General features: G+C 32.5%; 4 protein-coding genes across 26 annotated transcripts in view; 2 read left to right on the top strand and 2 right to left on the bottom strand.

The window, feature by feature from the left end:
• The window catches only part of LOC148628720 (uncharacterized), a 69,043-nt gene extending 16,344 nt beyond the window's left edge, over positions 1–52,699 (top strand). For 4 of the 21 annotated variants that reach the window (XM_088593172.1, XM_088593095.1, XM_088593104.1 and 1 more), the window contains exons 2-16: positions 9,410–9,477; positions 9,924–10,107; positions 10,645–10,947; positions 11,256–11,337; positions 19,829–19,887; positions 21,316–21,411; positions 23,369–23,425; positions 24,257–24,313; positions 25,163–25,219; positions 26,957–27,013; positions 27,844–27,900; positions 28,734–28,790; positions 29,640–29,696; positions 33,640–33,750; positions 37,987–41,793. In XM_088593172.1, coding sequence (XP_088449298.1) covers positions 9,439–9,477; positions 9,924–10,107; positions 10,645–10,947; positions 11,256–11,337; positions 19,829–19,887; positions 21,316–21,411; positions 23,369–23,425; positions 24,257–24,313; positions 25,163–25,219; positions 26,957–27,013; positions 27,844–27,900; positions 28,734–28,790; positions 29,640–29,696; positions 33,640–33,750; positions 37,987–38,714 — 2,001 coding nt within the window. In that variant the 5' untranslated portion in view covers positions 9,410–9,438 and the 3' untranslated portion in view covers positions 38,715–41,793. Of the gene's footprint in view, positions 1–1,211; positions 1,327–5,065; positions 5,346–9,409; positions 9,478–9,923; positions 10,108–10,644; positions 10,948–11,255; positions 11,338–19,828; positions 19,888–21,315; positions 21,412–23,368; positions 23,426–24,256; positions 24,314–25,162; positions 25,220–26,956; positions 27,014–27,843; positions 27,901–28,733; positions 28,791–29,639; positions 29,697–33,639; positions 33,751–37,986; positions 41,794–45,763; positions 46,454–48,149; positions 48,214–51,634 lie in introns of those variants that run through there. The other 17 variants (XM_088593153.1, XM_088593146.1, XM_088593248.1 and 14 more) reach the window with 16 other exon arrangements.
• On the bottom strand, positions 47,219–54,442 carry LOC148628719 (uncharacterized). 2 transcript variants are annotated; one of them, XM_088593272.1, is made up of 7 exons: positions 54,172–54,431; positions 53,166–53,239; positions 52,693–52,798; positions 51,173–51,258; positions 50,646–50,681; positions 49,550–49,582; positions 47,219–47,952 (listed from the first exon to the last, which is right to left on the bottom strand). In XM_088593272.1, exons 1-7 carry the CDS (start codon positions 54,264–54,266, stop codon positions 47,396–47,398), a joined length of 987 nt encoding a protein of 328 aa, XP_088449398.1. In that variant the 5' UTR covers positions 54,267–54,431; the 3' UTR covers positions 47,219–47,395. The 2 variants fall into 2 exon arrangements, with proteins under 2 accessions (XP_088449398.1, XP_088449409.1); XM_088593283.1 differs by lacking the exon at positions 47,219–47,952 and adding an exon at positions 48,449–48,614 and having other exon boundaries at positions 54,172–54,442.
• Positions 54,443–66,736: 12,294 nt separating this feature from the next.
• On the top strand, positions 66,737–136,998 carry LOC148628717 (general transcription factor 3C polypeptide 3-like). Of its 2 annotated transcripts, none has more exons than XM_088593061.1 (27): positions 66,737–66,809; positions 69,381–69,570; positions 70,284–70,430; positions 71,704–71,726; positions 72,147–72,270; positions 73,105–73,181; positions 74,217–74,331; positions 75,173–75,339; positions 75,846–75,933; positions 76,423–76,481; positions 78,817–78,929; positions 79,378–79,465; positions 80,000–80,146; positions 81,290–81,470; positions 83,003–83,034; positions 83,861–83,990; positions 84,776–84,844; positions 86,003–86,055; positions 90,121–90,225; positions 90,749–90,835; positions 92,030–92,128; positions 93,128–93,203; positions 94,054–94,178; positions 105,910–105,997; positions 111,722–111,792; positions 114,185–114,296; positions 135,436–136,998. In XM_088593061.1, the coding sequence occupies exons 1-26, from the start codon at positions 66,807–66,809 to the stop codon at positions 114,293–114,295; spliced, it is 2,568 nt and encodes an 855-aa protein (XP_088449187.1). In that variant the 5' UTR covers positions 66,737–66,806; the 3' UTR covers position 114,296; positions 135,436–136,998. The 2 variants fall into 2 exon arrangements, with proteins under 2 accessions (XP_088449187.1, XP_088449196.1); XM_088593070.1 differs by lacking the exon at positions 66,737–66,809 and adding an exon at positions 67,398–67,524 and having other exon boundaries at positions 135,436–135,574.
• On the bottom strand, positions 87,243–89,141 carry LOC148628718 (tripartite motif-containing protein 29-like). The gene has a single exon (XM_088593083.1). The coding sequence runs from the start codon at positions 89,080–89,082 to the stop codon at positions 87,352–87,354; it is 1,731 nt and encodes a 576-aa protein (XP_088449209.1). The 5' UTR covers positions 89,083–89,141; the 3' UTR covers positions 87,243–87,351.
• Positions 136,999–144,179: the final 7,181 nt, after the last annotated feature.

Raw genomic sequence — 144,179 nt, 5'->3', positions numbered from 1 at the left:
AACTGAGTTAAATGCAACTTTTTCTAAGAAATGCTCTTATCTTTAAAATGAATGCTTTAACAAAATAAATTATGTTACAATCATACAAAATAAATACGCACCTTAAACAAACCAAAATTCACTTTAAGTTACATCTTTATTATTGTCACCAGCAAAGTCACAAGAGTACTTTTCGACCAACTTAAATAGTGAACTGTTCAATTGCCTAAAGCCTAAGCGTACATAGTCCAAAATATTGAATATCCGTATTAAAATTTTCCAACAAGTATTTTATTTCGTAAAGAACTAATACTTTTTAACCTTAAGAATTATGTAATATTGTTTTGATTTAGCAATACTAATTTTATATACCCGGAGGTTATCTTTAAAATATTTCCGATGAGTATTCTGATCTTAACTATCGCTTTTATGATTATCACTTTTGCCAATAAACAATATGAATCTTATTAATATATAAAATTGACATTGATCATTTAAGGAAATCATATTTAAAATATTATCGAAAATATAAATTAAAAATAGTACAGTATTTCTTAATTCTGAAGTTCTAATTTAAATCAACCTCTCATTTAAATACTAAAAATCTTCAGTTCATTTAATTCGTAATTTATACCGAAATTCCAACTTTATAGATGTATCAAATTCCAGAAACAAGGATCGTTTAACGTTGATACATCTTCTATATAGCGGAAACTGCGATACAAGGATTTAATCTCAGTTTCCGCTACATAGATGACTTTAATTTAACGGTTTTAAACATTAAATTTAACTTTATTGCAAAAATATGAATAATATGCGATATTTCATACACTACACACCAAACTACTGAATTACAGTACGCACACGGCTATACGGCAATTTTGCCATTTTCCATGATCGTACATTTCAGCTAATGAATACACTTTTTACGTTTACTTTTGGATATCTTCAGTGTTAAACATTGAGATTTAATTTCTAAACGATCTGATTCTATCAATATCAAACTTGAAAATGTTCCATACGGTAATACGAAAAATAGGGATTTAATTGATATTGCATCATTTTCTTCCGTTGTTACTCTCTATTTGGATATAATTTGCATTAACTTAACACATTCACGGTTGTTTCCGATTGATACAAAATCGCTAACATGGAATATAGTTTTTTATTGGGTGGTTTACATATATATAAAAAAAAACCAAACAAACATTTCCGCCTCTTGTCTATTGTAGATTTCTCATTGATGAATGTAGAGTGTAAGGCCAGAACTATGAATGCCTAAAAAATATTTTGACGGAAGTGGCGAAATTTATCTACAAGAAAGTAAATGATTAAGCAAGTGCGGAGGTGCGTTTCTGTCTTTTAATACGATATTGAGCTCCGTCAATCATAGGAATAGCCTAAAATCATATTAGTTTATAGTTGTTTGATCTTGATGTCCACAAGTAAGTTTTCAAACTAAACTTTGTTTTAAATTCTTTGCTGCACGCATCACAATTGAAACTTTTATTAGTTCATGAACTATTAAGTGATCATGAGAATGTGAACGTCGAATATAAATTGTTGGGCATTTATCACAACGTCTTTATTGCCATTACTGAAAGCGAAATACGCACCCAATGTGCATTATTTCTCGTTTAACACAACTATCATGACAATTTTTTTTTAAACATTCAATCAAAAATCTATATCCCATGTGAGCGCTTGAGTTACAATTGGAAAAAACCCTGAATGTGTTAAATTAATGCAAAATTATACCCACATAGAAAGTAACAATAGAAGAAAACGATACAACACCACCCAAGTTTTGGTACAAGTGTATGATACATTTTCAAGTTCGATATTTATAGACTTAGATCGTGTTTATCAAAAGTAAACTTAAAATGTCTATTCATTAGCTGAAAGGTACGATCATGGAAGAATGGTAAAAACGGAGCTCAAGTAGTTTCCTTTTTGTCCTATATGTTCTTTGTTGTGTATGTCTGTTTCCATGTCTGGTCTTTGTCTGGTCTGATTACATTCTTTTGATTACCGCTATAACCTTGGTTCCCTTCATTACTCTTTCACATTCGGATACAATATTGGAAGAGTAATCAAGGGAACCAAGGTTATAGCGGTAATCAAAAGAATGTAATCCAGGGACAAAGACCCGACATGGAAAACAGACATACACAACAAAGAACATAAAGTAACTAAAATCATACATATAAAGTAACAAAAGCAAATGAGCAACTCAGACTCCACCAAAAACTGGGAGCATGGACCAGGTGCACTGGTAAGGTAAGCGTTCTCTGGTTTTCTAGAAACACCCGCCGAGTTGCTCATAAAAAGTCAAGTCCGGGGTAGACAAACGAGGAAAGGAAAACTATGGCCTTTTGAATAAATCAGTTTTCATGGTGCAGATGGATACACCATAACGATCCACGAGTCCATGATGATGACCATAGAACTTCTGTAGTGATGACTTCAATCTTGAAGCAACATAACCCTGTTCAAGACGCCTATTTGTTAGAGTTCTAGCGCGTACAAAAAGTCTGCGTAGTTTCGGCAAGCTCTGGCATAACGTATGAATTGTGATATGAACACTCCATACGCAGGTGCTGAAGGGATGTTGCCACAGATGAAAGGAAAGTTGACAATTCTGAATGAAAACTCATCACGTTTGTCGTAAAGTTTGGTCAATAGTTTTCCTTTACCATCGATTTCTAAGTGTAGGTCAAGATAAGAGGCTGACTTCACAGTGTCTGTAGTATCCTTTATCTCAAGTTCTTTTGGGTAGATGCGATGTATTAAACCCCAAAATTAGGATTGTTTAAAGATAATACGTCATCTATATAGCGGAAACTGAGATTATAGGATCTAGCCAAACGATATTCTTTCTTTTTGATCAGGTCAGCTATAAAGTCAGCCTCATAAAAGTGAAGGAATAGGTCAGCAAGTAAAGGAGCGCAATTTGTTCCCATTGGAATGCCGACCGTTTGTTGAAAAACACATCCACCACACTGGACAAATATGTTGTCGATTAAAAATTCCAGCATTTTGTAAACATCTTCCTCTGTATATTTGGAAGATGATTTGGAATTGTTTCTTACAAAGTATGAGGAATCTCTACCAAGAACTATATATTTGTGTCTAGGTTTACCATCTTTTTTGGAAAACAACGATGTATAATGTTTTTAAGTCGGGACTTTTACTGAGTATGGGGAATAGAAGTATACAGTGTTGAAAAATCATAGGTTTTAATGCTATTATATTCAGATAATAGTCTTGAACTAATTGTTTCCAAAAGATCTTTCGAATTTTTCCGGATCCATATTGAATTAATACCACTACGGAAGTAACTAGTGTTGTTGTAGGACTGCAAACCCTCTTTGACTTTAGTGAGTATAGAAGTTAAAAGTTTTGAAAGAGGTTTGGTGGTACATTTTGCAGATCCAGCTATGAAACGTTGTTTGTATGGATTCTTGTGAAGTGTAGGAATCCAGTACATAGATGGTAAATCAGAATCATCGTCCTTGGTAGAGAGACCAAAAGAGGATAGCACAGATCTATGGTTTTCCACAATGTCTTCTTTGGAGAGTATGGTAGCAGTATAGATCTTATCACTGCTATTATTTTCTACATCGACCTTTGATAATAAACATTGGATGTAAAACGTTTTGCAGACAAAAACAATGTTGTTTTGGGTTTAGCCTGCTGGTACGACAACATATTTGTCATGTATAGTAGACAATGTTTTTGCTACATCAGGGTCTTTAAAAACTGATGTAGCCTTGGCACTCATTGACCTACTTAAAGCTTTCATTCGTTTCAATATTAAAGACCTCACGGCCTTTAACTACTCTGACAGAGAATCAATGTCTTCTTGTCCTCGTTTATCCATTTTCTTGCATAGTCCTCGACGGCATACATAAGAACTTGGAAATTATCATATGAAACATCTCAAAGGTGATTTTTACAAATAAAATATTTTAAATTCAAACAAATCATGAAGCAACTAATGAAGAAGTAATTTGGGAGGGGCTAAATGTTCATTTCAACATTCATTTCCTCATTCCCCATTTTAGGCGGCACAAGGATGGGAATCGTCACAATCGAATTGGGATGGGTCAGATATCTCATTTCAACATTCATTTACTTTTTCGTCATTTTAGGTCGCACAGAGTAAGGGATGGCTGCAATCGAGTGGAGAGGGGTCATATATCTCATTCCAACATCTGTTTTATTACAGTTGTCATTATTTATATGTGTACTAATTTACGACATCATCAAGCTTAAATATCCTTCCCTAGTCACATGAGATTTATTTCCTTCCATTCATGTTATTTATAAAATTTATGCATAAATGTAGGTGCACGGTAAACTTAATATTGTTATCATTCAAGATAAATCTTTTAAATCAATTAATGATAAAGACTGAATTACTCCTTATTTAAATAACACTATAATAATGACGTTGAAAACCATAGCACTTTCCGTATATCCGTTACTTCCTTCATTTCGTGCATTATAAAGCTAGAATTCCACAAAATGAAGGCTGAGATTGATTTGGGATTGTCACTTGAACCATTCGTAAGAAGCAAGCGTTTTCATATTTGGACATTAACTTGACTATAAGTGAATGAATCTCTTTGAAATTGTACCACGTGTTGAACCAAAACGGAAAGATTGGGATTAGTTATGAAGGAAACAATAGTTTTAAAGACAAACAACTCTGAGTTCCTTCTCTGGCAACACCAGTCTTTGTCCACACTTGTAATAACTTTAAAAGTTTTAACTTCACACCATTGCCACTTCATAGGTTTAAATAAATGAGTAACTTATAAAACAATTCTAAGATGGACTCAAAATGGCATCAAAATATTAAGCAACACAGGATCTAAAAAGGATGGGGATGGAACGTGGAACCCCTATGAAATCGCTAATTTTCAAAATTGTTTAAATTTTGTAAATTTAACGCCATTCAAGTATTCAGAAAGGAATATAGTTCAATATATAATCTTGCATAATAACTACCTAGTTTAGTGTTATCAAAATACTCAAAATGATTTTATCAATCATATTTTTTTTGGTTAATAAAAAAAATGTCACCCACATTCATGAATCTGTGGAAAATCCTTTTTAGCTTGATGACCTCTCGTTACCTGCCAAACTATGGACTAAATATGCATATACGCTATTTATATACATGATATAATGTTATTCTTAACATTCCATTCTTTAAATGTATATATACATGTGCATGTATATAATTATGACTTATTGTCAATACTGACTGTTTTTTAACGTCCTTGACTGTCCTAAATTTTAAAAACTAGATCTTCAAGTTACCTGGAGGACATTAAATTAAGGAAGATATTTGAAAGGTAAGGTGAAAATAATACGTGATTTAGCGACAATAAATATATATCACTATTAAAAACAGAAGACATTATTAAAGTTAATTGCAAATAACAATACTGAGAATTATGAGGCAATCGTTCACAAACGATTGCAAAAGCTTTTCGAAAAAAAAAAAAAAATCCCAACACATATTCCTTAAAATTATTTAAATATGAAGCACAAGTTAAAGTAACTGATTATTTTAATACTGCCAATTTATTTATATTTTTTGCTTTTTTAAATTATCTGTAGGAAAGGATTTCATTTCGTTTCTTTGAAAAACAGAGACACATTTATCTAGATGAAAACGTAACATGATGCATTTATTTAAGAAATCTTTCAATTATTCGTGTGAGGGAGAGATTTTTAAATGATATTCAAGCGTATGTATACAAGTCATTATCTAACATCAACTCTAAAGAGCTTTTAGCCGAGGGTAAAATTATATCCATATATTAAATTATATAAGCAACCCGCATGGTAACCAGGCTTATGGGAGAAAGAGAGTTTATTATTCAAAGCTGAAAATCGATGATGAGTCTGGAAATTTTTGGGTTTGAATCTGAGAGTGTCTACATCGTGATAATAAGTATTACTCCTTAAACGATCTGCTTCATAGAAATGGAACTTCGTTTAATTGCGATGTACGAAAGGAATAAAGTCAGGGCCTTATATTTCTGTGAGGGACCACAATGTCGAGAAAAGAAGCGAAACGAAACGCTTTCCATTCAGGAATTAGTAATAACGCAATGTATGAAATCCAAGATGCCCAAAACGAAACTTTCATATTTCATTTCTTTTCGTTTTAACACTAATCTTTCCCATTTTACACCTAAAATTTCTAGAAAGAAGAGGCTGCTATGACGGTGTCAACATACGAGAGCCGAGCTTAACATTTAGTATATTACGAACTTGAAATTAATGTTCATTACTTTGACCCGAACGAGCGTGGGGTAAAATAAAAAAAAAACAAAGCAAACACAACAAAACCAACCAAACAAACACAAATAAATGAAAAGAAAACATAACACAGAAATGACACAAACTTGGCAAATTGTTGAATTATTGCTATGAGTTTGTTTTAATGTATTAAATGACTCAATAGATTTATTACTAACCTATGGCAAGGAGTTAAATTTAGATGCTATATATAAATTCTTGCGTATGGTAAAGCTCATGAGTTTTGTAAAAGATTAGAATATGGATTATTACCAAGGTTCTTGATTTTTATTTGTAATAAACCATCGTTATCATTTGGTTTCATGTACGAACATTCAGCACCTTCACTCTTTTGTCATTTATTTTTCGCTAGATTCTCTATTTCATTAAATCCTGTAGTATCAATGTCTTGATATTTAATAAAATATCATCGGTTAACGGAGAAGATATTCATCTATATCTGTCTATCTACGAAAATGGTCAAAACAAGTTAACATTTATTTTTAATCCTATACAAAAATATCATAAATGTTGTTTCTTTTCATTGTTGTATATCAATGACTACATGTATTTAATAGATTGATTGTATGTTGTTACTCGTATACACTGTGCGGTATCTCACCAAACAGTAAATCTCACTGTGTGTAATTCAACTTATATTGAAAAATTGACAGTACATGCATTCTGGCATATACACATAGCAAAAATATAAATCTTTAGAGCTTCAGACATTAAGAATGTACTTACATGCACAATGTACTTTTACGTGTACATAACCTGTATATGCATGTACATTGTATATAATGTACAGTCCCCAAACTTGATGTAAGAGTAATGGGTAGGTAATGGGATTATATATATTATATATCATACATAATAACACCTAGATGAACTGTCCCGTACTACCATACATCGTGTATTAAGTTACAGCCCTAGATTAATCCTACGAGGAGGAATGACCCGGCCAGCGAAAGATATGTAAACGTATAGAAATGTCTGAAAAATTCCCAACGATGTTAGAACTGTCAAATTTGCGAAGCCAATTTTTGTCGTTCCCTCCGAGGGACTCGAACTCGTACCGCTGTGACATCTATGACAATACCGCATGCACAAAGTCCAGCGCCCCAGAACGCTCGGCCAGCTAGACTATATATTTTATATAAGTATATCTAATCAAATCTAAATTTCACCCCAACTCTAGAATCGATTCGAGGTTATAACATACATGAAAAAGCGCTAGTGTAAATTACAGATTTAGGAAACTCTAGTCATGTTTTATTTTATACCGATACATATATAAACTGTATACAAGTATATCATTCTGACGAATATATATATATATACAACGTCTCAGAATGTGACGACTCTATTCACTACACTGCTCCATCGGATCAAATTGATACAAATTTATTTGTTGTGACATGCATTATTAATTTGATCCTCTATCCTACATAATAACACCTAGATGAACTGTCCCGTACTACCATACATCGTGTACTAAGTTACAGCCCTAGATTAATCCTACGAGGAGGAATCACCCGGCCAGCGAAAGCTATATTCTATATAGCCTAGCTGGCCGAGTGGTCTAGGGCGCTGGACTTAGTGCAGGCGGTGTTGCCATAGATGTCACAGCGGTGCGAGTTCGAGTCCCGCGGAGGGAACGACAAAAATTTGCTTCGCAAATTTGACAGTTCTAACATCATTGGGAATTTTTCAGACCTTTCTATACGTTAACATATCTTCCCTGTATCAATTTGATCAGATGGAGCAGTGTAGCGAATAGAATCGTCACATTCTGAGACGTTATATATATATATATACATACATACATATATATATATATATATATATATATATATAGAATGAGAGTCCTGCGGTGGTACATACATATTTTAATTACTACTGTGATCATTATATAAGGTTTTACTTACTTTTAAAAGTAGAGACATGATTTCATGAAAACGCTGTCGACTATGGTAATGAAACAACAAAACTTACCTTTCTTCCAAATACTGGTTTACGAAAGAGAGAGAGAGAGAGTTAGGGGATACCGCGGGGTTTATTTCATCCGTATTTTCATTTTAAAAAGTTGCTATTGTAATAATTATATAAAATGTTTGGCTTACTTAAGTTCACGAACAAATACTAGCCAAGGACGTTAAGAATTCCCTTAGTCGGTCTTGATGACATATTATAAATACCACATGAGTGCAAATTACATATTGAGTATATATTGTTAGGACGAAAATTACACCATGTATAGAAACAGTCAGCTGATCGTCAGCTCACTCATATTGTACGTTTAACTAGTTAACACTGCGTTACGAACAATTTATTTGCGGTATTGTGGTTAACAGCCACCAAGACAATTAATTATATTCTGAACCGATCCGTGCAACAAAAATTGCGATCGGTCATCGATCATCGATCAGTTTCCTGTCAGTCGTCGATCCGTCAAACCGAACCAATAAATTGGTGATCGCATCACGTGACCACAGAGCGGTCAATGTATTTAAGGGCTTTTGTTGTTTTCTTTGTCAGTTTTACCTATAACCTTGGTTCCCTTGATTACTCTGTTACACATATTTACATAATGTAATAGATTTAAACATCAACATATACTTTTATATTAATTTCTTTTGTTTTAAACAGATTTTACGGTCACCGGGGTCATCAATCCATCAGCGATCAATCAGTCAAAATGCGAAAATCATTACGCTGATAAAAAAAAAAACTAGAAATTACTGTTGAAAAAACAATAAGTTATGGAGAAAATATGTACATGTATAATAACTAGAATATCGACCCGTCAAATCGTTCCTCGGATCGGTTTAAGGACTGTATAGTGTTATTTGTAAAACTAGACCATGTGTTCTCATAGTGCTTTTTTCTCATATATTTAAAGAAAATGCAGCATTTTGTAAGGTCTTTTTTTTCTTTGGTTTTCAGATTTACAAAAATACAATTACAAATAGAATAAAATTTGCAATTTTGATGTTTGCTTGCAGATAATTTAATAATATTTAAGCTCACGAAGAACAAAGGTGATATTGTTCTGATACACATATAATTCTGTATATTACAGAGCTGAACGTTATTTTTCTTCCAGATGAAAAGATACACTTAGACCCGTTTACCATGTATATATACAGCTATTGTTTAGTATTGAATCAAATAGTAAGTTGAAATATTTGTAGTTTAAATTCATTATCAACGGTTAAATATATCAAGTATAGAGATTCATCCAGCGTAGCATGATACAATCGTGACTAGTTTCATTTGGGGCAATTTTGGACACAATATTATCAGTTGTTGCCACCTTTCAATATGAGGACTTACAGTTCATTATGGATACAACAACTGGTTTCAGAACAATATTGCACACACTTTAAAATACATTTAAAGTTGAAAGTTCTGCTTTAAGGATCTTCATCAAATCCTTTAAAAAGAATCATCAAAACAAAAAAAACACTAAATGATTAAAAGCAAAATACCAGGTGGCTCTACTTTCTACATTTTTGAGGTTCTCGCTTCACCTGTTTAAAAAAGTTAAAGAAATAAAATTGTTTATTCAATTATCTTTTACAAGTTACACGCATGATTGCTGTTTTTTTTATTTTAAGGTACTTACTTATGCATCAATAACATTACCTTTCAAATGTCCACCGGCTGTTTTATGGAAACGAATAGCAGCGAGTTTTCCATGTGGAGAAGACCTTCGATACCATTGTTTGCTAGATGCATTTAGCTCAAACGGAACCTACAATGTATATATCGAAAAATGTTACAGACCGCACAACTACATAGGTGTATATTGTGTATAGTGTTTGTCTATTATTCCAAAAGGAACAAATTGGGCTCCTCTTTTTGCCTATATAATTCTTCACTCTTATGATACTGATCCTAAAGCATTTCTGATCTGATGCAAAATAAGGAACTTCGTTCAGCCGGATCCACTGATCTCAATTTCCGCTATACACATGCAGATGAGGTATTATCGTGCAACAATCCTAGTTTCGGGGATTTTATACATTGCATCTGCCCAAGAGAACTAGAGATTAAAGAATCTTTAATCTATCTTCATATTTGTTCTAAATCTTTAGAATGTGTTGTTATGTGTTTAGTATATGTGTTTAGTATGGCGTGTATGTGCACCCAATCTTGCCATTCGGACATAATAATGTCTGAACAGATATTTCTTTGTTTCACGAGAAAATAATTAATTCAAATGATACGAACATGTTAATTAAAAAATGAAGCTTTAAAAAGCCTTTTAATGTATTATATTACAGATTGACGTCGGTTAAATGTTAATAATACATAAACGAACATTTTTTCCTATAGGAAAAAGGCACGTCATAAGTGGGTATCTTACAGCTGATGAGTGTCAGTCAACCAGATTCTCACCGTTTATATTACCTTCTAACGAGGGATCAGAATGTCCATTTTATAAATCTCTTTGTACTGAGGACGGACAATTAACAGTCTTCAATGGTTCTTCCCGTGAAGACCAGGCCTGTCGTTGCGACTATAGAAAGAGCTATGATTATGTGATCAAACCACAGAACCAATGTCGCTGCCAACCTTTCACTGAAGATTGCTCTTGCTATATTAGAAATTGTCCTATAGGACAGTTCCTGTCACAAGGTAGATATTATAACAGTTATTATTATGTTCAGAAAAATTAAAGTTTCAAAACCTATTCCATTTATGTCTGGTATTTATCTCTGGATTACATTCTTTTGACTACTGCTATAACCTTGGTTCCCTTGATTGCTCTTAAATTGAAACTGTCATCAAAGGGTTGAAAGAAAATTTTGAAAATATAACAAAAAATTAGGGGGATAAAGTTCTTGATACGATTGCTATGAATCTGTAAAAAATGTGACGTCGAACGTGTTTTTTTTTAAACAATGATTGTCATCGCAAATATACTTTCTGTTTGCACCTTTTAGATTACAAATGTAGAATACATGGAGAAGAAATAGAGCCAGTTTGTGGGACGTTGTTTCTAACTAATGAAAGCGTTTATGAAAGGTATGAACAATTATTAGTGGAACGGCTTAAGTGTGAAAAATTAAATTTTAATGCACCGGAGGAACACACACCTAATTTATACATCATTTGAAAGAAAATTATTTCTACTTTAAAATAAAACTTGTCGTAAAAGTGGGAGGTGGTCCAGTTTTCTGCAAAATGGGGGTAAAATGGGTAGGGGTAATTTTATGAAAAAATAAAATGCTTTTATAGATATAATTTTCAAGATAATGGAAGGGCATGAAAATGTCCTTATTTAATAATCGTGAACAACAACTATAATGAATTGAATGCAATAGTCAATGTTTTATATATGACGTAATTTAAAATCATATGATGACGTTTTACGACACCACTCAAAATAACTAATTTTTTAACTAAAACATTCGTTTTTTTACTACCCCGTTCGTCAAATGGTTGTAAAAGGTAATGGATTTGTATATTTACTCTGTATTTAATTTGTGTAACTAAAAAATAATGGACTAAGACGACAGAATTGTTAAAATTATGCATTTTAATACAAGGTCTTTGTTTCGACAACTTTGACAATTTAAATAAAATCAAGAAATGAATATAGAAATAAATGGAAAAAAGTAGTTCGAGGTCTTTAGACAAGTTTTTGTAACTTAACTATGACATATTCTTCTTTAAGGTATACCTAATTTAAAATTAGAAAAAAGGGGTATGAATGAGAAACAAAATGTTATTTTGATAGATATTGTTTATATATAGATTATTCTGTACTGGTTCAGCATTTTTCATTTTTCATAATGCATAGCACACACTAGTTGACGGTCAGGCTTTTTGTTTTTTTTTTAAATCGTATAACCTGAAAACCAGCAATAAGATGGGATCTCCGATCCACTACCTGGGGACGCGCCGGGTCGCCATGTGGCTGAGCATTGTGTGGATACACACATCCCTGATAAGTTTTCAAATCAAAAATATTATTTACAAAGAAGCAAAATAGAGTTAAACAATAAAGCTACATGCATATCATAAAACAAAACCAAAAAAAAAAAATGCAAATGACAAAAATTAGAAACATGCAAAATAAATTTATCTAAGATATGAAAAGCTGCATATAGGTAACAAAAAAGTACCACAAATTATAAAACCAAAGTAAATCAGCATCTTATAAACTGTAAAAATAAAACTGTGACAACGAAACTAAAACAAATATCAACACATATATCATAAGACAGCATAAAATGACTTTATTTGACTGACGTATGCTAGTGATAAACAACTATGAACAAGGTTTAATGGAATAGCAAAACACAAATACAAATTTCATATAAACACAGAATAAACAACTATTTACAAAGTTATTTAAAAGACATGAGCAAGTTAAAAATATAAAATCAGGAAAAATATGAGTCATTTGCTATATAATTCTATAATAAGAGTAAAAGTACCTTTGCATATGACTATGAGAAAAGAATTATGTAGTTGAGAGACTAAAGACCATACAAACCAAAATAAATACAAGTGAAAACTATATATAAAAAAAAAGTAAGAGAAGACTGCAAAACCATAGAAAACAACAGTCTGTCGAGCATACAAAAAAAAAGACTTAAGTTCATGTACACAATGATTTTTTAAATCATCATCTAATACATTTACATGTGTGTGATCATTGTAACATAGATCTGAAACTTGAAACTTGGGCGTAAATCTGTGCATGACAAACTTTGTTCAAAACATACACATTCCCGACTATACACCGATTTTCCTTTACAAGTGCAAACATGATCTTGTAACTAAAAAGTCACTAGTCATAATCCCTTAAAAATACAGGTTTTAAACCAAATTTCCATTCTTTCCATCCATATTCAAGAGGTGAATGAATGATCATATGAGGCTTATGGGAATTCAACCAAACTGTTTTTTATACAAAGTTCGCGAGACTTGTTGCTTAAAAGGTGCCTTTGAAGGTGGAAGTCTGACTACGGTCGATTCCTTCAGTGTTGTTTGTCTCGTACGTAATTTTTTAAAATTATCATGCGACTGGTGTGACTTTCCTTTCCGGTCATATACATGTGTCACAAACCTACGGCTTACATATACTGCTTCGTCTAGGTCTACGGTAGGCAGGTTAAATAAATCAATGAATAAATCATGTTTTTTATCATTGACTTCTTTCCAATACTATATATCGAAGAAGTGATGTTGCAACCAGTTAGGGAATGAGCCGCAGGAAGAATTTTACAGATGCTAGATTTCAGTGAGCTACATATTTTATGTACTGGTATATAACGTCTATAGTGTCAGATATTGGTAATAACCCCTGTTTGTAACCAAAGTTCTTGTGTGTTTGTCATTCTAGGGATGTAATGGACTAACAGAACTAAAACGTCAGTGTCAGGAGATCTCACAACTGTACGACCATGTATATTTTTTCTCCTTATACAAACTATTCCTAGGGACTTCAAGGGTAGATTTAAGATGTCGCGTTTCAAAACGCACAATAAAACCCAAACTAGATTAGATAAATCTTTCCCTACAGAGTCAGAACACAATTGAATAGATGTATACACATTTTCTCGTATAGGTGGTTCAGCTTTCTCTCTGTTTTTTTTTGTATGGCAGACAACTAATAAAGGAAATAACATTTTTATTCACCGGTAAGGACTTATCACTTCCACCCCCAATTTTTTTAGAGTCTGGACAATATTATGAGCCTGGAATACGGCTCAAGCCATTGAGTGGAATGCGTCTTCTGCATCAATAGTTTCTGTGTTAATGTCAATGTTATCTGACCCTTCTTGTATCAAACAGCCGCTTGAAGTGACATTTGTCAGACCATTTGAAATATAAACACCGCTGCATATGTTTTGAACCTCGTGATTTGCTAGACTTGTAAGGCAACGTCTTGAGAACAGTAAAAACCATTGGAGTTTAAATTATCGACCAACTGTCTTGAACCAAAATCATTATAGATATGAAGAGCTAGACCTATATGAAATGGGGTGAAAGAACATTTACCAAGGGACACCAAAGTCTCTGTTATTCAAGACATTTGCGCAATTTTTCAGATGTCAACCGTCTAGGCTGACATGCAGACAAAAATGATTTTTTATTTATCGGCCATGACACAAATTATGTAACGCTTAGTGGCATAGTCTCAATTGCAAGTAAAATTCGATACAACTTGTTGCAGATGTGAAGCTTTTCTATGTCCAGGCGAAAATTTTCAGCTGCTTTATTGAAAATTTGTTCGTCATTATCTGCGCCGAATACGTCCATTTCAATTCATAAGCAGCTTTAATTGCATCTACAACAGAAATATCACTACTATAAACAATGTTTGACTTACCTTGATCCTGTTGAGACTGTATTACGATAGAATCTCCAAAATGGTTTAGCAATCGTTTCTTTTAATTTAAATGCGTATGACTGTAAACTCGCTCTTTTGGTAGATTTGATTTGAATTTTTCCAATAAAGTTGAAAGTAAAAATGCCTTTTATTGTCTATCAGGTCTTTTATCAGGTTCTTAAATGCCTGATTATGGTCACATATGTCATCTACAGTTTCGTCCTGGATTTTAAGTAAATATTTGGTCATACACCCAGAATGATATATTGCACTGGCTCTAAAATGCTCATATAAAACAATCGACTCTATTATGAAATAAGACTTTGCTGCAAGCAATGTATTGTCAATTATCTCTTGTGATTCCACTTTTGGAGCTTTTTATCTTTTTCTTTGTAAGTCTTGTTCTTACACAAGAAACATCTGCTCCAATCAGACCTTTTTTCTACACCTACTGAGGAAATATTTATATCTCTTTTTTCTGTACCGTTGTTTTGTTTGGTCATATTTATCACAACTAAATTTTGTAAAACGTAAGTTTTGTTGGCTAGAATAAGATTTGAAGCAAGAATGGTGGTACAAACTGTCAAAGTTGATGTCTTTTAAACTATGGACTGATTGTAGCTCTTGTAAAATCAAGGAAGCTGTATCATCCTTCGGAATTTCTAGAGCATAAATTAATGTGTTTTACTTTTATTGGTAAATATGCACTATTTTTCTGGAGTTTAAATTTGGCAAATTTTGCATTCTTCCCATCTGAATGATACTTTGCTGCGTTTGCAAGTGCTTGGTTCTGGTTTAATTGGACTGACAAGGTCTGCCATTTCAAAGATTCAAACAAAAGTATTTTAAAAAAATTTCTTATGTATTGAAGAATGTCTTAGGAATAGTATATCTAATTTCTCAATTCAAGATATTTTTTATTAGAAATAATCAGTAAAAAGGATAAAGTTAAAGATCATAAATAATTAATAACACATTTCAATGACGATTTTCTTTGTTTGTTTTTTTTTTTTTAATTATACAACTAAACGGTAAATCCTAAACCTTTATTTCATAAAAATGACGAAAACAACTTTGAGTGAGTTTTAACATTAGCAAGAAAAAAAGTACAAAAAAAACCTGAAAGTTGAATTTTGAATAGAATTTTGTCGTTCTTTAACATCGTTTATCAAAAATAGACTAGTTTAAAGGAGGTCATATCAAACTTTTACGCATTCTTTTGTAGAATATTAATTTGTATATTCCTTCATGTCTTCGTTGGCAAATATTTTTTTGTCCGATTCTGTGTCAGAAGTCTCGAGTAAATTATCAAATTTGAACAAGGCCTGTATTATCTGACATTGTATATTATTCTTAGCTTTAGTACAGACACGTATTACATTAAAATTGCGCACAAATTTGACAATGAAAGTGAATTTTACAAAATTGGGCCAAACGATTTTTTTACGACAAGTCTTAAAATTATCTATAATATAGCCTTGACAAATTTGAAACGTTCCACGTGTTGTTTGATGAGTAAAAATAAAGCCCTTTCCCCGTGTTGACCGCTACCACTATATGTTCTCGCTTATTTACGAAAAACATACTTAAAAAAGAAAACTGAAGTTGTAAGTCAACTGATTCGTTTCACAACAGTATGATTTATATTCATATCAAACGCATATTAACATGCGATAAATTCTTTTACAGTGGCAAAAGTTTTGTCACTTCATTTGAGTTATATCAAACAATTGATATAAAATCTGAATAGTGAACATGATTATATTGGGTTCTGCATTATTGTAGCATTGTCGTATATGTGCACTTATTCATCCAAATTAATTAACCCATCTCATCTTATTCCGTATATGGTTGTGTTCTCTGCAGCGAGCTTGATTATTATCAAACATAGTATTCACATACATTTGTATGAACCTTGTCAACTTAAAAAATATTTATTTTCGTGTGGAACATCTACTTTGTTTGAAATTTCCACCTTGATTCTACACATCAATCTGGAAGATCTTGTGATATCTCGTGTGTCAAAAACATTCTTTATCAGTATTTCGTGCCATGCCTATTCTCACTTTTGTTCTTCTTTGTATTGTGATGTGATGTTTCATCCTTGTATAAATCTGCAGACATTAGCCTGTTGCTATTGCATTTTGTTTCAAGAAACACCCAAATGGGTAATGATGTAACAGCTTACAGAATTGATATAGGCTAGTATTTACACTAAAACATTGCTTCATAGCAACTCGGCGGGTGTTTCTAGAAAAGCAGAGGACGCTTACTCTACCCGTGCACCTGGTCCATGCTCCCAGTTTTTAGTGGAGTCCGGGTTGCTCATTTACTTTTGTTACTTTGTATGTATGATTTTAGTTGCTTTGAGTTCTTTGTTGTGTATGTCTGTTTTCCATGTCTGGTCTTTGTCCTTGGATTACATTCTTTTGATTACCGCTATAACCTTGGTTCCCTTGATTACTCCAGCAAAAGAGTCAGATATTCATAGGTTAAGCTTATTCTCAATTGTCTTACTTTACATGTACATGGTGTAAGATAAGCTAATGAACCTTACAGTGCGAAACAGTCTACGACTGTTCATACTATATATTGGAATGAATCGAACAAATGGTGATTAGCACTTTATTCGATTTATTCTAATGAATATTTCCTTCACTTTTTACCTGATTATATTAATATACTCTCAAACGACGTCAAAGAAATTCCCGGTCCTCAGTAAACAAGATATCAGATTTTTTCTTTGGAATGCAAGGAGTGTAAGATCAAAATAACATTACATAGAATCTGTTGTTACGATTCATTAGTCATTTACGTAACTGAGACTCATCTAGAAAATAACACTGCTACTAATGATGTCATTCTTCAAAAATATAGGGCTTTTTAAGAAAGAATAAGAATTGTTTCGGGGTGGTGTTCTTGTTTATGTAAGTTAACAGTTATCTGTGCAGGGTAGAGGCGATTTAGAATTTGTTAATGGCGAGATGATATGGCTTCAATTCAATTTTCCTAAGCGTATAATACTTTTATGCGCTGTATACAGACCACCTAATTCTGCAAATCCATTTTGGAAAAATCTTCATTTGAAAAAGCAGTATATAGTAGTCAAAACATTGTAATTACTGGGAATTTAAAAGTTAATTCATTAACCGAAAATGAATTTTTATATTTTCATATTTTAAAAAGGCATGATGAATATATATAGGTTAAGACATATCATATCGCAGCCTAATGGATATATATATATATAGATGAAACATTTCGTATCGAGGCCCACTCTTCACATTAACGTACTCCGAAAATAGTTAGGGTGGGAAACGCTCTCGGACCCACGTGGGGTCTGGAAGTAGGCCGGAGCGTCACCATAGCAGCCCCGTCGCTAGTAGGACATTCTCTGACTGAATGCTTCGATCAGGTATCCCTAATGCTGTGCTGTACTACCTCAAACAGAATCCTCGAAGCGGGCGGTCGTGCGAGATCCGTGAGGATAGTCAAGACACTGAAACCCCCTCAGCAGCATATCGGAGCCCACTAGTTTTGCCTCTGTCTTAGACCCGCCATTAGTAACTGTAGATTGCAATGTAACATTGATCAATAGTTTACCCTTTCCATCGATTTCTAAGTGTAGTTTAAAATATGAGTCTGACTTCTCAGTGTCTGGAGTATCCTTTTTTTTGTCCTTTCCAATCTCTATCACCATCGTTATTATTCCCTTCAACTCTTACTTCTGTCATTTCCGCTTTATTCATTTGCATGCCAACTGGTTTCTAAATTGTCCTGAGTCCCGAAGCAGCAGACGAGAGGCCTTTAAGTCCTTATTTTGTGACAAGCCCATTGTTGACCACAATTTCAGCCTTATGTTAACTACATCCTTGAATGTAGAGAGGTACTATCAAATATCGATCATTTAAGGGGTAAACAATGCCATGATCCTCCGTATAATGGAAAAGATAATAAAAGTAGCAGAAGACGCCTTCGAAATGTCCCTCCAAAATCGTTCTATTAGTTGGTTGTGAGTACTGGGCATTGTGCTTATGTGATTATTTCACCTCATTCCTTCAGCATAAAATCTATGTCAGACCTAATTTTAATGGTATGCCATAGTTACCAACAACAGTAAGGAAACGTTCTAAGACAGTTTCAGAAGCATTGTTGTCATTACATGAAAGAAACATAATCATCCTACTAAATCCGTCAATACCACCAATGGTTACAAATCTTCATCGAATTAGTGTATGATTGGTGTCTATGTGTCACATATGGTTAGGAGCCATTGCGTTTTGTGTTCTCCGATGGTCTATCATGGAGACGATCTGCTTTTCTTGCATAAACTCCGGACGAATCTATTTCAATGAATGATGTCCCGGAGTCGCAATCGTTGTTTTTTATTAAACCTTTCGTTATTAACAGCTGTTGGAGCATTTGCTCGCCACACAAAGTCTTTAATGGTTTACGAAGCAAATCCTTCCATATCATCATCGTCTATTTCGGAAAATTTTAAAACATCCAACGTGGGCCATTCGACGATATATTATGCATCCCAATACTAATAAAAAAAATTGCTATTTCAGATATTTAAAGCCAAAATCTAACAAATTGTCTAATGTTAATTTACAATTTCGGTGCTCCGGAATGTCCTTTTACTTTCCGTGGTTTGAATTTTCCATATTTTACACTCTTTCTGCATTTTCATCATGTCAGCTGCATTTAAGATACCTTACATTTGCAAATGTTGTTTTTGAGAGCAATCTAATGATATCAGGAGTTATGACTTTCCGTTCAAAAAGTTCGTACGTATACGTTCACTTCTTGCAATCCGACTTTCTTTAATACAGTCAGCACCAGAGTCTCAGCCATTTTTTCAATGATTACTTTTACCCAGGATTCTGTCAATCCGGAAATAGTTAAGTTTTTACATTGCATTTGAGTATACCCATAAAGAACTACCAAGAAAATCAGGTAAAAGTATACACACGGAGAACTAGTCTAACTATGTGCATATACAGAAAAAGCATTTGCATATATAGAGTGTATGTGCATATATAGAAAAAAGTATTTTGTATATAAAGAAAAGTATGCCCATATATAGAAAAAGGTAATTGTGTTTGTTTTTTTTCCCTAAAATAACCAAAGACCCCTACTTAGCAAGTTTCACATACATTTTCACTACAGGAAAAACTCAATTGAAGATATTTCAAAGACGGATTCCATTGCTTTTGGAGATAAAAACCGTAAGTAATCATTTCATTCTCGAAATAATCTTGAGTATGGTTTTGTAAAGTTATGTTCGCTCATGTATGGAAAATCATTAATGATAGAATAAACTATACAGAAAGGATAATGGCAAAATTACTGAATTATACAAACCAGGCATTAGTGAAAAGGAATAGTCTAAATGGAAAGTTTATATACCAAATGGCAATGTCAGGATACCGCCGGAAGGTTAGAAACCACCGCAACTATCCTGTCTCCTGTGCGTAGATGCATTTCAAAATGAAAGGTTGGTTAAACTAGGTTTAACAGGACGCTAAACCTCTAATTCTATTACGACACCATTTCATCACGAATAGACATCATAAACTGACTGCCACCAGTCAAATTCGGTAATACCATTAGTCAAAACAGTAAAAAAAGATATGACTAATGAATAATTGAAAATAAAAATAAAAACAAAAAACAAATAAAAATTATGCAAAACCTAGCAACAAGTTTAAAAAAGTCTTGAACTTTGTGTAGGAGGTGTGTTTACTTCAAGATAAAGTAATTATATCCAAGAAAAAAACTTCAGATATTTAATTTGTAGACATTATCAAAATACATCATCTATAATATGTTTGTCAGAAACAGAATATTTTTCGATGCATGCTGGTCCATGCTCCCAGTTTTTAGTGGAGTCCGAGTTGCTCATTTACTTTTGTCACTTTGTATGTATGATTTTAGTTACTTTATGTTCTTTGTTGTGTATGTCTGTTTTCCATGTCTGGTCTTTGTCCCTGGATTACATTCTTTTGATTACGGCTATAACCTTGGTTCCCTTGATTACTCTTCTTTCAAAATTGGTCATAGATTTTTTTTCATAGATGAAATTTCGATGGTTTTGTATAAATAAGGTTATAAAGCACGCATAAATAGCTTGTAACCGATTACGGTTGCTCTATGATATCAACTACCTGTACAAATGGGTGTATGCTTAGAACGAAATCGCGTGCAACTTCATGTCCGTTAACGTATTATTTATATTCCTCGGTATGTTACTAGAGTTAAAAAGGCACGCACGTGTCACGCATGTACCTAAGAGTAATCAAAGGAACCAAGATTCTGGCAAAAACTAAAAGAATATGACAGGAAAAATACCAGACAAACTGACAAACAGAACGAAGAAAATAGAATAAACAAAATAATACTTAAAAGCAAAGAAAGTAAATGAGCAACTCAGACTCCACTAAATACTGGGAGCATGTACGAGGTATGTCCTTTGCATTTCTAGAAACACCTACTGAGAAGCTCATAACAACTTTTCTAAAAATACAAACTTCTTTGTCTAAATACCCTTTTTTATCAAATATATCGTTAAGACAGTTTATAGATTGACTTGCTCCATTTACAAATCATTTGCTATAAGTATTTTATCTTCATGAAATTTAAAATTTATGTTGTAGCATTGCTGGTGATAGTTTGTTGTTCAGGGTGTCTTATACTTTACATTTTGGCTTATATGATTTTGTGCATACACGATAAATTAACGACACCACAGAGTAAGTAGATACATTATTCATTTTGATGTGTGCTTTGCTCATTGGTTAAACCTTGACGTTTTACGTTCTTAAGAAATATTTATTTTTATATACAATGTACATGAAGGTTTTGTTTTTATGATTAATTGTAAATTAAGAAGTTGGTTTCTAAATATGTTTGAATAGTTCGCCAGTTAGCAATTAAAAATATCTGCCTTTCGTCACGCTGAGCTATTGTTATTTTTAAGGAATAACACAATACCCTGGTACACATAAAATTAGGAGTTTAGCAGATTAGTTTATAGTATGCACAACTGACATTTCAAATAAACAGAAGAAATATAACTCCTATATCAAAAAAACTTTGGTTGTAAAAGATAGCACTTCCCGTTAATCCGTTACTCATTGACGCCTTTGTGTGTTTCAATTCAAACTGTTTGGAAAAAAATTGTTGTGTTGAATAACTTAAAGCACAGAACTGATCTCCTGTTTACTTTCTTCATGAAACACATTGGTATATTTACGCACTTCGTACAACATCCAACCGACAAACAAAGACCTGACGCTATGAATCGATATGATGGACCTGTTTATGCGCAAATTTTAGGCATTTCTGAATAAAACCTATTGACATTTATACGCAATTCGTTCTACATAAGATAACGCAATGCGGATAATAATGTGGTGGATAAACTTCCATGTTGATTTGTTATTTGTATTTCAATAGCTTAGTGAACATTTTTTAAACATTAATCATGCCTGTACTTATGAAAGACTATAGGCAAATTTTAGTTTTCTATAAAAAATGTGTAAAAAAAATCCCGGGTGAGCTCCAAATGTCATGGCATTAGGTGCTATTCCCGAGTTCTTGTAGTCTAATTATATAATCGAAGCATTAAAATTTAATGAGTGAAATTTTTGTTAGGTCACTGAAACATTACAAAACTTGGTCTATATGATGATCGACACGTTTATCTAATCAAAAAGCTTGTTACTTCTATAAACGATAAAATTAAAAACGAAGCAATATTAAAGTATAAGTAACATTGAAAATTATCTGTATGTGTAGAGAAATTCTATAAGAGTAATCAATAAATAATACGTTAACGGACATGACGTTGCACGCGATTTCGTTCTAAGCATACACCCATTTGTACAGGTAGTTGATATCATAGAGCAACCGTAATCGGTTACAAGCTATTCATGCGTGCTTTATAACCTTATTTATACAAAACCATCGAAATTTCATCTATGAATAAAAATCTATGACCAATTTTGAAAGAAGAGTAATCAAGGGAACCAAGGTTATAGCGGTAATCAAAAGAATGTAATCCAGGGACAAAGACCCGACATGGAAAACAGACATACACAACAAAGAACATAAAGTTACTAAAATCATCCAGACAAAAGTAACAAAAGCAAATGAGCAACTCGGACTCCACTAAAAACTAGGAGCATGGACCAGGTGCACTGGTAGGGTAAGCGTCCTTTGCTTTTCTTGAAATACCCGCCGAGTTCCTCATAAAAAAGTCAAGTCCGGGGTAGACAAACGAGAAAAGGAAAACTATGACCCGTTGAATAAATCAGTTTTCATGGTGCAGGTGGATACACCATAACAATCCACGAGTTCATTATGACGACCATAGAACTTCTGTAGTGATGACTTCAATCTTGTAGGATCATAACCATAAAAAATAAGTATTCAAATGTACAAATAAACATGAAACTCCAGCAAATAATGTTAAAATGTTCCGTGTTTCAAATTGTGAAAGAGAATTAACTAACCAGGCGTTTCAGTCATTACAGAATAACCATCAGGGTATGTTTTCAATTGTAAACTTGCTTTTTAACAATTATCATATAAAACGCTACACCATCCTAAATTATAAGGTTTGACTTAAAAAAAAAATTGATACTGTTTTTATTGTACAAATTTTGATCTTTCTAAATTAATATTTTAAAAATCTTTTATTTCCAGCTCCGTTACAGGAATCGACGCCATCTGACACAAATAAAACCGAGAAACATTTTAATGGTAAGCTAGCTTCTGCAAAAACTTTAAACAGGTTAAAGCGGGTCGAGATTCCTACTATGCAAGGACATTGTATACCTGTTCACATATACGGGTAATCAAGGGAACCAAGGTTATAACAGTAATCAAAGAATGTAATCCAGCAGCATTAAAATCAAATATGTAGGAAGATCAAAATCAAAATATTAGTTGTATACAAGAAGTACTCAAAACCGAAACTATAGAAAGAGGAAGCCATCACCAAGAGTGTATACCATATGCAATGCTAAGAATGAAGCCTCAGTGTTTTACGTATCTTTAGATTTGGAATACTGCAAGATTTCATAAATAGCAATATTAAGGTATAAGTAACATTGAAAATTATCTGTATGTCTAGAGCAATTCTATAAGAGTAATCAAGAGAACCAATGTTCTAGTGGAAATCAAAAGAATGTAATCCAGTGACAAATACCAGACATGGAAAACAGACACACGCAACAAAGAACATAAAGTAACTAAAGCAATACATACAAAGTGACAAAATTAAATTAGCAACTGCACCGGTAAAAAAATAAGTATTCAAATTTACAAATAAACATGAAACTCCAGCAAATAATGTTAAAAAATGTTCCGTGTTTCAAATTGTGAAAGAGAATTAACTAACCAGGCGTTTCAGTCATTACAGAATAACCATCAGGGTATGTTTTCAATTGTAAACTTGCTTTTTAACAATTATCATATAAAACGCTACACCATCCTAAATTATTAGGTTTGATTTAAAAAAAATTGATACTGTTTTTATTGTACAAATTTTGATCTTTCTAAATTAATATTTTAAAAATCTTTTATTTCCAACTCCGTTACAGGAATCGACGCCATCTGACACAAATAAAACCGAGAAACATTTTAATGGTAAGCTAGCTTCTGCAAAAACTTTAAACAGGTTAAAGCGGGTCGAGATTCCTACTATGTAAGGACATTGTATACCTGTTCACATATACGGGTAATCAAGGGAACCAAGGTTATAACAGTAATCAAAGAATGTAATCCAGGGACAAAGACCAGACATGGAAAACAAACATACACAACAAATTACATGAAGTAACTAAAGTAATACATACAAAGTAACAAAAGCAAATGAGCAACTCGGACTCCACTAAACACTAGGAGCTTGGACCAGGTGCACTGGTAGGGTAAGCGTCCTCTGCTTTTCTTGAAATACTTGCCGAGTTGCTCATAAAAAGTCAAGTTCGGGGTAGACAAACGAGGAAAGGAAAACTATGACCCGTTGAATAAATCAGTTTTCATGGTGCAGATGGATACACCATAACGATCCACGAGTTCATGATGACGACCATAGAACTTCTGTAGTGATGACTTCAATCTTGTAGCATCATAACCCTGTTCCAGAAGCCTAATACATACAAAGTGACAAAATTAAATTAGCAACTGGACCAGATGCACTGGTACAAAAATAAGTATTCAAATGTACAAATAAACATGAAACTCCAGCAAATAATGTCAAAAAATGTTCCGTGTTTCAGATTGTGAAAGAGAATTAACTAACCAGGCGTTTCAGTCATTACAGAATAACCATCAGGGTTTGCTTTCAATTGTAAACTTGTTTTTTTTCAACAATTATCATATAAAACGCTACACCATCCTAAATTATAAGGTTTGACTTAAGAAATTTTGATACTGTTTTTATTGTACAAGTTTTGATCTTTCTAAATTAATATTTTAAAAATCTTTTATTTCCAGCTCCGTTACAGGAATCGACGCCATCTGACACAAATAAAACCGAGAAACATTTTAATGGTAAGCTAGCTTCTGCAAAAACTTTAAACAGGTTAAAGCGGGTCGAGATTCCTACTATGCAAGGACATTGTATACCTGTTCACATATACGGGTAATCAAGGGAACCAAGGTTATAACAGTAATCAAAGAATGTAATCCAGCAGCATTAAAATCAAATATGTAGGAAGATCAAAATCAAAATATTAGTTGTATACAAGAAGTACTCAAAACCGAAACTATAGAAAGAGGAAGCCATCACCAAGAGTGTATACCATATGCAATGCTAAGAATGAAGCCTCAGTGTTTTACGTATCTTTAGATTTGGAATACTGCAAGATTTCATAAATAGCAATATTAAGGTATAAGTAACATTGAAAATTATCTGTATGTCTAGAGCAATTCTATAAGAGTAATCAAGAGAACCAATGTTCTAGTGGAAATCAAAAGAATGTAATCCAGTGACAAATACCAGACATGGAAAACAGACACACGCAACAAAGAACATAAAGTAACTAAAGCAATACATACAAAGTGACAAAATTAAATTAGCAACTGCACCGGTAAAAAAATAAGTATTCAAATTTACAAATAAACATGAAACTCCAGCAAATAATGTTAAAAAATGTTCCGTGTTTCAAATTGTGAAAGAGAATTAACTAACCAGGCGTTTCAGTCATTACAGAATAACCATCAGGGTATGTTTTCAATTGTAAACTTGCTTTTTAACAATTATCATATAAAACGCTACACCATCCTAAATTATTAGGTTTGATTTAAAAAAAATTGATACTGTTTTTATTGTACAAATTTTGATCTTTCTAAATTAATATTTTAAAAATCTTTTATTTCCAACTCCGTTACAGGAATCGACGCCATCTGACACAAATAAAACCGAGAAACATTTTAATGGTAAGCTAGCTTCTGCAAAAACTTTAAACAGGTTAAAGCGGGTCGAGATTCCTACTATGTAAGGACATTGTATACCTGTTCACATATACGGGTAATCAAGGGAACCAAGGTTATAACAGTAATCAAAGAATGTAATCCAGGGACAAAGACCAGACATGGAAAACAGACATACACAACAAATTACATGAAGTAACTAAAGTAATACATACAAAGTAACAAAAGCAAATGAGCAACTCGGACTCCACTAAACACTAGGAGCTTGGACCAGGTGCACTGGTAGGGTAAGCGTCCTCTGCTTTTCTTGAAATACTTGCCGAGTTGCTCATAAAAAGTCAAGTTCGGGGTAGACAAACGAGGAAAGGAAAACTATGACCCGTTGAATAAATCAGTTTTCATGGTGCAGATGGATACACCATAACGATCCACGAGTTCATGATGACGACCATAGAACTTCTGTAGTGATGACTTCAATCTTGTAGCATCATAACCCTGTTCCAGAAGCCTAATACATACAAAGTGACAAAATTAAATTAGCAACTGGACCAGATGCACTGGTACAAAAATAAGTATTCAAATGTACAAATAAACATGAAACTCCAGCAAATAATGTCAAAAAATGTTCCGTGTTTCAGATTGTGAAAGAGAATTAACTAACCAGGCGTTTCAGTCATTACAGAATAACCATCAGGGTTTGCTTTCAATTGTAAACTTGTTTTTTTTCAACAATTATCATATAAAACGCTACACCATCCTAAATTATAAGGTTTGACTTAAGAAATTTTGATACTGTTTTTATTGTACAAGTTTTGATCTTTCTAAATTAATATTTTAAAAATCTTTTATTTCCAGCTCCGTTACAGGAATCGACGCCATCTGACACAAATAAAACCGAGAAACATTTTAATGGTAAGCTAGCTTCTGCAAAAACTTTAAACAGGTTAAAGCGGGTCGAGATTCCTACTATGCAAGGACATTGTATACCTGTTCACATATACGGGTAATCAAGGGAACCAAGGTTATAACAGTAATCAAAGAATGTAATCCAGCAGCATTAAAATCAAATATGTAGGAAGATCAAAATCAAAATATTAGTTGTATACAAGAAGTACTCAAAACCGAAACTATAGAAAGAGGAAGCCATCACCAAGAGTGTATACCATATGCAATGCTAAGAATGAAGCCTCAGTGTTTTACGTATCTTTAGATTTGGAATACTGCAAGATTTCATAAATAGCAATATTAAGGTATAAGTAACATTGAAAATTATCTGTATGTCTAGAGCAATTCTATAAGAGTAATCAAGAGAACCAATGTTCTAGTGGAAATCAAAAGAATGTAATCCAGTGACAAATACCAGACATGGAAAACAGACACACGCAACAAAGAACATAAAGTAACTAAAGCAATACATACAAAGTGACAAAATTAAATTAGCAACTGCACCGGTAAAAAAATAAGTATTCAAATTTACAAATAAACATGAAACTCCAGCAAATAATGTTAAAAAATGTTCCGTGTTTCAAATTGTGAAAGAGAATTAACTAACCAGGCGTTTCAGTCATTACAGAATAACCATCAGGGTATGTTTTCAATTGTAAACTTGCTTTTTAACAATTATCATATAAAACGCTACACCATCCTAAATTATTAGGTTTGACTTAAAAAAATTGATACTGTTTTTAATGTACAAATTTAAATCTTTCTAAATTAATATTTTAAAAATCTTTTATTTCCAGCTCCGTTACAGGAATCGACGCCATCTGACACAAATAAAACCGAGAAACATTTTAATGGTAAGCTAGCTTCTGCAAAAACTTTAAACAGGTTAAAGCGGGTCGAGATTCCTACTATGCAAGGACATTGTATACCTGTTCACATATACGGGTAATCAAGGGAACCAAGGTTATAACAGTAATCAAAGAATGTAATCCAGCAGCATTAAAATCAAATATGTAGGAAGATCAAAATCAAAATATTATTAGTTGTATACAAGAAGTACTCAAAACCGAAACTATAGAAAGAGGAAGCCATCACCAAGAGGGTATACCATATGCAATGCTAAGAATGAAGCCTCAGTGTTTTACGTATCTTTAGATTTGGAATACTGCAAGATTTCATAAATAGCAATATTAAGGTATAAGTAACATTGAAAATTATCTGTATGTCTAGAGCAATTCTATAAGAGTAATCAAGAGAACCAATGTTCTAGTGGAAATCAAAAGAATGTAATCCAGTGACAAATACCAGACATGGAAAACAGACACACGCAACAAAGAACATAAAGTAACTAAAGCAATACATACAAAGTGACAAAATTAAATTAGCAACTGCACCGGTAAAAAAATAAGTATTCAAATTTACAAATAAACATGAAACTCCAGCAAATAATGTTAAAAAATGTTCCGTGTTTCAAATTGTGAAAGAGAATTAACTAACCAGGCGTTTCAGTCATTACAGAATAACCATCAGGGTATGTTTTCAATTGTAAACTTGCTTTTTAACAATTATCATATAAAACGCTACACCATCCTAAATTATTAGGTTTGACTTAAAAAAATTGATACTGTTTTTATTGTACAAATTTAAATCTTTCTAAATTAATATTTTAAAAATCTTTTATTTCCAGCTCCGTTACAGGAATCGACGCCATCTGACACAAATAAAACCGAGAAACATTTTAATGGTAAGCTAGCTTCTGCAAAAACTTTAAACAGGTTAAAGCGGGTCGAGATTCCTACTATGTAAGGACATTGTATACCTGTTCACATATACGGGTAATCAAGGGAACCAAGGTTATAACAGTAATCAAAGAATGTAATCCAGGGACAAAGACCAGACATGGAAAACAGACATACACAACAAATTACATGAAGTAACTAAAGTAATACATACAAAGTAACAAAAGCAAATGAGCAACTCGGACTCCACTAAAAACTAGGAGCATGGACCAGGTGCACTGGTAGGGTAAGCGTCCTCTGCTTTTCTTGAAATACTTGCCGAGTTGCTCATAAAAAGTCAAGTTCGGGGTAGACAAACGAGGAAAGGAAAACTATGACCCGTTGAATAAATCAGTTTTCATGGTGCAGATGGATACACCATAACGATCCACGAGTTCATGATGACGACCATAGAACTTCTGTAGTGATGACTTCAATCTTGTAGCATCATAACCCTGTTCCAGAAGCCTAATACATACAAAGTGACAAAATTAAATTAGCAACTGGACCAGATGCACTGGTACAAAAATAAGTATTCAAATGTACAAATAAACATGAAACTCCAGCAAATAATGTCAAAAAATGTTCCGTGTTTCAGATTGTGAAAGAGAATTAACTAACCAGGCGTTTCAGTCATTACAGAATAACCATCAGGGTTTGCTTTCAATTGTAAACTTGTTTTTTTTCAACAATTATCATATAAAACGCTACACCATCCTAAATTATAAGGTTTGACTTAAGAAATTTTGATACTGTTTTTATTGTACAAGTTTTGATCTTTCTAAATTAATATTTTAAAAATCTTTTATTTCCAGCTCCGTTACAGGAATCGACGCCATCTGACACAAATAAAACCAAGAAAGACTTTAATGGTAAGCTAGCTTCTGCAAAAACTTTAAACAGGTTAAAGCGGGTCGAGATTCCTACTATGTAAGGACATTGTATACCTGTTCACATATACGGGTAATTAAGGGAACCAAGGTTATAACAGTAATCAAAAGAATGTAATCAAGCAGCATTAAAATCAAATATGTAGGAAGATCAAAATCAAAATATTAGTTGTATACAAGAAATACTCAAAACCGAAACTATAGAAAGAGGAAGCCATCACCAAGAGTGTATACCATATGCAATGCTAAGAATGAAGCCTCAGTGTTTTCCGTATCTTTAGATTTGGAATACTGCAAGATTTCATAAATAGCAATATTAAGGTATAAGTAACATTGAAAATTATCTGTATGTCTAAAGCAATTCTAAAAGAGTAATCAAGAGAACCAAGGTTATAGCAGAAATCAAAAGAATGTAATCCAGTGACAAATACCAGCCATGGAAAACAGACATACACAACAAAGAACATAAAGTAACTAAAGTAATACATACAAAGTGACAAAAGGAAATGAGCAACTGGGAGCATGGACTAGGTGCACCGGTAGGGTAAGCATCCTCTACTTTTCAGGAAACATCCCCGAGTTGTCCATAAAAAGTCAAATCAACGGTGGAAAAAAACTATGACACGTTGAACAAATCAGTTTTGATGGTGCAGATGGATTCACCGTAACGATCCAAGAGTTCATCATAAAACTTCTGTAGTGATGACTTTACTCTTGTAGAAATATAACCCTGTTCCAAAAACATACTTTTATAGGTTTAGCGCGATACAAAAAAACATTGTGTAGTTTCGGAAAGCTCTGCCATAACGTATTAGTTGTGATATGAACACTTCAAACGCAGGTGCTGAAGGCATGTTGCCACAGGTGAAAGGAAAGGACAATTCTGAATGAAAAGTCATCACGTTTGTCGTAAAATTTAGTCAAAAGTTTTCCCTTATCATCGAAGTGTAGGTCAAGATTTGAGACCGACCTTATAGTGCCTGTAGTATGCCTTAACTCAAGTTCTTTGGGGTAGATGCGATGTATCAAATCCCCGAAACTATGAATGTTTAAAGATAATATGTGGACACTCAGATTAAAAGATCTAGCTAAACGATATTATTTCTTTCGATAAGTAATGAAAAGGATTGACCTATTAGTCAAGTCAATGTGTAACCTGATTGCGTCAATGTTGCATTTTTCTACGCATTTGCAGTTTTTGTGCAATTGAATTGAACTTTTGGCACATTTTCAATAGATCTCTACACATAAAAAAAAGAAAACAAACGTTGTTTATTTTCTTCTGTTTTTCATATGAAATAAAACCTGTATTGCATAAAATCATACACATCACTCCTTATGATTATTTTAATGACTCGCTTTTAATGGATGTCCTTAATTTGATTTTAAATATCGACAAATCTCCCCCCAAAAAAATCCGAATTGTCAAAAAACACGTTCATTGCTAAATATAGAAAAACAGAGGCGATAAAATAGATTTAAAAAAGAGGCTCACACGAGTCTGAATCGCTCACCTGGTTAATTATTTTGTCTAACAAGGGCAGTATCTCCAACAAAGGGTGGTCCGAAAATTTGACATAAAGATCAATCATCATTTGAATGTTTCTTTCAAGATATCGGCTGAAAACTGCTCAAACATCATTTTTCGCTTTTCATGGGCAATTACTCTAACTAGGAGTCTTCTCTGATTTCTTGCATGTAAGTCTTACTAAGGATCATTCTAGCAATTGAAAATGTACGTAGTTACGACAAGCCCTGACATAACGTTTGAGTTGTGATATGAAACTCTACAGGCAGGTGCTGAAAAGATGTTGCCACAGATGAAAGGAAAGTTGGCAATACGGAATGAAATGAATGCATTTGTTTGGTCAATTTTTTTTCTTAAAATCGATCTCTAAGTGTAAGTCAAGATATGAGGCGGACTTAACTGCGTCTGTAATATCCGTTATATAAAGTTCTATGGGTGTATCAAATCCCCTAAACAAGGATCGTTTAACGATAATACGTCATCTATATAGTGGAAACTGAGATTAAAGAATGTTCTGATCTGCTATAAAGTCAGCATTATAAGAGCGAAGGAATAGGTGAGCAATTTAGATCCTGTACAGAATTGTATAGCCAATGAAATAAAGAATTTTGAAAATAATAACGATGAAAATAGCCAAAAATATTATAAAAAGAGATTGACTCCCCATGGCTTAACAAGGTTACACAAAATGAAGTTAGGAAAACAAGAAAGTACACAAAAGAAATGCATTTGCAATATGAATTCCCACAAAAAATTGCAGCAACATCAGGTGTTCCGGGAGGGTAAGCATATCCTGTTTCTTCAGCGATATGTGAAATTGAAAATTTGTGACAAAGAAAGTTAACATCTTTCAATTAAATTTCAATAAAGATCTGAAAACCTATGTGATGTCAACAAAGACTGGGTATATCTCTGACTTGATTTTTTGAGTTTCATATCTCTACATAGTCCGTGTACTAAATATATTCACGACAACAACTGTAAAATGTATGCTCCATGGTATTTTGCCATTTAGTCTGGAGCATCACGCTAATCACGAAATGATTTTTGATTTTCTTAGGTCTTGGTTTGTGTTCTCCTTTTGTCCAATTCTATTCGCGCACAATAAAGTCTGTTATGCCGAAAATGTTGGCCTTTCTGTCTTGTTTTTATCAAGTTTTATTCTGTATTTATTTTTAGGTACTTCTTTTTTTATCTAAATGCCGCTACTTTTTAACATTAATATCATATACATATGCACGGATAACTACATATGAGTTCAATCATATTCTCAGTCAGTGAATTTTGTGCTTCTTATTAGTTATAGTATATTTTGTTCCTTTGTCTTATTTGTCTTGTTTCTATGTCTTGTCCTTTTGTTGGTGTTTCTGATATCTGATATTATTGTCATTAATACAGTTTAAAATGATATTGTCACATCGTTTTAAGTAGTTTAAAACATTAATGTAATCTTCTCAATATACCGACAAACATGTCAAAAGGCTGGAATTTTTATCGAGAACGTTTTTGTTCAGTGTGGTTGGTGTGTTTTTAACAGAGGGTCAGTATTCGTATTCTTGAATTTTACATCGCTACTCGCTGACGGACGACCATATTCGTTTCTCTTACGGGCTAGCTATATAGTTAGTATTATCCAAAGGAAAGACTTTTGTTAAACCAGATCCTTTGATCTCAGTTTCCGCTATATGGATGGTGTTTTCTTAAACAATTCTTGATTCGTCGATTTTATACATCGCAAAGAACCTTAGATATATGATACAACATTCACTATGAAGTCAGTCCTATATCTTGACATATTCTTATAGATAGACGGATAAGAAAACTCAAATCTTAAAAAAGTACTCGATAAACTCGTTTCGTTTCGCATTGCCAACTTTCCCTTTATCTCTTGAAGCACCCCTTCAGCACTTGTATATGGGGTTTAAACCATAAATCATACGTTATGCCAAATACTGCACATGTCGTATTATGAACAACTCGTTGAGTTTGGTCTTGAAGAGCAAATGACGCGTTCTCTTCACTTGTACCTGAACAATTCCTCAATCTTTTCAGTTTGGTCTGGGTTGTGTGATACTTTTAGTAATTAAATGGTCGTCGATTTTTTTTCGTAGTCTAGTTGTTTTAATAACTAATCGAATCTTGGTTCCCTATTCCATTATAAATTTCGTAATGTAAGTCATTATCCTGTATAAATTTTCACCTCACCTTCCTTATATTATGAATTAAAATTATTTCTTTCTCGGAATGGCATTGAAAATATAAATAATTAATGGATTTATTCAATTGTCCTTTTTTCAAATAAATTTTATCTATAAAAAAGTTTTAATTTTTTTGAGTGTTAATCAACAAACACAATAAAACATTTTGAAATAAAAATTTATTGTTCTACTTTTCTAGTCATATATATGACAAGTGATATTAATGTCAGTAAGTGGTACCAAAAAACTGAAGAGCTCGAACAGATTAAAAAAGCCATGAATGGAGAAAGTCGTCTAGTCATTGCACGAGGTAAGATGATTCCAATATATAGTCTTTCTTAAGATAAGACATTTATATATTTTCTAGTAACTATTTAAACAATCTTTGTTCTCGAATAAGGATTTATATAATCTTTTAATTCAAAAGCTTTTTTTGTATAGAAGAATAACTGTGAAGCACAGTTGAAAGACCGTGGTTTATTCATAAAGATATCGAAACCCTTTCCATTACCAATAGACTTTTTACTTTCTTTCCGTGGTATTTGAATTAAAAATTGATTTTTAATCTTTGTGCACAAAGTTCGATCATAGAAAAGAGGCATACTAAGAAATTGAACGCCATGTAAATACGTTGGTTGTTAACCCCCCTGCACTCCCATTAATTAACCCTACATTCATTTAGGTACCCTTGTGGCTACCACCTACGGAGCAATTTGCCGCCAAAAAAACTGAAGCGTTTTTTATTTGTTTTCTGTTGTTTTTCAAACTTGTTTTTTTTCCTCCAAAACCAAATAAAATAATATATTTACCAGGCAGCTAAATGTATCAGCTTTCTACACATTTCAACCAATGTGCAATACCACATACCACATACAGTTTTTGAGTGAAATGCAGTATGTGTACCGCTACTCACCATAAATATTGATATTTAGAATATCTATGAATAAGTAAATAATGACTTATTTGTTATTACATGTTAAGTACTCCAACAATTGATACTTCTGAGGTTTTTATGATGACTTGTGTCGATTTAATAGTCAAAATCCTCAAAAAGTGCTTGAAATGATAACTTAACTTGCTACATCACGAAACCACAAAAAAGTATTTCCGTGAACGAGTTCTCATGCAAAATGAAAAAAATCTTAACCTTACACCTGGAAAACAATTCTCAGCATCAAACAAAATTCTAATTTGTAGAATACTGTTAAACGTTTATTTTGGGTATTCATTATTTAGATAATGATATATCTGATAATTGTTTGGCGCTTAATTTGTCTATATGAAAATTTCAACAGTTATTATTTTCAGTGTATCATCATACGAATAAGGCATATTTCTACATGCTTATTTAACTCATTTATTCACTTGTAATAACAGTACGTTAGTTTACATGCTGCAGCCGAAAACTTCAGGATGAATTCAAACAGGCTAAGTACTCTAAAAAAATATGCAATAGCGAAGTGGACATATTGTCTAATTTAAATTGTACGGAACGCACAAAGTACAAAATCGGACCTAGAAAAAAAATCACTTGATATTATTTTGTAGAATCCAAATTCAATTAAGCCGAAATATTTGTATCTGTTATTTTATAAAGGGATAAATAAAAACAAAAATCTCTTTTTGTTAAATGTTAAGTATAGTATTGAATAACAAATAGATCCTTATTGACTATCGGCAAATTTAATACCAAGCATTTGGAGGTGTAGAGTTCAAATATGTCAAATTAAAACAAAAATAACATGACCTGAACGTGAAAATGGGGAAAAAACGAACTTCATACACAATGTAGCGAACCGAATAATATAGACTATATGTAAAACTTAACTATAAAGAAATCAAGACGTCTCACCAAAAAATAAAAGCATCAGTAACATGACCAACCCACCCACCCCCCGAAAAAAAACGGGACTGACATCAGGTGCTCCAGAAGGGTAATTATGTCTTACTCCGCCAACAACACCCGTCATATTACAAGTGGGTATAGTTCCATAATAATCTCCTGATACTAATACAGCTCCCCGACACGAGTCACAAGGGGATCCCGTCAATACAATTCACACTTGGGCGATATCTTTTAATTTAACAAGTATCATGATGTTAAGTACGCGGGCTGAGATGTTCCCCGTGCACTACCCCTCCCCTCATCGATCAAGATATTATTTGCAGCTACCCTTATACCTCCCATTTTTATGATCAACTCGGCGGGTGTTCCTGGAAAAGCAGAGGACGCTTACCCTACGGGTGCACCTAAAAATCAACCTAAGCGTTTTTGTATTTTTGGCCCTTTTTGAGCAAAAAGTCATTTTTTACGTTTTTTTTTATTTTTTGAAAGAGTAATCAAGGGACCCAAGGTTATAGCGATAATCAAAAGAATGTAATCCAGGGACAAAGACCAGACGTGGAAAACCGACATACACAACAAAGAACATAATGAAACTAAAATCACACGACGTAACAAATGCAAAAGAGCGTCCTCTGCTTTTCTAGAAACACCCACCGAGTTGCTCATAAAAAGTCAAGTCCGGGGTAGACAAACGAGGAAAGGAAAACGATGACCCGTTGCATAAATCAGTTTTGATGGGGCAGATGGATACACCATAACGAACTTCTTCTTTCTCACAACGAAGTAAATTGACATATATATATCAACATGTCTCAGCATTTCAATGGTATTAAGAATTTTGTGGTAAAGGAGTAAAAGTAAAAATGTACCCCTACATCATTGAAAAATCGCTTAAATTGACAAATTTGTCAATGTCAAAACCCCTAAGTATTTATGCATCAGTAAAAATGGCTTAGTTTGGTATTTTCTGTTCAGCATTATCGCAATAAAACTTATGGGGTTCTTCTGATGACATGTGGCGATTTCCGTAGTCAGACGTTGTACAAAAAATGGGATTTATGCCTAACGAAAGTGAAAAGCTGACAGAAAACGAGAAGAAGTTTAGTCTTTGTACTTTCTAAACACGGCTAACGCACTCATACACAGATTAGTGGACCACTCTGCACCATATATACAAGATATACGAAGATTTATTATTTTTTTCGCGCACGTGTACACAGTATAATACACCCAAAGGGACATTGAGAACCAATGACTTGGTACTTCTTTATATAATAAGTGAGGGTTACTTCCGGTTTTCATTTATATATATTAATTAGGTCGTCGTGAAAACACAAATAAATCATTACAACTTTATTATGCGTTAACCTGATGCGAAACCTTTTGTTAAACTGGTATCTGCTAAAATGATTCTTTTTGTGTAACGTCTCCTTTAAAACTATTGCACAATATATTTGTATTTTAATATGCCAAAGCTGGTTTGAAGTAGGGTATTTGATAAAAGAAAATATGAAATTCCGGAAATCCTCCTTTTTATGAAAACTTATTATTGTCACATTGGAACTGAAAAATGCGCGCTTGAAATGTCCAATTATGTTTGATACAAGTATTAGCACGTTTTACACAAAAATCATGCAGGTAAGGGAATTAACACAACTGTTCCCAACATGTTTGTTGTTCACCGTTTATATGCTAAGAATTGTCATTTTGGTTCATGTTGAGTTTTTTTTTCATCGGTAGAGGTTGCAATTTTTCAACTAACTTGACTTAAGAAAATTCAAACATTTATAACCCGGACTCATCGGAAAGCTAATCACTATATAAAAGTACTGTATCAAACAAAAGTTTGTTTAATTACGGTATTTAAAAAAATAACAATAACGGGTGATATAGAAGAAATTGTGAAAATTCATCTGTTTACGATTTTATTGTAAATATAACCTCAAAAAAGAAAATTAAAGCGCCTATATTGACCAACTATGTTGGGTACATCATTGTCTTACTTATGAATGCCTTAAATGTGATTTTATTAATGTCGGTATGCTGTGAATGAGACCAGTTTTCTTGAAGTAGCTGAAATATTTTTAACATTTTTTGAAAATTTTTTCATTTGTTTATTTCTGTACAAAATGAAATTATCAATCAAATGATACCAATTTTTTTAAAGTTAATCGTTGCTACACTAAGGAAAATGCGAGTTTATGCTTCAAAGTACTACCCTACATTATGAATTATTCAAAACTTTTATATTTGTGGAATTTCAATTACAATTAAAAGTAGTGGATACTTTTTTCCATACCAGGTGTTTCTGGATCCGGAAAGACAGAAACAGCTAACACATATTGTAATGAAATTAATTGGAATTATTCTATTATAGCCAAAGTGTGAACTAAGTAGCAGCTTTTGTTTCACTGAAAATTCACACTTCATGCTGTGAACAAAATTCCGCTACTGACATCCTCTATAATTAACAAAAACAACTTATACATTGACAGAAGAATCTTAATATTGGGCAATTTACTGTTTTAGTTCTTAAAATTTTTAAGCCTGCAGTCGCTCTATAAAAAGAACACGCATTAAATTAAAAATGAATCACTGTACATTATGAAAGTAGAAAAATGTGTACCTTTTTATATTTGTGAAGATTGTGACAACAGTCAACATCAATATAAATGACGCAATGTATGTTTTCACTACTAGGTATTTCGGGATCCGGAAAGACGGAAACTGTCAACAAATTTTGCAATGAAGTGACAGAGAGTTATTCAATAATAGCCAAAGTCGCGCTTAGTAGAAGCTTGCGTTTCGTCGAAATTCTTGAATGTCTCGCAAATAAAATAAACATTTACACTACACAAGAGGAAATAAAATCTGTTTCAAGCATTATCAATAATTTACAAAAATATTTAAACGTCGACAAAAGGAGAGGATATCCATATCTTTTTGTTGTTGATAATATTGATAAAGACACGGTACAAAATTACAATGATATATGGTCTTTTGTTTCTTTAATAGACAAAGTACCAAACTTAAATATTATATTATCAACTAAAGACCAAACTTTGGAAGTATACTTCAAAGGACGAAAGCACGAAATCGTCCACTTTAAGGGAATGAGGGAAAAGGAATACCGTAGTCTATTTCAAGCTGCTAATTACAGTAAAGTCGACGATGTAGATGCTTTAGTTAAAGTGATAGGGACAATACCTTTAGTCCTTATCACGGCAATACGTTACATGGCTTCTACTGCGAAAACACCAAAGAGGTACTTAGAAGAATATTGCTCTGAAAGATTGGCCATGTTTGAAGCCATGGATATTTTTACGGAAGACAGTAAGACAGTCTTACAATCGCAGGTTGTGCCTTTAAACTACGTGAAAAAAAAAACTTTTGAAAGAAGGGCTTCAAAAAGCTTGGGAAGTTTTTAGATTGATTCCTTTTCTCCGATTTCGTAACGTGTCAACGACGGTACTTCAGGCATTATATTACCATTTAACAAAATGTCTTTGGAATGAAAAAAAAAAAAATAATGGATTATTTAGAAAGTATTTTAAAATCATTCTCATTTTGTTCGACCAAAAGTACCCAAATCCCATGTATTGAATTTCCATCCGAAAAAAGTTGTCCATCACAACATAATGTTATTAGCCAAAATGACGTGTCATCTCTCGATCAAAACGATGAAAGCACGAAGTGTTATGAAGAATTAGAATTCTACGAAGTAACGATGTATGCATTAGAAATATTCAAACAAAATGAGAAAGAAACTAACAAGACAAATGAGTTAAAATTCCTCCTGGGAATGTTTTGTTATGAAATCGATATTGATGCAAGGACAGACACTACTGTTTATAGAAATATGCAATTCGTAAGTCATGCCGAAAAAGTACTGGAAGTAGTCAAAAAGATGGATTGTGACTCAATAGAAAAGGAAGAGCATGACGAATTGAAGTTTTATATTGCGTACCTCCATTGTGCGATAGGTTCAACCTATCTCTTTGAAAGAACATATCCTGAGAAGGCTCATTTACATCTAATGAAAGCAAGGAGTGTCGCACTTTCAATTGTAAATGACACATCGCAATTTACAAAAGATGCATGCCCTTTTTTAGCAAACAATAAGAGTACCAAGAAAAAATTAGGGCTTGATACTGACATGATAGAAAAAGTTTCAGAAAAGATTTTGAAGTATCGTTTCCGAGATAAATTTGTAGAATGTTTTGTATTTGGAAAACGAAGAAATCAAAATGAAATCGATGTTATCGAAAAGGAAATGATTGGGGAGAATGAAGATTTAATTGGCAATAATTTGCAGCTATACATGTCGTATTATCTTTCCAAAGAAGATTACAGTTCCCTTTGTACTAACAAACTTGCACTTTCGTTAGAAAAGATTTCCGGGCTTATCTTAAGTGAACTAATTCTTCGTATCACTCATAATAACGGCCGAGCTTTAAATGAATTAAAATATATCATTCTTGACAGAAAAACAAGTGGAAGTAGGATTGGACAATTGAAAGAGGCTTGTCGTATTGATTTTACTACCGCTGGTAAGTTTTGTGCCATGTTGGAAAATCATTTAAAAGAACAATTACAATTAGATTCAATTGATCTGTTTTCTTGCCTTGAAAGTAAAAGGAGTGGAAGAATGCTTATGCGATGGAATCAACAAAAGATTGAACTACATGAAGTAGATTCTGATATTGAATATTTCGAAAAATTAATTGAAAGCCCAACGAAACGATGCTTTGACTTTGGGGTACTAAACATGACTGAAAGTTTAAACACTCGACATGAAGCGTCGTGTCAAAGAATTTTACTTCGATATCTTGTACGGAAATACAAACAAAGTCCAACTGCAAAAAAACAAGCAATTTATGATCATGGAACGAAAAGTATGTCCTTCTTGCAGGATTTACTGCAAGTAATGAAAGACGGAAGTCTCAAATACCGCTGGTTGTCAATGCCCTCTACTGTCATTAAATGCGGCAAATTTTTACTTCTTTCTGGCAGTAGATCTGACACTGAGAATGCACTAAGCATGTTTGAAAAAGCTTTGAAATTTGAAGAAAGCCGGAAAGCCTTTTGGACACGCTATACTTTTCAAGGATACAAAGGCAAAGTTCGATGTCTGCTTAAGCTCGAACGAAATCAAGAAGCTCGCCAAATTGTAAATGAAGTAACGTCAAAGCTAATGGGACTTAATCGCGATAACGTGAGGGAAAAATTAGAAAGAATTATTGAAAATGAAACTGAGCAAAAAAAGATTAATTAACACATATATAGAATAGTTGATGTTAACTTTCCTTTAAGAATATGGAATTATCAAAAATATCATTCATTCAAATCAACATTGATAGATAACGACACTTTTCACGTTCTAGATCAAAACTGTAATGTCTTACACAACAAGAATGGTCTTTAATACGTAATGTAATATTGAAATAGGCATACAAAAATGAAGACAACTACCCTTATCTTAAATTCCTGAAAATATTCATTATCTCAGAACCAGTACTAGTTTACACAAAAATCTACCTTCTTGTTCATTTTTTTCTTGATTTTGCACTATTTTCTAAAAGGATACTTTATAATAATAAGATATCTTCTTGTACCTTGTCTTCGCACCTTTAAATCAGCGACTAATATACATGATTAATTAAAAGCAGGAATTAAGGAATACAATGTTTATTCCTTACAGTTTATAATAGTTCGCTTGAGTACGCCCTTTGGGATTATTTTTTCTCCCTATCGGGTTTTAGGGTAAGATGTTTCCAATTTAAAAAATTATTTCACGTTTTATAATATATACCTGCCAAACAACAAATATCGCAAAAGAGTCTAAACGGATTTTTCGCAGGTGGATGGGGTTATCCAGGGAATTTTTGTTCGAACCTACGACAATGTTCATCCTTTATGATACTATTTAAAAAAAAGAAAACAAAACAAAACAAAAACAAACAAACAAACAAACAAAAAAAAAAAAAAAAAAAAAATAGACTATAATTCATAATTTTCATTAAAAGGAAAATTCATACTTTTGTATATAAAAATACTTTCTTGGTTTTTTTTTACTGGTTTGTTTTCCTCACATAATATGTGCACAAAAGCTTAAAAAGATCAAAACCCTACCATTCTATGTTATTAAGATAATTTTCAGTTGAAAGTATACAAAAAACTAAGGCACAGACACAGACACTTTAAACAATTCTGTCTGTTACATTCTGTCTGTTTCTTATTAAAAACTAAAACACATTGGTGTTATTTTTTTTCTTTCGACTGGTTTATCTATTTTATCTTTTCCGATTTTATTTTTTCTTCAGAAGGTTTTTCTCCAACATCTCTTATGTACCATGGCTGGCTTTTCATGTTTATCCTTGTTTCGGGGTAGATGTTTCTTTAATTCATAGACATATGCACGAGAATGTAAGGTACATACATTTACAAGAGAAATGTGTTCTCCTTTATTCCCACCACATGTATGTAGACACCATGACTGAGTAGAACGTCAACTAATATTGTAGTATATTGATATCACTTATATTAGACATGGCTAATATTGTTATTGGTTCATTAAATTGTAGGGTTTTACAAAAAAAAAATAAAATACACGTAATGATATGTTCTCTTTTTGTAAAGAGAAATGTGATATTTCAGTCCTTGTTTATACACATAGTAGTCGAAAATAAAAAAAAAATGTTTGCTAGATGAATGGCACTTTATTGGCAAGTTTAGCTCTAATACCGGAGCAGGGTGTTGCAATTCTTTTGAAAAATACTTTTGAATAAAAATACATAGAGAAATCATAGACACAAATGGTAACTTCAACATTCTACATATAAATAGTCAAGAGTATAGAATGACTCTAGTAGCTCTCTACTGTCAAAATTATCTAATATTTTGGCAGGAGATTGGATTGTTGTTCAAGACTAAAATTTGGACACATAACACTATCGAGCTTAAAATACTTTTCGAGGTCAATGTGCCATTTGGGATATGATTAACACTTTTGGAGAATGAAACACCTTGAATTGAATGATTTTACATTGACGGGGGCTAACAAAAAGCAGGGTAGACTTGATTATTTTCTTGCTTCATCTGACTTTGAGCCATTTTAGAATCATTTCATTAATAAAGCTAATATAGATGAAATTGATTCATGTGAAGGGGAGTGAATGTTTGACAGCCTTAAGAAATATGAAAAAATTCAAGTCCCCAAGACTATATGATTTTACTGTGGAGTTGATATGAAATAAAACATCCACTGCTTAACGAAGGTCTAACAAAGAGTAAGTTTTCAGTTTTTAAAATACTAGGCATAATAACTTTTTTACCTAAGGATTTCACTCAAAACTGGCGACCAAGCACTCTACTTTATGTGGATTATAAAGAGTAAACCAAGGGAACCAAGGTTATAGCGGTAGTAAAAAAAATGTAATTAAATGTAAAAAAGACCAGACATGGAAAAAAGACATACACAACAAATAACATAAAGTACCTAAAATCATACATACAAATTAACAAAAGCAAATGAGCAACTCGGACTACACTAAAAACTGGAAGCATGAACCAGGTGCACCGGTAGGGTAAGCATCCTCTGCTTTTCTATAAACACCCGCCGAGTTGCTCATAAAAAGTCAAGTCCGGGGTAGACAAACGAGGAAAGGAAAACTATGACCCGTTGAATAAATCAGTTTTCATGGTGCAGATGGATACACCATAACGATCCACGAATTCATGATGACGACCATAAAACTTCTGTAGAGATGACTTTAATCTTGTAGCAATATAATCCTGTTCCAGAAACCTACTTTTAGAAGTTCTAGCGCGATAGCAAAAAAAATCGTGTAGTTTCGGCAAGCTCTGGCATAACGTATGAGTTGTGATATGAACGCTCCATACGCAGGTGCTGAAGGGATGTTGCCACAGATGAAAGGAAAGTTGACAATTCTGAATGAAAAGTCATCAGGTTTGTCGTAAAGTTTTGTCAATAGTTTTCCTTTACCATCGATTTCTAATTGTAGATCAAGATATGACTTCACAGTTTCTGTAGTATCCTTTATCTCAAGTTCTTTTGGGTAGATGCGATGTATCAAATCCCCAAAATTAGGATTGTTTAACGTCAATACGTCATCTATATAGCGGAAATTGAGATTAAAGGATCTAGCCAAACGATATTCTTTATTTCGGATCAGAAAGTAAAGGAGCACAATTTGGTCCCATTGGAATGCCGACCGTTTGCTGAAAAACAGGTCCACAACACTGGACAAATATGTTGTAAATTAAAAATTCCAGAATTTTGTAAACATCTTTCTCTGTAAATTTGGAAGATGATTTGGAATTATTTCTTTCAAACTATGAGGAATATCCACCAAGAACTATATACTTGTATCTAGGTGTACCATCTTTTTTTTTGAAAAACAACGATGTATAATGTTTTAAGTCGGGATTTTAACTGAGCATGGGGAATAGAAGTATACAGTGTTGATAAATCATACGTTGTAATGCTATTATATTCAGATAATAGTCTTGAATTGATTGTCTCCAAAAGATCTTTCTATTTTTTAGGATCCACATTGAATTAATACCACCACGGGAGTAACAAGTGTTGTGGTAGGACTGCAGGCCCTCTTTGATAATTATAAGTATAGAAGTTAAAAGTTTTTGAAAACGTTGTTTATATGGATTCTTGTGGAGTTTTATGGTTTTCCATAATCTCTTCTTTGGAGAGTGTGAGAGCATTATAGGTCTTATCACAGCTATAATTTGCTATGTCTACCTCTGATAATAAACATTGAATGTAAAACAAAAACAATGTTGTTTTGGGTTTTGTCTTTTGGTATGACTACATATTTGTCATGTATAGTAGACAATGTTTTTGCTACATCAGGGTTTTCTGATGTAGCCTTGGCACTCATTGACCTTCTTAAAACTTTCATTCGTTTCAAAATTAAAGACCTCACGGCCTTTAACCGTTCTGACAGAGAATCAATGTCTTTTTTCTCGTTTTATTGCATAGTCCTCCACGGCATCCATACGAACTTAAAAGTTATAATTCCAAGTTATGGGGCGTGGTTCACGGTTTAATTGCATCTATACCTTTGTTGACAAACGGTAGTGGAAGAAAAGATGTTGGCTACCAGTCTGTATGAGGTGGGGTCAGAAACAGGAGTGTCAAGACTTGATTTGTGAAGGGAGTGTAGTAGAGTGAGAGGTATAGAATAAGGTTTGGTTCTAATGTGATGAAGTCCAAGAGGTTTTCGTATGAAAGGAAGGAGACCATCTAGGGAGACATCATGTAACTTAGGTGACGTATAGTGGCAATGGCCATGATTCCTTTCCCGTCTTGGATTTTTGTCAAATAAATTCATCACATTTATGCTATTGTCATATTGGCTTGAAAGGTTTCCTATACTTTTGATGTTGTCATTGCATCCGTAAGGTATTGCGTATCCAGTACTCCTCTCTTTCCCTATAATAGTTTTTACTTAGAACGGAACTGTTCGTAGGATGATAATTTTTTTTCTAAAATACGAACTTTCATAGATAGGATTGAATTATCTTGTTGATTAAAATGTTGATAAACTGTCAGGAATTTGGTGGTGTTAATTCCCGAACGATGACCGCACATTCTTTTGTTTAATCATTCTTGTGTTTTTCTCCGACATATACTAAACCACATAAGTTGCATTCTAATCCATATATTAAGTTTGTTGATTTGCAACTTAAATCATAGTGACTTCTTCTATGGAAGGTTTTGTTTGTAAGGGAACTGGAAAAATAAGAGTTAGTTATAAGAATGTTGCATGTTTTGCAATTTTTATACCCTTTTATGGTTCGTCATCGTTGTAGTCAAATATATCATTTAAAGTGATGGAACATCGTTTGATAATTTTGAAATAGTCAGAATTTTTGTACTGGAATAGATGATCTGCAGACTGAACGTGTGATTGGATACTTTTTGTTGAATTGGTCGGGGCACTTTCCATACCAGATGTGAGCGTGCTAAGATTCCCATCTGGGGACACCACATTCAAACAACACAACAGTGTGTCTGATCTGCTGTCAGTTTCGGACTTTTTATACTGGGCGACGTCCGAGCGTTAATGTTAAATTAATTAGCTTTAACATTCACCGCAAATAGTATGAAACCGGTCTCAAAAAGTATCATTTGTGAAACACAAAAGAGCTTTTTGAAAGATAAGTTTAGGAGAATGTCTAGTTTATGAGCTAAAGGAGAAAATATACTTGGACTTCTCTTATTGGTAGATTTTGAAAAAGTGCGTGACACTGTTGAATGGCCATTCATCGAAAAGACAGTTAGTTTTTAGGGCTTTGCTCCAACATTATGTCAACGGATAAAAAGTTTTTATTCAAAGATATTTAGTTTTGTGGTAAATAGGAGTTTGTTTTAATTGGAAAGAGTATTTAGACAAGGACATCCGTTATCCTTTTACTTACTTATCTTTTGTTTTAGAACCTCTTAGTACAGCCCTAAAAGATAATCAAGAAGTAACTTGTGTTGCAGTTAAAAGCTTTGAGTACTTGCTAAGTCAATATGCAGATGATAGCCTAGACCAATAGAAAGGTTATAACTTATATTCGATTTGCTTTTCTATTCGGACTGATATGAGAAACTGAATCAATATAAGCTGGCTCAAGAAATAAGAGTGTTCAAGAGACTTGTTTTTCAATTCATTTTGGTTGGAAAACGAGATGAAATCAAGCGAAATATTATTATTGATGATTACGAAAACGGTGGATTAAAATTCCCAGATGCTAAAAGCTTTCTCAAATCCTTGGAAGATGTCTTGGATACAGAAACTTCTTAACCTACTTAATCACTCTCCTTGGAAAATACAAAAGAGTCCGGTTCCATCAAAGTGGAAATTTATTACTTCTTTCAGACAATAATCGCAATACAGAGGAGGAACTTACCTTGAAAGGAAAACATCGGGCGTTTTGGACACTCTTAAGCTTTCAAGGATACAAAGTTCGAAGTTTACTTATGCTCAAGAGAAAACAAAAGCTCTTCAAGTCGTACTTAAAGTAACTGATGCCCTGCAGGGATCGAATCGCGATAATATGCGTTACAAGTGAGAGGAAATCATGAAAAAATAATTGAAAAAAACGGAATAATACACAAATAAACATGATTGACCTTTATTAAAAATTGTGTATTTAAACGTAGCTTTATGTTATATGCAATGTTAACACTTTCGCGGGAATTTTTCAGACCATTCTATATATAAGAAGTCGGCTCGATAAGAGCAAAATTTGCCCTAAAAACAAAGTCTACATGAAGAAAATTTTATTTTGTTTCTCCAGTTGATTGGTTTTGGTATTAATTTGAACATATAATGCCAACATTGGAAAATAGCAAATTTTCTACAGTTTTTCACTCTTTTAACAATGGACACGTGTTGCCTCTCCGGCTTCATATATTTTGTGTATAATTGTCTGTTACAACTCTTGTAAAAATGTCTTGAGTCAACAGATGTGTGTCCACTTCCGTTCCATACTAAAAATGGCAGAAATGTTAACAGTTCAAGGTTTTTGTAATAGGTACATAAATGCATACCGTTATTTCGGGAATAACGTCATAAATCTGATCAAAAACATCTTATATTCAGTGTTTCGCGACCATTTTACTATACAACTAATACCTAGATATCAGCTTTAATCAAAATGCCAAAAAAAATGTCCAAATTACGAGGCCAAACGGGTCTTTACCGAACTTTCTTCTTTCATACTTATACGTCTTCAGCAATAGGTTTTGGCATAAGGGAAAGATGCATCCAATGACAAATACGGTCAACGCCGTACAAATCAAACTTGCAATGGTTTGAATGCATGAGGGTCGTTTTAAATGAGAGTTTCATTTTTATTTCCTTTCTGCATTTTTGAAGAAAACAATAATTATAGAACAAAGTTATGTTTAGTTTTAAATAGGATTAATATTTACATTTAATAATATTTAGGAAAAATGAAAAGTAGTCGAACAAAGATTTGATTAACTAATTATGACATTGTGTTGGAATTAGTATTTTCATGACATAGTCCCATTCTAATATGTTCATTTAAATCCTCTGGTGTTTGTCTATCATTTTCACGTTTTGTTTTCATCACAATAATCATGAGTATCTCGCTTTTGTGAAAGCCGTTCATATTGCTTGCTTTCAATATTTAACTTGCATGTTAAAGTGTTGGTTTCGATTCTATTCTCGAGTCGATTTTGAATATCCCCAGTGAAGTTACTTGTAGTTACATCAGGTATATTTACTTGAGTATTTAAGCACTGGCTAGGTTGATCACTATTGATTGAAGAAGCAGGAGAGTACCGTGGATCAAGATAGTTGTTTTCAACACCATCTGCCAAATTATGCATTTCCATATCAAGTATACTATTCCTTATACTCAAGTAAGAATTTCGCTCGTTTATTACTTCGTGTAGTGAAGGAACATCTTCAATTTCGTCATAACCATTATAGGGTGAATTTACGTCATCTTGGGGAAGTGCTGCAATCGACAATTCAAGACCCCTATTTTGTCCTCCTTGCACTTTGTAGCGAAAATGACTTCGAATTTGTAACATCAGCATACAGAACAAAATTAATACAATAACGACGCCAATAGAAACTATATAATATAACGTAATTTTATTTTCTGAAATAGAACAAAATATTTCAAAATGTAGTCAATAACAATTGAAAATGAAATCCTGAAAGAGAATAAAGTGTTTAAGTTATTGAAATTAATTTACAATAATACACAAACAAAAATGCAAATATTTTTTTTCTATCCTTGTCTTTTTTATGTTGGAGAAGTAAAGAATCAATTGTAAATCTTTTTTTGGTCGACAGATTTTTGCATGTGCAAAATCCAAACTCCACAAAATTTGGAGCATGGACCAGATGCACTAATAAGGTAAGCGAGATATGATTTTTATTTTTATTGATGAACTAATTTGTTGGTGTTGTCGATAACATAATAACAAAAAAAAACTAAAGAAAATCGTACTTACGCAGTACTTACTTACATTTGAAATAAAAAAAAATGATTACAAGGAGTAAACACAGAAAACAAGGTTTGAGCGGCGATCAAAAGAATACATCACAATAATGAAGACTATACGGTGAAAACTAATACACACAAAACTTACCCGTACAAGGAAACAAAAGGGGAAAAGCAGCCTAGACTCAATTACACATTAGGAGCATGAAATAAGAATTCTGGTTAGATCAACATCGCTCCGAAATGGTCATATGAGCTATTGCCATCAGTTTGGGTCTGTCTTCGTCGTTTATAACAATTTCCCCGTTAAAATGCTAGACCAATTAGAACCATACTTGATTAAATGTTTTAAGGGTAGTTTGAAACTGATATGTGTATATTTTGAAAAAATATTGCCCCGTTACTAAAAATAAAACCTAGGGATCAGGCTAAAATAAACCTTAGGTTATAGTAAAGTTCTTACTTGGCTAATTTTTTTTAGCATTATGAGATCTATTTGTAGCTCAATTTCCTGTAAATCTGTTAAACTATGTTGGAGGACTTTTTCAAAGGATTTTTGCTATTTTCAATGTTAAACACTTATCCCAAGAAACTACTGGGCAGAATGAATTCAACGAAAACAAAAATGATTCCTACTTAAGCATGAGCGTTACGAATTTTTATCCAAGGAAAAGCACAGCCACTTTCACAAAAGAAACAGAATAACGCTTATCAAGCAAGGTGAACGATTCAGGTTGATGCTTATCAAGCAAGGTGAACGATTCAGGTTGTCTAGAGCCTCTTGATTAGAAACAACAGCCGATTGCTAATAAAATGTCACGTGCAGGGTGATAGGAAAAAATAGGTTCTCATGGTGCAGGTGGATAATAAGGATCCACGAGTTCATGGTGACGACCATAAACCTTTTTGTAGTGATGCCTTAAATCTTATAGCAACATAACACATTTTCATAATCCTAATGGTACTTCATCCTTTCATTTCAAGTCTTCATTCTTCTTTACTGAGATAAGTGTATAATGTTGGTAAGCGTGAGTGGTATTTACCTCTTTTTATCGCATCTGTCTTTCATTACGAAGGATGCGGGTTATCTCTACAGCAGAAAGAGTAAGTAACTTTGTATAAGCACCTACTTTCATCCCTGGTGCTTGGTAGTTGTTTTTTGTTCAGTATTATCGATATTGTTTTGTCCACAGATCATTGCTTGATACTTTGGTGTTTCTACTTTACTTTTTTATTTATTTTTATTTACCTTGATGCTCTATTGGTGGTTTCCGGGTTGTTTCTTCAATAAAAAGGGAGACACATTAGTAGCACAAAGGAGTAGATAAATAAGGCAATTCTAACTTCAAAATATGATGTTTTCACATGTTAAACCGTAATTTTTTTTATACATTTTTGCATTCGGATATTGTTTAATCAGTTAATCCACTAGGAGGATATTGAAAAAAGAACCACAGCAAGCACATAAAGCACAAACAAAATAAAAACACTAAACAAAAGAAAGAAAAAACAAAAATAATACCTACAAAAACCTACAATGAAATAATAGGAATAAATGGTATTTTGTTTTTGATAGTGACTTTATCTAATGGTTAATATCAGGTGAGCCCGCTAGGGCTATAACAAAAAACATAAAGTAACTAAAATCATAGATACAAAGTAACAAAAGCAAATGAGCAACTCGGACTCCACTAAAAACTAGGAGCATGGACCAGGTGCACAGGTGGGGTAAGCGTCTTCTGCTTTTCTTGAAACACCCGCCGAGTTGCTCATAAAAAGTCAAGTCCGGGGTAGACAAACGAGGACAGGAAAACTATGACCCGTTGAATAAATCAATTTTCATGGTGCAGATGGATACACCATAACGATCCACGAGTTCATGATGACGACCATAGAACTTCTGTGATGAATCATACAATGGTGAGTTGCGACATTGTCATTTTTCTTGACATTAAATTCACTTCAGTCACTCGAAGTGCAAAGGACGATAAACATTGTCTCTTGTTTGCTTATTTTTCATCTGCTATGACTCAGTTTAAAATAGTACTGAAAGTAAATAAATCAACTACATATTTCGTTAGAGCATCGTGGGTTTTCCACATTATTTTTCTTCAGTGCGAGAGGAGACGAATTACATGTAAGTGTAAGAATGGAGCAAATCTGAATCTTGACTTTAGAAATGTATACCGTATTGATTTAATATTTTATTTCAGGATAAATGTTTAAGAGATTTGTAATATTACTGTACATATACCGTATTACAATCTGAAGGCATTTTTGGGGAAACAAAACTTGAAACATTTACTGATAGGCCTGGTAAATTGTACTTGTATATTATATATTACCTGTATATATGGTTGTATGTGAGGTTACAGTTGATTCTATAAGAAACAAGGTTGATTCACTCAGTAAGAATGAACAAAAAATGTATCTTGTAAAATTCACTAAGAAAAGTAAATGCTTTTTAAGTCTTGTAAAAAGGCTCTATTGAGTCACAAAATGAGGGTAAAAATCCATTGTTCATGCTGACAAATAAAAACAATAACATTTGTGATAACAATGCTTTCTTTCGGTGTTTATGAAAATGTTTTTAAGTTAATTTTCATATAGTTATCGAAACTAAAATTGGTCGTTGTAATCATAAAAGTATGAAGGAGTAACCAAGGGAACCAAGGTTATAGCGGTAATCAAAAGAATGTAATCCAGGGACAAAGACCAGACATGGAAAACAGACACACACAACAAAGAACATTAAGTAACCAAAATCGCACATACAAAGTAAAAAAAGCAAATGAGCAACTCGGACTCCACTAAAAACTTGGAGCGTGGACCAGGTGCATCGGTAGGGCAAGCGTCCTTAATTTTACCTTACCATTTAACTGGACTAGATTCATATAAGAGTAGACATCATTTGTGACGGTTGTCTGGACACCAACACAACCAAATACATCGTTGCAACTAGAAACATTAAATATGAAAAATATAACGGCAATCATTCAATCATTTTAATAACAATGTGAAGATATCGGGAAGGCTGTTATTCTGAAGTAGTAAAAACCTACGTAGTCAATAAAATGGGACGCTGAATAAATTCTACGTAGCAGTTCACCTATGAATGATAGTGGAAAATTTTAATGCTAAAGAATCTCATATTCTTGAGTTTAAGTTGAACTTAACATTTTACATGTTATTTAATTAATATATACTGAATCCTTCTAGTAATATATAAATATACATACAAGGCGATATATATCTAATCATATAAGAAAAAAAAAGTTGTTTCCTGTTTAAAGAAATGAAAGTGCATTGCATTGATATTTTTCTATTTTTCTAGACAGCAGAAGCTTATGAAGAACATCGGAACATTTCTATACTTTGAAGGAGTTATTAAGGGAACCAAAATTTGAGTGAAAATCAGATAAAAATAAATAAGACTAAACAGGGAAAATGGACATTCACGGAGAAAAATTGAAATAACCAAAATAACACGCATAAAGAAACAGGAATAAATGAGCAATCTAGACTACACTAAAAATACACAATGATAACATGTCATCATTATATCAAAAACCGATATCAAAGATCTGAAGTAATCATGACAACAAATAACAATTTAGACCTTTTTATCTATACTAATAAGCTCCTGCATGATTCTAAAGTGGACGACCTATATTACTTCGAATACCTTTTTTTTAAATAACCAGAGCCTTTTTTTCACTATTATCACTGTTATATGAGACACTGCTTACCCACCCCAGCATAGAAAAGGGATAGAAACGCGTAAATCATATACGATGTAGACAAAAAGGCGTTTGAAAGATAGGTAGAACCGAATAAAAGAGTGGAGGCGTTGTTCCTCTTTTTCAACTATCGATTTTAATAGTTACATTCTAGCTTATCATGTGTATTACGTTTCCATTTCGTTACTCGAAAGGTATATTAGAACTTGAAAGCCATTACACTGAATTTATTGGCCTATGCATAGTGTACTTGTAAAAAATTATAATCGTCACATGATAAAACTATTTTTCCGTGAATAACTTCAGTATTTGATAAATGTATTTTCTTTGTAAATGGACATGTTCTTTAATGGCAAAGACAGTGAAGCAAGCCTGACCTATAAAGGCTTCGAAACACTTGAGTGCGATTCCGTTTTTTTTTAGTGTCGTTCTCTCTTCTCGTCTTGGGTTTTTTTCCAATTTCTTTGTTTCATTTATGACTTTTCTAATCGTCCTTTGTCTTTTTGGTGTTCATTGTTGATTGACTGAAACCATCACTCTGCCTCTTGATATATTTTTTTAATTTAATTCAATTATGTAACAGTTATTGAGCCCATATTTGGTTTGTTCGTTGTATCTTAAAGAATTTAGATAGAATAACAACTTAACTTACAAGTCTTCCTTACAGTTACATGTGTGTTGGCATTGAAAACCATAAGTGTTAGGTTTGCATTTTGCACAAGGTTCCCCGTTTTCAGACAGAGTTCCAAGAGGGCATTCTAAAAATTGGTTATAGTTCATTCATGAGTATTTCACTTAACAGAATTAAATGCATTCGATTCCTTGTGGTGAGTTAAGTTACTATAATATGCTGAAACTCTATGATATAACACATATCTTTTTTTTATCTATGAATGATAGAGTTTGTCATTTTGTATTATATGGATCATGCTGTTTGTTTCATTACTAGCTGATAGTTATGCTTGATAGACTGACATGTGTCGTACTATTTGCATGAAATTTTGTATGGATCTTATATTGGTGTTTTATATATATATATATATGTATGTATCCGTCAAAAGATTGTGATACAAAGATAAATATGTACTGTTCTCTTGAATATAGTGTATTTTCTAGAAATCTTACCATTGCAAAGCATATCCTTCTCAAAATGGTTGTAGCAGCATTTGTGTTCTATCGCACCTGACGCTGAAACTGTTCTAAAAAGGTAAAATGATGTACCATAAAAGTTATCTTACAAAATTCATTTCTACCTCCTTTACTTGTTAAGTTTTAGTAAGAAAGCGTTGTTTTTTAAAGTTGGATATGTATAACGTTGGAAAAAAATTGTCTATCTTAATGTTGCTGAAACTTACACTACAAAACTTTGCTCCAGAATGGTAAGTTTCCTGTGCTTTTCTAGTATCAGCAGTCGAGTTGCTAATACTGTATCAAATCCTTTGATCGTGTGTATATATATATATACCTAATATATATAATAATATTCCTTTAGATTTCTATAAATGTCTGAAAAATTCCCAACGATGTTATAACTGTCAAATGTGCGATGCAAATTTTTGTACCACTGTAAAATCTATGGCAACACCGCCTGCACAAAGTCCAGCGCCCTAGACCACTCGGCCAGCTAGGCTATATAAAAGTTTAAAGGTGACATGCATCATTAATTTGATCCTCTATCCTACATAATGACATCTAAATGAACTGTTTACTAAGTTACATCCCTAGATTAATCCTACGAGGAGGAATGACCCGGCCAGCGAAAGCTATATTTTAATATAGCCTAGCTGGCCAAGTGGTCTAGAGCGCTGGACTTTGTGCAAGCGGTTTTGCCATAGATGTCACAGCAGTGTGAGTTCGAGTCCCGCGGAAGAACGATAAAAATTTGCATCCCAAATTTGACAGTACTAACCATCGTTGGAAATTTTTTCAGACCTTTCTATACGTTTACATATCTTCCTTGTATCATTTTGATCCGATGGAGCAGTGTAGCGAATAGAGTCGTCACATTCTGAGACGTTTATATATTTGAAAAGTTACTTTCACGATTCATATACATAATTTGGCAGCAATCAAAACATTAAGAGATTAAAATGTACAATTATCTACGCATCGAGTATGACAAAAAACAAACCTGCAGACATGTTCCCCGTCTGCCTTCAGTGCATATACTTGTGCTAAGCTATGTAAAGGAGCAAAGTAAAGAAAAACTGCAACAAGCACATCCATTTTTCAAACGACACAAATTGTTTGTATAAAATCGTTCAATTGGGCACTTCCTTTCATCAATCACGAAAAAAAGTATTTTTAATTTAAACTAACTATAAATACAAATGGTAAATTTAGGGCGGAAATATAGAAATGCTCGTGTAAACCATTTGATAACGAATTTTTCCTATAATCATATCAAAAAGTCATTTAAATGATAACTATTTTAACAAGGTTGTAATATGTATAACAAAGGGCATTACAGTGTTTATAGCCAACTCCCCTGTGTAAATTTGTAATGTTTTAACAAGTATACTTTTGATAAGTTCAGAAGTTATATGCATGGAGCATATTTTATATGAAAATGAAATCTAGGAAACTAGGATTTCATGGGTAATAAAACAATCCAGGGATAACGGTAAGACAAAGAAAATAAATATACATAACGAAAAACATGAAATAAACGAAATAACGAATAAGAAACTTTTTTTTTTCTTTATGAACAACCTGGATTCCACTTTAAACTCTGGGAGCATTGACCAGGTGCGGCGTAAGGGTATGCATCCCCTGCAGAGGAAAGAGGAAACAAAAACTATGTCCACTGTTTCTGCTAATATACTACACAGTTTTACTATGCAAGCCTTAATTCATCACGGTAACTTACAAAACGTCTACAAATGGAAAAAACAGTTTTTTTATTAAACAGATCTTCGTCAGGAAATATATGTTGAAAACGTTAATGTAAAGCATGATCTAAGAATCCTTCAATGAAATTTTCATAAAATTTCATTGAGCGGTTCATAAAGAGTTGTAGATGCATTTAGGTACACGAATGAATTGCAAAATCCATGTTTCGTTAGTTTAAACATCAAAATCGTTTGTACAATATTATAATTAAGGCTCACATTGACATTGCCTCAATTATTTGAGATGTCCAAAAGGGTACAAAAATTTGAGGAACGAGAGACTACACGAACAGAATGGTGATCATCCCATAAAAACATATATGTTGAGTTTTGTTAGCTGGTGATAAAGAATATAACTGAAATAGAATGCGCACAAATTATAAATCGTTATTGAAAAGTTAATGAATAAGTAAAATTGACGTTTTATTTCATAATTATGAATAGTTGTTCAACATGTTTTCTACTAAACATTCTAATATGGCGTGCTTCAAAAATCTTTGGACCACAGTCGTGGTAAAAAGCGATAAACATATGACCAACGCCATAGACGTATGACATTATTTATGGTCTTTTTGCGACGTCATAGGTAAATTTTACCCAATTTACCGACGCAACAAAATTCTGCTGTACAACGTTCGCCATTTCGTGCATCACATAGGATGCGTCGTTTTAAAAATTCGAAGAAACTATACCTATCAGAATAAAAGTAAATCATGAAAATTTCTCACGCTAACGCTCGGAGTAAAATAATGAAACATAAATTGTCAGCCCGCAGTAAAACAATGACAAAATATAAATTCCATGATTTATTTCTTAGTTTTGTCCAAAATATGATATTTATAAGTCTACTTCCTCACTGTGACTATTGATTTCCATTAAGGCGCCAGACAGACAAAATGCAATTGAATTGTAGATAGTCACATCCGTTTGATTACAGAATAATGTCTACATTTTTAAAAGTTTTATTATTAATTAATTATTTATTAATTAGGTTTAAAGATGTTCCCGGTTGTGTCCTAATTACTTGTAGAGCACCATGAACAGTATCTGAAACTTTCACGTTGTAATGAAAACAGTTTGAAATATAAAGAGTGGTAAAGGTATCCTATTTTGTTATATAGAGAACAGTGATTTACCGAATGTTTCCAGTGTGAAAAAGAACGATAATTCACACTGTAAAATAAATTCTGTAATTTTACTCTCGGACTTTCTCCCGGCAAAAATTCGCAACACGAATATCAATCCGCCGTTCACAGAACTTAAAATGTATGGTAAAAATAGCAACAAATGATGGAGAAAATCTATATAATAAATAAGATAATCAATTGATTATCGAGAATAGCCAAATTATGATTACTCGTGCCGAGAACGTAACAAGTTCCACACACTCGTTGAATCTAGGCATACCTCGGCACTCGTGATCATAATTTGGTTATTCACTCTTTTCAATTAATTATCCTATTATCATTTTACCCTACCGCTGCACCTGGTCCATTTTCCCAGTTTTTAGTGGAGTCCGAGTTGCTCATTTGTTTTTGTTACTTTGTATGAACGATTTTAGTTACTCTATGTTCTTTGTTGTTTATGTCTGGTCCTTGTCCCTGGTTTCATTCTTATGATTACCACTATAACCTTGGTTCCCTTGATTACTCTTTCAAAACAATCCAAGATGAAATTATTAAAGATTACTAAAATTTAGTTATGCATTTTCAAATACTCCTCTTTCTACGAATCAGGTCAACTGTGTATTACAGGTGGCACATGAAAAAAAACGCAAAGATTTTATTGTATTGTACAAGTATTTATTCCTAATAACCTCCCAAAACACTTTAAAGTGTTGTAAAGGTACCTTTTAAACTATAGGGTATGTAAATCTCGGCACGTCACCACGTGGTTCCACGGGAACGGTCCCAGTGTGCCATTCAAATGTATTAACAATGGTCTTTTACAGAGCGTTACCTTCAGCTTTAAAGGCAAACATCTGTCTGTGTAAAAATACGATGAAAAATTACAAGTATCTATTTTTATATTATAGAAGTGTAAGGAAAAACAATAAAAAGTTATTATTATTGTAATACACCGTTTCGATATCCCATTAGTAAACAATAAAGTCTTCGGACTACTTACAAACTTTTTTTGATATTTCAAATTTAGTTCAATGCACATTCGAAAAATGGCGGGAACAATTTCCTACACTTCTTCCATGTATAACAAGTAAAAAACGTCCACGTCACAGACAGCTTGAAGTTCAATTTTAACAAATTTATAAACAGTGAACAACTTCTACATCACGGAAGCTGCAAGATAAATTTAAACAACGTTTTGGTCGTTGTCTAGATATATTGAATATCTTAATGCAAAAAAGACCTAATTACGAAAAAAGACGTACCACCCATTGCCTTATTCTTACATATAATATGGTACTTAAAACCTTGTGTCAATATAAAGGACATTTATTTCTTTCAGGAATCAATCTGTATTCTTCTTAACCATTTCTTAAGAAAGAAGTTTGAATGAAACGCATCGGATGTTTGCTGAGAGACTGCGGAGGGAATTAACGCATCCAATGAAATGAAAAGGTATGTTATTTCACGATATCAATTTACGCAATTTAAATAATTAGATTGTACTTTGTGAAAACATTTTTTTTAAATATTTTTTTCTGTAATTAGCATGTACAGTATGTATGTAGGAGAAGATGTGGCCATATCTACAATAAGAATAGGGTTGTTCACAATATTGTTCTTTTCCCACTTACGTATATTAAAACTCATAAATAAAGTTGTCTATAAAAAGATATAGTATCCTACCCTATCGATGCGACTTGGCCAGATTCCCAGTTTTAGTGAATTCTCTCTACTAAGATTTTCTCTTTTTTTTCTTTTTTCAGTTTTGCCACAGATTTCACTTCTTCTGGAAGACAAAAACAATTTCTTATTTGTTTATAAATTTGATAGAACTTTATGTTAATGTTTTTACACTTTTTATTTTGTAAAATGTCGCCTAAGTGCCTTAAAGTCTCATAAAATTTAATTAAGATAAATGACTGCCTTAAACTTAATATGCAGTCACATTATTGTGGCACGACTCTTAACGGATTTTACTCATCTGTAATCAACGGGGTCAGCTGACGTAACAAAACATGCTTACGCATCAGGAGCACGTGATGTCAATAGCGGTTTTCAGTGGGTATATATATGACAATTGTGTTAGCTTTTTGTGGAGTGTCTTATTCTCAGTTTAAATATGTAATTGTATTTCATTCTATCAGCTACATTGTGTAAGCATTTGTTTTCACGTTTTTGCCATGTACTTTGGTTTTTATGTCTGTATTTTTCATCATTATGATGCTTCGCTGTATTTTTGTTGTTATTTACTCAGGAAACCAAGTTTGCAGGAAAAGTGCATGTGGATAATTGATTCATTATACATATATTATACACATATTAATTTATTACATTATCATACACAAAGTCAAATTGATTTAAATCTAGCAATTTGAATAGCGAAATGTCATATTGACTAAATTCTTCACTTCATGAATCATTTTATCATCTGATAATAAAAGAGTTAACATTATGAGTATATGTATTGTCGCATTAACCCGCATGCAGAAAATTATTTTTTTTTTATTTTTTATTTTATTTTTAATAATGTTCGTTGAAAAAAATCTTCTGAAATCAAGAATCTAAATGTTATCATTGAAACAATAAAAAACATATACAGTCGTAAAACACAAAGGTAGTTCCCACCAAACTGATGGGAGACTAACGGATTAACAACATGTTCAATTAAACTGTCAAGTTAATTATGATGTCTACAAAGAATCTATACAACCACTGCTTTCGGGTCTTACAGCGAGTTGAAAAGGACCAGTTCCAATTTCAATACAAATCTTGGTAGGCTACTAGGTAATTTAAATAGCTCTCTATATAGAAATCTGCCCTACATTATACCAATGTGTTCTACTTAACTACCACTGAACACCTGTGTGATCTTTTGGACATTGCCTTTTAAGTTTGAATAGCTGTCACAGCCTTTCCCTAAAAAGTAATCGTAGTCTTCCTGCGACAAATACAATGACTTATAAACATCACGATCTTTATTATTTTTTACATATCACTTCAATATCAGGTAGATTTCGTATTTTCATGAGTACGAATTCACGTGCCAATTCTTCTTCCATAGTCTTATCTAAAACTTAGAGGCAAACATTTTGGATTTCAGAATGAGCGCATATCGCTTCGTACGCATGTTCAATCCGATTGGTACATAATTTTTTTGGTAAAAAAATATTTATCTTCTACAACTGATAAACAAACACAGTGGGCTTTCATGAAATGAACATGTGCGTCTTCGACTTTTGTACGCTGGAAAAGGTATAATGAACCCACCCTGCATTGCAAGTATGCAATCAAAAATCTCCAAATACATTCTTATTTTTGCTCTACGGTAACGCCTTTCAAATACCCTATTAATTTTTCAGCATGATGGACAAATAAAACATTACGTGCGACTGTTAAACCAATTCTTGCATCAATGTTTATTTCTAAGCAAAACATTTTTAGCAAGAATTCTAGTTTCTCTTTCCATTCGTCATTGGACATTTGACATTCGGTTAATTCCAAAGCTGCTGTAGTAACGAGAGTTGACTGTGTTCATACATTTCTCTTTCAACATTGTTCATTGACATCAGACTTTCAGCTCTTGGTAAATCTTTTGCTTTACTATTTCATAGCGAGACCTCTTGGAGTGTGTGAATAACTAAATCAGTTTCATCCATTTGCAAGGTTGAAATTGAAAATGACACGTTTCAAGAACATTAGAACGCTATTATCAATTGCTTTTAACATTCGCGATGAGTTACAGTGATAATCCTGTAAAAACATATTTGATGTCTTTTTGTTTACTGTCATATAACAGATTGCACTCGCCTAGACAAGTGGCAAACTATCTATCTCGTTCACTAATTTGGAAATATTGTGATCTGATGAATGTTTGAATTTGAATTCTTTAATCAAAGACATATACTCATGTTCAGTTATTCCATCAATCAGTGCATAACTACTATCCGACAACTTCTAAAAACGTTACGTCTGTTGTTGCTACTATAATATTCATATTTGGAACATTATCAATCATTTAAGAAAAAATGCCTTTGTTATGCTCCTACAGCCTTTAATTATACTCGCATCAACATTATCATTAAAAAGCAACAAACGGAAATCTTGCCTTTCCGGATAATTGAAGTAATCTTTTATATGTGAAGTGATTTTATCAAAGTCAATATCTGTCGATTGCATAATTTTGTATTTTAATATATCATCTGTAAAGTCCAAAAATGTCTTAGATACCAACTTACTTTTATTCAGTTGTATTTCAGTTACTATGGAATACTTTGCCTTCATGTCATTACAATATCTATGAGCAGCCTGTGTTTTTCCAGATCCATGCAATCCTGTGTGATATAAACACAATTGATATTAATAGATATAAAGGTTATTTCATAATTTTTATTTATCAGGGTGAATTACGTCCATGAAAGGGCAAAACGGGCCTTACTTCCTTACTTTATTGAAATTAATTCACAATGTAGATGCGTCCTTTTTTCTCATACATTTAAAACATACTTGCAGTTTATATTTAAAAAAAAAACAGAGCAAAGAGTGTTTTCATATAGGTCCATGTAAATTTAAGTTTTTTTTCAAAATTGTTTTTTTTTCAAAATCAAATGTAGTGAAACTGAAAATATATCAATATTTTTTGTAAAAAACACATTTCTTGGTTAAGGAATGAGTAGATCAGAGTCACATTTACTCAAAATATGTTTTATTTCATAACATAAAACTTGGCGCTGATATTAATTTTCCTCGATGGCTACATATTTAATTTGAATAGATTAAAGCTTTGTTTACTGGGAATAAAACGTTGTTTTTATTTAAATAAAATTAAAAAATATTAGGCTCAAAATATAAATACCATATTTAAAGTCATTTTTATTGTCCTCACGTGTGTTTTCTGTCTCATCTAGACTACATTTAATTAATTGGAAAAATAAAAGTGCTACTGAGCAGAGAACATTTATTACCACTTTAGTGGGATTTACAACATAAGAAGGAGTACAAGTGTAAAACAATATTCATAATTTTACAGATTTATTAATATATCAGGTACCTGACCCATCGCTTAATCTTCACTCATAAACCAGTTTTATAATGTGTTTCAGACATTTAAGTATAACGTTTTACAAATCTTAACGAATATTAATTTTTCAGGTTTAAAGGAAAAGGATTGTCTTAAATAAGTAAATATAATATTCGTCGCAACATTTCTGAAATACAATGAATATCAGAGTTACTAACATTATGAATTTAACGCTTTTGTCTTATTACAATACCAATCATATAAATATTGCCAATGTACACGCTATGAATTTATTGTTCATACGCATTGACCAGAGGGGTCGACAAACATGAAACTTTGATAGAACGTTTAATAAGGATTTGTTTTTCTGTAGTCAAATATAATGTTTAAAGACGCTCGGGCTACATTGAATAATTTGTTTGGGTCTTAAATAATGCAGTGAACATCTATGAATGGCGACATTACCCAAGTTTCCCAAGCGATCGTCCGAATATATTCTTTGGCGCTATGATTAACTTGCTTGTTTAATGTGAAAAAAAGACGTGGAATTCAACTAACGGTTTTTTACCTATGTAAACCATAGGTAATTTCATACTTTTTTCATACATTAAACCTTCATCTATTGTTTTAAATATTGCGGTCAAGTTTTTCATGTTTCAAATTTAAAAAGCAATCACATTATTTAGACAAATTATAACATAATGAATTGTCTTTTGGGCAGAATACTTCAAAAGATAAACTCTAATGACTAGATGGATATATTCATATACATTCATTTTCAATATAACGTAATCATTGGTGTTCAACAGATGGTAAAACCGTAGATTGTGCAATCTATACAATTTTTATCTCAAAAGCACAGCAACCAAATGAAAGACGAAGACCGGTTATGTGATCGGTAACTGTTATTTCTGAATAACAAACAAAAGTGAGATTGGTGGGTTTTTGACATACATGAATCACCTGTTGTCTAATTTTTATAAAGACTGATACTTAATTATCTTAGTTAATACTCTTAGCTCTTAGATAGGAAGGAATTTACATTTTCAGCATCTTAACTGTACACGATGAAAGAAACCTTAATGCAATGAAGTTGACACTAACGTATAACAACTGCGTTGGACAAGAATAAAGTAAATAAAAAAAAGAATGAAAGGCTGAGATTTGTCACCTAGCATCTTAAAAATACACGTCACGAATCATAATAATCATAGCTATCTTAAACCTCGTAAAATTACACGTTTCTCCTTTTTTCTTCTTCAAACGCTTCCTCGATTTCCTTAAGCTGATGCGTCCATTGATATGGCTGAACAACATATTTCTCTTGAATAAAGATGACTTATACTACATGTAAAAGATAGAATTTCTCAAATTATTACAAATATAAAGTTTATTCCCTTTCATGTATTGTATACTTTTTTATGTTTTGTTTACTTCATTAGTAGATTTTCAAAAATAATAATAGGTCACATATTTACATGTACCAGTAACTTAAGCTATCATGTAATGAAATTTGACACAGACCTGTCTTTTTATAGAAAATAACGTCTGATTTTTTTTTTATCTTTTCTATTTTTCCAGAAATCTGTCAGGCCCCAAAAACTCTAAAATATTACGTTTAAATGAGTGACGCAATAGTACTTAAACTGTCTCAAATTGCAAAAACTGTAGATGGATCAATGAATCATGTAACAACCTAGCAGCAATGAATATAAGAATATCAAAATATTTACAGGAATACTAAAATCCTCCATAAAATCTAACTGAGTTCATCTCGTACCTCTTTAATAACTCTCAAAAACACTTCTTGGTTGGTTCGGTTTTTATGGCTTATGATTTGGAGTTGGCAACACGCTATTGTGTAAGTAAAAGCCTGTTTTTGTTTAAATTTGATTCTTGATGTGAATGTGATTAAACATTTATTGATATATGGATTAAGTTTCTGTAAATTCTTCTATCTGATTATACCTTTTAAAGTTAATTTGGATATATTCTGTAATGTAATTCCATTAAATTATTTGTTTAGTTTGTACTCTAAAAAGCTAAAGGTTGGGTATAGTAACTATTAAAGAATTGACATCATACCTTTGTAAACTGCAATAGCAAAACCCAGACATAAAATAATTGCAAGGCAAATGACAATAGTTCGTACATCTCGTAATCGTTTTATTTCGTGGAATAAATGCTACAAATACATGTTAAAGTTAAGGTTTAAAATCGGTTAAGAGAGAGAGAGCGTAAAACCATTATACATTGGTAATTTTAGGAAGTGTTGAATAATTAAAAACATCATGTGACTATTTGATTTCATGTTGAAAATGGTAGAAATACACTAACAATTTTCTTTGAAATGAAAAAAGATAATTTTTTTACATTGAGTGCACATATTAAGATTTTGAAAAATTCAGAGCTGTTTCCTAAATATATGGACTAAAACCTACTGTTATTACTATGATCTAAGAATAATTTAATTTCATAAATAAAAAGTTTTCTGATTGGATTAAAAAAAATGTAATGTGACTGCGACATTATCAACATTTCTTGATTATATACTGGTTGAATTTTGATCGTAAAATTAAGATGTAAGGAATGACTTCCACATTTTTGAAATAATCTCACTGCTCGTGGTGCACAGTTTAAAAGAGTTATTTAGTGTGTGGTCATATCTTAAACATTTCATAAAATCATACATATATAATACCTATGTATACACATGAAATACAATGTACACTCTATGCTTAAAAAGGCAATATAATACAGGAGGAGATCAAACTCTTATTAAACTTGTACAGAACGAATTCAATTGTGACGTAAGTTCTAATTTATGACCAACATTGTAAACGTGAAATTTCACAAAATGTGAAAAAGTGTCGTGAAATGAGTGGTGATACAAAGCAATTGTTAGCAATATTTATTTGTTCCTATGTGTTGTGTTGGGTCAAAATCTTTAAATTAGAAAATTGTAAAAAATTAAGGGAATAGCCACGTTTTAAGGGGTAAAATATAAAGGATGGAATGTCGCCAGTTACGTACTTCTTTGTGTTTGCGACGTGAATGAAAAAAGCGTGGAACATTTATTAATTGAACAGTTTTAGTGTTATTCGCTTTGGACGCATTTTTAGAATTCTTTTTCGACTTGCATGTTCCTCACACACATATTTAATCAAACCTATTACTTGAAAAAAAATTATAAAACCATGTATAGTACTACAAAAAATACCAAACCATATATTGTCAAAATTCTTACCATGGTCTTGCTGAGCAGTATTTTCAACTAGGTCAGGTATTGGTTTTGTGTATCTGTAATAAGAAATATGATAGTCATATTATCAGGAAATATTTACTAAGTATATAAATATTAAAATATACAATGTTACCAAATAGTGTACAACTCAAGAATAACGCAGAGATGAATCATGGATCATAGTTTCATATGGAATGCTTTAGACGAAATTGAAAGGTACGAAAAATCCTTTTAAAAGTTTCCATTGAAAGAGCCCTTACGCAACACTAGCCTATGTTTATGTTTGAGAGATTGTCTTAAGGCATGTTTTAGTCCTAAGCCATATGTTATTGAAGCTTATTGCGATCTTATAAAACATGGACGTCATAGTACCAATCCAGATAAAATAAAATAAAATTGAAAACCTATGTATTAGCGTCGTCCTACACATCTATTAGATACATATAGAAAGTAAATGATGTCAAAACAAGATGTAGATGACTATCAATGTGGAAAATCTGATCCTTATTACTGAACCTTATTGCAAAAATACAAATCAGCGATGTCAACTTTTCATACTGTTTTGTCGAAACTTCTATTATGGCAGCGTATGAAGGGCCGTTTTAACTCTGTTTATATTATCTAAAAGCATCATGAGCGTGAGAAAGGTAGACATCATGTTTTTGAATCGTTCATAGGGTCTTTACATAGAAACTAACACAACTATATTTAAAAGCAGTTTTCGACATGACACGGGTTACGTTTTTATTGTATGACTTATAATGTACCGTGGTTCTCAACCCAGCATGTTGATATTACATACAGCGATGGCAGAACTTTTTGTAGGTTTAAACTGGTCTGGAGCTGGTATGTCAGTTACATTCTGTAGTAGTTCTTTGTTCGTAACGTATTTGTGTAACGTATAATCAGTTTCTTTATTTCTATTTTAAAAAGAGACTCGGACCTTTTTGAACTGATTGTTAGGTGTGTTTAATTGTGTAAATATTTTTCCCACAGTAGCCAGGTTTTAAAGGGGGAGGGTTATGATCACGCATGGTTATGAAGTACTTTAACCCCGTCGCATTGTAAATGCATTTATGGCCGCTATATGTATCGTTTGGTTTTCTCTTTCAGTTTACTTCTATGTTGCCTGATTATTTTGCTGTATCTGCGTATAAGTTTGTTTTATTTTTTTGGGCCAGCTGCAGCCTGCCCTGTGGTGCGAGGGTTTCCTCGGCATTCATTGAAACCTATGGGTGGCCTTGAGCTGACATTTTTCCTCCCGGTGGGGTTGTTATCTTTTTTGAAATATTCACCATATCCATTCTCGTTATATTCAACATGAATGTTACGGGTATTTCGGAAAGCATTAATCTGGAAAAAGGTCGTTTATTATAACATAATGTACATAAAAAGTTTCAGAAATCTATGACAGATAAATATTCAAGAAATATTGACGACAATTGAAATGCAAAGGGAATGAAAAAGATTACTTCATCTAATCATGCTTAGACAACACTGAAAATTACAAAGGACTTATCACTTGAGCAGTTGAATCAAACTGTCAAGTTGAAATAAATCTACAATGTACATGTATGTTGAAAGCAAGAGCTAGTATATCATTTATATTAAAAAATGTTTTTTTACAAACTAAAAAAAATATTCAAATCACGTTCTTCCTAATAATAATTTTAATATTTTTTTACTGGTTATAGTGTAAAAATTCTGGCGGGAAATTTTCCAGTATCTTTTCTGTAGCAGAACATAATCAAATTTTAAGTTTTAATATCCCAAGTGGACTACTTTTCTTTGCACTTATATCCTCTATAATACAGTTTCTGTGGGGCCTACAGAAAGATTCCCAATAACAAATATTTGGGATCTAGAAATTCGCGAATCTCTTATTATGAGCCTCTGCCTGGTTTTTAGGCAGAGCTGTACTTAAAATGGTTTATTTATATCAGGGCGGAAGCGCGACACAACACCAACCTAGAAGTATCATTTTCTATATAATGCACTTTAATATCTGATTATTAACTGGGCTTCTGTTTCCCAGGGCCAATTACGTTTTTCGCCTACTATTATGATATTCTTTATGACAGTCATAAATTATATGACTATTACGTATAAGTTTATTATTATGTATAATGCTGATATTCAATGATTGACATTTAAAATATCCAATGGTAATCATGATTAATCATAAACGCTAATGCATGTTAAGTACGGATACAAATAATACACTCAATAAATAAGTTTTAAGTCAACGTAGTGTTACAAACTATAAAAAAACGAGCTTTAAAGTTTTAAGTGACCAATGTAAAATTCAGTGACATGTTTTTCGTAGACCATTCGAATATATGACTCGGCTAGTCTTTTTAAAGAAAGAAAACTTATTTGGAACGAATTGATTGTGGTCCGAATTAATCATGTTGCATCATTGAGAGCCTATTGTTTCACTCCCCTTTATAATTGTTCCCTTTAGAGAAAAAAAGCGACGAATCTGAAATGGTACTAGAAAATCATATATTTATAGATGTCGACATATAATCGTCACTTAGAATAACATGTTTAGTTAAGAACATACACACATTTGCATTTTTGGACGTGCCAGATCCATGTTTTGAAAAAAAACGGAAGATACAATCATACATGAACAAAACGTGTATACTCGGCGTCACATAAATAACATACTGTTAAAATTTGAATAAAAATATTTTCTACGACTTTATTGACACCTACCGTCGTTTAAATTGTCTTAAATGACTTGCTCATTCGTTTAGCCAAACGGCTTCTCCCTAAACATTGAATCGTTAAATTCCGGTCAGATTTTAATTCTAGGTGCCAATATTTACATTGTAAAAAGTCGGCCATGTTTACAGTAATCGGGTTGCTAGGAGATGTTGTTTACGTTTAAATGGTTTGTCCAAAAACCCAAGAACCCAGAATGCATTTCGGCATTATTTCGGATATCTCGGATTTATTTTACGCGAACAACGTACAATACCGAGAAGTTAATCAAGCAGACGATTGTCACCGGAGTTCGACGGGAACTTACGAACTTTGTTTGTAAACAAATCGTCCCGTAGAAACCAACATGGCGGATATTAGTATGGGATTTTCCCGTAAGGATTTGTTACGCATGATTTAAGCTAAAAGCGACTTGTTCAGGGAGAAGCCGTTTGGCTAAACGAATGAGCAAGTCATTTAAGACAATGTAAACGAGGTAAGTCTCAATAAAGTCGTAGAAAATATTTTTATTCAAATTTTAACAGTATGTTATTTATGTGATGCCGAGTATAGATTCTTTAATGAGAGCAGCCTTCTATATTTTGCAATTAGCTCTATTTTTATATATGAATCAGACAGATTCACTGCAAGCACTGCGTGCCTTTATCAGATTGAAATATAGGTAATTGCAAAATATATTGCATATTAAAACATATTTGTTTTGTAGTACATGCGTCAAAAAAGACATTTATTGTCGATACATACTTCACGACTGCCCTGTATTGAGTAATTATAATTAATTGCAGTCCATGAGATGACCACACATTGGAGACATTGTAAACAATGTGTTCATTTAAATATCTAAAAATAGACAATTATCTACATGTATATGCGAGGTTCGTCAAGGGATTATTTTTATACTGGAGTAAACATCGGTCGGCATCAATGAAAGTTTGAAGCCGTTTAACAAAACTTATAATTAAAATAAAGACATATATAGGTTGTATTTGAAACATACTTTTTATAAGAAATTTCTCAGAGTTAACTTGAATCATTTTAGAGGCCGAAAACGACCAGCAGAGGACGCTATCTCATCCTCGGAGCTCCCAAACTCAATGAACGGCCTTTGGTCGTTCATGGTAATGTTTTGGAGTGGAGAGATCCGTTCCTACATGCACGAACGACCGAAAATAGCTGTTCAATCCTTATAATTCTATCTGACGGTCAAAGTTACCCTCTGAGAGCCTCAGTCGGTTATATTGATACACTGTGTTTATGTTACGCTTCTATACACACACATTCCTTTGCACACGTATGGGAAGGGGGACAAATATTTACACGTTATCGGCTGCACAACGGCCATGAATGCAGCATGGATGAAGTGATAGTTGGCAATGAAAAATACGAGATGTAAACAATTCAACTGGAATATAATTATTAAGGAAATACAACAAGGAAGAAGGATAATTACAACAAGGTGTTTTCAAGGATTCAATCAGTTATAAGTTTCTTTCCCTGAGCTGAAATTACTCTCTGTAAATAGACTTGACCAGTAAAATCAATGTGCATGTAATAAACTATTCTTACAGCTATATTATGCTGTTCAGTTCGTTGCAACACTCTTTCGAACTACACGGCCCCTATATTGGTTTCAAGTTCATGGATATATGAACGATCTGGCGAAGTTTATGCATGTATGAACTTTCTGGCTATGACGTTCTCTGCCAGTCAAAAACAGCTATAAGCATGAAGAATGATTAGAACATTAAATGAATCATACAGGTCAACATCCTACCTCCTTTACAAAAGCCATTGAAAAATAATTTTATTTTCATTTAAAGTCAACAGTTTTCCTGTTATGTCATTAACAAGGACATGTAATATAAATTTGTATTATGTGTCACTTCATTAATAGCAAAAATGTAAGCTACTTCAAATGCACATAATAAAGAATAGTCTTTATTTTTCCTGTTATGATAATAACAGGAAAACTATTGACTGTAAATGAAAATGAAAAAAAAATTTCCTCTTTCTATTAATATTGGTTAGTTAGGTTGGGGTCCAATGTTTGTCATACCTGTTTTTGTGGGCGTTTTGAAAGTTTCTCATTTGAAATCAGGAATGATAACACTAGAGCGAAAAATTGTTATTTTTTTAATGGAACAGTAGCAGATATGTAATTTCCCCTTGAATTATGAAAAATTCAATAAAACTCTGGTCTTTATAAAATGTGTTTGCTACAGTAACCATGATGATCAAAACTTCAATAAAATAGTATTTCAATCCTGATCAGTTTACTTTTTTTTCGAGCTCATAAGTTTTACATACGATTTATTTGATAAACAATTTTAGATGGAGGAAATTGAGGAGGAAGAAATAGGTGATTTAGAGGTACTATCCTCCTTAATGGTAGAACCTCAACAGCCTACAGAATCCATAGTAGAATTAGACGAACAGCACTTAACATACAGTGATTCATTGGCTGGCATCCTACATCAGTTGAAATTGCCTTCAAAAGATGTCACACTGCAGTATTTGGAAGGTATGAAGTAGGTGACAAACTTCATGATCGTAGTGTGTCAATAATATTCTCTGTTCAATTTTATGATTTTACATTTTATACCAAAATGAAAATAAAAAAACCTCTTTGGATCACTGGTATCTTTACTTTTTTATTAAGTGTTGGATTTTGGTCTGTTAAGATTTTAAATTTTGTACCAAAATTACCATTATAAGTCTAAGCATCTGTTAGCCCAAACATGTTTATATCGAGCTTGTAATTTGTACCAGCTGTTTATGTTTTATTATTAATAATGCAAAGAGAGGAAATGGTACTACCAACACACATGTATTTTTCTTATAATCTTTTGAAGCAATATTCAAACCTTAGTATTTTAACTGTCTTGTGGTCTCAGTGTAGTGTACTTGCAATTGTGTGTACATGTAAGTTGCAGGTTTTGATCCCTGGCCAGGTTGTTCTAAAGACAATGAAATTAGCCATCACTATTGCTCTGCCTAGCAAGCAGCATATACAATGTAGGGGAAAAAGTGCTGACTGGTTGGCATGTAGTCAAAACATAAGTGGGGTGCCACACCTTCCTACAGGTTGCTGCTTCTGTGTATTTTCAAATTATAAATCTACCACAGTGTGCCAGACTACCAGGGTCTGTTCAAGTGATCAAACATTTTTGTCTTCCAGTATAAGAAATATCTGCCCTACTTCTACATCTACATCAATCATTGTTAATATTTCAGGAAAGTTGAATTTTGAACAATTCAGTGAGCTGATGGAGAGCAATGAAGTTGATAAACCTGCATTTACTGAAGTTGAAATTGATGATGCTGATTTTTCACCACATGAGAGTATGACTGAGGAAGATTCACCAAAGAAGAAATATAAAGGTATGATTACAATAAAAAAAAAGTTCTTGATTTTCATCCAACTTTGATAAAGTTGGGGCAGGCGGTCAGACTAATTTTGGTTTTTAATTTTTTTATCAATCTTAGTGCAAATGCTGCCAGTTTGAAAGAAATTTGCTTAATTGGACAGAAAATCATCCTGAAATATTTTGAGGGACGGAAAAATCAGGTTTGGTGGGGATGAGAATCTAGTATATTTTTCATTTTGGCCTAAGATATCAGCAACACTATATATTTAGATTATTGTGAAATCTGAAATTGTAGAGATTCTTTTTTTATTAAACGTGAATGACTTTAAGACAATAACATACAGTTATTAAATGGTTTGGTTGCAATAGACCAGAATATTTGTCCAAAGGACAAATGTTCTGGTTTGTTGCATCCAACCCATTTAATAACTGTTTTATTACCTAATTTGTCTATGAGATATAATGAAGAATCGAAATGGGGAATATGTCAAAGAGACAACCATCCGACCAGGAGTAGGAAATTGACCGCTCCATGTTTATGAATTGGTAGATGAGAGTCACATCTACGTTTTTACACACAAGTTTTTTGTGTGTAAATTCCAATTCAATGAAGCGCTTAAAAAAAGTTCAACCAATCAAAAGGCTTAGATAAAGGTCATTATGGGGTCAGTGCAATAGACTCCTCAAGGAGACTATTGCACCATGCAATAGTACATCGACAGTGCAATAGATCGCCCTGTCCTGAATAAATTTTGAAAATCGAGAAAAATATGTGTATATTTAATAAACAAGATAAAACTTTATAATTAGGTAATAATAGATAAAATTGGCACTTTGGAACTTCGAATATTACTGTCAGATGCCGATGTTTTTTTTTCTAAATAGAATTTGAAATAGGATTTTGAACTTAAGTGACAATATTGCCATAATCAATGCACTCAATGATATCCTAACTTACCGAGTAAAGAATATCTGTTATTACAATACAAGAATTGTACTGGTATGATATCTATACAATGCATCTGATGGTGCATCAAATCTTCTTCAGTTATCATAGTTCAAATAAATGATATTACAGTAGATGTCTTCAGGGAAAAGTATTTATGTCCCATTTACAACAAAAAATCCTGATCCATTTAAAACCATCATAAATACTTGCAACATTTTGAAAACATGTCATCACAAATTTACATAATGCCCTTAAACAAAAAAAGAAAATTCTAGACTTTGTGAATATAGTCAGTAATGTGATCTTAACTATAACATTATTTTTTTGTATTTTGCAGGAAAAGGGAAGCAACCTAGAAAGGTTTGTACCATATCAATCAGAGTTCATGAAAAATGGTTGGTCCTTCCAGGCTTGACTGAAAAAAAATCAGTATTATTTGTTCAGGAAAAGCAACATTTCTGAATTTTACAAGAGAGATGTAAGATGGGATTGACAGGATTTCTCAAAGACCCACATTGGGCATATTAATTTTTGTGAACTTTGATAAATTTGAATGGTGTTATCAAAGAGAATAGAAGTCAAAATTTTAGTTCATTATCAGTACTATAGAATTTTTTGGGGTTCAACCAATTAAGAAAGATTTTAAAGTCTGTGGAACATCTTGTGTTTTAATATTTTTTGTTTTATATCCTTTCCAAATGTAAGTGTACTCAAAACTACAAGTCAAATACATATATGTGGCTTCACTGTTGTCCAGATACTTGTATTTTCAAATTTCAGGCTAGGAAAAAAATGACAGACTTACCCAAACATTTAGAGGGATTAATGGGAGAGGCTAACATGAAGTTTGCTAAAGGTGAACATGATGAAGCCATTTCTATGTGCTCAGAAATTATTAGGACAGGTAGGTTTTGATGAATCTCTCATTTCAAACCTTAGATAAGCACAAAAGTTATATAAACCAATCATTATTAGAATTTTCTTTATAGTAGTGTATAAGCATAGTAAATATTTAAATTTTTGGGTTCAAATACAAAAATACCATTCATATTAGATTGCAAATTTTGATATGCTCTATTCGTTTTGAGAAGTAACCTTTCATCAGCTGCATATATTGCCAAATGTAAGTCAAGTTTGCTCAAGTCTTTTTGAAATACATGTTTGATTATACCAATATGATTAATTTAACTGTATATTATAAACACTTTTTTACCACCTCCTTACATTCTTTTTTATACTCTCACTTTACAGGAGGTACACGTATAAAGGATCATGGTGTCTGTCTGTCTGTTTGTGCATCCATGACTATTTTGTTATAGTACTGTTGCAGCCACTGAATATTTTGACAGAAGCTTTATTGTATTGTTATGTAATAGGTTTCCCATATTGTGACTTAAGGAGGTAGACCTAGGGTAAGGGATGTAACTCATGAAGTCAGTGATATGTTTGTATTACATTCAATTTCACTAAAGTCTTTCAAGCTTTCATTTGAAACGGAATGAAATCAGACCAAGTTACTTTGATGTGTACATGAGATTGATGTAAAATGCTGAATGCAAATGTTCCAATGATTTGTATGAGTTGTGTCCCTTACCCTAGGTCTACCTCCTTAAGCATCATCAATTTCCTCTATGATGATTTCGTTTGTATTTTAACAATAATGTTACTGGAATTGGGAGCAAGGGGTATCCTTCAGTAAGCTTTACTCATACTTTTTCTAGTTCCTATTTATTTTTAGCTCCCAAAGCACTGCAACCATTCCAGACACTTGGTATGATTTATGAAGAATTAGGTGATGAAGATAAGGCTATGCAGGTTTGTTGATTTCACTTACAGCAGATACCATAATGATGTTCAGTAGAAAAAATGCAAGATTTGTTGTTCAAGACAGAAATCATCACAAGTATCCCAGTGAACTAATGATTCTGGGAGTGTTTTTTGTCAGGACCTTAAAAACTGGTGTTGTTTTATCCTTGACATCATAGTCAGTATGAAGAGGCTTGCATTAATCTGCATTTACAATTTTATGAAAGTATCAGTCATGAAAGAACAATCAACTAAAATGCAAAGATGTTGAAATCATTGATTACCATGTGTGTTAAACTACACTGTTGAAATAGTCAGGATTAGGACTCTTATGTTTGAAGTATTTTAGGTCGAGTTGTGCCAAAGATTTTGAAATTGGAAAGGCTGCTGTTGCATGCAGTCTTGTATAGAAAAAGTAATGACTTAATTGAGCCAGACATGTAAATGAGTTGGGTGACAAGAAGTCTACTGTTTGTACCATTAGTTGTAACCTATAGAATTTTACTTTGAGAATGTAAATATGTACAAAGAGTAATCAAGGGAACCAAGATTCTAGTGGAAATCAAAGGAATGTAATTCAGAGACAAAGACCAGACATGGAAAACAGACTAACACAACAAAAAACATAAAGAAACTAAAACAACATGTACAAAGCAACAAAAAGCCAATGAGCAACTCGGACTCCACTAAAAACTGGGAGCATGTACCAGGTGTACAGGTAGGGTAAGTGTCCTCTGCTTTTCTAGAAACACCCACTGAGTTGCTCATAAAAAGTCAAGTACGGGGTAGACATAAGAGGAAAGGAAAACTATTACACATTGAACAAATCAGTTTTAATGGTGCATAGAGTTACACCTGTAGAATTTTACTTGGAGAGTGTAAATGAGTACAAAGTTACATTATCTGAATTAAATCCTTTTTAATTTATCAAACTAAATTTAAGTTGAATGTTTGACATGTCATATAATATTGTTTTACAGTAGAGTTCTTTGTTGCCATATATAGTTACGGTACCACACATATTTTGGTTGTGTTCTATTTTAGTTCAATTTGATAGCTGCCTATTTGAAGCCCACTGATGCTGATGCCTGGATACGACTGGCAGAAATGTCTCTTGATAAAAACGATGTAAATCAGACTATCAAATGTTACTCTAATGGTGAGATTTTATCATTATGTTGAAGTCAATTAACTGTGAGTAAAAAGGGTATTTCTTAAAAAAAAATGGATGGGTGCATTTAAAAATCTGGGGTAAAAAAGATATCTAAAATTCTAACAAGTGAAGAGACTTGATGCAGAAACAACACATCATATGTCAGTTCGATGTATCAAGTATTTTATTGATTGGCCCATGTGGGCAGGAACGCACAGTATTTATGATTCAATACATAGACATACAATATGACTTGTTGTACAATCATAGACAATTGTATCAGTATATCAATTGATCATATAACTAACATGCTGAATAAATGGTTCATTTGTGTATTAGCCTACACTGTCAGACCACGAGACCATGAAATTATATGACTTCTAATAGAGAAATATGTCTAGAGCAGAGAAAAAAATCTTGTACATGACAGTCTAAGGAATAATATTTTTATAAATGAGCTGTTGGGTCTGTTAATAAAAGTTATATAATAGTATCACTTCATTAGTTTTTTTCATCTAGATTCTACAAGAATTTGGTAGTCAAGATTTACAGCGAAGAAGGCCACACATGAGAACCGTGTGGTTTGCTACATATGATAATTGTATGAAACAAGCATGATATGATGATCATTTGTTTCAGTTTACATATGATTATTGCATGGTTAACATATGTTTTTTTTTTTACAAACACATGATAATCATATGTTTTCAAGCGAAAATTAACATATATGAATCATATGATAATCATATGATTACCATATGTGGCACATTTGTTTGTGTATTTTATATGGTTGTCGTTGTTCAAGTACCCATATTCAATTTTTTGTTATCATTTAAAACTATTTAAGCCATTAAAGCTGACCCAAATAACACCAACACAATGTATGAACGTTGTCGACTGTATGAAGAGATTGGAGATTACAAAAGAGCTTTAGCAGGGTACATTGTCATACTGAAGAATCTGCCTGAAGATGAGGCTGAAAAATATCTTCAACTGGCTAGATCTGTAACCAAGGTACAATTATAGGACATGGTTAAAAAAAAAAAAAATAAAAAAACGGAAGAAGTACTTTAGTGAGGTTTTATATAAACAATTTTTTTTTTTTAATAATTTTTTGCTGAAATGCCTTCAATCAGTAGGCTTGTAGATATTAGTTTGTATGAAAGAGCCAAATAAAAAAGTATTTGTTAACTTTTTTAGTGATAGTTAATATATTTAATGGAGCTTATTATATGCCAGTCTTTTTGATGGACTTGCTATGATATATGATAACCTGTCTATCTATGTTTATCTGTAGATTCTTATTCAAATCAAAACCCTTGGAGGAATTCTTTTACTTGTAACTATTTGTAGCAGTGTCATCTTTGAAGGAAATTTCTTCACATATTTCATTGCTTTCTGATATTCATTTCAGAGTATAGGAATTCAAATATTAAAAAAGAGGGGTATATAATGTGATATTGTCAAGCTATTTGTTTGGAGTAAAATATGTTCCACATTTATTTTAAACACATTTTTAGTCTTACTATGAGATGGGAGATAAGGAGTTAGCCCTCAGTACAATGAAGAATGCCTTTGAATCTCACCCAGAATATGTTACTTCTGAAGGTGAGTTAATGAAGCTTAACTAAATATTAATTATAAAGCCATCTGCAAAGTGACTAAGATGTTCCTCTTTCTATTTTTTTTCCTTTTATTTTGTTAATCTGTTCTTCAATTCCTATTTCTCATCTGCGACTTCTCTGAATCTGCTGAATAGAATTGAAGTAACTTTCACAGTTTTCATCCCATGATGCCATTATGCGCCTCTTTTTTTTCCATCTGAAAGACTTTTGGGGTTTTCTAATATGGTTTCTAGGAAAGGGAGCAGGGGGTATCACCTAGTTTGATGTTTGTCATAAATAACACTTTTTTTTATCATAAATAAGTATAAAAGTTAGTTAAAATCATACATCATATAATGAATCATCTTGTAACAGTAAAAATTAGTACCAAAAATCCTCTTTAGAAAAAATTAGTAGCTGACTAAATTCTGTTTTAAGTCCATTATCAATTAAATAATAATTAAAAAATAATTCTATAATCTGTTTTCTATAGATGTAAACCTGTATATTGAACTCTTGCTGACAGAGAGACAGTTTATTCAAACTATACAGGTAAGGCAGTCTATATAAACATGCATGTGTAACTGATATGGGAAAAAGTTTTGTTAAGTTCTGATATTGATTTGAATATTTATTGTTTGTATTAGTACAGTGAAACCTGTCTAAACCAAACTCTGGATAATCTGAAAACCTGTCTTAAGCAGACATTTTTTTAGAAATCTTTGTAAACCATACAACTGTCTAAATCAAACCATTTTTACAGTCCAAAAGGAGTTCAGTTTGGGCAGGGTTCACTATATAAAATGACAAATTTTTGTGACTTGAAAGTTACAGAACCATAGTTTATGACCTGTCACTCAGTTAATCAAACTATAAAGTACAGTGAAATGGGTCTTAACCCAATGCTGAATAACTTAGAAACCTGTTTTAACCAAACTGGTATGACAGTTCTTTGTTTGGACTACATGTATTTATACAGCTTAAACCTGTGTAAACTGAACATCTGTCTGAAGGAAATGAATTCATCAGTCCCTGATGGGTTCCATGTAGACAGGTTTCTCTATACTTTTCATTTGGATGAAATATGTTATATCAAGGCACTTGTGTCAAGGCATGTATGTGATGTCAAGGTGTGAAGGTGATATCAAGTCACTTATGTCAAGCCCTGTAGGTGATGTCAGGGCACATGTGTCAAGGCATTTAGGTGATGTCAGGGCACGTGTCCAGGCATGCAGGTGACTGAGGCATGTAGGTGATGGCAAGGCTCACATATTGGCACATGTGTAAAGGCATGTACATGACTTCATGGCACATGTGTTAAGGTCTGTAGGTGATGTCAAGGCATGTGTCAAGGCTTGTGGGTGATGTCAAGACATATGTGTCAAGGGTTTCTTTGAAGTATGATTGTTGTAAGTTACCCTGCAGATCATTTATTTACATATATTATACTTCATGTTTAATTCTAGAATTTTGATTGGATAAAAGGATAAGTGGTACTCCAGTATACCACCCGCTCTGACCAGAAATATATCTTGTCCTTACTGTTGCACAGTCCGGTATTACTGTACATTTTCTAATTTCTGCCCAAAACAAAACACCAGACGACAGTTACAATGGCTTTTGCCGAGGTTAATGAAGATGCAATTAATGAACTTACGGCAAACAATGATGCTAAAGAAGTGTTGATTTGCTTTTTATCAACCAACTCATTAGAAACCCTACCTACTGAAAGCATTTTTTCTCTCGTTCATTTCCAGGTAAAATTTTACTTATTTTAATCCTTTGAAAATGTGGGCACTTTTGACATTTTCATGAAAATTCACTTGCTCACCATACTACCAGAATGAATAGGAGACCAACATTTTTTAAGAATGGTTTTGCAGAGGAAAACAAAACATGTCACAATGAGAAATATTAAGTCAATGGATCTTTTATTTGTTTATCAATAGAAGGGTGGTATAATGGTTAAAAAGTTATTCAGTATAATATAACACATACTGCCTGCACTTTAGGGTGGTATACTGGATCACCACACTCAGGAAAGAATATCGCCCTGGATTACCTCTCGGTCGATATTCTTCCTTCATGTGGTAATCCAGTATACCACCCTCAATTGCAGGCAGTTTGTGTATAGTACTAGTACATTATATTTTTCAAGCCTCACTCATTAACTCAATAAGGGAACTGGAGGCATACAAAATTACAATCTTCACATTATACCCCCCACTCAATGAGTTGATGGTATATTGAAATCACCTTGTCCGTCCTTTATATTATCCCTCCCTCATTCCATCCTTCTGCCTATCTGAATTTTCTCACAATTATGTCAGCTCCTAATGGATGGATTGGTTTCAAATTTGATGTGTGGCTTTGTGTAGATTGGACATAAGTTGTAAGCTAAATAGATGCTATCAGATATCAACTTCTTGTTTCATTGGACCTTGTCTTTTTTTTTGCCATATGAAATGATAGAGAAATTTTTTGTAACAAACATCTTGGCTCCAAGTGGATGGATTATTCTCAAATGTAGTGTATTCCTTTATATAGATGAGGTATACATTGTAAGTGATTTTAGGTGCTGTCCAATATCAATTTCCTGTACGAGTGGGGGTATTTCTAATGCAACAATGCATGCAATTTCATGCTTATCCTCACATTCATCCATTCATCGTCTTTCAACACATTCATGATGGGTTTATATTGAAAGAATTTTCTTTAAAATGGGGCTCACGTCACAGTGAAACTTGGTACACAAGTGACATGATATCAAACTTGAAAACTGTATGGCTGTTAACGGCTCATACCAATGAGTGCTATGTAGGTAAAAAATATTATGTAGGTACCTTTTCTGGGTTAATTATCTTTAAAATCTCCTGGAAAATTCTAGGTAATAGTCAAAAACTGTGGAGTAACTTTTACAACAAGCACTGGTGAAGAGTGGTCATCTTTTAACTCTATAGATGTGAAGAAGATACTGTCAGGAGATATACAACTTACTGGGTAAATAAATCTAGTAATTAGATACATTTGTGGAGATATTTCTGTGTAGTGGAGAATTTTCACAAGGTTCTGATTAAATATATGTCAGCAGAGTCAACTTTACAATTAAAAAAAGCAGACCTAGTTTTAGTCTGAATTTCTACAGAGTAGCTCTCCATCTTTGAATCTCAGAAACAAATAAAAAAAAAAGTTAGTTGAATATATTAATTATGGCAATAGTAAAGAATGGTAGTACCTGTAGATATACATGTAGTATTGTCATTTGATGAAAAGATCTATATCTTACCCATTACAGGGGAACTGTTTCTACACTAAATTTCTTATGAATGAAAAAAGAACTACAATAAAAATGTTTATTTTGTAAATTGAAGTCTGGGAATGTACAGACTTGTGAACAATAATTTTTATTTTGGTATTCCAGCATGGTAATATCATGATTTTGTTTCAGTTGTAAATGTCCAGAGATGATTCCAATTGATCTCTGTACCAAGTTATCTGTGTCAATGATAAACTTGAAACTTACAGAATTAGTCAAGGTAGTATATGTAATTCTATTAGTTATTTCTTTTAGTAACGGTAATAACACAGAGCTATTTCAGAAAAAAATGTCGCTTTGGGGCAGGAAGCAGTTGGTTTATTAATGTGTTGGTGAGGGTTATTTTGAATTTTTCTCATAAGACAAATGTATTGCATCTTAATTTCAATGTGTTTGTGGCATCCCTTTATATCGTGGGTGTTCTGCCCACAGGACACATCTTTTAATGGAAAAGCCCTTACTGAACTGACATACTCTAGGTAATAGTCAAAAGGAATATTTAAAACGGCAAATCCATACACTTTGAAAGTACTTTTTTTAGTGCAAATCAATATTAGAGAAAATTATACAATTTTTCTTTAAGAAAAAAGATATGAATGGTACAAAATTACCGTTACTTGCTCCAGGTTTATCCAGAACAAGCTCTTACGTATATTTAATACAAACATATTGATAGTGAAAAGAAACTGTTTTAATTGGAAAAAAAAAATACTACTCTAAACTCCTGTTAAAGTTTATTTTATTTACGTTTAAGGATGTTGTGCAACCAGTTTTCCACGTAGACATTGAAGAAAATGGGGACCTGTTTTTAGATGTTGCTGAAGCATACATGGACATTAGATGTAATGAAGAGGCGAAAACAATCCTGGAACAACTTGTCAAGTCTGAGGCATACTCACTAGTAAGTGAAGAATAGAACAGTGATGTGGAATATTATGAAGAGGCTTTTTTTTTTAAAAAAATACATTGAAGTGTTTCATTTACATTTGTTGATATTTTATTGTCTTTAGCTGTAATCAATAGAGGGACATGATAATGGTAGCTGTAGCTGTTTGCCCATTTACAACTGCTTAAAATGCCTTAATTCTGGGTTTTGATATGGTATTTATCCACATTATGGCTCTGAATGGGCATTAATAGTCACTGGTTAGCTGACTTTGGAACATTTCATTTTGATAAGTCACAGCAGACTTCTATGTTCTGCCAAAATGAATACCTGGAAATTTGTAAGTCTTTCTTCAATGAAGTGCTTCAATATAATTGCATAGTCAACTTAAAATGGTTCGAACTTTTTCCAAAATATTCATTTTTGGTTCACAAAAAATTCAAAAGAGTTTTATTGGTCATCACTCTGAGTATGGAAAAGCACTTATGAACTTTTATGTCAACTTTAATACTTCTAAAACAGATATTAAGTGTCAGTCTCTGTAAGAATCACACAGTGGATGAAAAATGGTTTTGATAGTTTAATTTGACTATTTGCACCATCAGAATCAAGGAAAACAAACAAGATTTTCCATATCATGTTGGCCCATTGAGTTACAATTTTATTGAAATGCACTGAAAATGAACATGTTATGGTCAGATAACTCTGTCAAAAATCCCATTTTTCTAAGATTCTATTGAAAAAAATTCTGCACTAAGCCAGTGATGCAGAGATCAAATAATGGTCTTTTCAAATAGAGAAAAGAACCATGAGTGATATTACATAGTCAGATTGGTGGGGTTTTGACATGCATGTTTCTGATTTTTCCCATTTTGCCTGATTCTTACAAACACTTACAGTTAAGAAAGAATCCTGAACATATAAAAGAGTAATCAAGGGAACCAAGGAAAGAACGATTGCAACAAAGTTTGTATTTGTGGGGAATTTTTTTTATAAAAAATTGTTTATAAAATATAGAATTTTAGTGTTAAACACTGCCATTAAGTGTGAGAAACGGAATTCTCAGACACTTTCAGATATAACTCTAATTTCCCCCCAACATGTTATTTTATGGGTCGTTAGGAATCTTACCCTTGGATTTTTATTGTCTTTTTTCAGCCTGCTGTATGGCTTAAGTATGCTGAGTGTCTGGAGAACTTGAGGGAGATTGAAGCAGCTGTGACAGCTTTTACCCATGTAGTTGATATGGCTCCTTCACATGTAGGAGCTAGAATGTCTCTGGCCAAGTTACATCAGCAGTTAGGAAAACATGATGATGCTTTAAAAGCTCTGTCACAAGGTAGTTTAAGTACCAATTCATATAAATTTGGACACTGCCAGTGGTTGAGATGATATTTTCTTACTTACTTTGGTCTTTTACCCCTCCTGGAGCGTAGGCTACCAACAAGTGGCCTCTATGCAACTCTGTCCTGTGCTGTTCTTTCATACTCATTCCAGCTCTTTCCCATTTTTCCATGTGGAGCAAGGTTTACCTCTTCCTTTTTTTTCTTGGGGTTTCTGCATTGTTGGTGGTTTTCTTAAAGTGTGGCTTACCCACCTACATCATCTTTGCAAAAGTTCTTTATCTTCAGCTATTTGTTTTATAATTACCCATAGTTCCTTGTTGCTGATGGTATTTGACCAATTGATCTGTAGGATACATCTGAAACAAGAGTTTACGAAAGTCTTTACTCTTTTCACAGTTGCCACATTGTCCTATCATAGTATCCTGTAGAGGTGATACTAAGTGCAACACTAACGCAGAACAAACTATGCTTTTTCAATGAACACATTTGAAAGTAACTGTAGTCCTTTTTACATGTATATAGATATTTATTATAGAGAACACTATACACTCATCACCCTTTAAAATCAACCAAATCAAGAACAATAACTCTTGCAAAATACCAATTTCATATGCTTGTGTGCAATCTACATTTTACATTGTTTTTTGTCTTGCATATGTAACAACTGGATGTAAAACTATGATCAAATTTGTGGTCTGTAACTTTTTGTTAGCTAGAAATAAAAGTTAATTTAATGAAACGCATGAACAGCATCAAGACTGGTAAAATTGTTTGAACTTAACTTATGCAAATTTACTGAATGCTTGTCTTTTATCAATTGAATGTATTTTAAACATTCAAAATTTCCAAAATTCCTGCAAATCACATCACTGCACAGGAATTTCTGAAGTAGAATGTAATCAAATGAAATGTCTGAGGGACTTACAGATTTGAACCTTAAATTAAACTTCTTTTGGTCATAAACATTTTTCTGTTAATTTTCAATACCTATGATTTTGCAATAATAAGTAAAACTTAAGGATACACAGTGTACATTAGCTACAATTTAATTATGTTGAAAAAGACAAGACAAGTAAAAGCTTTCCCAAAAAGTAAAATTTACATCTTTACATGCCTTAGCCAAATGCTCTAAGTTATATTAATCTATCATATATCTGTTTTTAAACCTCCTTAGGAATAGCTGTATTATCTAGTTCAACCTTCTAAAAACGTTTTGATCGTATCATTTATCAATATTTTTTTTATATGCAAAACTTGTTTTTTGAGGCAGTATGTCAGATGTTCTTGAAACACTTTGTCCTTAGGAAAGTGTACAAACCTCTAGTTTGCCAATGTCAAAGGTCAGGGTCTCAATTTACTTTTATGTTTTTGCCCTGGTAAAATTTTAACAATGAGAATGAAAAGTTTTGTTTTGCTCCTATAGTGTATGACCTTTCACCCTTATTCATGTCCATTGCATTGATATTTAATTGTAATTAAATTAATAATGTTTTGAATATTTGTTTAAATATCTTGTTTATTTCAGAAAACCCACATCATCACTTGTTGTCAAAGCAGGTAAAATTTTGTTTATTGAACATTGATTTTGTTTGCATAAAAAGTAATAATCGAGAAAACTGTTACAATGAATCCTGTACTAACAAAACAATTTATGACAATGGATAATTTCATCAGTTGCTGATGTAATTACATTGGGCCATTCAAAGTTAATTTCTTGATTTTCACACCAGTTTCAATCATAAGTGTTGCCTGGATATAGCTGAAATATTGCTGCTTGGGCATTAAACCCTAACAATCAATCAGTCAGTCATAATTAATATGAGAGTGAGAAATTTATTCCAAATTTGGAGTAATGGTGCTTTTTATATTGTTCATAGCTTAGCCAGAATAAAAATTAAGGTAGTGCTTTTGTATTTTATTTATTGATATGGTAGTTAACATGGGTAATAAGACACCCTAAAGGTAGATAAGTAAAGGCTTGAGAACCCAAAAAAATTACTTTTAGTAGGCCTTAGGATGGATATACAATGTATGAAAAAATCACTTGAGAAAAAAGGGTGGTACTGTATATTTCCTGTTTATCTTTGTTGTCACACACTGTTTAGACAATACTTTCATTTAATCATGTTTGTTTAAAGCACTGTAAACATATTCATTTTTGCTGTGGACAGTAAAAGTGCAAAAAAACACTAGCTGAATTGATTTCTTACACTTTATATTGCTAATTTTCTTTAGAAACCACGAAAACTGATACTTTCTAAATTATTCACATAAATAACCCACAAAAATTAGCAGCTGGTAAAATTCATACCTTCACATTATTCAGTTTGCCTTCCGTTTGATTAAAAATATACCAATACTTCAATGTACTTTCTTTTTATAGGAGCAGACCTTGCTTCTTCACAAATGTCATCTCCTATTATCCCAGAATAAATATGATGAGCTGGTCCAAGCTTGTAAACTTCTCATGTGCCACATGTTCAAAGATTTGACGACACCTTCATTTTTAAGAGGTTTGTTTTTGTTATTAAATTCTTCAGGTTACAGGTTGAACCACGGAATATCTTGTTATTATATCCCTTACAAAACATTTTGAGGGCATATAGGTATCAATGTGTCTGTCTGTCCATTTTTCTTATAAGCACCTCTTAAATCTATCAAAGGTTTTGATGAAATTTTATAGGAAGGTTGGGCATCATATGTAAATATTTTTCAAGAAATACAGTTATTGTCAGAGGACTCCAAGAGAGATAATCCAACTTAAAGGTTTTTTTACATGCAAAACTTAACTCCATTTCAAGTGGAAGAAATTGTTTTTTGAGTGTTCTCACAGTTTTGTTAGATTTCATTGTTTATATTTTTCTGGAGAATGATTCCTAAAAAAGCAAGTTTTTTTTTCCAATTGAACATGATGAAAAAGCAATTACAGTATATATTTATTTGAAACTTAAGTGTATCTCTCACTGAATGGCATCTGGTCATAGAAGATCTCACAGCACCTTATTGGAGGTTACTTTATAGTTCTAAATGAAAAGATTCTCTAGGATTTTTTCCCAAAATATATTGAGGAATAAATCCATGAAAATTGTATATACATGCACCAGTGATAATGATCTCATACAAAATTTTTTATACCAGTTACAATGATCTCATATTGATCTTTAATGAAATGTTGTTATACCACAAGCAGATAAGGTAAATTTAATTGAAATTAAGTAATGTATAAAAAATCTGTACATTTTAAGATTTTCTTTCTCCCAATTTTTCTGATTTTATGCTAATGATTTTTCTTTTTCAGTTGCATTTAGTTTCAAGACGAAGAAGCACAAGCTGGATTATCTGTCAGAACACCTTATACAGGGCAGAAGTAAGTTATTTTGTTTTATGTGAGATTTATGAAGGTACTATAAAGGTACAAGATTGTTATATATTTTTCATGTTTTGTCAAAATGTTTTTAGTTTTGGAACTGCTACTGTGGTCACCGGGTAGCATGCTTGCCTCAAGGGCAGAAGGTTGTAGGTGGGATCCCCAGTCGAATTACACTAAAAACTACTAAATTGGTAATCACTGTTTCTTCACCAATCCTGTAGTATTTAAGGGGATAGAGTGTAACTGGTCAGCTCAGAATCAGAATAATGTGTCTGAGGGGGGTGACATTCCTACCTGCTGGTATTTGCTTCAATGAGCTAGCACAAGAAAGACCAGCCTCAATGTGTTGGTCTATTATGATGCAGGATCTTTTCCATTGGCTAATTATTCTTGTTCTAAATACATGAAATATCTGCCATAGGATGTTAAACAATAATCAATCAATCAATCCAGTTTTAGGATTTTTGTCTCATGATTCTAATAAAGCATATTTGTTTGTGATGAGAATTTTACATTGAGCATCTTAGTTAGCGATGAAAATTTTACATCTATTAAACCATGGATATGATAACCTTTTGAGTAAAAATTCTTCTGAAGTAAGAAGGAATGATTATGTTGGTTTGTTTATATGTCCTGTAACTGCAACCTTTCCTTAAACTCTTGGTGGGTTTCAGTGAAACTTTCCACAAAGGCATAAGTTTATGATACAAGGTAGTTGATGTTACAATGGGTTCTGAGTGATTTTAATGGCTTACTTGGTAGAAATCAACCTTACATCATTCTTATATGTCCTACTTTAATATCACAGAACACTTGTGTGATCTTTTGGAAACTGTCTTTGGAGTTTGTATAGTGTCAATTATGATAATCTTGTCATAAGTCACGGGGTAATTGACAGCTATTCAAACTAGAAAGACAATGTTAAAAATATAGCACAGGTGTTCAATGGTAATTAAGCAGGACACACTGGTATAATGTAGGGTAGATATCTACCTAGAGAGTTAATCAAATTACAGTTTCTTTCCTTTATTTATATATTACAAAATATAAGCCCTTTAGAATCCTATTTTAAGGAACTCTAAGGTATAAGAATCAAATCCATTGTTAAAAAGTTTATTTTTTAATTGATTTACATGTATATCATTTTCATTAAAGGTGCATTGAAGACAGAATTATCTGTAGACGATATTTGGGATGTCTTTGTAAGGGTGAGTATTTATTTAATTTCTCAAGATTTACGGTGGAGGTTGCTCACCTTATCAAATTATGATGTGACCTGAATCAATGGTCTAATGAGTTTACTGCTATTCCTTAGTGTCCATTGTTTGTAAACTATACATTATGATCAACGTATTGAAATCCAATAGATTTTATATTTTTCTTTCAAACATGGCAAACAGGATGTATGGATGCCCCTTTATAAATGATTGACTTTTAGTTCCACTTGATGAAGGAAGAGGCATAATAAGCTTCAGGGCCCTGTTTCATAAAAAGAATCTCAAGTTGAGATCTTCTTCAAATATCCAATTTCAAGCAATCTGATTGGTTGAAATCTCAGTTGAGGAAATATTTGAGGAAATCCACAATTTGAGATTTTCATGAAACCCAAGCCTGATTGACCAAGGTTCAGATTGTCTGAAAGAACACAGTATTGTTGACATTAAAGACCTGTACAAATAATCTGCTGTTATGTTGACTTCTGAGGTAACTACAGCTTGTAAATGATCTTATACAAAACATATTATTGCTGATATCTCTAGTGATATTTGTAAATATGTTTTGCAGAAATGTTTTATATTAGCCCCAACATGTATATATAAAACTTCTTATTTCACTTCTGTTGAAGTAAGTAAGATGGCACCAGAGTCATTTTTAGCTTCTGGTTGGACTAGCTTCAAAGTGAACTCCTCTGAAACTGCGTGTTGACAAAATGAGGTCTAGATAGAATCAACTTTTGATGCCCCAAATGGCTTCTTTGGTCACTTAAAGTTTTCATTTAAACCTGTAAAAAAACATTTAGTTGAAATCTGATTCAATTTGAGTTTTCTGTTGTTATCTTACATTCTGTTAAAAGATGCATGCTCCAAGGAGCCTTTAGTCTGAAAGTCTTGCGAAATTCTCCAAAAATACAATTAACCCCTGATAATTGTAAAATGTTGTATTTTCTTTGCCCTTATTGTTTTGAACAAGAGGTTTTATGAGATTGTTCAGTATTTAAAGTGGTTACACTTAGAATGATTACTTGAAACTAGCTTCATGATTATGTCTCTCTCAACTGTGTTGGGACATATTGTTTTTGCCTTGTCTGCCTGTCTGTCTGTCTTTCTGTCACACAACTGCTAGTACAACTCCTCTGAAACTACTGTATCAAATTTCATGAAACTTTGTAGGAAGTTAGGACCTACAATGATATGTAGTTGTGCATATCATCATGCTTACACACTACATATTTGTTGATAGTCAGGCACAGTTTAAGTTATGATAAAAAACACCAATATTCCTTTTCAACAACCAGTTAGCATTGTGAAGTAAAGTTTTGCCTCTTTTGTTTTGCTATCTTTAAGACTGGAGCAACCAATGCAGAAAGATCCAGACTTTGTCCAGGCTAGTGAGGCTATTCTTTGTATTCCAATACTATGTACATCATAAACTGTCAATAATTGGCCAGTTTTGTTTAAGATGTGTAAGAGATCTGATCCAATGTCTGCTATTATAACATTGTCACTTGAAGTTGATGTGAGACTTACTGGCTTGAAATTTCCTAGTGAATATCTAGTATAAATATCTGTAACTCCCCTTTCAGCATGGAGGATCACAACTTTGCCTGTGTTGAAATCAGACTTCTCTGAATAGTCTGCCACAAAAATGGTGCCATCACTTGTAGTTGTGATGCTCCTTGGGTAGGCAAACAATGGGCGATAGGATTGGTCAAGTTCATACTTGCGTTCATGTTTTCCATTTTTGTCTATTACAAATAAGGCAGCTTGGTCATTATTCACTAATCCTCCAATTAGGACTTTCCCAAGTTTGCTCTCATGAATTGATATTGTTTTAAATGGTGGTATTTTATACACTGTGTTAAATTTGACATTGTTTACCTTTTTTTGAAGCCTTGTTTCACCTTTTGATAGAAGAAGTCCATTTGGTGTCATAAACATTCCATACACTGGTCCTTTAATGTTATCCATCAAGTTTAGATTGTTTCCGTCAATTTTAACCTGTTGCACAACTTTGTTATCTCCTGTATTGCACCCTATCCATAAGGTGTCATCAGAACAGGGACATATACCATCAACTGCTTTTAGCTCAGTGTTGATTTCATTTAAGATCTTAATACAAATGTTAAAATCAGGTTTCTTCAAAAGTTCACCTACTATTGATGTAGGTACTTCATTAGGCACAAAGTGTGGTACTGAAATGGCTAAAGGAGTGATAGCTGGTATTGAATTTGTCTGTTTTGCTAATCTAGAAGTTTCTTTGAAAAAATTTGCTCCGTCTCTTGTTTTGGTAAGTTCTTCAATTAACTGTAAATTCTCACCTATTTGATGCTTAGCAGATTCTAGAGAACTTAGATCATTAGTAAGCTTTTGTATAACATCCTTCCAGAGGAGATCTAATTCTCCAGTTAGATGTCTTGTCTGCTTGTCTATTGCTTCTTTCAAATAGATTCCATGCTTCATTATCTTTTCCCTTTCATGATTAAGTTTCTCTTCTTGTGCATTCTTGCTCTGATTCAATTTACTGATTTCATCATCTATACTCCTCACTGTTTCTCCAGTATTAAAACTTTTATTTTGAAGAAAATTCAACTTAATATCATACCCATCTTTGATTTTAATGAGGTCATGCTTTTGATGGTTAGTTGATACACATGTAGGACACACAAGCTGGTCACATGATCTGCAGTATAAGCAAACAGTTTCAGAATGGGCCTCACAAAATAAATTTGAAAAATCCATTTCTTCTTCATGGCTTCCAATTTCAGAAATGTTGACAATTCTGTGTTGACTTGCATTCTTAAACTTAATGTGAATCTTTTGTGTGCAGTTTTCACACATGAAAAGTTTGCAATCCAAACATTTATGCTTGATTGTTACACTAGTTTCACATAGTTCACAATTCATGGGACTTTGAGCTTTTCCTATAGGCCTTGGAGTAGCCATTTTGTTTGAAACATGACTTAATTGTTGACCTTCCTGGTAACCAGTTGATATTTTTAAAATTTCAAGTGCCATTTCAAAAGGTTTTTTTTTTTAATCCACTTATGATTATAACAAGTATTATTTATGAAAATTGACTAAATACGTCAATCAATTTACACCATCATTGATCAATTGAATTTAAATGCAAGATATAAATAGGAATCACTGAAATACATAGACGCTTTTTATTTTTTTAATTCAATTTGAAATAAGCCTTATTTCAAATTGAATTAAAAAAAAAAAAGTGTTTAAAAGGTGTTTTTTTTTTAAAGTTAAATATTTCTTTTTTATTCTTATAAAAATTGGACTATTCTAAAAATTATCCTGTTGAGAGAACTTTTTCTTTTTAAAGAGACTTATATAAAAAGTACTGGGTACTATCTTTTATCCTGTAGATGCATGGTGTCCATACTCATATTTATGATATCCCCATCATCCCTGTCTGTCTGTCTGTTCACGTGCTTTGTAAGCACAAATCTTTCTAGAACACGAAATGGATTTTGATGAAATTTTATAAAATGTCAGGCATCTTAGATATACTTGAAGAAAGATAATTTTTGACTGATGCCTACAAAGGGATCGATTCTAATTTGATTGACTTGTAGAACCTCCAAAGCTCAATGGATTTTGAAGAATTTTTATAGGAAAGTTGGATATCACATGTAGATATACATGAATGAAGATATCATCACTACATGATAGAAGAGATAAATTTTTATGGTTTTTTGGTGGTATACTGATGTTCATACTGCTGCCTTTATTAATGTAGATGATATACTGTTCTTTCCCTATTCATCTAGTCATCTGTACATTCTAAGTTGTACAATACCTGAACAAATGGTGTAGGGATTTTTATAGTTTTATGTAAGAAGGTTGGTCATGAAAACTCCCTTGTATTTTAAATTGTTTTTGACACTTTGTTTCAGAGTTACGGGACTTAAACTACAAAAAAGAGAATAGGTAGGCATGTCATATGTTTGTAAACACCTGTTATTTATATTTGTTTGAAAGTCTACTGACTTTTCATGATTTTCTTGTTTGTTGAAAGTTCACTATAGTTTTTTATAACAGGTGTATGAGAGCCTACATGAGCTGAAAAGATATGATGATCTCTTAGAATTAGCAGTATTTTCTATGAATTGTCCCTACATTCTGGATGATGTAAGAAAGTCAAAAGTAAGTATATTGTAAAACCACAGAAAATAAACAAAAATGTATGTTTGACAAGTAGATTTCAATTTTTTTTAAAAATACCCCTACTCATCAAGTTAGTGGTAAATTGGAGTCATTTTGTCCGTCCATCATTTTGTCTGAAATCCAATGCAATTATCTCAGCTTCCAATGGATGGATTGGTTTCATATTTGATGTACTAGTCTTTTTATAGATGGCTAATACATTGTAGGCAATTTTTGTTGCTGTCCCACATCAACTTTCTGTATCGTGGTAGTTTCACTACATGAAATGCTAGAGAAAATTCTTGGCTCCTAATGGATGGAGAAGTTCATAATTTAGTATTTTGCTGTAAATACATGGGGCCCATGTTGTTAGCAGTTTTGGTTACTTCTAATATTGATGTTTCTTTTAGAATGTGGACTTCATAAAAGTCAAATTGCCTTCTAATTGATAGCTTTCTTTTTAATATTCAAACAGTCATGTACTTGTAATGGTTTTGTTTCATATTTTATTTGTACTTTGTAGCAAGCAGAATTTATGTGTTTTCTGGCCTGTTTACTGACAAAGAATGGAAAGTTTGCTTTCAGTTTTATAAGAGATCTCTGCTACAAGGTAGGAAGTTTTTACGATTTGATATAAATGCCGTAAATGTACTAATGTTAATGGTTGCTAATTGCCAGGTATCAATTTTCACTGTTTCAAATAATGATAAGTGTTATATAGTATTAAAAATCTGTCCACTTCAAAAATATAGAAAATAAATATATCGCATGAATTGATACATTTACGGTACTTACAGTGATTACTACATAGCCTCAATTGTAAGAAAATACTGTGAAACCTCTGTTATTCAAACCAAATTTAGAATTAATTTTTTTTGAGGTTTAGACATGTGTTCAGTTAACCAAGGTTGAATACAGTAAAGTTTATTGTAAAGATAATGTAAAAGTGTCTGTTTTAGACAGGTTTTCATTTAACTCAGGGTTCAGGTTAGACAGGTTTCACTGTATAGAATGACATTAGTTTTGACTTTTGTCAGTGGATCCCATTATTATGTCGCAACAGTTCTGATTTAATACTAGAATTGTCTTTCTTATAACATCTGGCGATATTAATGGTGATTGTAATGCTCATGACATTACTGTCTACTTCAAAACTTACAGGATTCTGTTTATCAACCCAGGCTTTTTCATATTAAGTATTACAAAAATGAAAAATTTATGAACACAGTAAAATGTTGTGAAATCACAGTCAGAATGATATAATACCATTATTTTCACTAATTTGTTGATAGATGTGACTTCAAAAAAAAAAAAAGAACAGAATTATAACCCCCAAAAATTGATAGCTATTCCTCCATATTTCAGAGTTTTTTGTTCTAGAATAATTTAAATTAAATATGCTGAAATAAAATCACCCATTTTTTTGTAACAAAATGACATAACTGGTGATAAAAAAATATGGTATGCTAAAATATTTTTGATCAATCATAGTAATGCAAACTAACAGTTAAGGAGGTAGACTAGGGTAAGGGACACAACTCTTACAAATCACAATGTAACATTTTCATTTACCGTTTTACATCAATCTGATGTAAGCATCAAAGTAACTTGGACTGATTTCATTCTGTTTCAAAGGAAATCTTGAAAGGCTTTGGTTAAATTAAAAATGATACAAACATATCACTGATTTCCAGGGGTATGTTCCTTATCCTAGGTCTACCTCCGTAAGCTATGTTAAATATTCTAGCTTTATAATAACTATGGGAGATAACTTCTGTCACATGACAAGTTTTATTTATTTCAGGATCCAGATAACAACCAAGTATGGAACCTTTTGAACCAGTGCCTGTTGATAAGTACAGAGAGTAGACACAATAAATTCTCCCTCAGATATCTGATACAGGTTGGTTATTGTCAGATCTAAATATATATGGTAGGGTTCAAATATTTATAGAGTTTGTTCTCTTTCAGACGGTGTATACAGAATAATGGTAACTTTTGATTTTGGCATTTTTATTAATTTTAAAGTACCTTTATTTTTGGAACTACTTTTGTTGCACAAAAATAATAGCATGTGACATCATTTTCATTGAAAACTCGAAAGAAGATGACCAAGATACTTCAAAATCATTCTCAGTGCTGAATGGATATTTTCAAATATCTTGTCATGTATGAGAGATAGAGAAATATCTGTCAACAAGATCAGAGGGAAAAAGTACAAATTACCAATAGAACTACATGACTAAGCAATAGTTAGAGTATAGTAAGTGAAATTTTAATGGCTAAGAAGGGGCAGAATGACTGCAGCAAACGTGCCCTGTCTTTACCATAAAAATTTCACTTAATATACTCTAACTAGATTAGAATGTAACCGTATTTTTAATTGGCCAGCATTTGGAAGGCCAATTGTGTCATCATAACTTCACAACATGAACGTTAAGTGCCCGTAATGGCTATGAATTTTGATCTTGGAGACGACCTACTGAATGATTTAAATGAAAGAAAATGTTATGGTGTCACAGTTGCTGGACATCCCAATGCAACAATTCGCTGTAGAAGAAGTTAAACAACAATGGCTTGTGAAAGGCCAGAAAAAAGATGGATTTTGAAATATGATGAAGTTCTGATCATTTTTGTTGTTTTATAGACTGAAATCGGTCTGAAAATACGGTTTGTATTATAAATTTCTTTTCATCATTAAACTTTGTATACAAACATAGGTTTGAAAACAAGAGATGTATGAAAGTGAAATATCATGTACAATATGACACTGAAAGAGATAGAAGATTTGTTGACATCAAAACTCAAATTTTTATATAATCTTTCTATTTAAACTTTTATTGCTGTATGTGGTACTAGATAATATAGAATAAAATGTATGACATTTTTATCTTATTTTCAGAATCCTGATCACATTCCAATAGCCTTATTGAATGGTCACAATGCATCTATATCTGGAACATACATGTATGCCCTTGGTAAGATTCTCGATTTAAATATAGATTTCGGCACAATGCATTCAGATGGTAAAATTAAGATTTTCTACTTACAAGCTTTAGCTTAATTTTACCCTCGAGGGTTGAGAAATAATTATGTTAAGTATAGGCTTATGGAGAATCAGTTTCCTCCCTGAAATCTGTAGAAAACTCAGAAAATGTAAAATGACAGGAAAACACTTACAGAAATTTAATCACAGCCTGAAGTTAAAAAGTTATGTGCATTTTTAATCACTGGCTTAGAATGGGAGGAATCTAATTACAATAGCAATAAAAACTACTCATAATCATTGAAGATTGAAATATGATCAGTCTATCCATTTCTAAACCTTTTCAATCTTGATATTTCACACTGCATGAGTAAAGTATGACTTGGTAGGCTAGTTAATAGACATGATAGTGCTCGGTAATTTTTAGTGGAACCCATCTAAACCTTATCCTCAGTACAGAAAACGTGTGCATCCTGAACTTAAAGTAATCTGTACACCGATTGGAAAACTTGGGTAAATTTTACTAAAGTCATTAGAGTAAAATTGATTGTGAATAATGATGTCACAAGAGAAAGTGGCATTGGACATCATAACTTGCGATCAATTTTGCACTTTTCTTTAGACTTTTTGTGAAAAACTTCCTGGTGTCTTTTCCGAACCATGAATAAACTCTCCATATTATTAGTAATTCTTATGTTACAGTTTAAATGAGCAACTTCTATTTTTTGCTGGCTGCAAATAAGACAAAAAATGTGTCTTAATCATTATTTTTGCACACCTAATGTCGTGTAGTTAAGACTGCAGAGGACTCTAATTCTCACTTGTTTTTTTTTTTAATCAAGGAGAATACGTAGCAGTTCTTAGAGCTTGGCCAGATAATCCTCTGATTAGCTTATGTATTGGGATCACATTCATTCACCTTGCTGGTCAGAAGTTTTCTGCCAAGAAGCATTTCCTTCTTACCCAGGTAAGTTAATATAGTTTAACAATGGTTTAGGCTATTTAAAGGAATTTCTTGGTTTACAGATCCTTTCTTTTCCCTCTTAGGTTGTCCCATTGCCCATTTTTCAGGTCCATTCTTCAAAATCAAAACAAATTAAGGAGCATCTGTTTTTTTCTTGCTATGAAGACATAAAAAGTGCCATTCATCATTTTTAATAGAAGCAATACAAAAGTTCAAAAAATATATAGCTTTACCTAAATGATTTAAGAAATAGCATGAGAACCAAAGAGTTTTCTTTGAATGGCCTAAATAAATTTTATCAAATTTTTGTATGTATTGTCATAATTTTGCTTCCTTTGCTTTGATTGATAGCTTCTTTCATTGCTATGTTTGTATTTAAACCAAAGATTTACAGGGATTGCTGGCTTTTAGTGATTCTTGGAAAGAACAGTGGAATCAGCATCTACTTAAGTAGAATTAGACTGGAGGTGATTCGTGTCTTTCAAAAAACCCAACATGTTCACTTTAGTTTAATTTTCTACTTCAGAAACTGTTACAGACCACTTAACCAGTCTTAATTTGTAATTCGGTTGTTGCACTTTTGAGATAAAAAAAATATATAGATTGTGTATGAAATTAGCTCATATCAATAGTTACTGTTCTTAATTTGGTTTGATTTGGTTGATTTTAGTGGGATATGAATGTAAGGTTTTCTCAAAAGTACAGATCTGAAGACAGAAAAGTCTGTTGTAATATGAAAATATAGCATATGCATAATGGTTTTGCATTATTGCTCTGTTGGATTTTCTATACCATAAATCACCTCTACCATAGGCAGTGTCTGAATTTTATATGGACTGGTACTTAAAATAGCGAGATAAGGTTTAAATTTCTTATGATGAATCTGGTAATCTCCTAGGCAAATCTAATGATTTCTGTATGATTTACTTTGTGTAAATCAATAGATTAATATAAACTTGCAGGGTCCTAAGTTGTTTTTTAAGAATGGATAGTCCTTGATTTTTCAAAGTTTCAAATCATTGGTCAACTTCAGGGGGAAAATGTCCTCAGTGAAGCTTATATGAAGGAAATGTACATACTTAAATGAAAATTCAAAGGTCCTAAGTCAAAATTTGAGGATCTCGAACATTGGACAACCACTAATTTCCTGCTATACTGTATGTGAAAAATTTGTTTAATATATAAAAAATATTTGAACATCTGCACAAGAAAGGGTTGTAGTTAAAACTTTGGATAAAAAAGTACAACCATGTGCAATTATATAAATAATGTTTAGTAAATCAAGAAACAAAAATGGAGTTGTTTCCCTTTCCATATACTCTTGAAAAATCTCGGTATAAACAAAACTATTGGTTTATGTGGTAGTTGTAGCTTTATAGGGCTTCTAGTACTGTTTATGAAATTTAATTACCTTTTGGGAAAAAAAACACACACACACACACACACACAACCATTGAATAATTTACTTGGAATAAAGAAAAAGGAAAATTCTGAAAAAAAATTATTATGAAAGGTAGACATTTATATGATATACTGTGAAAGTACTATTGTCCGTGGGGTACCAATTTTCATGGTTTTCCTGGGTGAGCCAGACCACGAAATTCGGTTCCCAACGAAAAGCAGATTCCCATTGATGTGTGTACCGAAAAACTCAAAACAATGAATTCAAGAATCCATGAACTTGTGTACTTTCCCTAAACCATGAAAATTGTAACCACCAATTAAAGTACTTTCACAGTACACATGTTTAGCTAGCCAGAACAATACATATGATAATTCTCTGATTTGATCTTTTATACAATATCTTGCAATATTGGTAACCTCTGACATCCTAGGTTTCAGCAATATCACTTTATGATATTTGACTGCTTTGAATTAAGCTTTTCATCTGACTTCTCTTTTAAAACTGCGTTCAAATGATAGCAAACTTTTCTTTGAGTACTTCCTCTATGAATCAGCATTTTAATTGCATTGGCAAATGAAATTCATGTGAATTTCAGTTGTCAGTACATTAAAAATGCTGCTTTATATGAAGTCTACTTTTGTACAATTGTAATATTAATTTTCCTAGCTAAGAACTTAAGATTGTAGGCAGTGTGCACCTTCTTTGAAATTTGTGAATGTTCAGTTAATTTTTTCAATATCAAACTTAAATAATAAAAAAAAGGAAATGAAAGCATGTCCAGTAAGAAGAAATTCATACTCAAATGATACTTGTTGTATTGGAAAAATATAATTAAGTGTATGTTGTTGTATTGTATGTTTGTTTGTTGGGGTTTAATGTCGGAGCAGCAATATCTCAGCTATATTCAGACGATGAACATGAAATTGATGATAAAATGAACATGAAATGATGATGAAATGAAAAAGGGATGGGACACAAGGACAATGGGGTCGACAAATTTTGATTGCCACTGGAAATAGGGAGAGGTGGGTAGGGTCGGGCAATTTAGCCTCCTGTGGTGGAGCCCTATGGTTCCTACTCCGGGAGAATACCAAAGTAGGGTTCTTTAACATGCGAGGAACGTGGCATCATTCCCAACACGGTGCACCACTATGGTTTGCGGTCAGATTTTCCGTATTATAGCCTGACAACCCCAGCATGTAACATGCCAGGGGTACTCATTCCACCACCTGGGCACACATCCCAGTTGCTCTGTGGGCAGAGCGCCCTAGCCCCCGGCTAGGGTTCTGAGCACTATTTAGTCGCCTTTTACGGCAAGCTTAGCGCTGCTGCAGGCCTATTCTTTGAACACCTGGACCTGCACTGGGCTAGGTTGTTGTAAGAATCAGGCAAAATGGGAAAAACCAGAAACATACATGTCAAAAACTCGCTGATTTGACTATGCAATAGCACGCAAGGATAATATCTCTATTTGTAAAGACCATTATTTGATCTCTGCTCAGGAATTTTATAAAGGATGTTAAAAAATTAGGTTTTTGATAAGATTATTTGCCCCTGAAATGTTCATTTCAAGTGCATTTTTATGAAATTACAACTTTATTTTCCAAAATGATATGGAAAATTCTTAATTTCATTAATATTTTTTCCTTGATCTTGATGGTACAAGTAGTCAAAATACACTTGTTTTTTATACCATGTCTCACCCTCTACCTGAATCTTACAGAGACTGACAATTGAAAGATTTGTCATATGAATTTCAATTGAACACTGGAAACTATGTTAAAAGATGATTCATGATAATTCAGATGGTTTTAAAAGGGCATATTGTGTTTTCCATAATTTTTCTAAGTTCCAATACTGCATTTCCAGAAACGTAAAGTATACATATACTTTTTTTCCGAGGAAACTAATGCCAATTTTTGGAAATGTAAAACACAGTTGAAAAAGCCATCATAGTTGTGAATTTATATACTCCAAACCAAACATTTTTATAATTTTACTGTTGTAGAATTTATCAAATTTCATTTCACTGAGAATATTCTAGTCACAAGTTTCCTATCGTCTATAAGTACCTCTTCTTTGTCTTTGTCACAATGTACAGCCAAAGGACCATCCAACCCTTCATCTTTACTGAAGAAAACTTTATGCTTACCTCCCTCTCTTGAAATAAGTAATAAATTATTAAATTCTTCCAAATAATTACTCACAAAAATGTTCTGAAGTTGGTCCCCATTGATATACCTTTGGGACCTGCCATTATATTGTTGTCTTTGAATGAGAAGATAACTCTCTATTCTGAATCTAGGACAGTAACTGTGTGGTCATTAAAGCATGTATAGCATATCATGTTAACGTTTATTATAGTCACACCTCTTACTTATCTTCCTTCCAAGCTGACCATTTAGTGAACCATTGCTTTGTAGTATTTTTACTTCTTTGTTATTATAATCTACAAATACTATGGGTCAACTTGCCTATTTATAGATTGGTCATGAGACTTAATATTACATTATAATAGGATAGCTTGTTTGTAATGAATCCTCAATATACAGGGCACTTGTATAAACCAAATCCTAAATTATAAAAAAAAGCACATCAATAAACCATACCCTGAATTATGTACTGGACTCTTGTATACACCACATCCTGAATTATATTGTATTGTCAACTTTGTATTTATCTGTGACCTGTGTATGGAGTTATTTTATGTTAGAGTTCGTTGAAAATATGCTTATTTTTTTTATATCATGCTAGACTTCTTACAATTTGGCTTCTGGAAGAGGGATATTTTACCACAAGATGTAGGTAATCACTACAAAACTTATATGGTTGTCGTCATGAACTCGTGGATCCTTATGGTGTATCGATATTCATCTTCACAATGAGAACAGATTTGTTCACTGTGTCATAATTTTTCTTTCCTGTTTTGTCTACTCTGGACATGACATTCAGGAGCAGCTCAGTTGGTTTTTGTAGAAAAGCAGAGGACACTTACCCTACCGCTGCACCTGGTCCATACTCCAAGTTATTCTTGGAATCCAGGTTTATTTTCCTTTCTATGTACTTGTTGCTTTGATTTTTTCATGTTTTTTTGTGTGTATCTAATTTCCTTGTCTAGTCTCTGTACTTGGATTATATTCTTTTAGCTAACATTGGAATCTTAGTTCCTTTGATTACTTTTATATACTGGACATCTATATTAACATAAGCAGTGATGTATGAAACAATTGTTCTGTTATAAACCCAAAGCATACAGGACTCATGACTAATTCTGTATACTGGACACCTGTCTTAACGGAACATTAGTAAACATGACACCTGTCTGCATTTTGCTCTGATTACAGGTTATGCTTTAATTGGATTTTACTCACTTTCACTGTGACAGGTTCAACTCGAATGAATTGAACTATGACAAAAATGTAGCAATTTTATGTATTGTATAAATGATACTTTGAAAACAAAACATCTCAAGATGGATAGGAAAAAAACTTAAGTGATGTAAAAAAAAAAAGATGAGGACAGGGTTTGTACAACATCTTCATCAATCTAGTTAGACATGTAACCATAGAAACCACAAAAAGCATTATGCTAATATTGATATTAAATTGAAACTTAGGCAGCATTCAATGTATTACCTCCCTTTGTACAGATTTACCAAAAAAATTCTTGATGAAAATAACAAAATATTTAGGAAAGAATCAAAATGAAAAACAAAGTACATGTAGTAGTAAAGAAAATATATTTAAAATCTCCTATTTTTTTAGTATTCTTGAAAATAGAATTTTGTTGACAAACAAACCATCTGTCAACATAGTACAATAAAATGATAAAATGCAGAGTTCATACAAATCAGATGCATCAAAATCCAAGAGCATGGCCCTAACATGAAAGAGTAATCAAGGGAACCAAGGTTATAGCGGTAATCAAAAGAATGTAATCCAGGGACAAAGACCATACATGGAAAACAGACATACACAACAAAGAACATAAAGTAACTAAAATCATACATACAAAGTAACAAAAGTAAATGAGCAACTCGGACTCCACTAAAAGCTGGGAGCATGGACCAGGTGCACAGGAAACAGGAAACTGATGATCTATATACACAATGTAAACAATAGAATAAAATATGATAACATATAATAAATGAAGATAAGAAAAGCAAGACAGCACATAAAAAACCTTGAGCTCTTGCAATATCAACTTGCACAAAAAATTTGAGAGTATTAGATTATTTAATATATTTTGAACGAGATGAGCATGAGAAACTCCCGCGAGTTGAAAATATATTTAATAATCTGTTTATTGCTGATTTGCTGAATTGTAAGGTATTAGTTTTCTGTTATTTTCAGTTTTCTTGACCTATATATGCACTGCAAAATTTTCTTTCGGGACTATTTTACAGTGACGTGTTATGTGATGTCACGTGTGTTATGCAGCTGCGATACGCAATTTTTTTTAAAAAAATCGGTGAACAATGACGATCACGTTTAAAATTTGTTAAATAAATTTGGGATTTATTCATTCTAATTGGGTAAGTTATTTTATTTAATCATTTTCCATTGTTGACTAGAACATATTGCCACAAATTAGCCATTATTTCATACGGAGTAAACAAACAGATGGTTATTTATGTCAAATATCCCTTCACTGTTGCTTGTATGTCATGCGAGGGCATAGAAACTAGCGATAATTTTCATTCTCACTCGACTGGCGTGAGATTGAAAATTATCATATAGCAAGATCAAAGGGATTTTAAACAAAATTGTGATAATTATGGAAGGATAAGTGTGTCTTGCTCTGCCAGCAGTACCCATTACGGTTGAGGGGTTGTAAATCCAGCAAATTATAAAATTTTACAAAAAAATGAAAAATGGACCTACAATAAGAGTGATTTTTTTTTTACTTTACACACAGAAAATTTTCATATTTTTGTTTTAGAAAGTGCATATTTCCCCTATATATGAAATGAAGCAAGAATCTCAGCTACATGAAAATAACTTATGATAATAAAAAATACTGAAATACAAATGCAATAAAATTAGAACAGTAGGATTAACTACATGTACAAGTATTTTAAAATTCATAAGGACTTCAGAAAACACACTTATTAGGCAAACATTAAGTCTGTACATTTATGGTAAAGGGTTTAAAAAGGCTCTTGAGAAAAAAGTGGATATCCATGGTACTAGTATTCCATGGTACTAGTATTCCATTGTCATTTTTTCTCATGCTCAATCACATAAACCTGATATCAGTTAAATACCCCCCTAGATATCAGTTATGCAAATATAAATAACCCTGGTATAAGATATACAACAATATTTTTACAAATACAATAACCCTGGTCTGAGTTTTATGAATACAAATAAGACAAGGCTTGTGTTCTCCTTTGAATAAATACTTTTTTTATTATTTGAAAAAAACAAAATATTATGCGTCAAAATGATAACTATATTTGTATAATTTAAATTTAAATTTTCTTTTTCTTTCAGATGCTAGACAGTTTCCAACTTCTTTGATATTTGTCAAAATGAAAGCAAAAAATCATGCTGCTAAGATAGTTATTGTGTTAGAAAAATAATTTTTGATACTGCAAAAAAATTATTTGTCAAATGAATTTGAAATGAATACCAGAAACTATGTAAAAACATATGATTGGTGATATTCCTGATGTTTCAAAAATAACACAGTTATTTGTTTACTAAAACCAAACACATATATTTTGTTATAGAACTTATCAAGTTTCATTTCACAGAGAATTTTCTTGCAACACAATTTTTATCAACTAACAGCACCTCTTTTTCATCTTTGTCATAATGTACAGCCAAAGGCTTACCCAACCCATTGTCTTTACTGACGAGAACTTCATGTTTGTCTCCCTCTCTTGAAATAAGTGATAAGTAGTTTTTGTAATAATTACACACAAACATGTTTTGATGTTGGTCCATTGATATATCAATAGGAAATTCCATAATATTTTGATCTCTGTATGTGAAGATAACTCTGTAGTCAGAATCTAGGACAGTAATTGTTTCTTTGCTAAACCAGTTATAGCAGATTCTATTGCCATCTGTATCTATATGTGAATTATAATCAACAGTCTTGTCATTATGTACTTCATAAATTTTTTCACTTTCAATTTGGATTTTCATTATCCCATTCCCAGGTACACAGAAGTACATATGACCATTACAATGTGTAATTCCCCTAACTTCACTCTTTGTCTGAAGTGTTTTAATGACTTTACCCTTGTCAACATCTATTATAGAAATTATTCTTGAGTCCGAATTAGAAACAGCAACATGGTTATCATTGATTATTGTCACATCTTTTACACCTCTTCCTTCAAAGCTGACTGATGATTTTAGTGAACCATTGCTTTGAAGTATTTTTACTTTTTTCTGTTCATTATCAACAAACACAATAAGTCCACTTGGCAAGGTACAACAACCAGTATAATACCCATCATCTAATGTAAACTGTTGTTTAAGTGTCAGTTGTTTAGGAAAAGTAGTCTCCACCATCACCTGACCTCTGTTTGGTTTCTCTCTATCCATTGGTAGGGTCATCTTTTCTCTGATTTCCCTAATTTCTCCAAGAAATTGGATTCCGAAGATAGTCTCCTCTACATTGTTGTTCTCTTTGATTTCCATCTTTGTTTTATCCATGTCTCCTTTTTTGGATAATTTTTGTAGGGTCTCCTCTGATTCATGAACTAGTCTCTCCATCTGTTTTGTTCCAATGAATGTTTGGAAATTTGATGCATGTTTCTTTATTATTTCTTTTTGCCCCATGATTTCTTTTAACTTTTTTTCTTTTGATTTAATAATTGTGGTGGTTTCTCTGATATCATTTACATTTTTGTTAAAGACTGAATCCAACTCTGCTAATGCTTTGTTCTCAAGTTCCTTTAAATGATCAACAAGTCTTTTTGTTCTTTCTTTTACATCTGCTGACAGAATATCCTTCCTTCTTTTAAGGTTGTCCAGGTTTTCTTCTCTTTCCATCACTGCATTTTAAAAGGTAAGATGTGCTGCCTTTAAGTCTCTCCAGACATCTTCAAAAACAGCTGATGATTTGACATTATGAACAACATCGTCAATATCGAGAGTGTCATCACATTTTTTGTGTGATTTTGAGAGGCATTTTTTGCATAAAGGGCAATCATGAGATCTGCAATAATATAAGAAGTTTTATTTGTGTTCTCCACAGATAAGTTGGACATTTAGTATAAAGGGAGGTAATTTGTAATAATCATCATATGATATGGTAGTATGTTCTCGTGTTAATCGTTGTGCCTTGTGATGCTGACTGCACGTAGAACAAAGAAACTCTTCACATATAGGGCACCATACTTCTGGGACATTTGTCTTGTGTTGGAACTCACAAACATTACAATTATGTGAAGCCATGGGTACCTGCAGATAAAAGAATAAAGTCAAAGTCATACAAATTGATTTTATTTTCTTAAAAAAATGAACTTTTTGAAGAACAAAATAATTGAGAAAATCATAAAGATGTCAGATAGACATAATGTATTATAATCTTTAAATACAACTACAACTAACTAATGGTCGCTCTGATCTGTGATGGTCAATGCTGAAGTATGTTGGGTGTGTAACGCTAATGCGCTGAAGTGCATTGGTCTATGCTGTAGTGCATTGGTTGGTATTGAGCAAAGACAGGGAAGTGCCTTGGTATCTTGTTTAATGCTACCATGAAAATTAAAGGGTATAAGCAGGTATTACATATTGGAGATGTTCAACCAATCATAGCATCAATCATAATTCTTTACTAACTTAGCTGCAGTGTATATGGCAACACTCATAAAAAAAGTGCCCGTCTTATACTACATTTCATATGTATTTGCAAATTTTATGGGTACTATAGATGTGTGTTATGTACTACACATTGTTTATACTTTAATACATAAGAGCTATCCATATCTGTTATTTAGATAAGCTAGTCAAGAACTATTTTCATGTAAAAAGGTCTACACATCCTTCTCTTAGTGATTAACAGTTTTCTTCCTGACTGCATGTAGATTTGTTATTTACCTGTAGAATCATTTTGTTTAAAGAATTTCAAGGTTTTTGTATATTTACAGTATAAATGAAAAAAAAAATCTACAAGAGAGACAAAATATTTAAGCATACAGGTAGTGCCACACACATTTCCACATTGCTATTAGCAGTCAACAATCACTTCTAACCATCGCTGTTCATCTTGATCATAAACGCATTTCAGCGTTACTATTGACGTCAACAATCACGTAAGAACTAACCATCACGGTTTAGCATGACTATAAACCCACTTCAGTGCATTTACATTGCACTTCCATATGACCATAGAACACCTGCGTCCCATCACGGTTCCAAGTCTTACAAATATTACACAGGGGGTACTAGACAGTTAGTTACATTCAGCTCCACTGATTCATACACAAAAGGGACTTAGTCATTATTATTTCATGATACTTTGTTGAATTGAATTAACTCGCCTATTGGTGAATAGTCCTTTTTCATATTCCGTACTTAAAAAAAAATTTAAGGAAAGGGAAGTAACTTTCCTGCATGTCAGACTAGATAATTGTTCCATCAGAGCAATGGACATCAGTAAATATTAAATTCAAAAATATTTTAATTTATTGAAGCCGCTGTAAGTACTTGGATACTGTTAAATAATTTACTTCAAAAACTTATTTCAAACCATTTACATGTATTTACCTATGGTAATTGAAAACAGTTTAAGTTTCGAAGAAAAAAATTGACTGTACTCCCTTACCCCAATGAGATTGCAACCACTAGGTTGTCCTGTATTGCCCAGGGTTACATCTTTTTTGAAATACGGAAAAAAAGTACTACATGTATTGTTTGATGGGACCTCCTTTGTGACCCTTGAAAGCAGTCACAGACAGACAGGCTTCTATTTCAAATTTAAAGTTTGTGTGTGAGAATTATTTGCTATAATTTGAATTTTAATCACAATTAAAATTGAAACATACATGAAGCTTGTACTACATGTATTGTTTGATGGGACCCCCTTTGTGACCCTTGAAAGCAGTCACAGACAGACAGGCTTCTATTTCAAATTTAAAGTTTGTGTGTGAGAATTATTTGCTATAATTTGAATTTTAATCACAATTAAAATTGAAACATACATTAAGCTTGATGATAGTGTGCATACATGTACATGCTACCATTGTTCAGATTTGACCTCTGAAACTGTATCAACCTTAGCTTTATGAAACAGAATCAAGTAATGAAATGTAAAAAACTTCTCTTTATATCAGTGTCATAAACTTACCTGTGTCTCTGTCAAATAAGTTAAAAGTGATATTTTCTTTCACCGATACTTGTATGATCAATATTCAATGAAAATCCAACTGATCTTGTCTTTAAACTTCCTGGTATATTACACTGTAGTTTTGTAAGGTTAAAGGTTATGTGAAAATATGCACCATTTTTACTTGTGTGAATAACACGCTTCTTCTTTTGCTCCAATTTTGATCCTCCCATGGCTCAATAACTTGTTTGTCATTTCAACACAATATTTAATTAAGCATAATTTCTTGATGGTTTTGACCTGCATCTGAGCAAGCAGGAGGATTTATTTTTTATTTGTTGTACCCCCTGCTGAAAAACTACCGTGTAAGTACTTTAATTCGTGGGTACCAATTTTTTGTGGTTTATGGAAAAAATTGTAGCATTTGCGGATTTGAATGAATGGGAAATTTCCTTTTTGTTGGGAACCAAAGTTCATGGTTTACTTGAAATGCATGAAAAATTGGAAAATTGGTATGTACCACATGAACAATTATACTTTCACAGTTGTGTAAAACATTATATAAAGATGTTAGTCAGTCATCTGTCCATCAAAACTTTGTCACAATTGTCTGGGCTTCTTCCTTTTTTTCTACTGAAAGCTCTGTTTTCAGAACAGTGAAGGGCAATGAATACTATAATACAACCACATACTGTTCATGGACTCAAATAAAATATATATGCATTGAATCTTTTATATAGGGGAAAAAAATATAGCAGGATTATAATCAATGGATGGGTTATAAGAACCTAGTTATTTACCAGTAGTTATAATGAAAAATACCATGGGTTAGCAGGCCTTTCATTAAGAGGCAGTACCAGGTACTTTTATCCTTCTATGCTACTGAAAGGTACCTCTTGAATTTAAAATTTCATATATATGTATGTAAACAAAAATGATGAAATGTACCTCCTACAAAACCAAAGGTACCTGCATTGAAAAAAAAATAGGGAAACTCCTGGGTTAGAGAAAAATCTGTAGTGATTTATTTTTTACTTACAGGGGTTAGCTTTCTTGAACCACTACTTGGAGTTGAGAGGTGAAACACAAGAACCGTACTATAATATTGGCAGGGCATTACATATGCTGGGTAAGTTACTTAATCACTGTAGAAGGCTTCTTTACTTTTTGTATGCTCTCATCTTTTTCCAGACAAATTATAGTATTTCCTGTCAGTATGTCAACTAATCCTTTGAATAATCAAAAAAACACTTTAATGAAGTTTAATCAGTTTTTGTACAATGTTTGGAAGCTCCTTTTAATTTTTTGTTGTTTTTTATTTTTTTATATCAGAATTTGTGGACTTTAAATACCAAAAAAAAACCATCTGATTGGAATGTATGGTGTGTGTGTGTGTGTGTGTGTGTGTGTGTGTGTGTGTGTGTGTGTGTAAATTGGTATATTTACAATGAAGATTAAAAATCTATTATGATCATATGCACCTCAATGATGCAAAATTATAAACATCTGTTAAAAAATTAAATACGAATGCAAAATATTTTTTAGAACATATAATGGTATAATTATTCAGAGGGTGGCTGTATGCTTCCCAAATCCTAATTTTCTAAGAAGTAGCTGTGTTGATTGGTTCATTTTCCATACCAATTTATACACAGTTTTCTTAATTCTACTCTCTGTAGAATCCTATAATTAAGTTCAACTAATTGTCGAAGGATGTTGATGAAACTTTTTAGGAAAGTAACACATTTGCAGGAACATGATTATTTGCAGATTATTGCAAATTCAATTGCATTAAATCTTATAAGTTCACTATTCCTCCAAAACTATTCAATAGATATTGATTAAATTATATATTTCATACAAATGTATGTAGGTGTGCATGGACTACTGAAAGTGGGCTTCAAAGGGCAATAACTGACATTAAGTTTTTACATTTAACAGCTGTATGAAGGTTAGGTATCATAAGAAGGTATACATGTTCATAGTCCAGGTGCAAGCAGAGGTATCCTTTTTTGATCTAAAAAATTATCTGTTTTTTTATATGAGTACAGGATGTAGAATATTTTAAGGTGCAAGAGTATTATTAATATGATGCAGGTGTAACCAGTGAGAGGACGAAGTTGAATATTTTTAAGAATAATCATGCCTTTTACAGTTTTACATTAACTCAGATTTATTTTTCCTCACAACTTTATAAAACTTAAAGGTGTGAGCTATAAACAGTTTGTTTTGTTAAAACATGGACTTTATATAGTCCATGGTAACTGTGGCTTTAGATACGAAACTAGCAGATTGGGATTTTACTACACTTGCTAATGTTATCCATTTAGGTTACCAGTGTACCTTCCGTCAGACTGAAATCATACTCTCAGTGCTTCCAAGATCAAAGATTAAATTTGTATAGTTTACCAGTATGAAGACTTCGACCACTATTAAGTTTCATTCAAGTATAACAAATATTTGAAGTACTGATTCCTTCATGCATATTATTACAAACGAAATTTGATAGTAGTCCAGATTATCAGTCAAGTAGGAACAGTTGATATTAAATTAATAACTGCAATCACCTTGTCCATCTGTCCATTACACTTTTCCTATCAGATTTCTCATTTCCTATTGGAGCGAATGGTTATATATTTTGTATATTGCTTTTGCAATAAGACTTGTACCAGTCTCCTCTTTTTTCAGGTTCCTTGCTCATCTACTTCCTGTTTATCAATCAACATCGTCATTTTTCAGGTGGTAAATAATGGAAATTTTGGTAACAAATTTCTCATTTTCAATATGAGGGACTGCTTAGATATTTTACTGTGTATCCCTATTTCAGAAACTTTGCTCATCTACTTTCTGTTTACCAATTGTCTCAGTGTCTCCCTTGCTTAGGTTTAGTGGGGGTATTCTTAGCACAATATAGCTTGCCCTGTTTTGTTTTTTTTAATCTGGTTTTGTTCTTTCATAAACTTAATTTTATTCTGCTAGATTAAAACATAGTTATAAACTGCTGTTGGCAGCTTTCCTGTCAGCAGACCATAACAAATTTGGGGTCATTTGTTAGTATGCCGATGTTGTTGTGGGCTTCATCATTGTCATCCATGTGATCTTTGTCCATAGACACTTGGTTTTCTTGCCATAATTTGAGTATTAGTTGGTTGACCTTTAGTAAATTTATAACAAAGTTCAAAACCAAATAAATTAGGTTGGTATTGATTTTGAGGGTTATGGTACTAACCATTTTGAAATTAGGGGCCTAAAAGGGACATAAAACAAGCATTTTATAGAATTTAACCATAAAAATTTAAAGCTTATGAATGTCTAATATTTTCCACAATACTCTATACCACAATGTACATACATGTATTTGGATTAATTATGGGGGTGAACTTTTCAGAAATTATGGCTAAAAAAGGAAGACCGGAAACATGTATTTTCCTGATGTCTAGACAATAATTTGACTATTAGTGAATGAATCTCTCTGAAATTGTATAACAAGGCCCATTACAACCAAGGGAAGATTGGGGCTGATTTTGGGTGTTAGGACTTGAACCTTTATGAAATTAGGAGCCAAAAAAGGGACCTGAAACAAGCATTTTCCTTATGCATGTACATGTATTGTAACTTGAGTAAAAATAAATGAATCTCATATGAATTTTACTACAAGGTGTCATATGACAAAAGGGAGACTGGGATTGATTTTTGAGGTTGTGACTTGAGCCAAGTAAGAATATAGGGCCACGAAGGGGTCAGAAACAAGTATTTTTTCTGATTTCTGAACAACAACTTGAGTGAAAGGAAACAAGTTGTTTTGAAATAGTACAATAAGGAGCCATATCCCCACAGGGTACCATATCCCCACAGGAAGCTTTGGATTGATTTTGTAGGTTTTGATTGGAACCATTCAGGACTAATGATTAAGAAGTGACCATTTCAGGTTTTGGTCCAAATTTTATCCTGTGTCAAATGCCTAATCATAATCAAAGTTCAAGGCTATGTTAGGCTTGAATAGTGAATCTATACTTGCCCCAATTGATCAGATTTCAACCTCTGCAGTCATATCAAGTCTTGCTCTGTGGAGTATTTTATTTAAAAACAAAGAAAACGATTTTATCAAATGTTATTGTAAGCTAGTTAGGCTTTTAAACAATGTCTTTTTTATGTATCAGATGTATCAGAGGTCAAGGAAGGGCATTTTTCAGGTATAATATGATTCTCATCAAACTTTGCAAGACAAAACAATATTTGTCTAGTTTTTAGCTCACCTGGTAAAGGCCATGTGAGCTATTGCCATCACTTGGCGTCGTTAACAATTTTTCAAAACTCTTCTCCTCTGACACTACTTGACCAATTGGAACCAAACATGGTATGAATGTTCATTTGGGTATAGTGCATAGCACTGTTGTGGGGATTTTTTATCCATCGAAAAACATTGCCACCATTACTAAAAATAGAACATAGAGTCAGACAGTAGTTTTTCGCGTATATCTCCAAAACTGTTTGGTTTAGCCAAATTCTGTCAATGGCTAAAAGTGTTCAACATGATGAGATCTATCTGTGGTCAAATTTTCATTTTAATATGTTAAGCCATGTTGGAGTTATTGTCCTTTTTCAATGCTTTTTTGCTATTTTTAATGTTATTTCTATCAAAAATCTTCTCCTCTGATGCTACTTGACAAATAGGAACCAAACTTGGTATGAAAGTTTCTTGGGATATCGTGCATAGAACTGATGTTGAGATTTTTTATCTTTTGAAAAACATAGCCGCTGTTCCTAAAAATAGAACATAGGGTTTAAACAGTAGTTTTTCGCATACATCTCCAAAACTGTTAGGTTTAGCCAAATTATTTCTATAGCTGAAATGATCCTTATTGTAAGGCCTTCAAAGGTTTACAGGGATCAAAGTTGTCAGGTGACTCTTTGTTAGAGTTATTGCCATTAATAGATGAATTTTTACAGTTTTAGCCAATATCTTGAAAACTATAATAGGTAGAAAGAAACTTTATATCGCTGAAATGATCCTTATGATAGTCCTGCCAAAGTCTTCTTCAATCAAAATTGTTGGACAACTCCTTGTTAATTTTATTGCCCTTGAAAGACAAACTTTAACCAGGTGAGCGATTCAGGCTCCTGGGAGCCTCTTGTTTAAGAATATAGAATATTCATATTTCCATTTGGATAAGTACTGAGGTAAATACCCTGCTCAGCCTTGTGTTTTTTCTCATATAAATATTTTCTTTACTCTTCTATACGAGACAAATATTGTATATTTTATCCTGCACTCTGTATTTCTAGTCTTTGAATCATTAACTACGATAGTACATGTATAGCAATAGTTCTTTTTTTCACCAAGAACATGGTTTGTGTACAAGATTGGAGTTTTAACGAAATATTGAAGGAAATTGAATGCCACAGGCTTATTATAAAGGTGTACAAAGTAAATCTGATAGATTTGATACATGGAATAGATACAACAGTTCACAGACCTGATTTAATAGGATACAAGGAATTGATTCTCTCATTGATTACGCTATGAAATGTCATACAACCATTCTTTGATTTATCTCTGTGTGGGCTTTATAAGATAAACATGCCTATTATAGATGCTTGCATTACATTTAATTATTTAGATTGAATGTAAATGCGTTTATCTATACGCCTGACTTTGAAGTTGTAAAGGCCATGTTTTTTAATGATTCACAATTATCACTCATAAATAACTTTTCCTTACATGTGAGGTGATTCTAATTATTGACTAATTCTTTAATTGGGTTCCCTCCCTAAGAGATTTTATTTGTATTGACAGATAGTGGATTTACCAAAATCTATGATAAAAAATTTTGATTTATAGACTTTTCATAAGGACTGAAATATTAATGGTACTATAAATTCAGATTTTATCGAATGCAAATAAGTAATTTTTATAAGGTTTTATTAGTCCCTTACAGTTAACTTTCCCTGAAAGGGAACTTTTAGGTTTGCACTCTGTCCATTTGTCCATCTATCCTTCAGACCAGCAAATATAAAGATTTCCCATTTTTTTTTACCTCATGCTTACAGTTGTACATTTAATACCTGGTATATAGCTTTTCTATGACAAGTTACAGATTAAGTTTGAGTTTTGTTCTGGTTTGTTAATTTTTTGCTGATTTATGGCCAATGCAAAAACTCAGTTTTCTGCACATTTTTCCTCATGCTTGCAGATATACTTTTGATATTTGGTACATAGTTTAACAATGACAAGTTACAAATCAAGTTTGAATTTTGTCCTGGTTTTAATTTATTTTTTTGTTGAGTTATGGCCCTTGTACTTAGAAAATTTATGCAAGAACTCAGTTTTCTGCACTTTTTTTTGTCATTCTTGCTGATATACATTTGAAATTTGGTACTTTGTTTACCTTGACAGTTTACAGATCAAGGTCAAATTTTGTTCCGGTCTGTGGATTTTTAGCCGAGCTATGGCCCTTGGACTTAAAAATTTGGTTTCTTTACTTTTTTTCCTCATGCTTGCAGATATACTTTTAGTATAGTATGGATGCACACAATTATTTCTGAATTTAAGTAAATTCTTTTTTCATGGATACTTATTTTCATGGTTTCCTCATGAATTATAATTTATGGATTTTTCATCGTCAACACCCCACGGTTGACAAAGCTTCGTACCTTCCATGATGGGGGCAGGTACAAAGTGTATTCAACCATGTGTTTCCGACAATGTGTATTTTTATACAGACTCTAATTCTTCAGTGAAAGTTTAAATTTTTATGTGCATTTGAGTTTGTGGTTTGACTCAAAAAAGAAGCCACAAAAGTTGGTTCACTACTATAGTACTACAGTAACATTATTTGTTTTTATTTTTTAGGGTTATCCTATGCTGCTATACATTATTACAAGAAAGTTTTAGGAATGTCACCTATTGAAGACCACCAAGATGTAAGTATGATAAAATTTACGTATATTTCACAGTAAGGTATTAACACTGTAAGAGCTACACACTTTATTTTTGTGCTAGTAGGTAAATATTAATTCTTAGACAACAGCCATGATAAAAAGTGATAAACTAATGACAAACATTTCGTGCAACACATAGACTGCTTCTGTTAAAAAATATGGAAAAAAAGCTAGTCTTATTAGAACCAAAATTAATCACAGAAATTCCATTTTATCATTGTTTTACCATGGGCTGGCCATTTTTGTAGTTATTTAACCTCTATCACTTGGGGTCAAACAATGCGATTTAAATGTCCAGCCTGTGGTAAAACAATGATAAAATGGAGTTTCCCTGATTCATTTCTTATACAAAATTTCACAAAACATTCAACAACTGTTACTGCCTCATGGGTGTTGTATTTGTAACATATCTCACCTTACAGGCATGAGTCCAAGTCAAAACAATTTAAGTAGAAGTCTTAGTAAGAGTTTGCAAATTCTATAATGTTTGATACACCCCAAAAAAAGATACATATTTTTTATTTTTGTTAATAATTTGCTTTATAGGTCTTTATGGTGAAATGTATAATTATTCATTCCAATCTGTCTGCTCGTAGGAGATAATTCACACTGAAAATCCAACAGTTTCTATTGTATTTTAGTGTTATTTACTTATCTCCTTTTATTTTGAATTCTACAGTACATTCTATATCGTCATCGTCATTGTAAAAACATCAGCTCCTCCCATACTCCTGCGTAAAAAAAAACAACTTCTAAGTCCCAGATTTAACAATTTTTTTCAGGAAAATGCGATGGCATGAGGATAGGGACGCACCATTAAACTTCCATGGGGGGAGGGGGGGCTTGTTTTTTTTCTTTTGTTGTTAAAAATATTTCAATCATGACTTTGGAGAAAAGATAATTTGGTAAGGAATAGTTAAAAAATTAGTAATGTGAATAAAAAAGAAAAAGAAATAAAACACTTACATGTGTTAGGAAAGTACATATTTTTGCATGCTGTGTGCAAAAAAAAAAATAAATTCTGAATCAAAAGAAAACCAAGTCCCCCCTGAAAGGATAATGGTCGACTCCTCTTAAACCACTAAAGCGATTTGAAAAAAACTGTACACCATTGACGTATGGTAAATCCTTTACAACTATTACTCATTTTGTTTGGATTCGTCAAATTGGTACTGTGTCCATACTTTGCTCAATCCACTGCGATTTCGCAGGGATCCTCTAGTTCTATATAATTTTTATCTCTTATGAACAATTGTTATTTGAAAAGCCACATGTTACTGTCTGTTTAGTTATGCTGTAATAGCATAATAAAGTTATTCATTTCATTGGAATTCAAAAATGTAAAATATCTGATTGGCCAATTCATTTTGAAAAAAAAAATAAGATTATTAATTGAAATCAGTGAATAACCAAATTCAGGTAATGAGTGCCGAAGAACACCCAGATTTAAAAAAAAAGTGCACAGAACTATGATTTAAATATATCAGCATTATCAGCAGAAGAAATTATATTTTGGTTATTTACCATAATCAAATGATTACCCTATTTTTTACATAGGTTTTTATAAATGATATATTATTATAATTCCTCTTAAAAAGAAAAGTGTGTAGTTGTCATGGCATCTGTCTGTCTGTCTGTCCATTTGTGTGTTCATCTGCTCCTAGTTCTAATCCACAACTCCGCTTAAACTTCTGAATGAAATTTGATGCAACTTGCACAGATTCTTCATTACATGCTACCATTGTGCACCTCCTATTTTGTTTTACCAAGTTAATGATGCCATTGTACAGCCCTTATTTCATTTTTCCATCAGAATGACTTTTAGGGTTTCCAGATGCAAACATTGGACTTTACCATTGGTTGACCAAGGTGGACCATCTTCTAATCCGCAACTCCTCTGAAACCCCTGAATGGGATTTGATGAAACTTTCACAAACTGTTTATCACATGATGTCATTGTGAATCACCTATTTTGTTTTCTGTCTGAATGCCTGAAATCACTTGAAAAGTGGGAGGTATATAGTTATCTTGAATTCCATTTGTCTGTTCTTCCATCTGTCCCCATATTCTTTCTCCCACTCTTCCAAAACCACTGAATGGAATTCAATGAAACTTGCACATGCTTTCCATCAGATGATGTCATTGTGCACTTTCTAATTTAGGTATCCATATGAGTTACCTTTGTGGTTTCAAATTTGGAATCTGAGGAGGGTATCATTTATAGCTAGTTTTTTTTTCTTCTTTTTTTGCTTGAGGTTTAGTTAGTGTTTTGTTATTTACTTAGCCCTCTTCGTCTCCGATGAGACATAAGATTAGTGTTTTGTGGGTTAGAATTTCAAGTTTATTTTTAAGTCTTTATTATCTCTTTTGATAGGGGAAATATGATTTGAGCAGAGAGGCAGCCTATAATTTATCACTAATCTACCAGGCCAGTGGATCTACTGAATATGCCAAGCAGATTGTCAACAGATACCTTGTCATATGAGGTAAGTTTTATGAATATGCAGATGAAATCATTTTAATCCACAATTGGCTGAGAAGAATAAACTTATGATATTTGATTTAAATAATTAGAAAATATTGTATCGCAGGACCATGTTATTCAAAAGTTTATTTATTGAATGGTTTCTCTTGTTTTTTAGTTACGTCTGGGGAGTTATCCCCCTTATATTATTATTAATAACCAATTTCATACGATAAATATAGATATTTCAATTAATTCTTTTATTTACATTCTGTTTATTCTAAAATTTCAATATTTTCAATTATATTTACCAGTCTTTCTTCACATGATCCCTATTTTTGCCGCTGTCATGTCAATTACCTGCAATTCATCTGGATTAACCGAATTTTAATCGTTATTTGTCATCTATTGACAATAGCTCTACAACATTCATTAGTAATGAAGAAAAGTTCTTATCTATATTTGTATTGGTAACCTTAGTTCTACAAAACTGTCATCTTCGTCATTAAAAATTCAATGCCCTTCAATATGATTGTTGTTAGTGGTAGGTAAAGTTACATGTTGTTGAAGTCATTAATCGTAGTCTTCTGGCTGACATTGCTCAAAGAGCTCTGGATATTTCTATAAAAAATATTTGTAAGTTTTGTTAAATTAAGACTAATAGGTTCTTTTAAGATTGGGTTATCCTTTACAAGTTGAGCAGGGCGAGTGAAAAGACCACAATTTTTTCTGACAATTGAAAGATAACCGTATCTTTGATCGGTATAAGTACCTGTTTCTTCTGTGAAAAAATATATGTTTCGTTATCTCAACATACACAAGTCATCTCAACTAACAAAGGGACATATCTGGAAGAATTGTTTGTCTCATTTGTTATGTAACTTTTTTTGGGGTGTGCTAAAAACTTGTACATGTGTTTTGATTGCAACAATTGAAATAGCAATTATAGAGTCCATTGTCTTCATTTATAGTTCTGTGGACTATATTCATAAGGTGTTGAGGATAATTTTTTTTTTGGCTTAATGTAGATAATACCCATTAAATGGAGCATTCTTTTCTGTCATCTTGCAAAATTATACTGACATATGTATTTCAGTAAACTAATATCCTTTGAAATGATATAGAAATAATGTGTTTAAATTATTCAAAAGAATTTTTTACATTAAAATTTGTATGGTAATATTACAAACATTGATTGTAAAAAAGTCTTTTTCAAGGGTAGATTATTGGCTGGAAAATGTGCTATAGAAATGTATTGGGAATTTGAGTATTTTTTGATATTACAAGAAAAGGAGTTTGATGACCCCTAATTTTCCTTTTAAAATATGAGGATGTTGGTTAATAATTATACCACAGCAAAAAAAAATTTTAGTTGTGTAATGGTATCACCCTGTCAACATTGGCATTGGCATTGATGTGGTGTCATCATTGTCATTGTTGGCGTCGGTTAACTTTAGTTTATTTATAAAAACTTGAAACTTTAACACATTATTCCTAGAAACGTGGCAGAGGGCTCTTTTGTTTTTGATGATTTTGCCACAACCCTTTTTGGAAATAAGGGGCTAAAGGGGGAACAATTGATGTTATCTTTAGAACTTATTGTTGATCTGATTTTTTAGGATTCAGATGTCAATTATTCTGTTCCTTTTGAAATTCTTTTTTGAAAATTTTTACAGGGTAGGCTTATCTTTTAATGGTTTGGAGTTAATGGGGTACAAAATTGGGCCATGCCCAGAAAAATCAACTTTTTGTTTTTGTTTTTTTTTTTTGGTCCAATTTTAAAATTTTTATTTATTTTCAAATTTTGCACTACATTGTGTCCATAAAGATCTATAAGTCCCTTATAAGTGTTTCAAAAACTAATATTGCATATACACTTTTCGAACTGTTCAGGGTTCAACCACTGCAGTCGTATCATGCTCTTTATTCTTTATATAGATTTATAAAAAAATCCATATACCAGTTTTTTTTTAATTAGTTTGCAAAATCATAGGTGAAAATTCTCTACAGAGTCCATACAAAATGTTGTAAAACATTGCCTTTATTAAGACTCAGCAAGGTCAGTGACCTATTTTTATGTCAAACTTATGTATGGTCTATCTTAAATGGTAAATTCACATTGACTAGTTTTCAGTTAAGTTATAGATTTAGTTTGCCCAACTTAAAAAAATTGAATTTATTGTTTGATAGAATAATGAAACCCAGGTCAATCAGTATCATTATACTATAGCAGAAAATAGCATACTTTTTTTTTCAAGAAAAATATGAAAATGCATGTATTGAAATGTTTTAAAAGGTTGTTTCTTAGCAATTGAAATATTGTGTGGATGAAATAATGATTTATTTTTTTAGATCATAGATTTACTCTTCACAAAAGATTTCTTTACTTAAAATTGCTATTTTAGTAATGCCATGTGTATTAACTGGATTTATGCCAATAGCCTAATTATTGGTGGTTGTCATTTTCTTATGAATTATTGTGTCATAAAGTCAATAAATCAGTTTACCTTTACATCCTTATTGTTAGATTTAATGCATTATTCTAGATAACCATTATATTTAAATATGGGTCATTTGTCAGATTACGATACAGTGAAACCTAACAAAACTGAACCCTGAATAATCTGAAAAATTGCCTAAACTCATTTGTTTTAAATTCAATGTACTGTCATATCAATTTAAAAGAATTTTCACCTTGGTAAACTGAACACCTATCCAAAAAGAACTAACTTGGAAGTTCAAAATTGGTCCAGTTTAGAAAGATTTTAGTGTAATATTATATAGATAGCAGTGTTTTATCACATGTTCCCAGTGTAATAAATTTTGATAATTCACACTATGAAATAAATTCGGTAATTTGACTCTCAGACTTTCTCCTGCCAAAACGTCATATTTTTTATATCAATCCGCCAATCACAGAATTTGAAATTCATGTTGAAAATATCGATAAATTATGAAGAAAATATGTATTATAAATAGCATAATCAATTGATTATCGTCAATGACCAAAATATGATCACTTGTGCCAAGAACGCTTGGTTATTTAATTGTGTGTGGAACAAGTACTGCACACTCGTTAAATCTAGGTGTTCTTCGGCTCTTGTGATGATATTTTGGTTATTCACTCTATCCCATTGATTATCCTATTAGTATTATAACCTATGACTAACTGTGAAAGTAGGTCTATTGCCTGCTGGACTTTCTCCATCTGTCATTAGAATGTACCTACTTTGTGTAATCTGTTTCCAAAAAGTAGTGAACAGGTGTTTTTTTTTTTCAAACTTTGCCTAGTGATTATACACATATTTATGATGTGCATCTTATATTGTGGAGAAACTTTATTAATTTTTTCGTACATTTCAAGCATGTTGAAGTTAGCAATGAAATTAGCCATTTTTTAGCTCACCAGGCCGTAGGTCATGTGAGCTATTGCCATCACTTGGCGTCCTTCGTCGTCATTAACAATTTCTTCAAACATCTTCTCCTCTGAAACTACTTAATAGATTTACATGAAATTTATATTGATTGTTCCTTAGAAAATCCTGCACAAAATGACCGTTTGGATTTTCGATCAGTTGAAAAACATGGCTGTCGTTACTTTTTTTTTGCTGTTTTTGATGTTATTACTTTCAAAAATCTTCTTCTGAGAAACTAGTGTACAGAATTCAATGAAGGTTGGTACTTTTGTTTTTTAGGGTGTCCTTAACAAAATGACAGTTTGGATTTTTGATTGGTTGAAAAACATGGCCACTGTTACTAAAAATAGAAAATAGTGGTCAGACAGCAGATTTTTGCATATATCTCCAAAACCGTTAGGTTTAGCCAAATTGATAATGGGGAAAAGTATCAGCATGATGAGATCTATCGGTGGTCAAATTTTGGTGAAAATCTGTTGACCTATGTGGGAGTTATTGCCCTTTTTGGACTTTTTTTTTGCTGCTTTTGATGTTATTACATTAAAAAATCTTCTCCTCAGAAACTACTGTATAGAATTCAATGAAAGTTATTATTCTTGTTTTTTTAGAGTGTCCTGCACAAAATGAATGTTTGGATTTTTGATTTGTAAAAAAGACATGGCCAATGTTACTAAAAATAGAACATAGGAGTCGGACAGTAGTTTTGTGCATATATCTCCAAAACCTTAAGGTTTAGTTAATATCTTTCATTTGCTGAAATGATCCTTATAATATTGCCTACAAAAGTCTCCAGGGGATCAAAGTTGTCAGATGACTCCATGTAAGAGTTATCGCCCTTGAGAGGAGAATAATGACAGGTTTTGTTTTACAGTTTTCAGCTTATATCTTGAAAACCATGATTGATAGAATGAGACTTTCATTGCTGAAACGATTCTTATTATAAGGCCTACAAAAGTCTCCAAGTATCAAAATTGTCAGATGACTCCATGTAAGAGTTATTGCCCTTGAAAGGCAAAAAATTATGTTTTAGCAGTATTCAGCAAATATCTTAAAAACTATAATAGATAGAATGAAACTTTCAGTTGATGAAATGATCTTAATGATCAGTTCTACCAAAGTCTTCATGGAATCAGAATTGTCAGACAACTCCTTGTTAGAGTTATTGCCCTTGAAAGGCAAAAATATAACAAGGTGAGCGGTTCAGGCTCCTGGGAGCCTCTTGTTTAAAAACTTTATATTGTAGATGTTACCTGCTTTGAGTAATCTGTAACTCTAAAATATTCAACCAAAACTTCTCCAGTTGCTATAATGAGGATGTGCAGAAAATAGTATCTGCAAAATTGATTTTTAACACTATATATTACCATTTTGGAAAATCACGAAATTTGATACCCACCAATGTCAGAATCTGCAAGAAATATATGCAACCGCAAAATATTAATTCTTTACTTAGGTCATTCTTGCAGTATCATACATGGTTGTCTAAAATTATGGCATACCACTGTCTGTCAGTCTGCCTATCCTAAAGAATTGTCTTTAAAGTATTTTTGTTTACATGCTTGGTAGAATGGTGCTTCTTTTATTTTTCACTGTTTACTTGATAAATTTATTTGTGCTTTTGTCCTCAGCCTTTTATTTAAAAGATGGGGGCTATAGAATTTATGATTACATTAATGGCTTCTGTAACATCAAGGTTAACATTTACTTAAAGACATGTAAATATAAAATACATGTATTAGTTGTCTCCCACATAGCTTAAGTTGTTTATCCAAATTATATTTGTGCTAAAGCAGTCTAGACAGTGTTCTAGGATTCCTATTTCCTGTTACCCGGGGCAGTGAAATTTGGGTCAGGGAAAGTTAGGTACTTAGTTACACTTTCCCGTGGCAAGTTGAAAACTTCATATGCTGTAAGGATTTGTTTTGTTAGGAAAGCAGTCATTGACTGTGAGAAAGTTGGTTTTATATGGATTTTTTCCAAGGGAACCTCAATTTCTGAAAAATGCTAGAACACAGAGTAACTACATGTACTACAAAAGATAAGTTATAGTTAGATAGGGGACTTATTTTTTTTATTTTTGAGGAACAGGTATGTCATTTGGTTATGCAGATGCTTATTCATAGGGTCACATTATCACAGTTTGGTGACTAACATGTACAGTGTTTGAACTTTTTTTGTGATTGTGGCATAATTGTGGGAAGTCTGTTTTTGCCCAAATTATTTTACTTTTATCACTACTTTTCACACAGAAATGAATTAAGATTGTTTGTCTGTTTAATGATTTAGGTAGATTTAATAGTCAAGTAATAATTTTCAAAAATGTATTAAAATATCTTAAAAAATATTTAAAATTATGAAATAATTTTACAAATTAATAAAAATGTTTTCATCTCTAGTTAACAGTATGCCTCCAGTTTTGATCAATATGCATCAAATATTTATTTCGACACATTAATCTGTTAGAAATATATATGACTTTATTCTGAGGAGTTCAGAGATCTATCAAAAGATTGTAATTTTTAGCTTACCTGGCTAAAGGCCAAGTGAGCTATGCCATCACTTGACAACGGTCGTCATCATGGACAAATTTTTCGAAAATCTTCTCCTCTGAAACTACTAGATCGACAGTGTGTAACCTTTGCATGATTGTTCCTTTTAGTATTGAGCACAAAATGACCATTTGGATTTATGATCTGTAAAAAAACATGGCTGCTGTTACTAAAAACGGAACAACATAGGGGTCTGAAGGCATTTTTTTGCAAATAACATAAAAAAACCATTGCCTTTTGTAAAATTCTGGTAGAGGTGTATATTGTTCAGCATCAAGAGATGGACTTATGCCGAAATTTTCAATACGAATTGTCAACTGATGTGGCCCCTGAAACAGCTTTTCAGCATTTTTCATTTGTACAACTTTGCAAATCTTATCAAAAACCATTGCACAGAATTCAATGAAAGTTGGCATATTTGTTCCTTTGGGTATCCCACACAAAATGACTTTTGAGATTTTTGATCCATGAAAAAACATGGCCCCTGTTACTAAAAATAAAACATAATAAAAAAAAAATAATAATAAAAATAAAAGGGGTCAGAAAGCATTTTTTTTTTTTTTTTTTTTTATAAAGTAACTCAAAAGTCGTTGCCTTTAGCAAAATTCTGACAGGGTAATATTGGTTAGCATCATGAGACAGCCTTATGCCAAAATTTTCAACAAATTTGGAACAACTTTCAAAATCCTCTTCTCTAAAACCATTTCATGAAAATAATCATACTGGTTCTTTAGTGTATTGTGCTCAAAATAACTTGTGATTTTTAATCCATGAATAGATGTAGCTGCCTATACTAAAAACAGAATATAAGGGTCAGAAGACAGTTTTTGAAAAGAATTCAAAAACTGTTGCCTTTAGCGAAATTCTGATTCAGGTCATAAAATTGCTATTAAAAGCATTTACTGCATTTGACAATACAGTTAATTTGAACTTAGCCTGTCTCATTCCTCATGTTGTTCAAATAAGCAAATGGTTAACCAGGTGAGCGATTCAGGCTCTCTTGAGCCTCTAGTTGATAAATTGCTGTTGCTGAGCAGTGATATAAGCACTTGCATACATGTCTATTGGTTAATGAACTAAAAATTTGATAATGGGACGATTCAATTCTTATTGTCTAAATGAATCAGAACTACTCAGCCCTTTTACTACACTATAAAATAACCTAGGATGCAGGAAGAGGACATTTTTTTTTTAATAATTGTCGGCATTGTAGTGATACGGGAATCAAAGTATTTCTATCCACCAGGTGTTGCTAAAAATTTTAGTTTTAAAGATATTTCTAGAAATATAAAACAGTAACTCCTCCAAGATTTTTTACATGAAAAGAGGAGCTAAGAAAAAAATAATCCTTATATTGGACAAAATCCAGGCAGATTTTTCTGCCTAGTGCTTACAAGTTTTTTTCATGTGTGTAACATGAAGGGCTGATTAGTTCCAATTCTTTCTTAATTATTAAAGTACTAGTTAGCACTCTATTTTTATACCCCCACTAATTTTGTTCATACGTCCATCCATCCATCCATCTTGTCAAAAGTTTTTGTCCAAAAATCTTGCTTTCCATTAGTCTGTTTAATTTCAGATTTAATACTTGGTAGGTGATTTTAGTTGCTCTCGGGTATCAACTTGCTGTTTCATGTGAATTTACCGTTTTACACTGTATAGAATGATAGAGAATTTTTTTTCACAAAAAACTCAGCTTTCACTGGACAGATTGATTTTAAATTTGGTATGTGGCTTGAAATTGATGTGGCATATGTTGACTTCTTACGGTTAGGCTTCTGGAACAGGGCTATGTTGCTACAAGATTGAAGTCATCACTACAGAAGTTTTATGGTCACCATCATGAACTCCTGGAATGTTACGATGTATCCACCTGCACAATAAAAACTGATTTGTTCATCGTGTCATAGTTTTCCTTTCCTCTTTCGTCCACTCCGGACTTGAATTTTTATGAGCAACTCAGCAGGTGTTTCTAGAAAAGCAGAGGATGTTTACCCTACCGGTGCACCTGGTCCATGCTCCCAGTGTTTGGTGGAGTCCGAGTTGCTCATTTTGCTTTTGTTACTTTGTATGTATTATTTCAGTTACTTATTGTTCTTTGTTGTGTATGTCTGTTTGGTCTTAAAAGTCCCTGGATTGCTTTCTTTTGATCTTACAATAGAACCGTGGTTTCCTTGATTACTCTTAGCATACGTAAGCTATTTTGGTTGTTCCCTGTTATCAAATTCTGTACAAATGAGGATTTACCAAGCATGACAACTCCTACGACTTCAGTTCACCTTTCACTTCACCATTAAAAGGTTAAATAATATTGATGTGAAACAGCTATGTTAGTCATTACCAATATGACTAACTACTTCCCTCTGTTATAGATGTCCATCCTTTTTCACCAGACTTTTCTTTTAATGAGCAGACTATCATAATGGGTATTTTCCACTGTTGTGTGTCTATAATGGATGGTTGTCTGTTTACATAGCGATATTTTGTGTTTCTAGAATTTTGGGTCTGTTCTGATTTCTAGATAAAAGTTACTTCAACTTTTGTATCCTTTCCTGCCATTAGCAGATGTATAATTTCTGTTGTTAAAAATTTCTGTTTATGTTTTTAGAAGTTAAAATATATATGGTTGAACTTTGTGTTTGTATCCAGTTAGTGTTTCCAAACATTAGAAAGATACAGAAACAGGATGTTCACCTGCCCAGAGCACCTGAGTTCACCCCATTTTTGTGGTTCAATGTTGTTTGTTGTCTGTGTAAACTTTTTAGTTCTTTGAATTGTGTCATTTATTTTCTCAGTATTGCAATCACCTGGTTTGTACATGTCCACTATACCTTTTTGTAACAGATTTCTCAGCTTATTCTGGAGGAAATGCTCTGATATTTGGTGTATTGCTTTCTCATGATGATTGTATGGTGTCCCCTATTTTAAGTTTGTGGCTCAACTACTTCCTGTTTACTGATTAACTTGTAATTTTTTAGGTTGTGCATAATGGAAGTTTTTGTAACAAATTTTTCAGCTTCTGCTGGAGGTAATGCTTATATGTATTTGGTATATTGCTTTCTCATGATGACTTACACTGTATCTCCCTTTCCCTGCTTTGACTTAAATGGTTAAGTGAGGTTATTCTTAGCACGATGTAGTGTACAACATCTTTCTTGTTCTTTTTTCTTCAACATTAAGTGTTTGATGCATTATTATACCTACCCTATCCCCCATCCTGCTAACAAAGTTTTTAGGGGTAAATAGGGGTCACGACGTCTGTCTGTCTGTCCACTCAAGGGATTTTAATGAAATTCTATAGGAATGTTTGGCATCATATATAGATGTACCTCAAGGAATATAGTTACTGTCAAAGGACTTCAAAGGTTTAGGTCATTTATTTAAATTCATTTGAAGTAGGTAGTATCCTTTTTAGCTCACAGTATTTATAGTATTTTACTGCTTTCTGTACATGCTTTTGAGATGGAAATAATAATTTAAATGATGAGTTGTATTATCTTTGAAACTTTTGATTCTGTTGTACATCTTTTTCCTGTTTACCAGATACACATTGCTGACATTTTTCATCCTGGTGGAGTGGGTTGTCTCTTTGACATTTTAACCATTTCCATTCTCGTTATATTGTAGGTTTCATGTTTGTTTTTGTAGTGTGCAATTTTTTTTCATAGTACATTAGGAATTATAAATCTTAAAATTGAACTTGTTGATAAAAAGAGATACGGTATTTTGGAAAAATAAAAGATTCCATAGCTTGCCAAACCTACTTAGCACATTTTCAAAGTATATAATTACTTTTAATACAGAAGTACTGCTAGTCAGTTAGATTTTTTTTATCAATATCTACCTGCCATTTTTATCAAAATTTGTGGTTGTATAACAGTATGGTACTGTCCTTCATGTTGTTGGCATCATCCGTAGACACTTGATTTCTCGTGATAATGGGAATATTAGTTGATTGAACTTTTTTAAAAAATTTGCAACAAGGTTTCAGACCACAAAAGGAAGGTTGGTATGGATTTTATGGTTTATGGCCCCAACTGTTTTTTTGAATTCTTGATCAAAAAAGGACAAATATCATTTCATAGAATTCAACTATGTAACTCTTGTAAAACAAATATTATTCTGCTGTATTCTATTTTGCAAAGTTCAGATTGGAGTTGGTTATGGGGCTTCATACTTAAATGATTAAGGAATGAGAATTCCAAAAAGAGCCAGAAACAACCCTTTTGCTGATGCTGTGGTGATAACTTGAGTTAAAAGTAATAGATGTCGATGAAATTGTACCACAAAGTACCATACTTAATGAGGAAGGCTAGATTTATTTTGGGGCTTGTGACTTAAACTGTTCAGGAATTAGGGACCAAAAAGGCGTCACACAGGAATAAAGAGTCAAAAAGGTGCTGAAAACAAGAATTTTTATGATGTTCTTCCAATAACTTGACTTAAAATGAATGGATTGTTTTTAAATTGTTCCACAACATACCATAACCCAAATGGAAAGCTGAAGTTTATTTTTTGGTTGTAATTTAAACTTTTTAGGAGTTATAGGTAGAAATGTTGAGAACAAGCATTTTCATTAAACTCAATGTGCAATTTCTCAAAGGGAAGGCTGGGCTTTACGGGTTGTTACTTGAGCTATTGAATTATTGAGCCAAAATTGGAAAAATCAGAAACATTCATGTCAAAACCCAACTGATCTGACAATGTAATACCACTCAAGGATACTTTCTGTATTTGGAAAGACCATTATTTGATCCCCGCATCATTGGCTTTGCTCAGAAATTTTTCAATAGAATGTTAGAAAAATGAGATTTTTGTCAGAGTTATCTGTCCTTGAAATGTTCATTTTCAGCGCATTTCAATGAAATTGTAACTCAATGGTCCACCATGATTCTGATGGTGAAAACAGTCAAATTAAACTATCAAAATGGTGGGTTTTTTCATACCATGTTTCACCCACTGCCTGATTCTTACAGATACTGACACTTAATGCATATCAAATTCTTATCCTGTGTAAGTCAGTTGATCACAATCAAAATTCAGATCTGTATCAAGCTTCGAATGTTCTATCCATACTTTTCTGAACTGATCTAGGTTCGATCTCTGAAGTAATTTCAGGTTGTGCCCTTCACAACATTTTTTTGGTAATAGTGTGGCACAGTTGTCAACATATTCCATGCCATCTTTTCTGTCTGTAGACACTAGGTTTAATGTTGGTTGTTAATTTAACAAGGTTCTATACCACAAAAGGAAGGTTGGTATTGATTTTGGGAGTATGGCCCCAACTCAAATATTAGGGCCAAAAATAAGTATTTTCTTTTACCATGTATAAATGGTTTCCTGTGTTTAAATGCAAATTTTTTGTTCTATGACCACTTTTATTATATTCAGAAACCAATGCCATATTTAACATTTATCCAAAATTAGAGCTTTTTTAAGCGTCAATGTTGCCACTGTCTTGATCTTCCAGTTCAACAGTTGAGCAGTACCCTGCAAAGCATATTAGGCAGCGAATAATGGAATATTCATGCTGCAGATATTTTGCAGGATAAAAAGAGAGAGTTTGACAGCACCAAACAAAACACATTGGGCAATTGGCAAGAATATAATATGATAAAAACTCAGTTCATAATGATGTGGCCTTAGGCATGGATAAGATTGGTGAGATTTTATGCAAGGAAAAAAATGTTTTTGCTCAATTTACAGGCCAGATATTTTTCTAATGATTAATTACACAAATCAATTTGGAAAGTTGACTTAATTTCTGCCTGTAGGTGAAACATTGAGCAGAATATTTATTCACTCTAAATGATGTCAAAATTGTTTTTGTTTTTTTTTGTTACAAAATAGGAAAATGTTCTACAATTTTGCTTAGAAATCCCCCCACCTCATCCATACCACCCACCCCTCTCTCCACCAGAAAACAAATTGAATGTTCCTTGCCTTACCATAAAATGTCTCCTTTGCATAAATGATCACCCTAATCACACCAGTTTTATTGTTTTTTTGTTTTTTGTTTTTTTTTCTCAATATTGGCTGAATTAAATACTTAGTACAAATCAGTCTAAAGTTGGAAACAGGTGTAAATGTATAACCTCCTTCAATCATTTCCTTGTGGATTTTGATTTTACTGTTATACATTTTGACTGAAGAAATCTGAAGACTTTTAATGATAAAAGAGTGTAAAAATTGATAGATTAAATTTTCATATATATATATATAGTAAATGTACTGCAGCTTAAAAAAGAGATTTTACATCAGATTTGAACAACATGCAGTTGTCATTGAAGATTGATTTTAAGCCTGAGTATATTGCTTTTACAATATGGGAGAATAAGATCAATTTTTTGCCCTCTTATCAAATTGAAAATATAGTCTAACTATATATAGAACAAGAATTGGTATGGTGTTTATGTCAAGGAGACAACAACCCCACTGGATGAAAATGTCAGCCCAAGGCCACCCATTGGTATTCAATGAACGATGAGGAAATCCTCATACTACATGTTTGACTGCAGCTGGCCCAAAAACATCATTAAACTGAGGTACAGCCGGTGATTTTGTTACTCTTTTATTGCAGTCAACTATTGGCTGTTTCCCTTGGAGACTTTTCCCAAAATTTTGAAAAATATTTTCCCCAAAGGTAGGAAAATTCCCAGTTGTCAGGCATAATTTTTCGAAAACCAGGTAGGGAAGCCAGTGAAATGTTCCTCAAGATGTTATTTCTCTGCCCCAGTACTTTGTTCCCTTCTTGGGAATATTTTTTTTGGCAAGTTGAAACCTAATGAGTATTTTTCAGTTAAGTATCATTTTTCAGTTCCGGATCAGTAATTGACGGATTTCTGTCCCCTGTACCATATATCCCAATGTGACAAAAATTTTCCAAAAACAAAGGGTTGGGGCTGCTTTTAAAACATGGAAGAAAATCACTGACTGCAAAAGAGTTGCCCCTATATACTCAAGTAACATAAAAAATAAACTTAAGGGGAAAACAAAACAAGACATACAGATGCCAGAAATTCCTGATTTGGGACAGGCACAAAAAATGTGACTAGGTTGAAGTACTTTGGCATGGTCACAACCCTCCCCCATTAAAATCTTGCCACTTCGGAAAAAATATTACACAATTAAACACACCTAAAAATCAGTTCAAAAAGGTTTGAGTCCTTTGTTACAACAGAAATAAAGGAATTAAATATAAATTACACAATTGTACAAACTAAGGACTACTAGCAGTTAACTTACATGCCAGTTTCAGACCAGTTTAAACCTACAAACATTTCGGTCCTCAGCCTATGTAACCTGTTTAATGTTTGCTTATGTATACTTTTGAAGTGTTTTTCTTGTGACACCAATATAACTGAGTTTGTGAAACTATAATAAATTGCCAGATTGATGTAAATATTGCATTGAAATTATACTGGTAAAGAGTAAGTCATACAACCAAACATGTCATTCCTTTTTATACCTGCCAGACAAAGTATTATGTAATACCCTCAGAAATTTGTATGTCTGTCCATCTGTCCATCCCTCCATCCATCTGTATCCATTTCTCAATGGTTTCCAGATGATAACTTTTGAATGGATCAGTATTTTTTTTTTTTAAAATTTTCACAGTTGTTTAGTATTATAAATTACAGGTCAAGATAAATTTTCAGCAAAATCAAAATGTGGTTTTCAAGTTAAACCATTTTGAAATTTTGCTACCCCCTTTTTTACCATTATTTGGCAGGGTATCACTTTATGTTCCATTAATGCCTTATTTTTAAGTATTGCTATTGGTTCATAAAGGTAAAAGAATTAAAGAAATTAGATAATTGAATAACATCGACATTTGTTAAATAACCTTCACTAAGAATTTATGTTTGCTGTATAGGGGCGTAGAATAATAATCCTTCTACCTTATCCTTTCCTGAAACTTTAATTGATGGAGAATTATATGGGCCAATAATAATAATTGTTCTACCTCATCGTTTCCTTAAACTTTAATTGATGGAGGACATACGGTGCAGCATATTTCAAATCCTTTGTTGTAATGCAGAGCCTTGACATTCTGTGTTCAATTGAAATAAAGGAAAATGTTATTAAAGGGCAAAATCCTTGAGGAAGTTTTATACAAATCATTTAAATTCCAACAAAACAATTCTCTTTAAAAGTCATCAATTTTACCATTGAACAAGCAAAAAGGCAAAATTATTCCATCAATAACTCAAACACCTTCCTTTGGCAACAGATGCTTCACTGATAAGGATGTGTATTGAGAGATAATTATATTTTACACAGGTGCATTACATTTAAGTTTATATGAAATCAAAGATATGTGCAACAGAATCAGTGATTGCTTTATTCTCTAGCATCCATTTCAAATTATCTTATAAAATTCTTGTCGGCACTGGCAATTTGCTTCCTCGGATGATTGGAATGTTGGGGTGAATTGTTTGCAATTGTAAGTAAACTTTGAGTATTTTATGTGTAGTTTTAATAATTGATGAACAACAGGTTTTATATTTAAATGTTGTTTTTTTTTATTATTTCTTGTTGTTTTGTATTAATTTGTTGAATATAGATGGTTGGAGTTGATGGAAGTTTTCTCGAAAATTTGAAGTTGATCTGCTCAGAAATGTAAGTTGACCATGCTTGTTGAGTAACAAATGCAGTATCAATTCGCAGTTTTATAGTAAATTTCTAGTTTTAAGAACTAGTTTGAAAAGGTTAATATATTACTTTGAAAGGGATGAAAAGGTGAGTTACTTAAAAGGGGGACATGAACAGGTGGGTTACTGAAAAGGGGATATGTACAAGTGGGTTACTTACTTAAAGGGGACATGGAGAGGTGGATTAATGAAAAGCGGACATGGACAGGTATGTTAATGAAAAGATGACATAAAAAGTTTGGTTACCTAAAAGGGGACATAAACAGGTGAGTAACTGAAAAGGGGACATAGACAGGTAGATTGCTGAAAAGAGGACACGAACGGGTGGGTTACCTAATAGAGGGCATGGACAGGTTGGTTACTGCAAAGTTGTAATGGACAAGTAGGTTACTGAAAATAGGTCATGAGCTGGTGGGTTACTGAAAAGGAGACATTGACTGGTGGGTTACTGAAAGTGCAAATGGACATTTAGGTTACTTATGAGTGAGGTACTCACAAGGGGGCATGGACAGGTGGTTTGCTTAGTCAAGTATAGATAAAACTTTAATAGGGAAGTGTAGAGGGGTGGACAGGTAGCTTTGTTTAGTGGTAAAATGGACCTTGATGTTAAGAGGATAGGCGGCAGGGGAGGTGGTAATGGGATTTACAGGTGGCGTTTTTGAATCAAGCTTGGTTGGATCAAGCTGATTCAACCAAGCTTGATTTAATGAAGCATAGCTTAAAAGGTGAAATAAACATAAAGGGGGGTGGCCTTGGACAGGTGTATTACTGAATTAAGTAAGCTATAAAGGTGAATGGAAAAAAAATGAGGTGGGGTTGGACAAATAGATTTATTGAAGTATAGCTTGTTGTACAGGTAGGGAAGGGAAATTAAGATGAATTGGAGTTGTACAGGTAGGATACTGAATGAAAGAATATTATCAATAAATGAATATTAGGGGGATACTGGACAGGCAGATAACTTAATCGTGTATAGTAGAATTTAGTTAGGCTTTTTGAATTTACCCATTGTTAAGTGGGTGACTTATCATTTACAGTTGAATTAAGGTCAAGGACAATAAATTACTGGATTTATTCATTGTTAGGTTGGTAACTTAAGCCTATACAGTAGAATTGAAATCATGGAGAATGACTTTTTGGAATTACTCACTTCAAGTACAGTAGAGCTGAGGTCAGGGAGAAGGAATTTTTTTATTTAACCACTTACAGGTGGATTACTGAATCGTGTACTTTAGTATTGAGGTCAAGGAGATCAATTTTTTGGGGGATTTACTCACTTTTAGATGGATTTCTTGGCTGTAGGTAGATTGCCTGTAAAGCAGCTTTTAACAGAAGTAAAAAAATACTTACTCTTCCAAAATGAAACTCATGAATTTTATTTTACTTGTGTTAGTAATTCAATCTCCTTTCACTCATTCAGGATGTGCTTTCTCATGCAAAAACTTTAATTTCTCAACATGCATTTAAGATAAGAAATCCTAGCTCTTAAAATAGGGACAGTCATGTAATAATCTATCTATATTTAAAAGACTTATTATGGAATGTCAGTGTTTGTCTGTCCAACTGTCTACAGGTAAAATGTTTAAAAAATTGTATTTTTTTTTCCTTCATGGAAGTTTTTTTTTACTTTTTTCTGTTTTTTATTTTAAAATTATGGGCCTTAAACATAAAGTTCTGTGTGTATGTCTACAGCACAGCTGTTATGTTTTTTTTTTGTTTTTTTAAAATATTTTTCTAATTACTATTTCAATCATGACATTAACCATTATAACTACAGTAAAACCTGATGATGCCGTAGTAAGCAGTGAAACATGTCAACATAATAAAGTAGTTTCCGTGTTGTAACTGGGATGTTGTTGTCTTTTTGTAGTTTATATTTATGAGTTTTTAAGACAACTGCAGCATACCCTCGTATCAATCTTGATTACTCTACCTTCCTTGTACTGTCAGTGTTGGTTCACTTGACTTAGTTTATAGTCAAACCTGTTTCAAGTGATCTTCCAAGGGAATGCAAAATCATGGTGGTCTTTGAATTAATGTTTATTTTTTAAAGTATACACTTTACATTCCCTCAGGTATCTTAGTAATAGTTTTTTTTACCCAGGTTATTTCTATACACAGGTAGTTGCTAAAATAGATTTTATTGAAGTAGGCTTGTAGTTATGATTTGAACTAGTCACTGACATGTTTAATAATATATAAGTATTACTTTTAAGTATTTCCAATACTTGTAGGAACAGTTAATTTTAACTGATATAGAAATAATTGCCTTATGGATTATTGCTTATACCACTTATAAGGATCAGTCTCAGTAGGAATCTGGCAGTGGGTGATATATAGTATTTAAAAAACCCACAATTTTCAAAGTGAGATTTAACAATTTGAACCATCAGAATCATTGATTAAATAAAAGATTTCCATATCTATTTTTAAAGTGAGTTTTAATTTTATAGACAGCACTGCACACTGCAAATGAATATTTTAGGACATGTAACTGACGAAAACCTCAATTTTCTAATATTTCCAAACATCTCCAGTGGTGCCCTAATTGAAATGTTGTCGTTTCAAACATTGAAGACTTCCTTGAGGGAAATTATATTGTCAAATCAGTGAGTTTTTGACATGCATGTGAAAGTTTTTCTTTTTGCCTTATTCCTACAAAGCCTTGTGCTTAAGCTGCAACATCAGTGAGATGGACAGATGTGAAAATGTACTTTTAAATGATATGATTTCATACCAATGATAAAATCATAGTTAAATAGTTAGTTTGACTTGTATTTTTATTATGTTGCCATGGTTACAGTAAAGGTATGTGTACTTTTATTCTTAGGTGTCAATATTCATGGTTTGTCAGTAGTTAGGTGTTAGAGTAAAACTTTACATGCATGTCTAAATCTCACTGATCTGATAATATAATTACACTCAATGAAGTCTTCAGTGTTTCAAATGACCACTTTTCTATTTCTGCACCACTGGAGATGTTTGGAATTGTTAGAAAATTGAGCTTGTCGTCAGAGTTACCTGTGAAGTACTGTTTAACCTGAATACCCTTTAGACTGATGAATTTGTTTTGTTCAGACAGGCTTTTGGCTTACACAGGTTCAAATTGAATATTTAAATGAAAGAACTGTTGTACCAGTTTGGTTTTGGCAGTATTTGGTTTATTTATTGTTCCATTGGTTTTTGGTTGCTTAAGGTTTCAGGTAAGACAGATTGCACTGTATTTTGTGATTTTTTAATTTGTGGATTTTATTATATTATTCAAGTTTTTAGTTTGAATTTGAGATTTTAATGGAAATGTATTTCAAAAATTGATGGATTTAATGAATCACAGAAACAGAGACAACTGGTACATAAGAACAATAATTCTTCCAGTAAAGATGGCCTGTGTAAGATGAGGTCACACACTCTCATTTTAACTTGTTTTCTTAACCAATAAAATGTCTTAAAAGTGGTAGAAACATAGACATATTCAGAACAAAAGCAAGTGAAAATTTGACGTCACTATATACTATACTTCAAGAAATGGTGGTGCTCTATAGGAGAAGCCGGCAAACAATGTACGTTTTCACGGAAGGAAAGGGCACTTATACTTTTTGAAGATCATGTATCTGGTTATCTTTCATCGTTAGAGAAATTATTGGTCTTGAATTTCTCGAACTCGTGAAAGATAACCTGATCTTTATTCTTCACTCGTAGAAGAACCTGTTAGTCTTTCACAGTAAACATCTAGGTTCTTAATAAGTGCTTCTACTCTAACTCATTATCTACTTTTAGTAGCGAAAAAAGTAGAGATAAGCCTTTGAAAAATGAGGGGACTTATGACATTTTTTCTTCTGTTGATGAACATACGTAAGACAAAATAGCCTACAGTAGAACTATGGATGGGGGACTAACTGTGTTAGATATCCCTCACTTAGACTCCATTAACATGTAAAAATTGATTATCTTCTTTTTAACTAATATTCTTACAGTTATCATGTTGCATCATGTGCACTTACATATGATACCCAGTCTTAATGTAAATTTTCATCAAATTCATTTAACATGTGCCTACCAATCTTAAAATGAAGTGTAAACTATCTGTTCATCAGAAATAGTCCATATTTCAAGTGCAATTTTTGTCTTAAGAATTTTTGGTGGTAGAATTTTAACACTGTTCAAGATATATATGTGATTATAATAACAATAAAGCCACTGAACTTAAATTTATTTCTTTAAAATTTAAGGTGCTGACCATTTTAAATTAAAATCTTTTCAAAATCGAACCCAAAAATTATTGTTTTTACACAGCCATGGACAGAAAATAGTATGATTCAATATTTCCCCCATCACTTAAGAATGTAAATTCGCAAATAAAACTTTTAACTTTGGCCACTGCTGAAGAAAATGAATTTGTTCTGCACTTGCCCCAAAAAATAATTTTTCATACTCAAAAGAAAATCCCAGCGCCAACCCACCCCCACCATCACCCCCCTCCCCACCCCCCAGGCCAGCACTCCACAGTTTACTTTAGTTTCGCTTTTTTGGCTAGGGATGAAAAATGACATTAATGGAAACCGGTGATTGCTATGGTGATTAAAAATGAGGAATCTTTTGTTGATAAAACATTTTTTGAAAAAAGGGGACTTTTCAAAGTATTTTGCAATGTTTTATATATTTTCAATGTTGAAGGGGCTTTTTTTCAATTTGAAAGTGAAAGTAAGTCAATGTTTTACCATGCTAAATTTAATAAGTGGAGTACAAAGTGAAATAGCTCAAAATCTAACAGACGATGCCCATACGAGGAAGGGGTTTTTGAAGGAAAAAGTATGAACAGTTTCAGGGTATGAAATAAAAATTTTAGATATTTTGCGGGAAATTTGATATTTTTAAACCTGATTTTATGAACTTTTTTGCAAATTTTCGCATATTTTTGCATGGTTTCTATGGTAACCCTATTTACTGTAGGTAATCTTTTTTCCAGAAAATTTTCACTGCACCCTGAAGGCCTTGGTTTCAGCTATTTTTAGATATATAGATTTACAGATGCTTGACAATTTTTTAAAGTGATAAATGTTACAAAACATCAGATTACAAGACCAAAATTAGGCAGTTCTACAATACTGTGGAGTGCTGGCTAGAGAAGAAAATGGTCTGTGCCTAATTACTAATTGCTACTTCACATAATTACATAAACTGTGACTTTTTTAATCTGTGACCTTTTGTCCTAACTGAATTAAAACTTATGTTGTGACTTTTTTTCAGTGACTTTCTATCCCTACATTCTAATCATCAATGATGTTGAAATACATATTAACATAAATCCAATGAGACAGTCTAGCTTCTAGGGCTACTGCACGTTGATAGTCAAAAGTTTCATGTAGTTTTACTTCAAAGTTTCAATTTAGATGAGCGAGACATAAATTGGAATCTTTTGACTGTCTTGGAAGCAAGAATATTTTGCATATTACTGTTCTAACCAATCACATTGTTTTAAAATACACTACTGTTCAATATCAAATAGGTATTGGTAAAAAAACATGCAGCATGGTCTTCTTCCAGACAAAAAAAGAGCAAATTAATTTGTCATTTGAAGACATTTTAAGGAAACATTACCTGAAAGGTATTGATTTCTCTGGTTAAACATTTTATGAGACATTTTCAGGTTAATATAATCTAAAACAATAGCTTGCATATGATTCCATTTTACAATTATGGAGCTTTTATGATCATATTAATGGCCTTACTATAGTAGTTAGTTAATATTTATTGGAACTTCATCGATTATAGGTAGGAGTGATGTTTTTCTTGAGAAAATCACAGCTGAGTTAAAATAAATCCGTATTTATTAGCCATTGGGGGGTTCTTAGTGGCCCCTACATGATCAGTATGTCTGTCCGTATGTTTTATATTAATTTGAGGGTTTTTAATTAAGGCTTTGAAAGTATTGCATGTAGGTAGTGTGCCACAAGATAATGTATTAATTTTACCATTGAATTAGACCTGTTTTCTTTTTTTATCTGCATAGAGTGTTTACTCAAAAAGACTTATCTTATATTTCAATCTTATACTTCAATATTATTTTCCTAAAGTATTGAATCCACCTCTTAAATGTAGGAACAAATTTACTCCAACTATTATGACTCTGCACTTATTTTAGAATGAGCAAATTTCTGTTTGCCTGTTATCTCCTTTTTTCAAAGAAAACACTGTTGTATCAAAAGTGTCAACTAAATATGTCGGCCGTTGGGAAGTAATATTAAGATAGATGTTCTCATTTGTGTAAACACTTGTTAGACACTACCATATGCTGAATACTAGGAAGATTCCATAATTACTATGTATGCTATCAGTGGTTTTTATTGTTTAATTTCCTAATTGCCTTGTAGCAGAAGGAACTAATAGGATTTAATTTTTTTAAATAGCGTGCAGGAAATTGTAAAATTAAGATGAGTGGAATTGACATGATTTGGTTTTCTCACTGATTAGAAGTAATACAAACAATTTGTACAACAAAATAATTCACGCAGTTCTGTTATTATGGTAATTGTATTTTTCAGGTTCGATTCCTCTTCAGGAAATTCCGTCGGAAGGATGAGGGTCTTGTTCAATTAGTGTACTAGACAAGCAGATAACAAGACAGGCCTTGAGAGAATATTTGTTATTCTGCTGTAGTAACAATATTTATTGACATGCTGGTCAATTCATTAGAATAAGATTATTGGATTCTGTTCGGAAGATAAAATGAGCATGGAAGAAATCTACACATCTTAGATTGACCAGGAACATGTATAATTTTGTTAAAATCCTACAGAGAAAAGCTAATTATAGACACTCTAAATGATCTGAATTCAGTAATAGCCCAATATCCTGTTACACACTTGGCATTACGGAGTGATGGCAAACTTTGAAATTCTAGCATTCATTATTCTCTAGATTTCTTCTAGGCAGTATCGGATGGTAAGGGTAATTGGTGTCACGATAGATTTGTCAAAGACAAATTATAAAGGATAACCTGATCACTAAGGATTATATAATGTCAAGATTCAGGAGATATCTTTTTGCCAAAGGGTGAACTAGGCTGGCGGTAGACTTGGTAGAATTTAATATATTGTATATTTTTTCAAGCTGGAAGAGAACATGCTTATATTGTTTTATAAACAAAGAGGTGCTTAGAATAAACTTTGGAGCTCTGGCAATCATGTGAAACATTTCTTTATTGGAAATGTCATTTTTTATTGTGTGCAAATGTGTTTGTCTTATATAAATTTTGATGTTTGAAAAATTATTTATTCTATCATGGAATTATGAATTTATAAATATCTAATTGATTTTCAGGAAGGAACTGGAATTGCTTTATTGATATTCGATAAATTTGAATTAGAAAAAATTTTTAAGTATCTCCTAGGAGGAACATTGTTATTATGGTGGGTGCTACTGAATTTATTTCAAATGTAAATGCAACAAGTGACAGTGGATTGAGTACTACTTTGCAAATAACAGTTTCAAATTCAGAATGTGTTCAGAAAAATGAGACTACAATAGCACATTGGGCAAACGATCCTTTATTTTACATCATCACTGTACTTATGTTTTACGCATTTAGTATCATAATACTGATGATAAAATACATTAGGAGAGAGAGACAGGAAGCTGAGTTTGATAACTATTACTATGAATTTGTCACCAGAGAGAAATTTCAAACTCCTCAATTTAAAAATGCACAACATTTGAGTTCTTTCCTTAAAAATATACAGTATAAAAAGTTAAGTAGTTGTGAAAGGCAGGAAGCTATTGATAATTGCCCGACATTGGATACTATTGTGGATAATGATCGTTTTGATAACAATGAAAGTTCGATGTCACATGGCTCTGAAAAACAGTTGATGGAAAGTGAGTCAAATCTTCAATCAAATCCAGTTTTTGTTGGAAATTAGTACTGTTATTCTTGATTTAGATATTCAGTGGATATGACTCTGTTTTATAATAATTTTTGTCATTTATATTAATTTCATGTATTTATTTGAAACTTTGTTGTTGTTTATTACTTGTAGTATTTGTTATCAATGATTATCTGAAAAAATATTTACTTAAATAAATAAAAAATAACATTGATTTTTTAATTTAATGTCTTTAAGACAACTAAGAAAAAGGTTTAGCAGTCTTTGTATATTCCCATTTGAACCCTCCCCTTTTCTTGTTGAGATATTTTGTTAAATTAATACAAAACTGAGCAAACAGTTGCCTGGAACTCCCCTTTTCAAAATCTCTGGATCTGCCTCTAATAGGTATAAATGTTTTAAAGCATTCCTTTGTACTACATTTTCATGCTATATGTAGCTAAAAGTATATCTAAGTACCTGTCCATATAAAATTCAGACACTGCCCATGGTAAAGTGTTTCATGGTGTAGAAAAACCCATGGATCAGACAATGCTTTTTTGGTCTACATATACTATATTTTTATGTGACAATACAAATTTCTGTATTTAGATCTGTACTTTTGAGAAAACTACACTTTAACTTCCCTCTAAAATCAACCAAATCAAACCAAATCAAGAACGACAACTCTTGCAAAGTGCCAATTTCATGCACAATCGATTTAATTATTTTGATCTCAAAAGTGCAACAACCAAATGAAAAACTAAGACTGGTTATGTAAATAGTAACTGTTTCAGAACAAGAAATAAAACTGAATTTGGTGGATTTTTGACATGCATGAATGACCCACTGTCTGATTTTTATAGTCTGCTACTTAACATTTCAAATCAAGACAAAACAAATAGTTATTTTTCACCACAAATTCAATCATGCATTTTTATTTCAAATTTAATCCTACCTTCTTCCTTTGTAAATTGGTCTCTCCTTCAGATGCTTAATACCTCTGATCTATTTTTTTGTTTTTTTTGTTTTTCAGAGAATTTTTATGCACAGTTTTTTCTTTATAGACACAATTTCATCACGAAATATTTCTTTTAGTGTACTATATGATGTTTTAAAAAGTTTATGATAAACTTTAGCTGTAAGATAATCCCTGTTTTTATTGACTGACAGTTTCAAATTAAATAAAAAAAAATGCTTCTTCATGTGACTAAGCTAAGCATGTGCTATTAAGAAAATAGAGTACATGTTTTTGCTAGGAAGTAGTTGATATTGCAGTTAAGACAGCTTTTACACCTTTGAATTATTGAGCCTTTGTTGAGCTATTGGAATTTTCAATAAAATTTCAGAGAATGATCATTTATTGTTTTCCATTAAAAATCAAGATCTTTTCTACCTCAAAATACTTACTTATAAGATTTCCAATTTTCATAAAGGATTTTTTTTCATGTACTAATTGAAAGGCATTATTTATTCCTACCTCCCTCTCAACTAGTTGGTAGTATATTGGAATCACTTTGTCTGTTTATCCTAATGTTGGTGTAATTATCCTGACTCCCAATGGATGGATTGATTTCAAATGGGGCATACATTGTCAGCTATTTTTGTCTCTGTCCAATTTGAACTTCCAGTTATGTGGGACTTAGTAATTTTTCACTATAAGGATTGATAAGAAAAAATTTCATCACAAAAATCTTCAAAATACAAATGCCTGGGATCAAAGAGAAGAAACAAACAAAGGAAAATTCCACCAAAGCTTGCAAGGAATGTGTGAGAATTGGCACAATTGAAATGTTGTATGTGGCTGTATACAGATGAAGAAATATGATACCCTGTTAGTGCCTTAGCACAACAACTTATACAACTTCATGCTAGTATGGAATTTCAAAGTCCCAAAATGTCACAAAGAATTTCATTTAAATAAAAATCATCACAATTTGATTCCTACCTTTTTACCTTATTTTAACAAGGCTGACTGCTATAGAAGAGAACTTATTCTCCAATGTTAAAATTTTTAAATTCATCACTCCCTTGAAATTATGTCGTTTTTCAACAATTAAGAAACTGGTGGAATGAGAAATTCTGAAAAGGGGAAGAAGCCCTTGTCTGGCTTTGGGAGACCAACTCCAGTGATGTTAAATTTTTTCTATATATAATCAACCAAATTTTTCGAGTGTACCCCAAGCCCCAGTCCCTTGGAGACACCTATAGTATAAGAAAAGAAAAGAACCTCAAAGCTTATTATTCTTATATTCTTATATTTAGGCTTACCAGTAAGGCAGAATGATTTTTATTTCTGAGGGATGTGAGACCTTAGATTTTTGTGCTTAGAAAATTGTTGTCTAGTCTTTAGAAAAAGGCTATGAGATTCAGGATCTCTAGAGTCTCAAGTTATCTTTTAAATCTAGCTGCTTTTTATATTCTGCCACATGAGGTGATGAGGTATTGTGTGATACCATTGGAAAAGATGCTTGTTCGTCCAACTGTCTGTCCCCTGACAATTTCCAGATATTAACTTGAGAACGGATCAGTGGCTTTATTAAAACTTTCCCAACTTTAGCTAAGTACCAGAAAATACAGGTTAAGTGCAAAATCCAAATTATAGTTTTTGAATTTAGCCATTTTGAACTTTTCTCCATCCCCCTTTTTTCACAATTATGTGGTGGGTATCAGTTAATGTTATTTTAACTTATTTGTTATTCATATGGTCAAAAGGTCAACCAACCAGCTTCACAACTTCCATTATTTTCTAATTCAAGTAAAGTGTTAATAAATACCCTAATGTGAGAGGAATTAATGAAAATTGAGACTAATATTTGCATGGAAATTAACGTGCCTCACACCTAAGTTTTTAGGAAAACATATCAAAATTAAGTTTTTACATGAGATTAATATACTACAAACATAACTTCAGATCAGGTAGGTAATTTTCAATAATGAACATATTAATGAATGCTTTTTAATTAATTGACCATTTGTATGTAGAAGTGAATAGCTTGTGAAATGCTAACTGCACTGATAATAATTAAGCTTGTATTTTTTTCTCTCATATTCATGTAAGTAGGAATTTAGAGTAGGAAAGGTGACACAACTGTAAAGCCAGACAGGTTACAAAATTTTTTGCTACATGAGTGTTAAATTACTGGATTGCCTTATATGGAGCTAACAAGTTAATAGAACTTCAAAATAAATAAAACAAGCTGAAAATTTGAGTGTGGTAAGGCCACAGGGATTTTTAAGAATACATTTTTTTGTACCAGTTATTAATAAAATACAACAGCAACTGAATTTATGTCAATGAGACCCTTCCTTTTATAAGGCCAAAATAAAAAAAAATATCCAAGATTCTCATCCCCTCCCAACCTGATTTTTTTTTCAGCCCTCAAAAAATTTTATTTTTATTTTTAGGCCAATTTCTTTGAAACTGACAGCATTTTTCACTAACACTGATAAAAAATAGAAATGAAATTTGCCTGCCTGCCAAACATTTTGAACGAAGTTAAATGGGAATCTAGGATTTTTTTTTTATTGTGGCCTGACTACTAACTAGTAAATATCCTTTTGTATTCATAAGATTATATATTAGTCTGTCACCTTTCAAAATGCATTGAACTTAGAAAAAAAGGTGACTGAACTGATCTGCTTTGTTTTGTATCCTATAAATATGGTACTCAAGTATCATTTGTTGCTCACCTGGCCAAAAGGGCCATGTGAGCTATTGCCATCACTTTGTGTCCTTGGTCCGTTAACTTTTCAAACTTCTTCTCTGAAACTACAGGACAGATTGTATACAAACTTTGCTTGAATGTTCCTTAGGGTATCCCTAAAAATCCATGTGTGGATTTTTTATCTGGCTAAGGTGACTGCCATTAATAAAAATAGACCATAGGAGTCAAGTTGCAGGATTTTGCCAACAACTAAAAGACAGTTGGGTTTAGCTAAAATCTGGCAGAGTGTAAAATTGTTTAACATGAGATGGACCTATGCCAAAGTTTTCAGAAAGATTGTTTGACATATGGTTGAGTTATGATCAAGACCTGAAATCGATTTTTTCCCCAAATTTTACCTTTCCAACTTGGAAAGTCTTCTCCTCGAAAACTACTTGATGGATTGAAACCAAACTATGAGTGGGGATTTTTATCTGTTGAAAAGCATGCAACTTACTTAAAATTATTATTACTATTACATAATATAGACCATAGGGGTTAAATTGCAGATTTTTGGAAATAATTAAAAAAACCAATGGGTTTAGTGAATTTTTAGCTCACCTGGCCATTGCCATCACTAAGTGTCCGCCATTGTCATAGTCGTCTGTCGTTGTTAACAATTTCTTCAAACATCTTCTTTTCTGAAAGTACTGAATGGATTTGGATGAACTTAAGATGATTGTTCCTAAGAGAGTATCCTGCACAAAATGAATGTTTGGATTTTTGATTGGTTAAAACACATGGCCATCGTTACTAAAAATAGAACATAGGGGTCAGACGCAGATTTTTGCATATATCTCTAAAACCATTTGGTTTAATCCAATTTGACAGGGAGTGAAATCATTCAACATGATGAGATCTATCTTTGGCCAAAATTTGGTGAAAAACTGTTGACCTGTGTTGAGTTATTGCTCTTTTTGGACGTTTTTTGCTGTTTTTGATGTTATTACTTTAAAAAATATTTCCAGAAACTACTCTACAGAATTCAGTGAAAGTTGGTGTTTTTGTTTTTCAGGGTATCCTTGATAAAATGATTATGATTTTTAAATAAGGATCAGATAGTAGTTTTTTAGCATATATCTCCAAAACGGGTTAGGTTCAGCCAAATTCTTTCAATAGCTGAAATGATCCTTATTATTAAGACTACAAAAGTCTTTAGGGATAAAAGTTGTCAGACGACTACTTGTAAGACTTATTGCCCTTGAAAGGGGAAAATTGATGTTTTTTTCTGTTTTTTTTTTTAGTTTTCAGCCAATATCTTGAAAACTTTGATAGAAACTTTCAGTTGCTGAAATGATCCTTATGGTAAGTCCTATCATATTCTTCTAGAGTCAAAATTGTTGGACAACTTCTTGTTTAGTTTATTGCCCTTGAAAGGCAAAATTCAACCAGGTGAGCGATTCAGGCTCCTGGGAGCCTCTTGTTACAGGATAAATTTTATCAGCATGGTGAGATGGTCCTGTGCCAAAATTTTCATAAAAATCTGTTGACCAAAGTTGGAGTAATTGCCCTTGAAGAGCAAAAAAAAAAAATGACAATGAGATATTTATTTTATAATTTGATAAACTGGATGGAAAACTAGTGCTCTCCATTGATTAAATGATTTTTATGACAATAAGGGTCAAGAGTCCAATTTTGAGTTATAAAAGCTAAAAATGCTGTTCTTGACCAGGTTACCACTTCATGCTCACTTGAGCCTCTAGTTACTCATTCAAGGAGTCCGAGATGTAATAACCAAAGTCTCTGCTTAAAATGCAAGTTTGAAAGGATTTGTAAATGGTATTGAATTAAGAAATAATAATGTAGTACATTATGTTGAATCTTTTTATGTCGAATCTTTTTATGTCATTTCCTTCACTTAATCTTTTTTTATATATCATAACTGTAAAAAATATTAGTGAATTAAAGTGAATAATGGTTGGGTGGCCAAGAAAAGTATTTCTGAAACATTTTTCTCAGCTACTATGTATTTGGCACAAAACTTCACTATGGAGCCCCGTATCCTGGTATGCTAATACAGGTCAGTCAAACTTCTACTTCCTGTTCACCAACTTTACAGCAATTTGGCCATTTTGGTCTTTGCCTATTTTTGTGTATTGTGCATTTAACGATGTTAAATTGATTTCGTCGCAATTGAAACAATGGCTGACAAGCAATAATGTCCTTGCTTTCAATAACAGTAGAAAATTAATCCCACAATATGGCATACCTACAGAAAGAATGTGTTAAAATATCACTGTGATGAGTGGTTGCTAAGAAAAGTGCGCAAAAAATTCAAAAATATGAGGCGCGTAGCTGCCGTTAGGCAAAAAAGCTTGTGCCTGCACTTAATTTTGCCAATTTTTTTTTTTTGGAGATAAAATACATCCAGGAGAGGCATAAATGATGCTCTAAAATGCTTTCTCCGCGGAGCTTCGCCCCCGTCCTAGGGCTCTGCCCTGGACCTGCTGAGGGCCTTAAGCGGCCCTCAGACCCCCTGCCATAATTTTGTCTACACTTCAATTTGACCTCAGCTACACACCTGAATATAGAGTAAAAAAATAAACCAAGTCCTCAGGAAACATGAAGTTTTTCTGATGACAGATCCCACCCTACAACAAATCAATAGTGTGAATGAGTTGAAATTTCAAGCTGCTGAGAAAATTCTGACGGAAATAATTGTAATGGACCGAAACACAGAGTATAGTAGAGCAGTATACCCCTCTCTTTCAGAGCAAAGGTATGATATTTACTCTTCAATAAAGGGACTTATTTGTAGCAATTTATTCGTTTCTTTTTTTCCTGTTCTTAAAATTAACAGAAATAGCCTAGTTTACAGTATTGATATATTTATATCTAGAAATGTCCACAGAACAGGCTAAAAATAAAACTGCTACATACAGTTGTAAATCTGCTGCAGGTGTCAAAGGTCAAAATATTTACATATAATAAATTCCTACAAATTTTACGAAGATGGAGGACCAGTAAGCAAATTTGGACTTAATAGCATTACATTCTTAATGGAAGATGTGAATTTAATTCAAAGAAAATGTTTTGCAAATGCCATTTAGTTCAAGTCAAGATAATTTAATAGTCTGCAAATCTACAGTCCTACCAAATATGGAAACAAACTGCCAAGTGGTTTCATAGAAAGTGTTGAGGATGGATAGACCAAACATTACCAAAACCTTCTGATCATTAAGATTAGCAATGAAGGGTTCTACACATACATGCGTGAACTGAGGTCAGATTTGTGCACTTATCCATTCCAAAACCATGATAAAATGCCTCTCTAGGTACAGCTTGAGACGACTGCATAGAACAAACCCTGAACAGTTAGGGTGAGTATGGAGTCCATATTCAATTACAGTTACTAACAAATGTACTTATACATTTGCAATTATAGAAAATGGAATTACAGTATTAAACTTATTTAGTATTTTTATGAATACATATCCTTGAGATACAATTTCATATCAATGCGATAAAATATTCTAATGGCAAAGTAAGATTTCTCCCCATTCAAGACTCACTTCTCTCTATCACTCCTGGAAGGGAGAAGTCACTTCTCCTATTCACTGAATCCTAGATTATGCCCGGAGTATGGACACACCATTTACACTTAATTCAGATATTTGACACAGATAAACATTTGGCCTTTTTTGGCCCCAATTCCTAAATGGTTCCAGTCACAACCTCCAAGATCAATCCCAACCTTCCTCATGGGTTATGATATTT

Source organism: Perna viridis, chromosome 1 (genome assembly GCF_037379345.1).
Source record: "Perna viridis isolate PV_CMFRI_1.1 ecotype Kerala chromosome 1, ASM3737934v1, whole genome shotgun sequence".
NCBI lineage: Eukaryota > Metazoa > Mollusca > Bivalvia > Mytilida > Mytilidae > Perna > Perna viridis.
This window is presented reverse-complemented; position numbering and strand designations above follow the sequence as displayed.

Excerpts from the sequence above, each read along its gene's own strand:
- LOC148628719 (XM_088593272.1), bottom strand. The coding sequence starts at position 54,266 with ATGGATGTGCTTGTTGCAGTTTTTCTTTACTTTGCTCCTTTACATAGC. Across the intron at positions 50,682-51,172 it reads GAATCTAGTCCAGTTAAATG|AATCAACTGTAACCTCACAT; the intron begins GTAAGGTAAAAT and ends TGTTTCTTATAG. Across the intron at positions 49,583-50,645 it reads ACATACAACCATATATACAG|AAACAACCCGGAAACCACCA; the intron begins GTAATATATAAT and ends TTTTTATTGAAG.
- LOC148628717 (XM_088593061.1), top strand. Across the intron at positions 71,727-72,146 it reads AAGGGAAGCAACCTAGAAAG|GCTAGGAAAAAAATGACAGA; the intron begins GTTTGTACCATA and ends TTCAAATTTCAG. Across the intron at positions 81,471-83,002 it reads TTTAAAAGCTCTGTCACAAG|AAAACCCACATCATCACTTG; the intron begins GTAGTTTAAGTA and ends TGTTTATTTCAG.
- LOC148628718 (XM_088593083.1), bottom strand. The coding sequence starts at position 89,082 with ATGGCACTTGAAATTTTAAAAATATCAACTGGTTACCAGGAAGGTCAA.